Below are 140,852 nucleotides of genomic sequence, written 5' to 3'. Positions count from 1 at the left end.
TGAGGAGGTGAGGCTTGGGCTGTGACCTGGAGAATGGGGGAAGCTGGTCACAGGCGAGCTGGGGCAGAGGGTGACACTAGAGGCAAACACTGGTAGGAACGAATGTGGGCGAGGATTTGCTCCTGCCAGTTCCTTGCCAAGGAATCATCTTAGTTCCCTGACATAACAAAGCACCACCAGATGGGTAGCTTAAAACAGCAGGAATCAATTCTCTCACAGTTCTGGAGGCTGTAAGTCCGAAATCAAGATGTCAGCTGGGGAGTTCCCATTGTGGCTCAGTGGGTTAAGAACCGACTAGTATCCATGAGGACGCAGGTTCAATCCCTGGCCTCACTCAGTGGGTTAAGGATCTGGTGTTGCTGGGAGCTCCAATGTAGGTCACAGATATGGCTGGGATCTGGTGTTGCTGTGGCTGTGGCGTAGGCCGGAAGGTTCCTGGGAACCTCCATATGCTTTGAGTACAGCCATTAAAAAAAAAAGGAAAAAAAAGAAAGGATGTCAAAGGCTGTTCACCCTCCAAAGGCTCTAGGGGAGGAGCTTTCTGGCCCCTTCCAGCTTTTGGTGGTTCTAGGCATTTCTTGGCCACATCACTGTAATCTCTCCCTCTGTCTGCAACCTCACCTTCTCCTGATTCTCTCTTTGTGTCCTCCCCTTCTAAGGGCATCGGTTATTGGATAGGGCCCATCCTCATCCCCTGTGACCTTGTCTAAACTAATGACATCTGCGAAGACCCTTTTTCTTCCTTCCTTCCTTTTTGCTTTTTAGGGCTGCACCTACGACATGGAAGTTCCTGAGCTAGGGATTGAATCAGAAGCTGCAGCTGCCAGCCTACGCCACAGTCACAGCAATGCCAGATCCGAACTGCATCTCTGGCCCATGCCACAGCTTGTGGCAATGCCAGATCCTTAACCCGCTAAGCAGAACCAGGAATCGAACCTGCTCATGGACACTATGTTGGGTTCTTAACCCTCTGAGCCACAATGGGAACTCCAACACAAACTGTGTTTCTGCTGGTGACACTGTGTCTCCGTCTGCCACAGACCCACCTGCTCTCCAAGCTGCCTATCCCTGACAGCCAGGTGATCACCATTAACCCTGAGCTGCCCGTGGAGGAGGCAGCTGAGGACTATGCCAAGAAGCTGAAACAGGTGAGTGCCTTCGAGTGGCTGCAGGGAGACCTCATCCACCTAGTGGCTACTCCCCAGGTGACTGGAGCAACCCTGCCAGTGGCACTGAGTGATCATCGCTGGCACAAACTCCCCCTGGGGGCAGTTGGCAGAGTCAGTCTCACCCTGGGCAGATCTCTTTGGGGATCCCCCTCTGGGAGGGCCACAGCCACACCCTGGAAGCCCCCAAAGATGGCCCGGCCTCTTGACACCCTGGAAGTGGGCCTGGGTCTTCACATCTTGGGGACAGTTGTGTCCCTCGACTGACTCTCAGTCAGTCAGATGATGAAATGTGGAACCTTGTAAATAAGACTTCCATTTTTTGCAGGCGAGGCTGAGCATTGCTTTCTGTGTTACAGCAACTTGTGATTACTTTTCTTCTGTTTTTTTTTTTTTTTTTTGTCTTTTTCCAGGGCTGCAGCCGCGGCATATGGAGGTTCCAAGGCTAGGGGTCTAATTGGAACTGTAGCCGCTGGCCTCCACCACAGCTCACAGCAAGGCCAGATCCTTAACCCACTGAGCGAGGCCATGGATCAAACCCGCAACCTCATGCTTCCTAGTCGGATTTGTTAACCACTGAGCCACGATGGGAACTCCTGTGATTCCTTTTTTGACAACCATCTCATCGTATCCTTTGAGCACTTCCATCATAACTTCTTGGGACTGTCTTCTTTCCCCATCCAGGCCTTCCCAGGGGACTCCATCCCAGTTTTTGACCTGCTGATTCTTGGTGTGGGTCCTGATGGCCACACCTGCTCACTCTTCCCAGACCACCCCCTTCTACAGGTAAGCACACCCATGAAGGCCCTGTTCATGTCTGAGCCCCACCCTTTGCTAGCTGGGGCTTCCAGAAGGCTAGGAGTCATCTACAGCCCCGTGTGAGTCAGCCTCCATGCCCACTGGGCTTGACCCTTCTGAGCTTCAGTTTACCCATCTTAAAACAGGGGCCTCAAAACAACAACAACAACAGCAACAACAACAACAAAAACAGGGGCCTTAAATCAGATACCACAGAATTGGCAGAGTGGGATGAAATGATGGATGGACAGTGCCTGGCATGTGTGAGTATTCAAGAAGTCAAGTGACATTGTCCCCCTGTCTCCACCTTGGGCCTCCCTCTCTCAGGAACGGGAGAAGATTGTGGCCCCCATCAGTGACTCCCCGAAGCCACCTCCTCAGCGTGTGACCCTCACACTTCCTGTGCTGAATGCAGCTCGAATGGTCATCTTTGTGGCAACTGGAGAAGGCAAAGCAGCTATTCTGAAGGTAACAGCTAAGGGCCCCCTTCCCATGAAGGTTGTAGACCTCGAATATGGCCCTAGATACTGTTGTGCTGAAAGCACTAGATCCCAAGATACTTCAGTAATTCTTGGGTTGAAGGAGACGAAAACTGAAATTACAGGCTAGTTAGGAGTTAACAATTATGAAAGGAAATTGATGAGATGAAGCCAAAACTGCTCAGAGGTAAATTCATAGCACTTAATGCATATACATATATATTTAATTATTAAATAGAAGACAATTGAAATAAATTAAGCACTCTAGAATTAGAAAAAAATAACATAAATCTAAGAAAAATCAGTGGAAGGAATTAAGTGAAATTGAAATCAGTGAATCAGTTAATATTAAAAACTTAATGGCCAATAGATCCAAAACATAGGAAAACCCCTGACGAAGTGGGGGGGAAATCATATGTAGGAATAAGTGAAAAAAAGAATAGGAGTTCCTATTGTGGCTCAGCAGGTTAAGAATCAAATAGTATCCGTGAGGATGCAGGTTCAATCCCTGCCCTCGATCAGTGGGTTAAGGATGCAGTGTTGCTGCAAGCTGCAGCATAGGTCGCAGATGTAGCTGGGATCCAGTGTTGCTGTGGCTGTGGTGTAGGCCAGCAGCTGTGTCTCCAATTTGACCCTAGCCTGGGAACCTCCACATGCCACAGGTGCAGCCCTAAAAAGAAAAAAATTATATATAAGAAGAAAGGTACGATTATACATATATAGAAATATAGAAGAAACAGATTGAGTTGTTAAAAAATAAACTAAATGAGGAGTTCCTTTGTGGTGCAGCAGATTAAGGATCTGGTATTGTCACTGCAATAGCTCAGGTTTGATCCCTGATCAGGGAACTTCATATGCCATGGGCTCAGCAAAAAAAAGAAAAAGAAAAGAAGTATTTTAATTATCGTTATTGAAAAAGCCAACAGCTATGAAAGAAACTTGAAATATTTAAAAAAATAACAATTCTTCTACCAACTGTTGGGACCAGACGTTCTCATGGGGATGGCTAGTGTTAAAGAGTTCAGGGTGTGGACTCAAGAGTCCAACAGACCCACTGTCTTGCCAGTAATACCTGGTGGGGCCCAAGGCAGACACTTAACCCCCACAAGCCCCAACTTTCCAATCTGCAAGGTGGGCTAGGAGGGCCCCTCCCTGTGGACCCCCTGAGGGTTGGTCGAGGCAGCTCCAGCTCAGCGTCCACTCACATGAGGCTGCCCCCAGCCTCAGCTCACCCGACTGGAAAATGGAGATGAGGATAGAGGGGACCCCACAGGGCTGGGGTCAGGAGTAAATGAGTTCCTGACACAGTGTGCTTGGGGCAGGCCCAGCTGGTAGTGAGCACTGTTTATAATGCCCACTAATCACGAGGTCCTATCAGGGGATCAGCATGTCACAGCTGGAGGGACCCAAACCCAGACAGCTAAGAAGGCTTTTGAACTTTTTAAGTGGTTGGGAGAGGAAAAAAAAAAAAAAGAATATTCCTTGGTATGTGAAAATTCTATGGAATTCAGTACGTGTCCACAAATAAAGATTTGTTGGCACTTGGGCATACCCACTTGGTGATAAATCACTGCTGCTGCTTTTGCCCTGTAACAGCTTAGCTGAGCAGTTGTGCCAGAAACGAGATGTGCTCTGCTGAGCCAAAATAGTGACTCTTGGAGTTCCTCTGGTAGCTTAGATGGTTAAGAACCCAGTTAGTATCCATGAGGATGTGGGTTCAATCCCTGACCTCACTCAGTGGGTTAAGGATCCTGCGTTGCTGTGGCTGTGGTGTAGGCCAGCAGCTGCAGCTCCAATTCGACCCCCAGCTTGAGAACTTCCATATGCCACAGGGGCTTTAAAAAGAAAACAAAAACAAATCAAAATAGTGACTCTCTAGTCTTTACAGAAAACATATGCTGACCCCAGTACTAAGTAGTCATAGATGGAGTTCACGCTATGGTGCAGGGTGTTAAGAATCCGACTGCAGAGGCTCTGGTCATTGCGAGGTACGGGTTTCATCCCCAGCCTGGCAGCACACGGGGTTAAAGTTTCCAGTGTTGCCAGTTGTGGCTCAGATTTAATCCCCGGCCCAGGAACTTCCATGTGTCACGGATGCAGCCTTAACAACAACAAAACCAGTCATAGATGATAGAAAGGAAGGGATCCCATCCCTGCTGACTGCTTGAAGCTAGAACATCTGGGAAGGGCAGCATCGCTTCCTAGGGGTAGGAGAGCACTGAGGGGTGCGGGGGTGCGGCTGGGCCCCATGCTCCTGTCCTCTCCACACAGCGCATTTTGGAGGACAAGGAGGAGAATCCGCTCCCCGCCGCCCTGGTCCAGCCCCACACGGGGAAACTCTGCTGGTTCCTGGATGAGGCAGCAGCCAGACTCTTGACCGTGCCCTTCGAGAAGCATTCCACTTTGTAGCCGGCGCTGAGAGATGCTACAGCTGGGACCACACGCAGCCCAATGGGCCGGGACCTTCTGGGGCTGGGCCCCACTGCCAGCCCACCCTGGGCTTCATTTTAGAAAAGCCACGTGGCACCACTGGAGGTCAACAGGGCCCGCCACCAGCCCTGCCCAGGAGCTCAGCCCATGGGCTGTGGCCCTGGGTGACTCAGTTATTAAAAGAAGCATTTGTTTGAAGTCTCCACTGTCTTGTGGTCCTTGGGCAGTGGGACTGTGGGTACCCAGGCAGAGCACCTGACCCGCAGCCTTTATCCCAGCACATGGAGGGCAGGGATGGGCACCCTGAATCAGTGTCCTGGGGCTGCCTTAGCAAAGGGCCGCAAACCAGGTAGTTTAAAACACCTGAAATGTGTTGTCTCACAGTTCCCAAGGCCAGAAGTCTGAAATCAGGGTGTTAACAGGGTCAGATACTTCTGAAGGCTCCGGGGGAGAATCTGTTGCAGGCTTCTCTCAGTTTCTGGTGGCTGCTGGCAATTCTTGGCCTTCCTTGGCTTGTAGACACATCACTCCAGACTCTGCCTTTGTTGTCACATGGCCTTCTCTGTGTGTGTGTCTCTCTGCGTCCTGTCCTAATAAGGACACTTGTTGGCTATAGGACCACCCTAAATCCAGGATGAGCTCGTCTCAAGATCCTCAACTAGAAGTTCCCGTTGATGGTCAGTGGGTTAAGAACCTGACGTCTCTGTGAGGACTCAGGTTCGATTTCTGGCTTCACTCAGGATCCGGCATTCCTACAAGTTGTTGTATAGGTTGCAGATGTGACTTGGATCTGGCGTTGCTGTGGCTGTGGCATAGGCCAGCGGCTGTAGCTCCGCCTCCACCCTCTACACTGGGAACTTCCATATGCTGCAGGTGTAGCCCTAAAATGAAAAAAAAAAAGATATGAATATATCACATTATACCACATTTTAACTTATCTATTCATCAGTCAGTGGACATTTAAGTTCCTTCTATGTTTTAGCCATTGTGAATAATGCTGCTATGAACATGAGTGTATAAATAATGTCTTCGAGAGCCTGCTTTCAATTCTTGGATATACATACAGAAGTAGAAATGTTAGGTTATATGCATATGGTAATTCTATTTTTATTTACTTATTTATTTTGTCTTGTCTTTTTGGGGCCGCACCTGCAGCATATGGAGGTTCCCAGGCTAGGGGTCTAATCAGAGCTGTAGCTGCCAGCCTACACCACAGCCACAGCAATGAGGGATGCAAGCCTAGTCTGCAACCTACACCACAGCTCATGGCAACACCAGATCCTTAACGCACTGAGCGAGGCCAGGGATCGAACCCACAACCTCATGGTTGCTAGCCTGGTTCGTTAACCACTGAGCTATGACGGAACTCCCTATTTTTATTTTTTTATTTTTAATATATTTTATTATAGTTGATTTACAATGTTCTGCCAATTTCTGCTGTACAGCAGAGTGACCCAGTTGTACATGTATATACATTATTTTTCTTGTATTATCTTCTAACATGTTCTGTCACAAATGATTGGATATAGTTCCCTATGCTATACAGCATGACCTCATTGCTTATCCATTCTAAATGTGATAGTTTGTGGTAATTCTATTTTTAATTTTTTTCTCTTCTTAGTGCTGCACCTGCGGCATAGGGAGGTTCCTGGGCTAGGGGTCGAATAGGAGCTGCAGCTGCCGGCCTACACAGCAGCTTGTGACAACACTGGATCTTTAACCCACTGAGCGAGGTCAGAGATTGAATCCACATCCTCACGGACACTATGTTGGGTTTTTAACCCGTTAAACCACAACGGGAACTCCTGTTTTTAGTTTTTTGAGAAACCTCCATACTATTTTCCACGACAAATGTATTAATTTACATTCCCACCAACAGTGCATAAGGGTTCAAATTTCTATACATCTTAGCTAATACGTGCTTTCTTTTCTTTCTTTTTCATAGTGGCCTGTGGACACATCCTTTGGGGGCCACAATTCAACTCATACTCACTTAGGCAACCTCCCACTGCACACATAGGACCAGTCATGACCTCTGCCTCTGGCCATGCTGCAGGCCTGCTCAGAGCCTTGAATACACCAAATACACCAAGGTGCTGCTGTATGTCAGGACTGCAGCATCTGCTCATGGGCCACGTGTCAGCTTTGGCTGGCTCTAGGGACTGGGGGAGGCTGGTGGGCAAGGGACGTGGGAATTGAAACCTCAAAACTGAAACCACAGAAAGTGAAGTTTCTTTCAACGTCTTGTCCAGGTTGATCACTCAGATGTGAGAGTGAGGAAGTGGGACGGGGCCTGGGCGGAAACAGATTGAGAAAAGCAGAGGAGAGGCTTGGAAGGAAATTAGCCCAGCCGTGGCCTTGGGCCAAGGCAGGTGGCCGTGACCCCTAAAGCCCTAGGCAGAGATCAGGACAGGGGTGCCTAGAAATGAAGGAAAAGATGAGACAGATACAGGGACCCAAGTGAGGGTCCCTGGCTGAGCTGTGTCACTCCTTCTGTACTCCTTTCTCCTTTGAAGCAGCTGTGCCAGCTCCAGGCCTGCTTGAGGCTCCCTTCCACCTTCAGAATAAAACCCACTTTTCTCATTCTACCCACAAGCCCCCGTGTGGCCCCTGCCACCCATCCCCCCTCCTACTTAACATCTGCTCCTCCTTCACTCTTCCCAACCAAGTGCATTCCCACCTCGGGGCTTTTGCATGTGCTGTGCCTGCTACCCGATACCTATTATTCTCTTTCCTCCAGCTTTTTGCAAGGCTTGGTCCTCATTTCCTTCAGGTCTTGGGGCAACGTAACCTCCCTGACCCTTCCTCGCCCCTAGCATTTTCTGTTTCTTCTTGTTCCATTTTTCTCCCTTGCCAGTATTATCTGACCGTTCTGTTGTGCTAACCAATGGTCCATGGGGACGGAACTATAGTCTGTTTCACACACATCTGCATCCCTAGTACTCAGCTCAGGGAAGGCACTCGGGCTGGCATGAATGAAGTTAAAAGCAGAAATGAATCCTGGGGCGTTCCCGCTGTGGCTCAGTCGTTAACGAATCTGACTAGGAACCATAAGGTTGCGGGTTCAATCCCTGGCCTTGCTCAGTGGGTTAAGGATCTGGCGTTGTGCTGAGCTGTGGTGTAGGTCACAGACGCAGCTCAGATCTGGCATTGCTGTGGCGTAGGCTGTCAGCTGAAAAAAAATTAAAAATTAAAAAAAAAAGAAATGAATTCTGGGGCATTGGTGAGAATTACAGATGTTCCTGGTGGTTTACACAAAATGGAGGTTTAACTCTTTCTCTAGAAGGAGGCCAGAACTGATGGAGCAATGTCATGAACTCTTGGAGGACCTCCCCCTCAAATCACATCATAGTTGTGCCATTGTCATGTGAGTTTCACCTCCTGGTCCAGAGTGACTGCTTGTGCTCTAGCCATCATGTTTGTGTTCCGCCCACTGGAACTTGACACTCCCCTCATCTGAAAGCCTGTGAAACCTCCATTTGATCATATTTCAGCCTAAAGTGCAAACCAACCTTCTTTCCTACTTCCTGCCTCCTCACCTTCCTTCCCTTCTTCCCTTCCATCCTTTGCCAAACACTGAGGGCTGCTTTGTGCCAGGCACTGGAAAAACAGCTGAAGTGGTGGGGAGGCCCAACTAATCTGACCCAGTCCAGTGCTATATGTGACTGGTAAAGCAGGAACAGAGAGGACATGCCCCATCGGTCCAGGGCACAACAGTGGCTCCTCATCCGTTTCCCGTGCCCCAGCACTGACCGCAGGGACTGGGGGTGTCAGTCCAGTTCTGTCTTCCCAGCCTGGGGCTGGGGCAGGGCTGGATCCTCAGAATCACCCAGCATGGGGTAGGTACAGTCAGCAGGAGGGGTAGGTTTGCCCACCCATCCCTTCCCTGCCCCTCCACACCAACAACTGCTAGCAGGTCCTCCAAAGCCAGCTAGGACTTTTGTCTCCCACCCCCATCCCCTGGGGGAAGTCCCTACAGAAACCACCAGCTCTGGGGGACTTGGCCTCAGGGGAACCAGGAGGACACAGGTGCAGGGTGGGGCGGGGTGGGGGGCAGGGCAGGACAGGGAGCAGGCATCCCACACACACTGGGACCAAGCTCTGCTTTCTGACTCCAGGCAGCTGGTCTCCACAGCAGGGAGGACCCTCACTGGCCGCTCTGACCCCAGCGTGTCCCTGAGCTGAGGACCCTAGGGGTCATAGAGAGGGAGGAGTGTCTGCTTCACTCTCAGGGGAGCCCAAGGGATGGCAGCAGGATGGGTGGGCGGCCCTCAAGCCCTCTGGACAAGCGGCAGCAGAAGCAGCTGAGAGGTGAGCCAAATGGGAAGGGGCAGGAGGTTGGTGGATGGGGTTCAGGGCGGGGTTGTACCCAGGATGCCTTATTCATGTGAATTCCAGGTGAGCAATGAATACTTTTTTTTTTTTTTAGTTTAAGTGTGTCCCAGATTTTGCATACTTATGCTAAAAAAGTATTCCTTATTTACCTGAAATTCAAATTTAATTGGTGTATTGTACTTTTATTTGGTAAATCTGGTAACCAAACTCAGGGCATGGGGCCAGGTAGGCAGTGCCCAAGCCCAGCCAGATCTTGTGGGATGATCCTCCCAAGTGGGCCAGGTAAATAAGGAGTACTTTTTTAGCATAAGACTGCAAAGATTTTAAAATCTTAAAAGCCTCACCCGGCACAAGGGAACTTTCTGTGTGGACTCTAGGGACCAAGTCACAGTTCCCAATTTGAGACAAAGAAGGGCCAGTGTCCTCCATCCTCTGTACTCACAGTTGAGCACTTACTGGGTGCTAGAGACACGGTGGGCTTATTATCCAGACTAGGAAACCAGGTCAAGTTATCATTACACCATTGGAATCAATAAGCTCTGCAAAGTGTCAGAATTTTTTTTTCCTGTAGTGGCTTAAACAAGATAAAGATTTATTTCTCCCTCCTATAGAGGGGTACAGTGGCAGGCAGGCTGGTAAAAGTTAGACAATCCAAATCCTTCATCTCATGGCTCTACCTTGTGTGGCTTCTTTGCCTGAGATTGCCTCATGACACATAATAGCTGCTGAAGCTCCAGTCATTGAGTCCAAATTCCAGGTGGCAAAATAGATATGTTTTACATACGGTCAAGTGCACATATCTTAGAGGAGCAGCTTGAAGAACTTTAACACTTATGTAATCACCTAGATCAGGGTACAGAACACTTCCATCATCCCAGAAAGGTCCCTTATGCTGGGTGAAGCTTTTAAGATTTTGAAAATCTCCCCAGGTAAGGGGCACAAGGGAACTTTCAGGTGTAATCCCTGTTTTTTATCTTGATCATGATGATGGTTTTATGGGTGTGTATATATGTCAAACTCATTAAATTCTATGCTTTGTACAATTAAGGTGTGTTGAACCTCAGTTACAAATTAAGCCTGTGTCCTTTAACTCCCCCTTCCCAACCCCCATGTGGATAAAAACAGGCAGTGAAGGGTTAAGGGTGAATGGAATTGGAGCAAATCTTTTTGGGCAACTTCGGGGTGAGTGCAGGAGTCAATAAGTGGCTTCTCTGCCTATTATGCCCCTACCTTCAGCAGGTTGGGAGGGAGCCTGATTCAGCCACCTTACCTTGTCCCTGCAGGCCAGGTGGACACCCTACTGAGGAACTTCCTGCCCTGCTACCGTGGGCAACTGGCAGCCTCGGTCCTGTGGCAGATCTCCCAAGAGCTGGGCCCCCAGGAGCCAGCCGGATGCCAGCTACTGCACAGCAAAGTGGGTGCTGCAAAAGGGGAGGGGATGTTGAGTGGGCGAGGTGAAAGAGGCCATTCATTCGTTCAAGGATTGCTGCACACACCTTTGCCTTCACTAGTGCCTTGACCAGGGATAACTATTAAAAATTCCTTCTTGGAGTTCCCTGCTGGCTTAGCAGGTTAAGGATCTAACATCGTGACTGCTCTGGCTCGGGTCATTGCTGTGGCATGGATTTGATCCCTAGCCCAGGAATTTCTGCGTGCCACAGGTGCAGCCCCAAAAAGCCCCAACACACAACTCATTCTTGGAACAAACATTCACTGGCCATTTAATCTACTGCATGCCACATCCCAGGCTGGATGCTGGGGACAGAGTAGTAACTGAAACAGATCCTGCTCTGGCCTTTGAAGCTCACAGTCTAATTGGGGGGGGGGGGGGGAGGAATGATGACAAATTAGTTATCAAGTTAACATCAGGATGCAGGATAAACTCCTTTTTTTTTTTTTTTTTTTAAAGGGCCACACCTGCAGCATATGGAAGTTCCCAGGCTAGGGTCCAATCAGAACTGCAGCTGCAGGCCTATGCCACAGTCACAGCAATGCCTGATCCAAGCTGCATCTTTGACCTATGCCACAGCTTGCAGCAACACCGGATCCTTAACCCACTGATTGAGGCCAGGGATCAAACCCGCATCCTCACAGACACTATGTTGGGTTCTTAAGCCTCTGAGCCACAACGGGAACTCAGGATAACTTCAGATAGGTACTAGAAAGACAAAATGAAAGGCGGTGTTGGGGGCAGGAAACTGGGGTGTAGGAAGGTCCTTTTGAGCTGAAATGTAAAGGATTAGAAGGAGCCAGAGCTGGAACTCAGAATGGGAAGGGCATTCTAGGCGGACGGCACAGCCAATGCAAAAGCCCTGAAGCTGGAAAAGGTGTGGCCTGCCTGAGTGCAGCACCCCAAGGCACAGCACGCCCATGGGACCCCCCAGCCTTTGCATGTGCTATTCCTCCCCACACTTTGGCTGCTACTTCTTCCAAGAAGCTTTCCTTGATCACCACTGCCCCGTTTAAGTCGGGCACCTCCTCTAGGAACACCCCCCCCCCCAAATCATCTGTTTCTCCCTGGTCACATACCCACCACCTCCATTTGTCTGCTTTGCAAGGATAGGGGCAAGCCTCTTCTCCACTTCCCCCTGACCCCATGTGCCCATATTATGCCTGTCCTTAGTAGGGGCTCGGGAAGACTTTGTGGATGGAACAAAACAGCTTGGAGCTGCCCAGGCCAAGCTCCAAATGTCTCCTGAGCTGGAAAGTGGTGCCCAGGATATCCACACGCCCTGCCCAACCTACTCGGTCTTTACCAGTCCAGGAGATGGGTCTTTGACCAGTGAGGAAAATAGGGCACAGAGAGGTGAAGTGACCTGCCCAAGGTCACATTGCCAGCAAGACGCAAAGGTGTGTTCAAACCCAGAGCCCACACTCTTTGTGACGCTGGGTCCCCTGTCCCAGTCGGAGCTCTGAGATTTCCTCTCTTGGATGCCCCTTCTCTCAGTTGTGCCTGCCCTGGGGTGGGGCTCCCTGGCTCCAGGAACACAGAGCCCCCTCCCACCTGGGACTCCCCCATCCCACCTGGGGCATCATGGGGCCTGGGCTTTGCCCCCACCTGTACCTTTCCCCACTTGCTGATCCCAGCCACCTGGACCAGGGCACAGCTAATGTTGGGGTTCAAGCAGTGTGAAGGGGTTTCCCCTCACTTCAGTTGGAATGTTTTATTTAATACTAATTTTTTTTTGTCTTTTTGCCATTTTTTGGGGCCGCTCCCACTGCATATGGAGATTCCCAGGCTAGGGGTCTAATCGGAGCTGTAGCCGCCGGCCTATGCCAGAGCCACAGCAATGTGGGGTCCGAGCCGTGTCTGTGACCTACACCACAACTCATTGCAATGCCGGATTTTTTTTTTTATTTAATTAATTAATTAATTTTTTTTTTTTGGTCTTTTTGTTGTTGTTGTTGTTGTTGCTATTTCTTGGGCCGCTCCCGCAACATATGGAGGTTCCCAGGCTAGGGGTTGAATCGGAGCTGTAGCCACCGGCCTACGCCAGAGCCACAGCAACGCAGGATCCGAGCCGCGTCTGCAACCTACACCACAGCTCACGGCAACGCCGGATCGTTAACCCACTGAGCAAGGGCAGGGATCAAAACCGCAACCTCATGGTTCCTAGTCGGATTCATTAACCACTGCGCCACAACGGGAACTCCCCGCAATGCCGGATTCTTAACCCACTGAGCAAGGCCAGAGATCGAACCCACAATCTCATGGTTCCTAGTTGGATTGGTTAACCACTGTGCCATGATGGGAACTCCTCTTTAATACCAATTTTTATATATTTGCATGAGGTATATCATTTCTTTTTTCTTTTTTCTTTTCTTTTTTTGTCTTTTTGCCTTTTCTAGGGCTGCTCCCACAGCATGTGGAGGTTCCCAGGCTAGGGGTCTAATTGGAGCTGTAGCCACAGGCCTACACCACAGCCACAGCATTGCAGGATCCGAGCCTTGTCTGCGACCTACACCACAGCTCAAGGCAATGCTGGATCCTTAACCCAATGAGCAAGGCCAGGGATCGAACCTGCAACCTCACGGTTCTTAGTTGGATTCGTTAACCACTGAGCCATGACGGGAACTCCATGGAGGTATATCATTTCTATAAGAACATTTTAACAATATCACTGTGCAAAATCTTAGACCTAAGAAGAGGGATGTAGAATCATTTAACAAACCTCTGGGTTCCCACTACCTCACCACAGAAACAAAACATCACCAGTGTTGCTCAATTAATCATCAAATTGTTACTGAGTGCCGACTGTGCACCAGGCACTACTCTCAGACCCGGTGATGAAACAAATGCATACAGTTCAGATGGCCAGGTGGTGAGATTGCTAAAGAAGATGAGAGGAGGTGATGTCCCTTGCTTCTCATAAGGTTAAACTATACCTGCTCCATGACCCAGCAATCCCACCTGTATTAGTAAGCTATGCTGTGTAACAATACCCCACACAATCAGTGCTTAAAACAACACGTTTATTGTCTCACAGTTGCTGTGGGTCAGGAATCTAGATGGGGTTTTCCTGGGTCCTTTCTTTCAGGGTGTCTCATGGGCTGCAATCAAGATGTTGGCCAGGGCTGAGGTATCATCTGAAGCTCAAATGGGGAAGGGTCCCCTTGCTAGTAAATCAGGGATAACAAAAGTGTCCACCTCAGTTCTTATGTGGAAGAAGGCTGTGAGTATGCTTGATAAAGAATGTAATACTAGGTTCCCATTCTCAGTGGATTAAGAACCCAACTAGTATCCATGAGGATGCAGGTTTGATCCCTGGCCTCGCTCAGTGGCTTAAGGATCTGCCATTGCCATTAGCTGTGGCATAGGTCGCAGATGCAGCTTGGATCTGGCGTTGCTGTGACTGTGGTATAAAACAACAGCAGCTGCAGCTCTGATTCGACCCCTCCTGGCTCAGGAACATCCATATGCTACAGGTGCAGCCCTTAAAAGAATAAAAGAAATAAAGTGGGAAAAAAAAGAATATAACACCACACCAGCAGCACCCTAACACCCTGTACTTGGGGGCACCCAGGGCCATAGCAGGAGCTGTCTGAGTGGTCTGGACACCATGCTCCTGACACCTGTCCACCCATTCTCCCATAGAAGCTGCCCCGAGTCCGTGAGCACCGAGGGCCCCTGACCCTGCTATGGGGCCACCCACCCCAGTGGCAGCCAATCTTCTGTGTCCTGCGTGGGGACGGCCGTCTGGAGTGGTTCAGCCACAGGGAGGTGAGTGAGTGGCCTGCAGCCCACCTATCTCTGGCCTCTCCATCCCACCCTCCCCAGCTGGGGTTTGGGGTCCAGTTCCCAACAGAGCCACCCCCCTTCTTCAATCATTGAGTATGAATCAAGGTCACCTGTGTTCTTGACCCAGGGTGGATGGCCATCTCCTGCTGTGTCTGGTGGGTAAACTGAGGCCTGGGCCAGGGGTAGGGACTCCCTCATCATTATCAGCAGAGCTGAGGATGAGACTTGTGAGGGCTTTGCACATCCTGCCCATTCCCTGCTTCCCAGCTGGGGAATCCAGGCAGATCACTTGTCTCCCTGGGACTCAGTTTCCATCTCTGTGAAATGGGATGAGGACAATCTCTGCCGCATGGGCTTGTGAGGATTTGATGAGATAATCCTCACACAGCACTTGGGACTGACTAGCACACCAGGGGTCCTGGGTGATCGACTATCGGGAAAGAGGGGGTGCACATAGAAGGAGGGAGGAGTGGAGGGAGGGAGGTGGGGGTGGAGGACTTCCCCAGTTAGCCAGAAACCTTCCGCTGGTCCCACATTGCGTAGAGGCCATGATCGAGACCTGTCCCAATATGGTTCTTTGGATGCCTTTTGTAGGAATACGAAAATGGGGACCATCCCCTGGAATCCACACCCCTGACTGGGTACACAGTTTTGACTTCCCAGAGTGAATATCTGCGCCTCTTGGATGCTCTGTGCCCAGACTCCTCGGGTAAGGCTTCCGGGGACCCCAAGAGCAGGTTTCTCTACTTTAGCACTGTTTTTGTGTGTGTGTGTGTCTTTTTTTAAAGGTCACATGTGCAGCATATGGAAATTCCCAGGCTAGGGGTCGAATCAGAGATGCAGCTGCTGGCCTATACCACAGCCACAGCAATGCCAGATCTGAGCCGCATCTGCGACCTACACCACAGCTCACGGCAAAGCCAGATCCTTAACCTGTTGAGCGAGGCCAGGGATCGAACCCTAGTCCTTATGGATGCTAGTCGGGTTTGTTACCACTGACCCACAATGGGAACTCCTACTTCAGCACCATTGACACTGGGGGCCAAGTCATTCTTTGCCATGGGGGCTGCCCTGAGCTTTTCAGGATGTTGAATAGTATCTCTGGCCTCCACCCACCAGTAGTACTCCCCACCCTCAGTATGACAACCAAATATATCTCCAGATATTGCCAACTGTCCCCAGGGGCACCACTACCTCTGGGTGAGCACCTCAGCTCTAGAAAGAACAATACCCACTCTTGTCAGATGAAGAAGTTAGGTCACCAGACCAGAAACAAGGTAAAAATGATAAAAACCTGTGTCAGCAAGTATGTGGGGAGATGGGCAGTTGTGGACAGGAAAATCACACAGATGTGCTGCAGAATGTAATTGTTCAGTCCAGTGTTTCCAGGAGGGTTCTTCCTCCCTCCCTCTCCCTCTTCCTCCTCCTTTTCTCTCTAGAGAGGGTAAGGAGCAGCATAAGTGGGCTGGCATGCATCTGATGAACCTCTGTCATCTCAATGCATCTGCCCAGGAGGCAGCCCCATCACTAAGCACCCCATTTCAAAGGTGGGGACACTGAGGCTGAGGGACAGAGCCAGAATTGCACCTTTTGCTTCACTGCCAAGCTATCCTGCTGTCTCATGATGCAAAGATGTAGCAACAAGAACAGTCTGCAGAACTGTTGATGATGTTGCAAATACCCCTCCTTTGGGGCTGATTAAATAAATCACAACCCGGCCCTTAGAAAGGAAAGCTGCGCGCGTAGCCACCGAAGTTGTCCCAGACATAGGCAGGAGCCAAGAGGCCAGTTATAGGTCAGAAAACTCCACCTTGTTAAAAAATGCACCCTGTGCAATTTTGTACAGATTTTAAAACCTGAAGTAATGCTCCCCAAACTGTTTACAGTGATTGTTGCCTCTGAGGGCTGTGGTTGAAGGGCTGGATGACCAGGAACGTTCACCATCTGGATTATTGCATTTTACTGCAGTCTGTATGTATCATTCTGGAAGTCAGAACAAAACACTGAAGATTTAGGAGGCTCCAGCTTAATTTTTTTAAGGCTGCAGGTGTGGCATATGGAAATTCCCAGACTAGGGGTCGAATTGAAACTGCAGCTGTGGGCCCACACTACAGCCATTATCGATGTGGGATTTGAGCCATGTCTGAGACCTATACCACAGTTCATGGCAACACTGGATTCTTAACCCACTGAGCGAGCCAGGGATGGAACCTGCGTCCTCATGGATACTAGTCGGGTTCGTTTCCATTAAGCCACGACAGGAAGTCCCTCCAACTTAATAAAAATAAATTCACTCGGAGTTCTTGCTGTGGCACAGCAGGTTAAGGATCCAGCATTGCTGCAGCTGTGCCACAGTCACAGCTGCAGCTCAGTTTCCATCCTGGCCCAGGAACTTTTATATGCAGTGGGTGTGGCCAAAAAATTAATAATGAATTCACTAATTTTTGTCCTCCCAACAGTTCTAGTTCATTGGTATTACTTTTTTTTGTTTTTCATTTTTTAAAAATTTTTGGCTGGGCCTGTGGCATTCACAAGTTCCCAGGCTAGAGATCAAACCCGGGCCAGGAATGGAACCCTTGCCACAGCAGCGACCCAAGCTGCTGCAGTAACAACACTGGATCCTTAACCCACTGAGCCACCAGCGAACTCCACTGGCATTACTTTTTAGCCCATTTTACAGGTAGGAACATTGAGGTTCAGAGAGCTGAAAATCTGCGCAAAGTGCTAGCCAATGGTCTGGCCAGGTTTGAACCTGGCCTAGCTGACTCTAGCATCCCACAGCAAGCAGGGTTCAGATCACATGCCAACTTGGACAGATTTTTGGTGGCTGCTCAGGCCTCTGTGTTAAGCAGGGTGCTGAAGCTGGGAAACAATTCTGGGATAGATTGCTGATGTCTGCCCTGGGCACACCTCCCCTGAGACTGAGCTGGAATAAGGATTCCTCTAAGCATATTATGGTGATTTTCTCCTAGTGAATGAATGTAGAGTGAATGAATGAATGAAGATGCAGCCTCCTCTGTTTGCTTTCAGGAGACCATACACAGGAAGACCTGCTTTTGGAAACTCCTGTTCAGTTTCCCCTGTTCCTGCAGCACCCATTCCGCCGGCACCTCTGTCTCTCTGCAGCCACGGGGAAGATGCAGCGGGCCTGGAGCCTAGCCCTGCAGGGCGGCATCCGGCTTCGAGGCACAGGTGGGGCTGGGGAAAGGGCAGGCAGTGATGGGGCGCAGAGTCTGGGGTCAAGTGGCTCTGCTCCTGCTGGCTGTGGGATCCTCTCCAAGCCTCAGTTTCCTTGTCTATAAAATGGATTGTGGGGATGGAGGGGAGACAAGAGAAATAGGCAGTCATGTGTGGTTAGGGTTGTGATGAGGACACAGCCCTGTGGAGCCTAGCCCGGGGAATCAGGGAGAGCTACTCAGAGGCGGGATGGTGAAACTGGGTTCTGAAAAAGATGAGAAGCCAGTCAGGTGAAGAAGAGGAACAGGACAGACACATATGGCTAGATAGGTTGTTGACTGAACAAACATACTTAACTGAAGAGGCAATTGAAGACTGCAGTGGGACCTGGGCTGTGACCGCCCGCCGGGGATGCCTTTTCCAAAATGGTATAAAGGCTCCATATGGGCTGGTGGTGGTCTTAGGGGAGCGTGTTCCCCGAGCAGGGCGCTTTGTGCAAAGGTCTGGAAGTGGGTGAGACTTAGCTGTTTGGGACCAAGCAAGGAGGAGGCGGAGGGCTCCCCCTTAAGGCGACGGGGAGCCAGGCAGTCAGAGGGCTGGGGAGGGGTGGGCAGGCACTGAGAAGCCGTCCCCTCAGTTCTGCGGAGAAGTCAAGCCCCCGCCGCCCGTGCCTTCCTGGATGCCATACGGCTCTACCGGCAGCAGCGAGGCCATTTTGGCGACGACGACGCGACCCTGGGCTCAGATGCCGAGGTCAGTGCAGTGCAAAGTCATATCCTGGACCCCGGGGACACCAGGACCCCTCTCGGCTCACCGCCGTACCCATGGTCACTTCTCCCGCAGGTGCTGACTGCGGTACTGATGCGGCAACTGCTGCCTGAGCTGCGATCCCAGACTCTGCCCGGCCTGCGGGAGTCCGGCCGCGCCCGGGCCTGGGCCTGGACCAAGGTAGGCGCGGCGTTGAGGAGGTGGGGGCAGGGATACGCCGTGAGCGGTGGAGGGGGCTAGGAGCCGGAGCTGGATACCCAGCTTTGCCCTCCCTGCAACTGTCGCCCAACCTCTCTCCCTGTCTCTCTGCGTCTGTTTCTGTCTCTCTGTCCTCCCACCTCTGTTCCATTTCGACTCTCACCACACCCCTGGCCCGTGTGGGGTCCCCTCGGCCTGTCTGGGCAGCTCCTGGACGCTGTCCACGCTGCAGTCCTGGCCGGGGCCTCCGCGGGGCTCCGCGCCTTCCAGCCCGAAAAGGACGAGCTTCTCGCGGCTCTGGAGAGAACGATCCGACCTGACGTGGATGAGATGTTGCGGCTGCAAGCGCGGGTGGCTGGGAGGCTTCAGGGTGAGCCCTGGGGGCGTGGCCTTCGAGGGCGTGGTCTGGTGTGGAGGCGTGGCCGGGAGCCTGAGAAGAAAAAGGGGAACAGCTTGGGTGTGAGGGGCGGGGCCCACCCGGGCGGGGCCAATCCTCTGGGCCCCGAAGACTCGGCAGGGCCAAGGCTGAAAAAGGAAAGAGGGGGGTCTAAGAGAGAGAATGGGTGTGGCCTTGAGGCTTAGGTGGAGGGGACAAGACAAGGACAGTGTCAAGAGGGAGGGCGGGGCCGTGGGAAGGGGAAGGGCCAGTGATGAAGCGGAGAAGTCCAGAGACCAAGACTGGGTGGGGAGAGGCGGGAGGGTTAGCAGGCCTGACCCGGATTGTGGGTTGACCCGTCAGACCGCGGCAGAGATGGCTCCCACTCAGCTCAGTAACAAAGAGAACTGGGTTGAAATTCAGACTCTGCCTCCCAGTGTGCGACTTTGAGCCGATCCTCATTGCATCTGAAGCCTCGGTTTTCTTATCTGTAAAATGGGATAGAGGAGGATGCTCAGAGTCTGCGCTCCGGTCCACTTAACCCTGTTGAGCCCATGACCACATTCCCTACCACCTTCACCGCCTAATTGCGGAGCACGTAAAAGAGGAGATCCAGGCCAGTGTTTTCCACTTGCAGCCGAGGTCCAGGGTCCCCTCGAATCGTGCCTGCGCAGGAAGGTGGATATGCAGCTGCCCCGGGTCACGCAGACGCTGCTGAGCACCTTGGAAGCCGAACTCACGGTGGTGCAGACCCTTCTAACCCAGGGTATGGACCGCCTCTCCCGCCACCTGCGTAGGAGCTCCTCGGGTGCCCGCCTGCGGAAGGAGGTGAGCTTCGGTGGGTGGGAGTTCATTGGACCTATGGGCTATGTCGCCCACATATTGAATTAACAAGCTTAGAAGCCTTAAAGTTTGCCAGATCTCTGGCTAATGCTTGTCCAAATAAATGAGGACTGTCTCTAAATCCATGTGGATGAGTTGGACCCTCAAAGGTGAATAAAAGAGTTGTGTGAAGCTTGCGTCATTCTTGTTTGAAAACTTTTTCTTTTGAAAATCTCTCAACTTTTTTTTTTTGCTTTTTAGGGCCACACCCATGGCACCTGGAGGTTCCCAGATCTAATCTGACCTACAGTTGCCGACCTATGCCACAGCCACAGCAACGCCAGGTCCGAGCCTCATCTGCGACCTACACCTCAGCTTAGGGCAACGGGGATCTTTAACCCACTGAGTAAGGCCAGGGATCGAACCCTTAACCTCATGGTTCCTAGTAGGATTCGTTTCAGCTGCACCACGACGGGAACTCTGTGAAAAATCTCCAACCTTTCTTGTAGGCTACTTCTTACTTACTTAAGATGGACCACCATGCTATGGTCACTGGGACACAGTTTAATTACATAGGGGAATAGAAGTAAGATGACAAGATTAGCATTTCCGTAACATCAGTCTGGAGTCACCTTCCCCATAAACTCTTCCTTTGCCTAGTCCCCTCTTTGGTCACAGCCTACTCCACCCCCTGAACCAGAGAATTCTGGTCCACGCAGGTCAGCTCAGTTCTTCTGGTATTTATGTATTTATTTGTCTTTTTAGGGTCACACCCATGGCATGTGGAAGTTCCCAGGCTAGGGGTCGAACTGGAGCTGCAGCTGCCAGCCTACACCACAGCCACAGCAACATGGGATCCTAGCTGTGTCTTTGACCTACCCCACAGCTCGAGGCAACACTGGATCCTTAACTCATTGAGTGAGGCCAGGGATTGAGCTGGCATCCTCATGGATACTAGTCAGGTTCGTTACTGCTGAGCCATGGCAGGAATTCCAGTTCTTCTGATATTTAACATGTCAGGGAACTTTCCTACTATGTGTCAGGAAACCTTCAACTTGTTAAGCATCTGTTAACCTTTAAATAAAACAGCCAGGAGTTCCCGTCGTGGCGCAGTGGTTAACGAATCCGACTAGGAACCATGAGGTTGTGGGTTCAGTCCCTGCCCTTGCTCAGTGGGTTAACGATCCGGCGTTGCCATGAGCTGTGGTGTAGGTTGCAGATGCGGCTCGGATCCCGCGTTGCTGTGGCTCTGGCATAGACCGGCAGCTACAGCTCCGATTCAACCCCTAGCCTGGGAACCTCCATATGCTGCGGGAGCGGCCCAAGAAATAGCAACAACAACAACAACAACAGACCAAAAAATAAATAAATAAATAAATAAAACAGCCAGTTAATTTTACCAGCCAAATGTTTCGAGGAGGTGGGGAGTATAACCAGAACTGCAATTTGGGACATGCAAGCTACAGCAAAAACATAGGGAAGTCTGGCAAACAGAGGTGAAGTGCATTACTTTATAGAGAAAAAGGAGGAAGTTGGGAGGGGCTGCTTTGAAAGAAAGTCAGAATTCAGCGTGGTGACAATTTCTCATTAGCTGAGTAGTGGTAGTCTCTCATTGGCTGGGGCTGTTGCTGGGCAAGGAGAAAATCTTCCTCCTCTGGAGTGGTAAAGTACTAACTCTTTTCCTGTTGGGAATGTAGGGTATGCTTCTTCTTGTTTGGAGTCTGAAGGGGGCAAGGAGAGGCAGTGCATGAGAACTGCCTCTTCATGGTTAAGCAACTTCATTTTATTTTATTTTATTTATTTTTTTGTCTTTTCTAGGGCCACACCTGCAGCATATGGAGGTTCCCAGGCTAGGGGTTGAATTGGAGCTGTAACTGCTGGCCTATGACAGAGCCACAGCAACTCAGGACCTGAGCCTCATCTGTGACCTACACTATAGCTCGCAGCAATGCTGGATCCTTAACACACTGAGTGAGGCCAGGGATTGAACCTGCAACCTCATGGTTCCTAGTTGTATTTGTTAACCACTGAATCATGATGGGAACTCCAGCAACTTCATTTTATTTTATTTTTATTTATTTATTTATTTATTTTTGTCTTTTTGCCATTTCTTGGGCCACTCCCGCGGCATATGGAGGTTCCCAGGCTAGGGGTTGAATCGGAGCTGTAGCTGCCAGCCTACGCCAGAGCCACAGCAATGTGGGATCCGAGCCGCGTCTGCAACCTACACCACAGCTCACGGCAATGCCAGATCCTTAACCCACTGAGCAAGGGCAGGGACCGAACCCACAACCTCATGGTTCCTAGTTGGATTCGTTACCTGCTGCGCCACGACGGGAACTCCTCCAGCAACTTCATTTTAAATGAGGCTTCCCTTTATTAATTCTCACCTCTCCATTTCATAATCGCCTCCTCTAGGAACTTTTCCTGGTCTTTTCTGCATCTACAATTCCCTTGGCTTTCCCTCCTCACAGAAGCATTTACACAAAATTGTTTTCTTTGTCTACAGTCTGTCTCCTCCAACTTTTCCATGAGCTCCTTGAGGGCAAATACCATATTGGATTATTCCATCTCTGTAGCCCCAGGATCCAGAACAGAGAATATTGGGTGATGGCATTAGTGTGACAAGGGCTGAGTGTGCTCATTTCCCCTCAGTCATGCCAGCACCACATGTTATCATTTTTTTAAAGTTTTACCATTTTATGTCCATCACACCATATTGTCACTATTACTTTTGCTATGCATTTTTTTGGTGACAACTGAAGTGGGATGTGTTTCCATTTGTGTTTCTCCTTCAACAAATTGGCTGTGAGGACCTTGGCCCGGTTTTCCCATTGGCTGATGGTGTTTTTCTCACCTGACTGCCACTGGAACACAGGTTCACTCATTTGGAGAGATGCCATGGGATCCAGAGCTGATGCAGACCTGCTACCACGAGGCTGAGCAGAGCTGGGGGCGCCTAGGGCAGCTTACAGCACCATTTGGCTTCTTTGGAACACAGAGCCTGGTGTTTGGTGCCCAGGATCTCGCACAGCAGGTGAGGATGAGTGGGAGGTTGGGAGGAGGCGAGGTAGGGATGGCAACCTGCCCTGAGTAGGTGCCAAGTGTGTGCTGGGGAGACCATGAAGACCCAGATAGACCTGGCCCTCCCTCACCATGCTCCCAGTGTCATACAGATGTGAGCTCATGACAAGGCAGTGACAATGCCTGGTGGACAGGGCTCTGATGGAGACAAACTGGTGGTGTAGAACCCAGAAGAGGTACCCGATCTGATCCATCTCTAAGGTTGGGAGGGCTCCAGGAGGAGAGGACTTTTGGGCTGGAGCCACCAGGGGAGGAATGGGAATGTGGCATGTCCTGGCTGGAGGGAACAGTGTGGATAAGCCCTAGGAGGTGAGAGAGCTTGTCTGCATTTAGGGAAAATGAAGCAATTTGTAGACATTGGGTTGTAGGTTTTGAGGGAGGCAGAGATGTGAGAGATACGCCAGTGAGTTTGGGGGACAAATGGGTCAGGGCCTTGAGTATGGGGCTAAGGATACTGGGCTCTGTCTGAGGGCAGTGGGAGCTACAGCAGGTGTGTGGACAGGGGATTCAAGGCGTGTGTGTGTGTGTGTGTGTCTTTTTGCCATTTCTTGGGCTGCTTCCGTGGCATATGGAGGTTCCCAGGCTGGGGGTCCAATCAGAGATGTAGCCACCGGCCTATGCCAGAGCCATAGTAATTCGGGATCTGAGCCATGTTTGCAACCTACACCACAGCTCATGGTGACGCTGGATCCTTAACCCACTGAGCAAGGCCAGGGATCGAACCCGCAACCTCATGGTTCCTAGTCGGATTCGTTAACCACTGAGCCACGATGGGAACTCCTCAAGGGTTTTTTTTTTAAGGCTGCACTGTGGCATGTGGAAATTCCCAGACTAGGGATCGAATCAGAGCTGCAGCTGCCAGCCCCATGCCACAGCCATAGCAATGCCAGACCAAACCACGTTTGCAACCTACACTGCAACTTGTGGTAATGCCAGAACCATAACCCACTGAGCGAGGCCAGGAATTGAACTTGCATCCTCATGGATACTAGTCTGGTTTGTTTCTGTGGAGCCACAAGGGGACCTTCAAGAGTTTTTTTTTTTTTTTTTAGAAAGTACTGCCTGACTTGGGGAAGAGGGGCTGTCTGCGCAGAGGTGGAGGAGGTCTGAACCAGAATGGGTTGGTGGAGAGAAGCAGGGTGTGTATTTAAGGCCAATGGGATGGGACATGCTAATGGACATGATGAGTGAAAGAAACAGGGATGGAGAAGACCCATTGCTGCCTGGCACGGTCGTTCAGTTTGGGTACTGCCCAAATCACTCAGCCAAGGAGGCTGAAGTCTGGACAGCTCGCTGCTCCCCATGCTGGGCACCCTGTCAGTGATTGGATGAGCCCCATCTCCTGAGAGGCAGAGGGTGTTTTTTCTTGACCCAAAAAGGAGGTTGGGGGGAAGTAGCTGGTCAGGGCAGGCTGGATGCTGAGAAGGGTTCAGCCAGGCAGGTGTGGGGCCCAGAAAGAGCTTGGATGCCCAGGGCTCATCTTAGCATCTCCTCCCACAGCTCATGGCTGATGCCGTGGCCACCTTCCTGCAGCTGGCCGACCAGTATCTGACCACGGCCCTAGACTGTGACCAGGCTGCCCAGCAGCTGGAGAAAGTTGGGGGGCGCGTGCTGAAGGTGAGGTCTGTGGGGAGGGCATGGCAGTGGGCCTGGGTACTTGGGTGGTTAGGGAACCAGCTGTTGTGTGTGTCGTGCAGAAATTCCGGTCGGATATTGGCTCGGCACGGAGGAAGTTCATCCATGGCTGGCTGCTCTGCATCTTCTTGCCCTTCGTGTTGAGCCAGCTGGAGCCAAGCTGCAAAGCGGTGAGCTGATGGGGGACAGGTCCTATAGAGCGATCCAGCCTCCGTGTCTTTCTGTAAGGTGGGAAGAGTGTTCTCTCCCTCAAAGAACCACTGTGACAATTAGACTTTTGGTCCCTGAACCCTGGGGTTGTGTCGGATGGCTCTTCTGGGCCCCCATGATGCCCTTGGCTTCTCCCATGACTATGCTTAGTCATTTGAGAGCTGACGTGCAGTCCCATGCATCACTTAGCAGCAGGTGACACAAGCTTAAGAGAAGGGAGGGGGCAGAGGGGATCATGTGTGGGGGCAGGGGATTGGTGCTGAGTGGTTAGGGAGAAGATGATGCTTGAGAAGCAGTGAACTAAAGGCCTGAGCCATGTCCTGGGGAAGAGTACTCCAGGCAGAGGGTACAGCATGTGCAAAGGTCCTGAGGTAACATCTGTGCCTGGTAGGTTGGAGCAACAGTGAGGAGGTGCATGTGGCTGGAGCTTGGTGAGCAAGAGGGTAGGAAGGAGATGTGAGGAGAGGCCAAAGGGGCCTGGCTACACAAGGCTTAGGGGCACCAGGAGGGTCTCTGAATCAGGGGTCAGGCAGGAAGTGGCTGTGAGGGGTCCCAGTAAAAATCCTATACTTTTCCCACTGAGGTGTGATATGCTTTGTTTCAACCCCCCCCCAAAACCCTGAAATTTCCTCATTATCCTGAGGAAATAATGAATCAAGGAGTTCACTTAAAAATTTTTTTTCCCTTTTTTCTTTTTTGACTATATCTACAGCATATGGTAGTTCCCAGGCCAGGGATTGAGTGTGAGCTGCAGCTGCAGCGTATACCACAGCTGTGGCAATGCTGGATCCTTAACCCGCTGCGCCACAGTGGAACTCCAAGGAGTCCATTAAAAGATGAGGAAACTGGAGTTCCTGTTGTGGTACAACAGGATGAGTGCGTCTTGGGAATGCTGGGACGCAGGTTCAATCCCCGACACAGTGGGTTAAGGAGGCATTGCTGCAGTTGGCCCGGGAACTCCATATACCTCAGGGCAGCCAAAAAAAAGGTGAGGAAACTGGAGTTCCTATTGGGACTCAATGGGTTAAGAACCCAACATAGTGTCCGCGAGGATACAGGTTTGATCCCTGGCTTTGCTCAGTGGGTTAAGGATCCTGAGTTGCCCCAAGTTGCAGAGTAGATCCCACACTACTGTGGCTATGGCGTAGGCCAGCAGCTGCAGCTCCCATTCAACCCCTAGCCTGGGAACTTCCATATGCCACAAGCGCAGCTGTAAAAATATAAAATAAAATAAACACCCAGTTCTTTCAAAAAATAAAACAAAATAAAGAGGAAACTGAGGTTCAAGTTTCCCTGGCTAATCAGGGGCAGAGTTGGGGGTCAAACTCGAGTCACATACAACCCACCCCTCCAGCCCAGCCCCTCACCTGCCTTGGTTCCAGGAGCTGCCTGAGTTTGAAGGGGAGGTCCTTGCCATGGGCAGCCCTGCCCTGACCATTGAAGGCATCTATGAGGATGTCGTCCGGGGTGTCCTGCTGCAAAGGATCAATCAAGGTGAGCCCCATCCCCCCACAGCTCAGAGGAGCCTGGAGACCCCTGACTGTATACTGAGCCCTCTGAAAGTCCCCATGGCCTCTCACTTCCTATGAACACTACCCTTTAACTAAGGGCAAGGACTGGGACAGAGGGCGTCTGGGTGGCAAGCATAAGGGGGCAGTGGAAGCTCCCTGAAGGAGGGGACATTGAGTGGGGCTTTGAGGGATGTGTAGGAGTTCTTAGGTTGAGAGAAAGGAGGCAAAATTCAAAAATCCGGTATAGACTTTTACATTTGTTCATTCAACAATCTCTGTTTTATTCTGGGTGGCACTGAGGCCTCAAGAGTACTTGGAGAATTCCTATTGTGGTTCAGCACTTTAAGAACTCTACTAGTATGCAGGTTCGATACCTGTCCTCACTCAGTGGGTTAAGGATCTGGCATTGCTACAAGCCAATGCTATAGGTGTGGTCCTTAAAAAAAAAAAAAAAAAAAAAAGAGTACTTGGACGTGGGATGGGCCTCTCAGGATTTCCTGGGCTGGGAAAAATCTCTCTCTCTCTCTTTTTTTTCTTGTCTTTTTGCCTTTTCTAGGGCCACTCTCATGGCATATGGAGGTTCCCAGGCTAGGGGTTGAATCGGAGCTGTAGCTGCCAGCCTATGCCAGAGCCACAGCAACGCAGGATCTGAGCTGCATCTGCGACCTACACCACAGCTCACGGCAACACCAGATCCTTAACCCACTGAGCAAGGCCAGGGATCGAACCCGAAACCTCATGGTTCCTAGTCGGATTCGTTAACCACTGAGCCACGACGGGAACTCCATTTTCTTTCTTTCTTTTTTTTTTTTTTAAGGTTAGACTTTATTTTGTTACCAATATTCTGTTTTTATTTCTGGGGATTTTTTTTTTTTTTTTAAGAGCTGAATCTGTGGCATATGGAAGTTCCCAGGCTAGGGGTCTAATCAAAGCTGCAGCTGCTGGCCTACGCCAGAGCCACAGCAATGCAGGATCTGAGATGCGTCTGCAACCTACACCACAGCTCATGGCAATGCTGGATCCTTTACCCACTGTGCAAGGCCAAGGATTGAACCCAATCCTCATGGATACTAGTTAGGTTCATTTCCACTGAGCCACAATGGGAACTCCTGGGAAGAGGCTCTTAAATCATCGTTTCTCCCTCCCACCTTGTCCGCTCTCTCATGACCCAGTGCCTGTGACTGCTGAGAGATGTGTACTAACAGTGTGTAATGGAGATTCAGGAAATGTCACGGTATCCACATGGCTGAGTCAGGAGAGGAGGCTGGAGGCTGCCTGGGCAGATGTGCAGGGTCTTGAATGACGGCAGAGGAGTTTAGACATTTTGTGGCAGACCTTGGGGATCCATGGAGTGTGTGTGAGCAGAGGACAGCGGTGGCCAGACTGGAAGCCAGGAAGGAGGCTGAGGACATGGTTGGGGGCGGGGCAAGTGGTGGACTCAAGCAGGGGCAGCAAGAAGGGGCTGGAGCCCAGGCATGAGGAGGAGGCAGAGGCCAGACGTTGTTTTTGACCTGGGGTGTCACTGAATGCATGGGAGGGACCACAACCCTGGGGATGGGAAAGGAGAGGAGTCCCAAAGACCCTGAACTTGAAGGACACAAAGACAAAGAATGGACACAGAAGGAACGGTTGGAAAGGTGGGAGAAATCGAGAGATAGCAGGGCTCTGAGAGCCAGGAAGTGAGGGCGAAAAGTATCCTTGGTCTGTGCATGGCCAAACAAAAAGAAAAAAGTTGCCTTAGAAAAGGGGACATTTAAAATGGAAAAAGGCAGAGTTCCCATTGTGGCTCTAAGAACCCGACTAGTGTCCTTGAGGATGCAGGTTCAATCCCTGGCCTTGCTCAGTGATTAAGGATCTGGCATTGCGGGCTTGGATGTGGACTTGGATCAGCATTGCTGTAGCTGTGGGGTAGGCTGGCAGCTACAGCTCCAATATGACCCCTAGCCTGGGAACTTCCACATGCCACAGGTGAGGCCCCAAAAAGAAAAAAAAAAAAAAAAGGGAAAAAGGCTATTCCCTGGTTGGAAAAAAAAAAAATCCAGATAACAAGTTTCCGTTCCTAGAGGTTTTACATGTCCTGTGGGAGTTGGGGGGTGGGGGAGGGTGGTGTTTCTATCCTTAATTGATTTGTGAGGTCTGCTTTGAAGTGCCCTGCGGGAAGGTAGGATGGGTAGGACCTAAGCTCAGTGAAGGTGTGGGGATCGGCTAGCAATGTCTGCAATGGGCACAGGCAGAGAGAAACTCCTGTGAGTCACTTGTTTAGGGTTCCTGGTTGAGACATTTCCTCCATCCTTTGTCCTCTTGTTCCTTTCTGGATAATTCACGGGAGCCCTAGGATGCTGGGGCTTATCTAGGTGGCTCCGGGGGTTTAATCTCTTCTTCTAGAACTGAAAAAGGCCCTCGGTGCCAGCAACGTGTCCTGCACTCTGGTTGACTGTTCAGAGGCTCCATGGGACCAGGCAGGAGCAGGTGAGGACCTCAGAGGTTCTTGAATTGCTGGGGGGTGGGGTGGGCTACATGAAGTGTACAAGATGGTCATAAATGTGGGTTCTTGGATGGAACAACATTCCACCTTGTCTACTGACCTGGCTGGTTGGCCAAACTTGTGGTGAACTAGAGCAATGGGGAGAAACTGCCTGAGCGACAGAGGTACCCCTCTGACATTCATATGAATTTGTGTCCCATTTTTTCTTGCCAGTTTTCTGTAGGGACTCTTCCTGTGGATACTGGTTCCCAAGACGGATGGGGGAGATGGTGGTGATGGGAGCTCTGGGCTCACCTTGAACAAGGGCTCTGTAAGATGGATACAGGGAATCAGGCTCAGGTCAGGGGCAGCCTAACTTCCTACTGTAAGACCCTACCATGAGCTCCTTGTTGGAGTAGTAAATGCATGTAGGGCTGAGGCTGACACTACTGGTGGTACAGGCATCCTGAACTCCAGCCCTAAGATGGAAGTGTTTCATGAGGACGTCACTGAAATTGGGCAGAAAACAACTGGTCCATTTAGACTGGACCAGAGGGGAGTTCCTGTCATAGCCCAGTGGTTAACGAATCCGACTAGGAACCATGAGGTTGTGGATTTGGTCCCTGGCCTTTCTCAGTGGGTTAAGGATCCGGTGTTGCCGTGAGCTGTGGTGTAGGTTGCAGACGCGGCTCGGATCTCGCGTTGCTGTGGCTCTGGTATAGGCCGGTGGCTACAGCTCCGATTCGACCCTAGCCTGGGAACCTCCATATGCCGTGAGAGCGGCCCTAGAAAAGGCAAAAGGACCAAAAAAAAAAAAAAAAAAGAATGGACCAGAAGACAGGATGTCTATAATCTGGATATTCAGAACCCAGGGCTGATTCGGAGATTCTGGAATGGCTGACAGCTCCTCAACCCTCTTGTGTATTGCTGTTTTGTTTTTGTTTGTTTGTTTGTTTTGGCCACCCCCAAGACATGTGGAAGTTCCTGGGCCAGGGAGCAAACCCAAGTCACAGCAGTGACAATGCCATATCCTTAACCCACTGTGCCACCAGGGAAATCCCAGGTATTACTTTTAGGAGAACCTTGTAAATCCACCCAGCTAAGCGGCTCCTGCATTCTTCACCCACAGCAACTCTGCAATAATAAACATGTGCAGTTTTCAGTGCCTAACTTTTGGGGTCATTTGTTATGCAGCAATAGCTAACTACCACACTCCCTAGCTGATTTGGGGCAGCATCTCATAGTCAACAGCTGCAGGGAAACTGATGTATATTTATGCACGCTGGGACAAGTGAAGACTAACACTCTTAGAAAGACTTCCAGTGTCAGAATATTTGGAGATTTAAAACTAAGGATGAGGAGAGTTCCTGTTGTGGCTCAGTGGGTTAAGAGCCTGACTAGTATCCATGAAGATGCAGGTTCAATCCCTGGCCCCTCTCAGTGGGTTAAAGGATCCAGCATTGCTGTGAGGGGCAGTGAAGGTTGCAAATGGGGCTCGGATCTGGCATTGCTGTGGCTGTGGTGTAGGCTGGCAGCTGCAGCTCTGATTCACACCCTAGCCTGGGAACTTCCATATGCCACAGGTGAGGCCCTAAAAAGACAAAAAACCAAAAATCAAACAAAAACCCAAACAAAATAAACAACAACAACAACAACAACAACTGAGGATGAGGGATTGTGAATGGTCCCCTTAATCTATTTAACCAGAATCTAACTAATAATGGGGTTCTGCTTCTAGTCTTTTGCACTAACAGCTGACGCCACAGTGAATGACCTTGTACATGATTTCATGATTTTCCTGGAAGTGTGGATCTCTGGGTAAATCCCTCAAGGTGAAATCTCAGTGACTGGAGCATGTGTGCTTGTCATGTCAATAGCAGTCTCCAGAGGGCTCTCCACCAGGATGGTCCCACCTGGTGCCCCTCATCTGTGCGGAGGTGGCCCATTTCCCCATAGGTTGTCAGCTGACGGGATTTCTCAGATCTCCTGGGTGCAAAATGGTATCTTGGCATTATTTTAATGAGTATGTCTTATAGGGGATAAAGTGAAGAACCTTTCTGTATGTTTGGGAACGTCTCTGTGAACCTCTTTTTCTCTCCTTGGCCCACTTATTTTCTGGGTGCTTTTACATTTCTATGAAGTTTTTATTGCTAAGCTTCCATTTACTGGGCATTTATTATGTGCCAGACATTTGATGAGTCCAAATGTCTTGCCATCCTTATGACACTTTCCATTTTACAGATGTGGTAACTGAGGCTCAGAGAGGGACTTGCTCCAAGCAACCAGGCTCTGGCACCAAGGTTCAGCCACTCTGCCCACTGCCTCCTCCGGGGACATTCCAGAGCTGAATCTTGGCCCACATTCATCATCATTCCCAAGGAATAAATGTCTACCAGTGGAATTTCTGAGTCAAAGCATGTGTACCATTTCAAGGCTTTTTATAACCCCTACACCTCCTCCTTACTCCTTTCCAGAAACTTTTAACACTCCTACAAGCAGCATTTATGCATATTCTCCATATCCTTTCCAAATACTAGGACTTTTCATGAAAGAAAAATCTCTGCCAATTTGATAGACACATAAATTTCATTGTTTTATTTTGAATTTCTTCTGTGACTACCTTGAACCTAAAAATGTTTATTGATCATTTCTATGTTTGTGTGTTTATATGTTTTGTTTTGTTTTAGTGAATGGCCTCTTCATAGCTTTTACCTACTTTTCTCTTTAGGAGGTTTTTATTTGTTTGTTTGTTTTGCTTTTTAGGGCCGCACTCACAGCATATGGAGGTTCCCAGGCTAGGGGTCTAATCAGAGCTACAGCTGCCAGCCTACACCACAGCCATAGCAATGCCAGATCTGAGCCGCATCTTAGACCTACTCCACAGATCACAGCAATGCCAGATCCTTAACCCGCTGAGCAAGGCCAGGGATCAAACCTGAAACCTCATGACTCCTAGTTGGATTCATTTCTCCTGCGCCACAATGAGGACTCCTCTTTAGGATGTTTTAATCTTTTTCTTATTGATCTCTAAGAACTCTTTGTATATTAGGGATAATAACACTTTGTGAAGTAGGCTAACAGATTTTTTTTCTCAGCTTGCTTTGGGCCTTTGGGGTTTGCTCCAAATCTTGACTTAGTATCAAGTTTCCCAGCTGAGAGTAAAGTTTTTACTGGCTTCCCTCTGCTTGCCAGAAAAGTCATCTGTCCACTGGAGTTTGGCAGCTTCTCCACATCACAAGCCTTCCAGCTGCTTCCGGAGCAGGTTCCGAGAGGGATTTCCCCAGTGGTTTTCTCAGTTCAGCTTTCAGAGGGGAACATGCACACTCCATGGTTTCCTCCTATTTTGCCATAGAATTTTCATCTTCCCCCAGTAGAATGAGATTTTTCTCATCTTTCCTGAAAGCTCCTTGCACAATGAGGACACCCTATCTGTACCTTGAATTTTACTCAGTATTGAGCCTCCCCCAACCACTCATGTTATTAAATACACATCTGAGCATCATTCTTAAAACTTAATTTTTAAGAATGACACAAAAACAATTCGAAAATACATTCGATTCTTGGAAAACAACTCCCTTGTGGGATTAATATGGAACTGTCCACCTTCCCTGCGGATCTTACGCTCAGCATGTTCCATCTTCACACCAAACCTGAGGGATCCTTATGATCCCATTTTACAGATGGACAAACTGAGGCTCACAAAGCGAGCCCACGTGGGGTCTGGATTTGAAGCCGGGTTTGGGGACGCCAGGGCCATGCACTTAGTACCCAACAACTCCTGGGGATAACTCAGGGAGGTCCACAACCAGGATGGTAAAACCCATGTTACAGACTTAGATCCTATGAATCCCAAACCAGATCCTAAAACCATCCAGGTCCGCCTCGTGTCACAGCCGAGGTCTTCATATACAAATTTAGTTAGATGGCAAAGCAGATGGGAGTCCCGGTGGGAGAGGTAGAGGTCCGCGTGTAGTTGGAGGGAGCAGGGGGCGGGGCGTCCCTGGCCCGCCTGTAGACTGACGTCACTCCGGGCTGCGGCTGCTGAGGGTAGACTGCGCTTTGTGTCTTTAAGACCTTTGGGAGGCGGGCCCTAACTGCCGACTCAAGCCAGGACCTCCCCTCCCCTTTAAGGCGCGCGGCAGGGGCGGGGCGGGGCCCCGACGGCCCCTTTAAGGCGCGGTCCGCGTCCGCCGGCAGAAAAGCAGTTTAAAGGCGACGCGTGGCGCGATGGCGGCGGCCCCACGCGTGTGCCGGCGACACCGGCCGCCGCTCCTGGCGCTGCTGCTCCTGCTGCTGTTGGCGCTGTCACCTCCGGGGGGTCCGCCGGGCGCCGCCGCCTACTTCCCAGAGGAGCGCTGGAGCCCGGAGTCGCCGCTGCAGGCGCCGCGTGTGCTCATCGCGCTGCTGGCGCGCAACGCGGCCCACGCGTTGCCCTCCACGCTGGGGGCTCTGGAGCGGCTGCGGCACCCGCGGGAGCGCACGGCGCTGTGGTGAGCTCCGTGCCCGCCGGCCCGGCATCCAGCTTGCTGCCCCCATCCCGGCAGGTCCACGCCACACCCTGCCCGCTGTCTTGGCACTGGGCAGGACGGGCCAGACCCAAGCATGCCCTCCGCTTGCTGTTCCTTCGGGCGGGCCAGATCCGCGCGTGCGCTCTGCCTGCTGTCCCCCTTCGGGGCGTGCCAGACCCACGCGTTCTTTCCTGCTTGCTTCCCTTCTGCCCCATTAGCACCGGGCGGAACCGCGCTTTGCCTGCTGGCCTCTTTAGGGTGGGGCGGGCCGCTGCCCTGACTCCTGGTACCCCATTAGGGCATATCCGGATCACCCGTGCGGCGCAGCCTGGGGCTAGCTAACCCCCTAACCCATTTAGCCCACATAGCTTCAAAGAAGGGAAGCCTGGAGCACTTCCTCCCCCCCAACTGGGGCGTTGCCGCAGCCCACATTGTACTTGAACTAACTGAAAGTCTTTCCACTCTACTGTTGTATTGGTCCCTGAAGCCAGCCCGAACCAGATCTCCTACCTTCTGACTACCAAAGTGGGTGGTAGACTAGGGGTCGGAAGGCATGAAGAGAGAGTCTCCTTCCTAGAAGCAGAATGGGGCAGGGACATGAACACTAATTGGTGACTTCCCGCCTCTTGCCCCAGTTTCCTCATTTGGAAAATGGAGATATTAATGTAATTCTTGTAGGGTTTGTCTCTGAGGATGAACCAGTTAATGAGTGTGAAGCCCTTGTGCTTGGCATCGTGGTTATTATTATCGCTGTTATTCTTGTCATCACTGCTAAATTTGTTGTAGACTAAATAACAATCTCATTTGGGAGAATAGCTCTCAGCTGCCTGGTCAAACTCTAGACTCCCAGATGTTCTTATTTCCTTCAGCTTGGGTAGTCCGAGCACACAGTTGGTGCTTAAGAAATGTTTGTGGAATTTCCTGTCATGGCTCAGCGGAAATGAATCTGACTAGCATCCATGAGGACGCAGGTTGGACCCCTGGCCTTGCTCAGTGGGTTAAGGATCCAGTGTTGCTGTAAGCTGTGGTGTCGTTCGCAGACACGGCTCAGTTCTGGTGTTGCCGTGGCTGTGGTGTTAGACCAGTGGCTACAGCTCCAATTGGACCCCTAGCCTGGGAACCTAAAAAGAAAAAAAAAAAAAGAAATGTTTGTGGAATCAATGAGTGACCACAGCCCACTCTGAGGTGAATTGAGGAAGAGGGGCAGGGCTGTATGATGTATATATATTTTTATTAAATTACGTGTCTTTAGTGGTGAATGTGGGTAGACGATCCTAGATGTCCCATAGTACTAACATCATCTATTGTGCTTTTGCGAAATTAGTTCATTTAATCCCCTCTGCTCCCTGTGAAGTGGGCCCTGTCCGCATCAGATGAGGAAATTGAGGCATGGTTGTAGGGAGCATCTTGCCCAGGGCTGTGAAGCTGATGGGAGGCCCAGCTGGGGAGTGGGAGCCCTTCTTGCCTCTCTGCTGCCCCTCTTGCCTCCCTAACTTTGCTCGCTGTCCTGCTCTGTCTGCAGGGTAGCCACAGACCACAACTCCGACAACACGTCAGCTGTGCTTCGGGAATGGTTGGTGGCCGTGAAAAGTTTGTACCACTCTGTAGAGTGGCGGCCAGCAGAGGAGCCCAGGTGAGCGCCAGATCTGTCCCTGATCCTCTCCTCCAGCTGGACTCGGCCGTACCCCTGCTCACACACCCTCCCTAACTCCCCATCATCTTGGGATAGACCCCAGCCCTAAGCTCCTGATGCTCTAGCCCAACTCTGCAGCCTCAAGCGCTGGCTTTGGCTACTCTTACCCCCAGCTCAGCCTCACAATGGGCCATAATCCTCCCTCTGGACTTTTACCCCAGACCTTTGCTCCACCTGGAATTCCTTCATTCCCTGGCCTGGCTTTGTTCCCTGTCTCACTCAGGCCAGACACCAGCTCTGCTGCTTAGTTTCCCTGTGAACCCTGGGGTGATTTGGATCCTTGATTCTTTTTTTTTTTTTGGTCTTTTTTTTTGCCTTTTCCAGGGCTGCTCCCACAGCATATGGAGGTTCCCAGGCTAGGGGTCCAATCGGAGCTGTAGCCGCTGGCCTACACCAGAGACACAGCAACGCGGGATCCAAGCCACATCTGCGACCTACACCACAGCCCACGGCAACGCCGGATCCTTAACCCACTGAGCAAGGCCAGGGATCGAACCCGCAATCTCATGGTTCCTAGTCGGATTTGTTAACCACTGAGCCACAATGGGAACTCCGGACCCTTGATTCTTTTCACTCTTTTTTTTTTTTCCTTATTTGGCCACCCCATGGCACATGGAGTTCCTGAGCCAGGGGTCAAATCTGAGCCACACTTGCAGCCTATGCTGCAGCTGCGGCAACGCTGGATCCTTAACTGTGCCGGATCTGGTATCGAACCTTCATCCCAGTGCTCCAGAGACACTGCTGATCCTGTCCTGCCACAGTGGGAACTCCTCTTTTCACTCTTCAGGATTTCTTTCTTTACCCACTCGACGCCCAGGCCAGATTCAAAGTCTGGAAGTACAGGTTTCAGCTGTTCTGCTCTGTGTCTTCACCTCTCCCAGTGGCTTCTCCTCACCCTCAGGGGTGTTCCTGCAAAGCAGTAGAGACCCCTTTCCCTCTGGGCCTTTGCAGATGCTGTGCCCACTACCTGGGACACACCTCCGTCCTCCTATTTTCTCCTGGCTTCTTCCCAGCCTTCAGATCCAGCTTACACATCCCTTCCTCCAGGAAGCCCTCCCTGACCACCCCGCATTCAGCCAGCTCGAGCCCTTTCTGGGCTCAGACGGTGCCCTGTGCTTCCCACATCCCAGCTGCCTCTCCGCAGGTCCTACCCAGACGAGGAGGGTCCCAAACACTGGTCTGACTCACGCTATGAGCATGTCATGAAGTTGCGCCAGGCAGCCCTGAAATCAGCCCGGGACATGTGGGCTGACTACATTCTGGTGAGTTTCTCAGCCAGCCAGCCACCCACCCATGCCAGCGGAAGGTCTCAGGTGTCCAGGAGGAGGGTGGAGTGGTGGGATGTGGAGACAAGCCCCATGTTACAGAGTTCGGGGTAGACTGAGACTCCAAGAGAGGATGTGCATTGTTGGAGGTAACACAGCCAGTTAGTGGAGAAACTGGGATTTGATCCTGAGCCACCTGGGTTCTTAATCATCAGGAACAAATGGGCTTTTGTATCCCCCTGTGGTTGGACCCTTGGGTCACTTCCTCTTTTATCACCATTGCCAGTGGTGTGAGATCTTGGTGGGGCCGTGATGATGACCTCTGGGTCACTCCAAGAAGCAGGAGGATAGGGTGGGGGATGTTGATGACACTGAGTTGCTGAGCCCTGACTTTCACTTCCTCCTCCTGGGCCCCTGGGAGGAAGGGGCTAGTTAAGGTTTGAGTGCAATGTGGGGTACATGCTTAGGGGTCACGGGTCTTCTGCAAGCTCCTTGACCTGGGCATGGTCCCCCCTGGTGTGACAGAGTGGGCATGGTGGCTGGACCTGGCTTGCTGGTGGAGGTGGAATGCATTAATGCCCAGCCTGACTGTGCCCGCACAGTGGGTTCCCATCTACGCCCCAGACCCCCAGCTTTGGTCTCTACCTTCTTTATTTCTCAGTCAGCATATGTCTGTCAGCTGCCCCCTGTGCCCTCTTCCTGCCAGGCCCTGGGGACCCAGTGAGGATTGGTGTTCCAGGAAAGGCGCTTGTAACCAGAAAACAAACAAAACTGAGTGAGGAAATACCAGAAGGCAACCCTTGCTGTGAAAGGCGCTTGATAGCGTATCAGCGTCCTGGAGCTGCTGTGACAAAGGTCACACCTTTGGGGGCTTAAAACAACACAAGGTGATTGTCTCTCAGGCCTGCGGTCTGAAATCCTGGTGTAGGCAGGGCTGCACTCTTGGGGAGGAAAGCTTCCTGGCTCCTTCCAGCCTCTGGGGGCACCAGCCCTTCCTTGGCTTGTGGCCACATCACTTAAATCTCTGCTTTTGTGGTCACATGGGCTTTGTCCTCCCCTGCCACCCCTTTTTGGCCACCCCAAGGCATATGGAGTTCCTGGGTGGGGATCAGATCAGAGTTGCAACCTGTGCAGCAGCAGCCACACCAGATCCTCTAAGCCACTATGTTAGGACTGAGGATCGAACCTTTGTCCTACTGCTGCAGAGATGCTACAATCCCTTTGCGCCACAATGGGATCTCCTGGCTCGTCTCCTTATAAAGTCACCACTCATTGAATTCAGCACCCCTCCCCAAGCCGATATGGACTGCATCTTATTTTACATTAATCATATCTGCAAAGACCCTATTTCCAAATAAGTCACAGGTACCAGGGGTTAGGATTTTAGCATGTCTTTTTTGGGAGGGGTGGGGTCCACCTTTCAATGCACAGTAGGTGGCAGAACCAGGTGAGCAGGGTTGGGGGCCTCCTTTAGGAGGTGGCCCTCACAGAGAAGGAACACAGGAGCCAGCCTCAGTGGGAGCTGGGCGCCAATGCGTGAGGCAGAGGGAACACAGCAGGGAGCGGGCTTGGGGCATTCAGGGACCAGCGAAGAGGCCAGTGTAGCCAGAGTACGGTGACAGAGCCGGCAATGCTGAAGTGGCAGGTGGGGGCCGGACTCTGCAGGCCAAGGGAGGGATGTGGCTTTCATTCTGAGGGTAATGGGGAGCCTTGGAGGGTGTGTGAGCAGGGGAGGGCTCTGTTCTAATTTCTTATTTTCAGAAGTCCCTGTGACTGTCATGGCGAGTAGGGCTCGTCGGAGCAGGAGTGGGGCAGTGTGAATCCAGGTGGGGGCCCATATGGGGCTATGGGTTCCAGATGTGTTCTGAGGCCAAGGGGACAGGTCCTATGGGTGGGTGCCTGAGCCTGGTGGGGAAGACAGAGCTATCTCCTGGAGGACGGAGGATGGAACAGGCTTCTTCCGGGGACCCCTGTGGTTGGTGCCTTATGAGACCATTTTATAGATGGGAAAGTAGACAGCCTGCTGGGTGGGGGTCTCAGAACCAGTGAGGCACAGACTTGCCAAAACAGTCCAGCGCAGATCACCTTGTCTCCCTCCCTGGGTTGTGCTTTCATGGTTCGGGGTTGCCTGGTTTTCACTTTTTTTTCCTCTCAGCAAACCTGGTTGGAACCCAAGGTTTTGACTCAAAACTCAAAGCAGTATTTGACACACCAGTATATTTTTGTAACCAGGGAGTCCACATTGGAATGTGAAATCATTTGTCTCATGTTTTTAAATTATTATTTTATTTACTTATTTATTTGCTTTTTAGGGTCACACTTGTGGCATATGGAGGGTCTCAGGTTAGGGGTTGAATTGGAGCTACAGCTGCCGGCCTACACCACAGCCACAGCAACACAGGATCTGAGACTCCTCTGTGACCTACACCACAGCTCACAATAATTCGGGATTCTTAATCCACTGAGTGAGGCCACGGATCAAACCTACGTTCTCATGAATACTAGTCGGGTTGGTTACTTTTGAGCCACAATGGGAACTCCTTAAATTATTATTAAAAAGGCCTCTCTTTTCCTCCTTTTTATAAACACTCTGGGTTTTACTTGTAAGAAATATATAAGAAACAACAAGAAGCTTAGGAAAGAGAGAAAGAAACAGATCTCATAATTTTACTGCCCAGAGAGAGTCTGGTTTTTTTTTTTTTTTGGTTTTGTTTTGTTTTTCTTTTTGCTTTTTAGGGCCACACCTGCAGCATATGGAAGCTCCCAGGCTAGGGGTAGGATCGAAGCTACGGCTGCCAGCCTACACCTCAGCCACAGCAATGCAGGATCTGAGCCGCACCTGCGACCTGCAGCACAGCTCACAGCAATGCCAGATCCTTAACCCACTGAGCAAGGTCAGGGATCGAACCTGCAACCTCGTGGTTACTAGTTGGATTTGTTTCTGCTGCACCACAATGGGAACTCCTAGCTCTACTTTTTTATTGAGGTACAATTCACATAGCATAAAATTAGCCCTTTCATTTATTTATTTATTTATGCTTTTATTTTTGCCTGCACCTGTGGCACATGGAAGTACCCGGGCTGGGGATTGAAATCTGAGCCACAGTTGGGACCTACACCACAGCTGCAGCAACGCTGGATCCTTAATCCACTGTGCCACAGCAGGAACTCCACAATTCGCCTTTTTTTGGGGGGGCGGTGTCTTTTTGTCTTTTTAGGGCCACACCCGCAATATATAGAGGATCCCAGGCTAGGGGTCCAGTTGAAGCTGCAGCTGCCGGCCACAGCCACAGCCACAGCAACGCTGGATCCTTAACCCGCTGAGCAAGGCCAGGGATCAACCCCTCGTCTTCATGGATGCTAGTTGGGTGCACCAACCACTGAGCCACTATGGGAACTTCCACAATCTGCCCTTTTTTTTTTTTTTTGTCTTTTTGCTATTTCTTTGGGCCGCTCCCGCGGCATGTGGACGTTCCCATGCTAGGGGTCGAATCAGAGCTGTAGCCACCAGCCTACGCCAGAGCCACAGCAACGCGGGATCCGAGCCGCGTCTGCAACCTACACCACAGCTCACGGCAACACCGGATCGTTAACCCACTGAGCAAGGGCAGGGATCGAACCCGCAACCTCATGGTTCCTAGTCGGATTTGTTAACCACTGCGCCATGACAGGAACTCCACACAATCTGCCTTTTTAAAGCATACAGTTCAGTGGCATTTAGTACGTTCATCATGTTTTGTACCCATCACCTCTTTCTTGTTCCAAAACTGGTTTCCATCGCCCCACAAGGAAACCCCATTCCCGTGAGCAGTCACTCCCCACCCCTCCCTCAGCCCTTGGTAACCACTAATCTACTTTGTCTTTCTGCGTATTTGCCTGTTTTGGACATTTCCCCACTATGTGACCTTTTGGGTCTGGCTTCTTACACTCAGACCTGACGTTTCCAGAGTTCATCCATGTTGGAGCACGCATCAGTGTTCCACTCCTCTTTATGGCTCAGTAGTATTCCATTGTATCAGCGTTCCCATTGTGGCTCAGTGGGTTAAGGACTCGACATTATCTCCGTGAGCATGCAGATTTGATCCCTGGACTCGTGCAGTGGGTTAAGGAATCAGTGTTGCCGTAGCTGTGGTGTAGGCCGGCAGCTGTGGCTCCAATTTGATCCCTAGCCCGGGAACTTTCATATACCTCAGGCAGGGCCCTGAAAAGCAAAAAGAAAATTCTGGAGTTCCCACTGTGGCACAGTGGTTAACGAATCCAACTAGGAACCATGAGGTTGTGGGTTCGAGCCCTGGCCTTGCTCAGTGGGTTAAGGATCTGGCGTTGCCGTGAGCTGTGGTGTAGGTTGCAGATGCGGCTCGGATCTGGTGTTGCTATGGCTCTGGCGTAGGCTGGCAGCTACAGCTCTGATTAGACCCCTAGCCTGGGAACCTCCATATGTCAAGGGTATGGCCCTAGAAAAAGGCAAAAAGACTATATAAATATATAGAATAAAATAAAAAAGGAAAATTCCGTTGTGTGGATGGACTGCGTTTTGTCTATCCATTCATCTGTTGAGGACAGTTGGCTTGTTTCTACAATCTAGCTTCTGTGGCTAATGCTCCTATAAACAGTGTGCAAATGTCTGAGTCCCAGTTTCCAGTTCTCTGGGCCTGAATCTAGGAATGGAATTGCTGTAAGCTGATATTTAACTTTTTGAGGAAGTGCCAGACTGTGCTGGCTGTTTCACTGCATATATATGCCAAAGTCTCGAATTCAAATGTCCGCAGGGGCTGGGCGGGGAACATAACACGAGCACAGCTTGTCCCAAGGGGCAGCCACCTCCTGCCTCCCAGTTGGGGCTTGCCATATGGGAGTGCCATTCCCATATTATTGGAGAAGGCTGCAGTTGTGGATTTTGCTGTTGTTTATGGCAGGTGATTCAGATGTTCTAAAAACCCTGCATGGGAAACAGAAAACATACCTGTGAACCAGATGCCTTTTTATTATTATTTTTTTTTCCTTAGAGCTGCACCCACAGTATATGGAGGTTCCCAGGCTAGGAGTCGAATCAGAGCTGCAGCTGCCAGTCTACACCACAGCCACAGCCACGCAGGATCCAAGCCGTGTCTGCAACCTACATCACAGCTCATGGCATCGCCAGATCCTTAACCCACTGAGTGAGGCCAGGGATTGAACCCACAACCTCATGATTCCTAGTCAGATTCGTTTCTGCTGCGCCATGACGGGAACTCCCCCAGATGCTTTAAAAAAAAAAAAAAATCTCCACCTTCCAATAGTTCTGTAATATTTTGTGCCCTGGAGTTCCCTGGTGGCTCAGCAGGTTAAGGATCTAGCATTTTCATTGCTGTGGCTCGGGTCACTGCTATGGTATGGGTTCGATCCCTAGCCAGGGAATTTCTGCATGCTGTAGGCACAGCCAACCTCACTGTTTTCCCATCCTGATCTGGTGGACAGGAACATCCTTACCTAATCATTTTCTGTAGCTTGGTCCCCCTCCCTCCCTCTCTCTCCCTCCCTTCTCTCCTTCCTTCTTTCCTTCCTCCGCACCTGCAGCATATGGAAGTTCCCAGGCTAGGGGTCAGATTGGAGCTGCAGCTGCCAGCCTACACCACAGCCACAGCCACACCAGATCTGAACCACATCTGTGACCTATGCTGCAGCTTGCAGCAACACCACATCCTTAACCCACTGAACAAGGCCAGGGATCAAACCCACATCCTCATGGACATTATGTCAGTGGGAACTCCTGTGGTGGCTTGATTTTTGATTGTCATGCCTCTTTCTACAGTGGGACAGGGAGACAGGACCAAAATTTCTGTAGCTGATTCTCCACTGCTACTCTACAGGGCTGTTCTCAGTTTGTATGATGAACAACCCTGCCATGAATATCATGATGTGGGCCTTCTGGAAGGTGTAGGTGACATAAGGTTTAGGGGGGACCAACAGGCACCCCTCACTATGGTGACCCTGTTCATGGGTTGGTGAATTTTATTCCAGGCTGCAGCAAACAAGTTATCATCTTTTTACCCTAACATTCCAGAGGTTAAGGGTGGGGTGGGGGGAAAGCCTTATGTAAAGAACGTATTTTTAGAGCTTTTTATTGGCATTTAAGTAACAGAAAAAAATGTGTGGCCACTCTCGCAGGGGTGGCCTCTGCCCCACCATCCTCCTCATCAACCAGCACTGCCCATCTTAAAAGTTCCCTTAGGTGGAACCACCCACTGTCACTTCTGGTGTCTCGTCAGCACTGTGTCTGTGGGACATTTGTATTGCTTTATGCTGTGTGGTCCGTCCCTTGCTGTTTAGTATATTTCATTGTGTGAATTGACTTGGCTGGTGGCTAAAGGCAGAGCTGTCTGTTGAGAAGACAGGTGGCTTCCAGGGTCACATGTGTTATTCCGGGTTCCCCAGACCCCCCAGGACTCTAGCCTCTGCCCCAGCTGTTCCAAGACGTGGCCTAGCCAGGTCATTTGGGCAGCTGATGCTGATGCCATGTTGGGTGTTTTGCAGTTTGTAGATGCAGACAACCTGATCCTCAACCCTGACACGCTGAGCCTGCTCATTGCTGAGAACAAGACGGTGGTGGCCCCCATGCTGGATTCCCGGGCCGCGTACTCCAACTTCTGGTGTGGGATGACTTCCCAGGTCAGGGGGCTGCTAGGGTAGAGCAGGGGCCTGGGGGTGATGGGGGCTGGGCTGAGCAAGTGGAGGCTGGGTTTGAAATCTAACTTATCATTACATTGCCTCATGATGAACATTTAATTAACACCATAGTGGTAATCCTTAAAGAGCCCCTTGAGGGAAGGTCTGTGGTTATGTCTTGTTCCCTCCTAATCCCCACTACCCCTATCACTGAGGCAGAAACTCAAACGCAGAGAGAGAAAGTGACTTGCCTCGGCTCACATGGCTGTGAAGTGGTGGTACCAGGATGGGACTTCAGGCATGGCTTGATCCAGGTGTTCAAACAGTATTCCTCTTCCTCTGTCCCTTGGGTGGTTTCATTTTCAGACTCCTGGGGAGTGATCCCAGCATCATTTAGCCAAAGTCCACTCTGATCCTTGTCCAGTTTCCTCCTACTCTGGAAATTACTGAAACCTGGAAGATGCCAGGCTCTGATTGTCCCACCCCAGGGTTGAAGATGGGGTTGTAGGCAAAGCCAAGGGGAATGAGGGCCAGGTGCTGGAGCAGGGCCCTGCCAAGGAAGGGAATCAGGTGGCTAGAGCCAGGATGCTGATCCATCTTGCCCCCTCCTATCTTTTTGTTTTGAATTGATGTGTAATGTGCAAAATCCTTGCTGATCAGAAATGGTGAACTGGGTTCTGCAAGTGAGTGACCCTTTCCCCATGTTTCTCTGCCATTGCCCAGCACCTGAGGCTCTGGGGTTGTAGATTGACTGGCTCTGCCCAGAGCCCTGTGCTCAGGAAATGCCCACTGCAGCCAGAAGCTGGCACCCAGTCTTACTCTCCAAGTGTTCCATGCCTCCCATTGCCTCAGGCCCCAGCCTTACCCTTGGGGACCCCCAGGCAGAACTCTGCCCCTTCCCCACAGGGCTACTACAAGCGCACGCCTGCTTACATCCCCATCCGCAAGCGGGACCGCCAGGGCTGCTTTGCAGTCCCCATGGTGCATTCGACCTTCCTGATCGACCTGCGGAAGGCGGCATCCAGGAACTTGGCGTTCTACCCTCCCCACCCTGACTACACCTGGTCCTTCGATGACATCATTGTTTTTGCCTTCTCCTGCAAGCAGGCAGGTGAGTTCACGGGGGGTTCGCCATCACGAGTTGTCTCTCTGGTTCTCTGCGACCAGTGCTGAGTCCATGAACGGTTCACAGAACCAGAACTGCAGGGTGTGGGGATGACCTCAGGTGTAGCTGTATCCAGGTGTTCAGATGATGGCCCCAGGGTTCATTCTCTCTCTGGCCCTGGCTTTGCCGGATGGCTTCACTTTCTGGGTCTCTAGGACGTACTTACTGAAAGTTATTTCTGTCTCAGTATTTTTCCCATTATCTGTAGCTGAGCATAATAATTCCCTAACTGTATAATTAGAGGGGGGAAAAGTTTAAAGAGAAACACAACCATGACACATAACGACAGCATAAACACAGCCATATGCAGATCTATCACTTATTTTAAACTATGGGTCAGCAAACTATGGCCCATGGACCAAATCTCACCCACCATCTCTTTTCCTATGGCCACAAGCTAAGACTGTCTTTTGGGTTCCTAGACCCAGTACTCAATTCCTATGTGTGTGCGTAGAGGTAGGGGTTCCTCACGCCAGCCAGCAATGCTGGGAGCCATTTAAACTCTCATTCTGATCCTGCCTGGAGGTAGCATCAGATTCCACAGGTTAAAGGCTCAGTCCCCACAAACTGTCCTCCCACTCAGCTTCAGCTGCTGGTCACAAACCCAGCTTGTCAGCTGTACCTCCGACCAAATGGCTATAAATCAGAGGTTCCCTCAACCCTTTTCTTGGGTTCTGCTCATTTGCAAGAGCAGCTCTTAGAACTTGGGAAACCCATTTACTTGTGAGATTACTGTTTTTTATAAAAAGATATAAAACTCAGGAACAGCCCAAGGGGAGAGACGCACAGGGCAAGGTGTGCGGGAAGGGGGCTTCCATGTTCTCTCTGGGTGCACCGTCCCCCTCTCACCACCTCCACATGGTCACCGACCCAGAAGTTCTCCAAACCTCGTCCTTTGGGGTTTTTATGGAAGCTTCCTGACATCAATACAGTTGATTAAATCATTGCCCTTTAGTGACTGATTCTGCCTCCAGCCCTCTCCCCACCTGGGGGTGGGACTGAAATTTCCAACCTCTAATCTCATAGTCAGGTCCCCTGGCAACCAACCCCCAGGTTTAGGTGTGTTCCAAAAGTCACCTTGCTAACATGACATTAGAAGCACCTTTTGGTTCTTACCATGTAGGAAATTCCAAGGATTTGGGGAGCTGTGAGCCAGGAACTGCAGACAAAGGCCAAATATATATATGAAAAATCGCAGCATCACAGAATGCTATTTTATGTTTTTAAATGGCTGGAGAAGACAAAAAGAAGCATGGTATTTTGTGACATCTGAAAAATGATAACGAAATTCACATCTCCTTGCCCATGAATGCAGTTTCATTGGCACTCAGCCATACCCATTAGGTATTGCTTCTGGCTGCTTTCATGTTCCACAAGCAGAACTGAGTCACTGAGACCAGAACTGGCCCACAAGCCTAAAGATTTACCATCTGGCCCTTTAGTGAAAATCACTTTCAGTGGGTTTTTTTCACTTAAAAAAAGAGATAACATCCTCATTATGAAATTTTAAACCTTGGAGTTCCCATCGTGGCTCAGTGGTTAACGAATCCAACTAGGAACCACGAGGTTGTGGGTTTGATCCCTGGGCTTGCTCAGTGGGTTAAGGATCTGGCGTGGCCATGAGCTGTGGTGTAGGTTGCAGACCTGGCTTGGATCTGGCATTGCTGTGGCTCTGGTGTAGGCCGGCGGCTACAGCTCTGATTAGACCCCTAGCCTGGGACCCTCTGTATGCCACGGGAGCGGCCCCAGAAAAGGCAAAAAGACACAAACAAACAAAATTTTAAACTGTTCAGAAAAGGACACAGGTAACATTACTAATGGTTGGTCCAGTTGCATCTCCTTTGTGTGCAAAAATGCCTTTACTGTTCACCGGCTGTTTTGCACTTTGCTTTGTCCTAGACTCCTATAGGGGCTAAGCCAGCACCGGTGCAAAGTGCTTATTAACACTTTCAGAGTTTTGGGTCTATGTGCTTGGCACCGTGAACCCCTGTTCTGGCTCCAGGTCCCAGACGGAGCGCCGAGCAGTCTCTGCTGGTTGCTGGGAGGAGGTGAACCCGTTTACGCGCCAGCCCCGTGCTGGGCTCTGGGACTAATGCTGCTGTTCAGAGGCTAACACCTCTGCTGCCTTATTGCTCCATTTTCACTTCTGCTCCTTGTTTTCTTTTGGCCCCAGAAGTCCAGATGTATGTCTGCAACAAGGAGGTATACGGCTTCCTGCCGGTGCCACTGCGGTCACACAGCAGCCTCCAGGACGAGGCTGAGAGCTTCATGCACGTGCAGCTGGAGGTCATGGGTGAGTCTGGCCATGCCACCCTGGGAGGGCTGAGTCGCCTCCCTCTCCCCGCCATCTCGCATCTATCTGTGAACACTGACTGAGTGCCTGCCGCGTGCCACTCTCTTCACTGGGCACTGGGAACCTGAGCTGAACAGGTGGACAGTTGTCCCTGCTCTCACAGAGCATCGGCTTGCAAACAGCTGTGCACATCATACTTGAGGAAATCAGGGTGGGCTTTCTGGTAAAGGTGGCATTAAGATGCAGTGTGGGAGTTCCTATCGTGGCTTAGCGGGTGGGGCATCTGTGGTTGTCTCTGTGAGGCTGCAGGTTCGATCCCTGGCCTCACTCAGTGGGTTAAGGATCCAGCGTTGCTGCAAGCTGCAGCGTAGGTCACAGATGTGGCTCGGATCTGATGTGGCTGTGGCGTAGGCTGGCAGCTGTAACTCATATTCAACCCTAGCCTGGGAAAGTCCATATGCTGCAGGTGAGGCCGTAAAAAGAAAAGGAAAAAAAAACTTGCAGGCTGAGAAGGAGTTAGCAGGAAAGAGGATTGCAGTTGGAGGACGAAGCATGTACAAAGGCCGGGAGGCCGGGAGGCCGGAGGAGCTGTGAGCTCAGGAAACAGGCGGGGCTGGTAAGTTGGGCAGGGTGGCAGGCAGGGCCAGGGCAGAGGCCTCAGGCATTGGGCGGAGGGGCAGGCCTTTTCCCCAGGGAGCCATCAGGAGTTGTGGAGGGTGTGGGAGCAGGGAGGACAGCAGGTTTTGCCAATGACCCTTTCCGTGTGTGGCAGCATCAGGACATAGCCCTTTCTGGCCATTTTGTCATCCTTGCCCCTGCCAAGCCCCAGGCCCACTATTGTTTGTTTAATATTTATCTTAAGCAGACACTTTTTTTTTTTAACCTGAAGACGTTCGTGTTTAAAAAGAAATTATATATTTTTACTGTGGTTGCAAGCTCATGTCTTTCTAATACATACACAGATTAATACATAAACTGTTACACTAGCAGTTTAACAGCCCTCTGGTGAGATGGGCTGTTAAATGCATGTGTGTCCCATGCGTGTGCACAGGGCCAAGCTACCATTGAGGCTGTTTGAGGAGGGGGCTTCTGCCCCAGCTGGTGGGAGTCTCCGAAGCAAAGAGTCAGTGGTACCACATCCTCTTTCGTGGGGGCCTTGCCCTGTGCTCACCACCTACATCCCTGTGAAGGCCTGTTAGTGGTGGCAGGGCCATTCCTCCCACTGTGCAGATGGAGAGGTGCTTGGAGGGCCAGGCTCTGCCCTGGGGCTCAGTTTCCCACTCGGCTGTTTCTAGAAGCTTCTCTGTGTGTCGCTCCCCCTTGTGGATGATGATGGAACAACACCCTGCCCTCTTTGTTTTGAGGAGGCTTTGGGGTCTTTTGAGATGACACCCCGAGGCTGCAAGGTCACCAGGGGAAAAGCCCCCCCTCCATGACACCCAAGTGTGTGTCCCATGCGTGTGCCCAGGCCCAGCCCAGCATCCCCACCAGGCCAAAATCACAAGATGTGCATCTCTGCATGTTGCCAGCTCCCAAGGGCTACTAGACCCTGAGAAGCTGCTCCACAGCTACCGTAGTTTTTCTCAGTTAAATTTTCACATATATTTCTATCATTATTTCTGGCCAGGAAACCATTCTCGTGCCTTTTATAAACTCAGACACAGCAGAGGCGTGAATATCTTCCTGTTTCTCAAGGATCAGAGCAAAGCACATAGAATAGATGGAAGGAGGGTCTGGAGGTTTCAGATATTTGTGCAAAGCCTTCCTTAGAGTCGCAGTGAAAACCACCTTTCTCTCCACCTGTGTGTGGGTACCTGGTCCCAGGTCATGCATGAGGTTTTTTGTGTGTTCAAAAATCTTCCCTATGACGAAATTTCACATGTATGGAAACGCTCGGAGTGATGCCCTCTGTGTATGGGGAATCCAGCCACTTCCTTCCTTTCCGACCTGCTTACCTCACCAACTGTGGGCTGTCTTTCTTGGGGCACCCCATAAAGCCAGCTGGGTATACATCCTATTCTTTGCATTTTAGCACACATGGGAACAGGTGGTAACAGGTTATGCCTGTGCAGCACGATGATTGTTTTTATTTTTTTGCTTTTTAGGGCTGCACCCTTGGCATATGGAAGGTCCCAGGCTAGGGGTTAAATCATTGCTACAGCTGCCCACCTACGCCTCAGCCACAGCCACGCAGGATCTGAGCTGCATCTGTGACCTACACCACAACTCATGGCAATGCCAGATCCCCGACCCACTAAGCGAGGCCAGGGATCGAACTCTTGTCCTCGTGGTTACTGGTCGGCTTCATTTCCACTACGCCACAATGGGAACTCCCATGTGTTTATATCCTTGTCACCAGACACAGGCCAGGCCCTGGGCTTCCCCAGGGTCCCCCACTGTCTTGTATCCACCATCTCATGGGTTTTTCCCATTTTGTGTCTCACATCAGTGGAATCGCACAGCAGGCTGCCCGAGTGTGTTGTCTTTCTGTGTGGCATCCTTACCTGTGCTGTCACCGGCAGTGTGTGTGGCTGTGGCTTGCTCCCCTGCCTTGCTGTGTAGTGTCCTCTATCTGTTCAGTTTCAGATACATTTGCTCTTGGCTGCGTCATATATCACTTTACCAGTCTTCTCCCGAGGAGCATGGAGGGCGTTTCCCATTTTTCCCAGCATTGCCATGAGTTTCCCATGCACACGTGTGAAAGAGTTGTAGACCTGCACCAATGGATGCAAAGTTAAGAAATATCTGCAGGAGTTCCCGTCGTGGCGCAGTGGTTAACGAATCCGACTAGGAACCATGAGGTTGCGGGTTCGGTCCCTGCCCTTGCTCAGTGGGTTAACGATCCAGCGTTGCCGTGAGCTGTGGTGTAGGTTGCAGACGCGGCTCGGATCCTGCGTTGCTGTGGCTCGGGCGTAGGCCTGTGGCTACAGCTCCAATTCGACCCCTAGCCTGGGAACCTCCATATGCCGCGGGAGCAGCCCAAGAAATAGCAAAAAGACAAAAAAAAGAAAGAAATATCTACAAGGTGGCCCTACCTTCCTCCAGCAGATGCAAAATCAGGGGTACCCAAGACCATGCTTAGGTTTGATAATTCACTAGAAGGACTCAAAATGCAGTAGAGGGAGTTTCCATCATACCTCAGTGGCAAGGGACCTGAATAGTATCCATGAGGACGTGGGTTCGATCCCTGGGCTTGCTCAGTGGGTTAAGGATCCAGTGTTGCCATGGGCTGTGGTCTAAGTTGCAGACGAGGCTCGGATCTGGCATTGCTGTGGCTGTAATGTAGGCCGCGGCTACAGCTCTGATCTGACCCCTAGCCTGGGAACTTCCATATGCCATGGGTGCAGCCCTAAAAATACAAATAAAATAAAATAAAAATAATCTCATTGGAAGTTGTTATACTCACAGTTACAGTTTATTATAGAACAAGAATACAAACTACTATTGGCAAAGGGAAAATGTGTGTGGGAAATATCCAGGAGTTGTGAGCACAGAGCTTCCGATTTTCCCTTTGCAGTTGAGTCACATGGACAAGAGCTTGCTTCTCCCAGCATTGCTGTGTGACAACACACATGGTGTACTGCCAACCAGGGATGTTTTCCCAAGCCTCTGCATCCAGGCTTTTTGCTGGGGCTCTTACTTGTGGACACAACTGACTGCCACTTGGCTGACCTCCATCTCTGGCCCCTGCAGAGGTTGAGCTGATACCAAGTAGCCTGAGACACACCCTCTGTGCGGGGGGTGGGGGGACCCCTAAATCACACTGTTGGCATAGATACCCAGTGGGCCCAAAGCCTAAGATAAACAAAGACACTTCCAAAGGCTTCAACCTCCCAGGAGCTAGGAGCAAAGATCTCTCCGTGATTGAGTTTAAATCTTCACCCCGTGATGGATCTAGGAGTGTTATGTTTTTCTAATCCCTGTGCTGTGGGTCTCTCTGGAAAGACGGCATTGCATTGTTCCTCCTGAACCCCGATATGCTCCATTTTCCCAGAACTCAGATGAAAGGATGCACTGATACCCTACCCCACTTAGGTGGGTCCTTTTGACATCCATACCCCAAGGGGGTTGGCAGAGGCTCAGAAAGAGGGAAAGGGCCCTTGGGATTTGAAGCCGGGTCCTCAGATCCTAAAGCCTTGCCCTTGGGTCCCAGGCTCCCCTGAAGAGGGCGGTGGGGGGATGGGGGTGGCAGGGAACTGTGATGGGCCCGGGATGGGAGGAAACCTCAGGGTACAGTGTCCCTGGAGGAGGCCCAGTCTGTGAGGTGGGAGGTGCCCGGTTGGCTCTGGGCCTCGCCCAGGGCTCTCCCAGACAGAGGGACCTGTGTCTGTCCTTCCAGCTCACACAGGACCTTTGTTCTTGGGGAGGTGGATGCCACACTTACTGTCATACTGGGCTTTTCTGGGTCAGTGGGGCAGACAATCAGGTCTGTGGATCTGATCTTTGTGTGGGAAACTGTCAGGGAGGTGCCGAGACCGGGCCCCAAGGCTATGTTCTGAGCACTGCTAAGAGCAGCTAAAAGGGGAACAGCCATGACCACCCTGAAATTCTTGGCATACCTTGGCTTGTAGATGTGTCACTCCAGTCCCCTGGCCATTTTCTCCCTGTGTCTTCACACCGTCTTCCCTCTGTGTTTCCCAGTTTTATAAGGACCTTAGTCTCATTGATTGGGACCCACCCAAATGACCTCATTTTACCTTGAATCACCTCTGTAAGGATTTTTTTTTTTTTTTTGGTCTTTTTAGGGCTACACCCACAGCATATGGAGGTTCGAAGGCTGGGGGTTGAATCGGAGCTGAGGCTACCAGCCTGTGCCACAGCCACAGCAACGCCAGATCTGAGCCAGGTCTGTGACTTAAAACCACAGCTCATGGCAACGCCAAATCCTTAACCCACTGAGCAAGGCCAGGGATCGTACCCTCATTCTCATGGATCTTATTTGGGTTCATTAGCCGCTGAGCCATGAAGGGAACTCCTAAAGATCCTATTTCTAAAGGTCACTTTCTGGGGTTCCTGCTGTGGTGCGCTGGGTTAATGATCTGGCTTCTTTCTGTGGAGGTGCTGGGGGTGGGGGGGGGGGGGGGAGGAAGGGTGTTTCAGCAGAGGCCCAGCATGTGCAAAGGTCCAGAGGTAGGAAAGGGCGATGGCTGAGTCTGGAACTGCGTCAACAGCCTGAGTGAGTAGGAGGCGGAGGAGAGACTGACCCTGAACGTTCCGGGTGTGGCTGGGTCTCTAATGTCAGGCCATGTAGCTCAGGGTAACAGGGAGCCACACGGGAGCTGGGGAGGGGGCACTGCAAAGAAGCTGGAGTCCCTGCTCCCAAAGACCCAGGTGACCTCTTGGCTTCTCTGTACCCCACAGTGAAACACCCGCCAGCGGAGCCCTCGCAGTTTATCTCAGTCCCCACGAAGAAGCCAGACAAGATGGGCTTTGATGAGGTGGGCCAGGTCGTCCCTGGGGGGTGGGGGTGGGACCGGGGGCCGGCCTGGAGGGTCCAACCGAGGCTCCGGGCTGCAGGTCTTCATGATCAATCTGAAGCGGCGCCAGGACCGGCGGGATCGCATGCTGCGGGCGCTGCAGGAGCAGGAGATAGAGTCCCGGCTGGTGGAGGCTGTGGACGGCAAGTGAGTCGGGACCTGGTGGGGGAAGGGTGGCTCTGTGTGTGGGTGTAGACCACACTGGTAGGGGCCATGGAGAGGGTGTGAGGCTGACCTTGGGGTGGGGTGGGGTGGGGGGGAGGCACTGGCACCTCTGCCCATGCATGTAGACTGCACTCTGGTAGGCCTGGCCACCGTGGGGTCCAGGAGTGATGCCAGCGGTGGAAGAGGGAGGGGAGTGCTCATAGTGGAATCACAGGCAGAGAGCATCTTCCACTGACCTGCCCTCCTTACCCGCCCCTTGCAGAGCCATGAACACGAGCCAGGTGGAGGCGCTGGGCATCCAGATGCTGCCTGGCTACCGGGACCCCTACCATGGAAGGCCCCTCACCAAGGGCGAACTGGGCTGCTTCCTCAGCCACTATAACATCTGGAAGGAGGTGGGTCAATCCGGGGGGCAGGGCCCTCTTGGCCTTCTTAACAGCTTAGGGAGGGAATCCCCTGCAAGCCCCCCACCCCCACTTCCCTGCAGGCTTCCAAAACCACGGCAGGATACAAGGCCTCTTTTTCGGGTTGCCTGAACCCTGAATGGGGCAGCTGCTGTCCTTCTCCTGTACAGATGTGGAGACTTAGTCTGGGGAGGGGTGAGCCTGGCCCTCGAAACAGGTAGGCTCTGGAGCCCGGGCCCTCCAAGCAAGGCCTCTTCATGCTCAGCTGCCATTCAGTTTCTAGAGCCTGGGCTCCATGCTCAAAGCTTACTAGTAGGAGTAACAGCATGGTGACATTAACTAATGCAGACCCCACTCAATGGTACCCTGTTTGCCCCAGAAGCTCATCAGATACCCGTGGAGGGAGAGGCTAAGATGGGCAAGGATGCCAGGCTGGGACTTGAACCTGGGATTATCCGGCATGAGGCTAAATAGGGCACTGAGTGTTTGAGGCGACCTCAGCCAGGTTGCCTTCCTTTTCTGAGATTCATCATGGAGGGCATGGCACAGAGGGTGCAGTGTCAAGGTGGCCCTGAAGCAACCTGGGTTTAAATCCAGCCCTGCCTCTGAGAGGTGTGAGCTCTGTGAGCCGGGCAAGCACTTCTCAATCTGAGCCTCAGTTTCCCCAGACAATGAAGTTCGAACTTCAGGGGCAGTCATGAAAATTCTAAAGTTAATTCATTCAGGGAACATTTGCCAAGCACCTACTGTGTGCCCAGCCTGATGTTAGTGCATAGGACATGACAGCTGTCAAGATAGACCCAGCCCCCATAGGGTGGTCATAAAGAAATAAAGGACAATGAAGTGAGAGACATCTACAGAGAAGGCCCAGGGTTATGATTTATCCTCAACTGGCAGCTTTGGGTGATAGTCAAGGAAGACCTCTTGGGTAGGTGACATTTGAGCTGAGCCCAGAAGGGTGAGTGGGGACCTGCCTCTTGTTGTGTGGGGGAAGGGTGCCCTGTGTCAAAATCCAGGCCCTGGGGTAGGAAGGGGCAGCCAGGCTGAGGCTGTGGAGTCTGCTGCTAAGTTGTGAGAAGGAGGTTTTGGCCAGGAGGTAGGTCTGTGCTTGGTGGTGGTGATGTTGGGGAGGTGTTTGCTTTTCTTCTGGTGCCTGGAAACTTTTAAGCAGAATCAGCTTTGGGATCAGGCCTGACCTTTGTGTCTCTAAGATCTCAGTGGGGCCTTTTCCCTCAGGTTGTGGACCGTGGGCTGCAGAAATCACTCGTGTTTGAGGACGACCTGCGCTTTGAGATTTTCTTCAAGAGGCGCCTGATGAACCTTATGCGGGATGTGGAGCGGGAGGGCCTGGACTGGGACCTCATGTGAGTGGGGCCTGGGTGACTCAGAGGGCGGCCTAGAGCCTGTAGGTCTGAGGGCCTTTGCAGGTTAATAGATTTGGCCAACTTTTGGGAGCTTGGCAGGAGGTCTCATTCTAGGGGTTCTTTGGTGGCCCAATGATTTAAGGAAGTCTCATTCTTTTTTTTTTTTTTGTCCTTTTAGGGCCACACCCGAGGCATATAGAAGTTCCCAGGCTAGGGGTTGAAATCAGAGTTGGAGCTGCCGGCCTACACCACGGCCATGGCAATGCCAGATCCAAGTTGCATCTGCGATCTACACCACAGCCCATGGCAACGTCAGATCCTTAACCCACTGAGTGAGGCCAAGGATCGAACCTGCATCCTCATGGATGCTAGTCAGATTCTTAAGCAGCTGAGCTGCAAAAAGAACTTGCAAAGAGGTCTCATTCTTGACCTGGAAGTCCAGCGCCCCAGTAGAAGGCTCTGGGCTCCTTCAGGGCTTGGAGACTTGACTGGAAGGTGGAGAGTTTGGCTAAGGTTCCACTGGGCAGCCTGTGGGCATGGCTAAGGACCTTGGGGTGTGGCTTGGGTGGGTGTGGCCAGGGCTTGGGAGCAGGACCAAAGCCTTTGGGAGGCGGGGCTGAGTATGAGGTGTGGCCAGGGAGCTCCCCTCTTAGACCGGGGCTAGGTGGAGTGAGGTCTGCAAATTTCCAGAACAGCCCTTTGGAATCTCATGTAGGTGGGTGGGTTCATCCTCCTTTCCTCCCTCCCTCCCTCTCCCGTGTGCCTGCCCCTGATTGAGGTTCTGGCCTTGGACTCAGGCCCATGCTGTTCATATGAACAGTAACTGCTCCCCCTCACCCCTGACTGCCTCACCACATCCATCCACCTGGCCCACCTGCCCCCCAGCCCTCTGAACCCGGAACACTTCCCCCTCAGCCCCTCTGTCCTTTCTGTGGCACAGCCTCAGAGACCGCGCAAACACCCTCACTTTCCCAGCTGAAATCCTCCCCAGGACCCTCAGAGAAAGCCCGCACTCCTCCCTGCCGGCCCAGCCCCCTGCGGTCCTGCTCTCACCTGGTCACATCCAACCCAGGGCCTGATCGGTGCTCACTCCAGCCCTGACTCTCTGGGTTAGTGTTCTCGGGTGAGCAGGTGGGCGGACGGAAGGTGACAACCCATCCGCCCCTGCTCTGCACCCCAGCTATGTGGGCCGGAAGCGGATGCAGGTGGAGCACCCGGAGAAGGCTGTGCCCCGTGTGAGGAATCTGGTGGAGGCCGACTACTCGTACTGGACCCTGGCCTACGTGATCTCCCTGCAAGGCGCCCGCAAGCTGCTGGCCGCCCGGCCGCTCTCCAAGATGCTGCCCGTGGATGAGTTCTTGCCGGTCATGTTTGACAAGCACCCAGTGTGAGAGAGGGTGATGGGGGGCCAAAGGGCTGGGGTCTCACTTGTGGAGCTGACCTGGGTGGGGGCGTGAGGCTCATGGGTCCCAGGGAGGGGGCTTTTGCTCTGCCCTCTTCTTTGTGTGTCCCCTTGGCCACCACTTCTGTCTCCATCTGTCCCTTACCCACAACCCACTGCTGCCCCCACATCCCTCCTCCCCTGCAGGTCGGAGTACAAGGCCCACTTCTCACCCCGAAACCTGCGCGCCTTCTCCGTGGAGCCCCTGCTCATCTACCCGACGCACTACACAGGGGACGACGGGTACGTCAGCGACACAGAGACCTCGGTTGTGTGGAACAACGAGCACGTCAAGACCGACTGGGACCGGGCCAAATCCCAGAAGATGCGGGAGCAGCAGGCCTTGAGCCGCGAGGCCAAGAACTCAGACGTGCTTCAGTCCCCACTGGACAGCGCTGCCCGGGACGAGCTCTGAAAGCTCTGAAGGGCAGTGGCCGCGAAGCCAAAGTAGCCGTTTCTGGCCTGGCTCCCACTCGCTCACCCACTGGGCACAGCATTTGGGTGGGGGTGGGGGGCCTGGGCCCCTGGCAGTCCAAGAAGGGCTCCCCACACAGCGGCGTTCAGCCAGCTCTTGCTCAGCAATCACGTGCACACAGGCAGCATTAACAGAGTGCCTACTGCATGCCAGGAACAGGTGGATTGGGTGGGAACAGTTCATCTCTCTGTGGGCCCCGAGAGATGCATTAACCGGGTACCAGGTTCCTGTGTTACGGCAGTGAGTGAGGTACAGTTATTCCCTCCATCAATGATGGATCCAATCAAGCATTATCAATTCCCCCGTCAAGAATCAGGCACTAGGGAGTTCCCATCGTGGCTCACTGGTTAATGAATCCGACTAGGAACCATGAGGTTGCCGGTTCGATCCCTGGCCTCGCTCAGTGGCTCGGATCCCGCATTGCCATGGGTGTGGTGTAGGCTGGCAGCAACAGCTCCGATTAGACCTCTAGCCTGGGAACCTCCACATGCCATGGGTGTAGCCCTAGAAAAGAAAAAAAGACCAAAAAAAAAAAAAAAAAAGAATCAGGCACTAGTGAAACACTCACTGTTTGAATTCATTCAAGTATTTATTGAGTGCCTACTGTGTGCTGAGCACCATTCTATGCTCTGGGAATAGTGAGATAAACTATCATTTATTCAAACACAAAGAGCACCTACTGCGTGCCTGGTACTTGCCACACGAATGTTCTTATTGTCTTGGTGCGTTTATTGAGTGCCTGCTGTGTGCCAGGAGCTGAGCCTGGTGCTAGGGCCGAAGATGAACAAGGTGCTTTTAACTCTTTAATTGGTTTCTTCCTCACACATCTGAAGAGTTGTTCAGTCAGCATTTGATCACCCACAGAGATGAACAAGATGAGTCCTTTCATTTCTTCATGCAGCAAGCATGTATCGAGTGCCTACTGTGTGCCTGACCTCATGGACTCCTAGTGGGGTTGACTGAGTTGGATCCCCCCCCATCACCCAGGCTGTGTGCAGACATCTCTTGCCACTGCCTGGGAGCAGGGGTGTCTCTTCCCTCACCAGAGGCAGCCACAGGTTCCAGTGACCACATGTCCTCACGCGAGTCCTCCTAGACCCAGCCCCCCTGGAGGGGGCGAGGGGCGAAGCTGGGGGCGGGGTCTCCCATGCCCACCCCTGGTCTCGGTTGCTTGACCGCCCTGCCCTGCATCTCAGGTGTGGTCTCTGCCTGCTTGATGGTGTTCCTCTGTCCAAGCCTTTGGTGGGATCACGTATGTGGGGGCTTATTCTGGCTCAGCTGCACTGGGGTGCCACCCACAACCTGGGCAGGACGTGCCCCAACACAGGCTGGAGGACTCGCTGTACCTTCAGCCTGAAACGAATGTCAGAGCTGGCCAGCAGTGCCCCATTCTGGCAGGGATGACTGCTGTCCAGCTCGGCTCCTGGATAACTTGCTTATTTTTGTATTAAAAGTTCCTGGTTGGTTTTCATGTACATGTGCATTGTCTCCTTAATCAGATACTCTGTTCACTGCCTGCTTGCCGCCCACACCCACACTCCCCATCCAGCTTGAGGCCAAGATGTGGGAGGAGACCAGGTGCTGGAGAGATGCCAGCGGTGTGGGGCAAGGGCTGAGCCAGAGCCCAGTGTCCCAGCCTGCCCGTAAAACTTCCCCAGAATAGCCCAGGGACAACAGATGGTCAGCCTCACTCTGTCCTGCGGGATCAACTGGAGGAGTGTCTCAGATGACATAATGAGGAGGGGAGCTGTCTTAATTTGGAGGCACCAGAAAACAGACTCCTGGCTGAGGATTTGAGTTACCCAAGAAGGGACCCTGGGAAGCCCTGATGGTGGTCAAGACATGAGGCAGAGAGGGCAGGCCCCCTGCAGGGGGCGCCAGTGAGCGGTTCACTCCTCCAGTAACCCAAGGGGCAAGGGTTGGGTTACCGTGGAGTCAACAGAGCCCTCAACAGCATTTGAACTGTCTGGATCAAATTCTAAAGGGTTCTCAAGGTTCTTCAGCCCTTAGGGTGTGCAGGCATATAACCAAGGCTTTTACAAAATGACAGATGGTGTGTAGTTCGTGTGAAAAAAATGAGAAATATAGCTAAGCAAACCGAAAAAAGGTGAGATTAAATCACACGTCCTCAGAGACAACAATTCCTAACTTTTTGGTGAAAAATCTTTCAGTTTTACCCATTTGCATGGTACAAATACACACACACCCTCACACACACATATATATACATTTTTAAGAGGAGGATTCATGTTACATAAATTCTGCTACAACCTACTTTTTTTTTCCTCCCACGCAACATATTTTTATTTCCTAAATATAGGATCAAATTGTAGCTTTTTTTCAGCAATTTTCTTTTTAAATTTAACAACAAATTGTGGACATTCTGATCAGCGAAAATGTCTACCAGCTCTTTTTTTTTTTTTTTTTTTTGTCTTTTCTAGGGCCGCACACGTGGCATATGGAGGTTCCCAAGCTAGGGGTCTAATTGGAGCTGTAGCCTCCAGCCTATGCCACAGCCACAGCAACACCAGATCCTTAACCCAGTGAGCGAGGCCAGGAATCGAACCTGCAACCTCATGGTTCCTAGTTGGATTTGTTAACCACTGAGCTATGATAGGAACTCTTGTCAGCTCTTTTTGTTTTTGTTTTCTGGCTGTACTATGCAGCGGTTTGATGTAGGATCTCAGTTCTCGGACCAAGAAATGAACCCAAGCCACAGCAGTGAAAGCACCGAATCCTAATCACTAAACGACCAGGGAACTCCCACCACCTCTTTTTGGATTGTTATATATGACAGACGGTGATCGGGATGGGCCAGCATTTACTTGACCATTCTGCTTAAAGAATATCACAGCCTAGCAGTACTATACAATTCATTTTTTCCTACTGGGTTTTTTTTTGGGGGGGGGGCGCACCTGCAGTATATGGAGGTTCCCAGGCTAGGGGTCCAGTCTGTAGCCACCAGCCTATGCCCCAGCCGCAGCAACTTGGGATCCAAGCCGTGTCTGTGACTTACACCACAGCTCATGGCAACGCCGGATCCTTAACCCACTGAGTGAGGCCAGGAATTGAACCTGCGTCCTCACGGATGCTAGTTCGGTTTGCTAACTGCTGAGCCACAGAGGGAACTCCTTTTTTTGTATTTTTTAAAATTCCCACTTTTTTTAAAAAATTTCAGTTGGGTAAATTGAATCAGGTGGGATTACTGGATTAACAGAAATGCAGGCTACAGGTTTCAATAGAAGGTGCCATATTTACTCTTCTTGTTAAATCCTATTTATCATGTATCTATAAGGAAGGATAATCCAAGCTTATTAACCAATCCCTTGTCATAGAACACTAGAGTCATTTAATTTGTCATGTGTTACAGTTACATGTGATGTTTCCAAATCTTATTTTAACCTGTCAGATCTCAGCCCAGGGGTGATTTTGTCCCTCAGGGATGTTTGGTGATGTCTGGATACATTTCTGGTTGTCATGACTGGGGTGGATGCTGTTGGCATCTAGTGGACAGAAGCTAAATGCCCTGCAGTGCCTGGGGGTGGGGGGAACCCCATAACAAAGCACAATTGGATCCCAAAAGTCTATAGTGCCAAGGTCCAGAATCGCTATACTCAATTCCTTTCAGACTCTAGGAGACATGAGTCCCTAGAAGGATTTTATTCATGGCATAAAGCGAAGTTTCCTTTGCTATGAAACATCTGATTAAAATGTAGATTCTCAGAGTTCCCGTTGTCGCACAGTGGAAACGAATCCGACTAGTAACCATGAGGTTGCAGGTTCGATCCCTGGCCTCGCTCAGTGGGTTAAGGATCCTGCGTTGCTGTGGCTGTGGTGTAGGCCAGTGGGCCAGCTCTGATTCAACCCCTAGCCTGGGAACCTCCATGTACTGAGGGTGTGGCCCTAAAAATACATACATACATACATAAAATGTAGATGCTCAGGTTCTGCCTCCAGAATGAAAGTGTCAGAAACGTGGAGGTGGTGCCTGGAAACCTGAGTTTTAGTTTGATGCTCCCATCCAGTTATTTAACTCTGATCTCTCTTTTGCTCTCTGAACCTCCGGGAGAACCACCTCCTTCCTTCTAGAACATTCCTACAGGAATGACTCCATAGAACTGGCTCACCAGGGGAACGGAGGCTCCCCACACTCACAGAAGGTAGACAATCAGGAGATCCTTGAAACCTCCAGCTTCAGGCACAACAGCCTGCATCTGTGATTCAGGACCTGTCCTTCAGGATCTGATACAGTCTTTGCCTCCATCACAATGGCTTTTCAATGCCCTCTTGTCCCAGAAACAAGGGAATTTGGTTTCTAAAGTAACAGTGGCTTCCCTGCCTGGCTGATGGCAGAGTGAAGAGGAAGCAAAACCAAGACAGCTCTGGTTCCCTCTGCCTTCCAACCCCCACCCTCCCACCCTGCACACACACAGGGCACCCCAAGCCGGTAGACCCAAGCACAGGCAGGCGCAGCTGCAAGGGACATCTTGGAGCATGGTGACAGCTTTGCTGCCTCTGCCCAGAAAGGGGCTGGGCAGGGGTGGGTCACCACTCCGCCTCATTTATAACTCTGATGGTAAGAATATTTGTGTAATTGCAGGCTGCATAATCGAGAAACCATTCTATGTAATTGCAGGATTAGGAACAGAGTCATTATAATGCCATGTAACAAATCATGGAATGAAATATAATCTCGCCTAGGTCATGAGTCACGTAATTGTGTCACACCCTCCAGGAAGTGAGTGGGCATCTCGCTGACATTCCCTGGATGACGCTGCTGTGTTGGCAGGTGTCCTGACAAGGAGGTGTGGGTCAATGGGAGGGCAGATAGTTTAAGGAGGTGGGGGGGAGAAGTGGAGGATGGGGTGAGGCTGGGCTGGAGGACTCCGGTGAGAGTGGAGGGTGGCAGTGAGCATACACAGTAGTGCTAGAGTTTAGCCTAAGGTTGGAAGAAGTGAGGAGAAACGGGAAGGGAAGTTGGAGAAGTGTGGATCATGTCAGGGGTTGGCAAACTATGGCCCCAGGGCCAAATCTGGCCAGTCACCTGTTTCATTGCTTAGAAAAAAATTTTTTTCCCTTTTAGGGCCGCACCTGTGGCATATGGAAGTTCCTGGGCTGGGGGTCGAATTGGAGCTGCAGCTGCCTTCCTACTCCACGGCCACAGCAACACGGGATCCAAGTCGGAGCCTGCAACTTACACCACAGCTCACGGCAATGCTGTAATCCTTAACCCACCCAGCAAGACCAGGGATCGAACCCACATCCTCATGGTTCCTAGTAGGATTCGTTAACCACTGAGCCACGACGGGAACTCCCCCACATCCTCATGGATATTAATTGGGTTCGTTGCCACTGAGCCACAATGGGAAACCACCCCCCCCCCAATTATTTTTAATTGAGGTAAAATTCGGGGAACATAAATTTAGCCCATAAAGCATACAATCCAGAGTTCCCGTCGTGGCGCAGTGGTTAACAAATCCGACTAGGAACCATGAGGTTGCAGGTTCGATTCCTGGCCTCACTCAGTAGGTTAAGGATCTGGCGTTGCCGTGAGCTGTGGGGTAGGTCGCAGACGCGGCTGGGATATGGGGTCACTGTGGCTGTGGCTGTGGTGTAGGCTGGTATCTACAGCTCCGATTAGACCTCTAGACTGGGAACCTCCATATGCTGCAGGGAGCGGCCCTAGAAATGGCAAAAAGACAAAAATAATAATAATTATTATAATAATAATAAAATGTACAATCCCATGGCACTTTGTATGTTTACACTGTTGTGCCACCATCACCACTATCCATTTCCAAACTTGTTCATCTTCCCAGACAGAAACTCTGTCCCCGTGAAACACTAACTCTCCATCCTCCCCTCCTCCAGCCCCTGAGAATCGCCCTTCTGTTTCTATAAATTTGACAACTCTAGGGACCTCCTAGAAGTGGAATCATACAATAGTTGTCATGCTGCATGGATCTTCTTTCACGCAGCATAATGCCTTCCAGGTTCATCCATGTTGTAATAGGAGCGATAATTTTTTTTTTTTTTGCCTCTCCTCCCACCCCCCACCCCATGTGCAGAATTTCCCAGGCCAGGGATCAAACTAGTGTCACAGCAGTGACAATGCCAATCCTTAAGCCTCTGAGCCACTAGGGAATTCCCAACATTTCTTTTTAAAATTAAGTTATTTATTTATTATTGTTTATTTTGGTGAGATTCACGTAATATCAAAGTAACCAATTAAAGTGTACAATTAAGTGACATTTAATACAGTCACAAAGTTATGAGACCACCATCTCTCTCTAGTTCTGGAACAGTTTTATGACAACACTGGATCCCTCAGCTGCTAGTTCCCAGAGCTAGGGATTGAATCGGAGTGGCAGCTGCCAGCCTGCACTACAGCCACAGCAATGCCAGATCATATATATATATATGATCTTCTTTATCTATTCATCTGTCAATGGAGGTTTAGGTTGTTTCCATGTCTCAGCTACTGAAATTCTTCATTTTGTAATGGTATTGATTTGATCATCTTTTCCTGTAGCTTCTCCTTTTATGCTTTTTGAGTCTTATTTACAATTTTTTCCTGGTGCCAGGATAATGAAGCTAACCTTTTACATTGACTTCTACAATTTTTTTTTTGTCTTTTTGCCATTTCTTGGGCCGCTCCTGTGGCACATGGAGGTTCCCAGGCTAGGGGTCCAATCAGAGCGGCAGCTGCCGGCCAACGCCAGAACCACAGCAACGTGGGATCCGAGCCGCCTCTGTGACCTACACCACAGCTCACGGCAATGCCGGATCCTTAACCCACTGAGTGAGGCCAGGAATCGAACCTGCAACCTCATGGTTCCTAGTCAGATCCGTTAACCACTGAGCCACAACGGGACCTCCTGACTTTTACAATTTTTATCATTTTGCTTTTCACACTGAGATCTTTAATAGGCCCAAAGTTGGGTTTTTGAGTACAGTTTCATGTTGGATGGGCCAGGGTCCTCAAATTCTTTTTAATAAAAATCATCAGTGGAGCCCTTGTAAACCTGAAGCAGGATTATCCTTCCAACTTATTTATGATGTTGGCTTGTGCTCTACTGACAATGCATTTGTTCTAGCAGAAAAAGCAGACCAAAATTCTCAAAACCAGACACAAAAACCAAAGTCCTGTAATGTTCAAGGTTAGAGCAAGAATTTGAAACCAGAGAGAATGTGGCCATAGTTAGGGAGCCTCCAAGTTGGCTCTCAATAATCTCTGTCTGGTCTTCAAGCCCCTGTATAATCTCCCCTTGATGTGACTCCCTTCCAACCAATACGTTATGACAAAAGTAATGGAATGTTACTTCCAAGATTAGGTTACAAAGGACTGAGACTTCTGTTTCTCTCTCTTTCCATGATGAAACCAGCTACCACGTTGTAAGCTGTCCTGTGGAGACGACTACATGGCATGGAACTGAGGGCAGCTGCCCCCTGATGAATAGCAAGGAGCGTAATCCTGCTAACAACCATGTGAGTGATCTGGAAAGTGGCTTACCCACTCAAAATGCAATCGTTTGCATCTACTAACCTAAACTCCCTCTCCATCCTACTTTTAAGGCTGAACAATATCTCTGAATGGATGGGCCACATTTTACGTATTCGTTCTTCTGTTGATGTACCGTTGTGTTTCTTCCATATTTTTGCTATTGTGAATATTGTTGTTAGGAACACGGGTGCACAGGAGTTCCTGTTGTGGCTCAGCGGTAACAAACCCGACAAGTACCCATGAGGATGCGGGTTCCATCCCTGGCCTCAATCAGTGGGTTAAGGATCTGGCATTGCCACAATCTGCGGTATAGGTTGAAGATGTGGCTTGGGTCCCACATTGCTGTTGCTGTGGCATAGACTGGCAGCTGTACCTCTGATTGGACCCCTAGCCTGGGAACTTCCATATGCCGTGGGTGCGGCCATATAAAGAAAATAAGAAAAAAACAAAGAAAGAAAATGAACATGGGTGAACAATTATCTTTTTGAGATCCTGCTTTCAATTCTTTTGGGCATGTGCTCAGAAGTGGAATTGCTGGAGTTCCAATGTCACCACATCTTTGCCATATACCCAATGGAATACTACTCAGCCATAAAAAAGAATGGAATAATGCCATTTACAGCAACGTGGATGGAACTAGAGATTCTCATACTAAGCGAAATAAGTCAGAAAGAGAAAGACAAACACCATGTGATATCACTTATATCTGGAATCTAACATACGGCACAAATGACCTATCTACAGAAAAGAAACAAACTCAAGGACATGGAGGACAGACTTGTGGTTGCCTTAAACAAAATCTCTGTGGGTGTATCTTGTGTATCTTTTTTTTGGTCATGTGTGCAGCATGCAGAAGTTCCCAGGCCAGGGACTGAACCCGTGCCACAGCAGCAACACAAGTCACAGCAGTGACAATACCAGATCTGTAACCCACTGAGCTACCAGGGAACGCCTGTATGTATTTTGAGCTTTATTAAAATGGTGTTATATTCATTGAATCCTCCTCTGTCTTGCTTTTCTTTTTTGTTACTCAAGGACACACTTCATTCATGTCATTTGTCAGAATTTCTCTTCCTAGAGAATGGCAGAAGTAAGCCTCTCCCTAGTAGATAGGTATGGTGTCATCTGTGGGACTCAGTGCATTAGAGCAAAATTCCTCCTAGCACAGAAAGCAACTAACCCTAACCCTAAACCCTAAACTCAGCAACTCTGGGGTTTACCCCCATTTTTGTTCTACTTTTAGCCCTTTTGGCTGTTACTTGCAGCCAAAAGCACTCATCAAACTCACTCCCAGTGGTGGATCCCATACTCCTGGCCCTGGCCACTCAAATGTAGACACAACCCCAGGTTTTAGGAGGGGAGAGATCCTGCCTTTCCTGAGGAAATCCTGAGTTGAGTGAGATTCCATTTCTGCTCCTGGTGGGATGGGGGCTTGAAAGAGAAGTTAAATTCTGCTTAGAAAAATGAAGTTTCAGAGTTCCCATTGTGGCTCAGTGGATTAAGAACCTGACTAGTATCCATGAGGAGGAGGGTTTGATCCCTGGCCTCGCTCAGTGGGTTAAGCTTCTGGTGTTGCCATGAGCTGTAGTATAGATCTCAGATGCAGCTTGGATCCTGCATTGCTATGGCTGTGGCATAGACTGGAAGCTGCAGCTCTGATTCCACCCCTAGCCTGGGAACCTCCATATGATGCAGATGCGGCCCTAAAAAGACAAAAAAAAAAAAAAAAAAAGAAAAGAAAAGAAAAAGAAAAATGAGATTTTCATTGTTTGCACACTCAAGATTGTGAAATGAGATTCTCACCTGCTCCATCAAAAAACAAAACAGGAGTTCTGTGGCTCAGCGAGCCCGACTTATCACTGCAGCAGCTCAGGTCGCTGCTGTAGTGCGGGTTCTTTCCCTGGCCTGGGAACTTCCATATGCCATAGGCACAGGCAAAAAAACCAAACCAAACCAAAACCAAACAAACCCAAACATGGGGATGCAGATTGAATTTGAGTATATCTTTGGCTGGCATTTATGTCTTAACTTGCTTGAGCTAAGAGCAACAGCTGCCCCGTATCCTAGGTTCAGATCCTGGCTCTGCCTCTTCCGAAATATCTCCCCTCTCTGTGTCTGTTTTTCTCTTTCATAAAGTGGCACCATGGTAGTTGTGGATGCATTGCTTTCATGGGCAGGAAGTGTGTTCAACAGCTGCTGCCCATAATACATGTTCCATTTTTTTTTTCCCAATATGGGGATGCAAGGAGGCCACCACCCACACATCCAAAGCTGTGTGCTTTTTCTTTTTTTAATGTCTGCTGTTAATAAAATATTTTTACAGAGACCAAAAAATCAGAATAGTGCAAAACATCTCAACACCATGCATTCATGACCACTTCTCATTGGTTTTTAAACATTTGTTCCAAGTCACATATTTACAGAGAAATGGGGGCATCTGTGCAGATACCGGACTGACAGGATGGAATTAAAACAAACAAACATTGCTTTGATTTACATTTGCAATCACATGCTCAGAGAAGATGTGTGGAGGAAGAACCTCCCTGGACTGCATGGCCAGGTTCGGGGGGGCGGTCTCAGGGGGCCGGGGCCAGGGATGGGGTCTGAGTTCCCCTGGCTGAGTGGCTGAGGATGTATGGGGACCTGCCGCCTGTGACCTGTGTCTCTCCAGTGAGCCACTATGGCTGGGTGGGGCAGGTCGGGGGTGGGAGATGGAGGGGGTCTTACTCGACACCATCAACTTGATTTGTCTCTTAAAAAAAAAAGGCAAAGAGAAAAGCAACATGTGTCAGCAAAAGATGACTTTGGTCCTTGACAGTTCTTAGGAAAGGATGTTCAGAGGACAGCAGGGGTCATGATGTGGATGAGCCTCCCAGGGAGCTCTCCTCCCTCTCCACCTGGGCAGCAGAGTTAGGGCAACTCTGGGCTGTCTCCACTTTGCCCCAGTGTTCCCATCTGCAAAATGGACAGCACAGGAGGTGGGGGACAGGTCTCTGAGGTCCCAGCCAAGAGAGGTCCCAAGGATTTCTGGTTGGGTGTTAAGGTTTTGTGTTTTTTTGCATCTCTGATGGGGGCACGGTGAGGTTCCAGGTTGGTGCCTGAGAGCCAGGATTAGGGTGGACAGCTGGGCACCTCCTCATTTTAGGTATACCCTTTGAGATGAGAGCCAGAGAGAACAGATTTTGCTTTTTCTCTCTTGTCTGTCAATCCATCTCCCCAGTTCTGAGTCTCTCTCCATTTCACAGCTCTGGCTGTCCCCAACTGGGGGTGATCTTACCCTCCTTATTTTTCCCCTGTGCCCCTCTCTCTGTCTTTCCCTCCCCCCCCCTTTTTTAAGATTTTTATTGTTTTTTAAAACTATAGTGGATTACAATGTTCTGTCAATTTCAGCTCTCCCTTCTCTTCTCTCTTCGTGTCCTTACTCAGTGTCTCTGTCCCTTTTGAAGGGGGGGGGTTGCCTCTATCAAGATGTCCTTCAGTGTCTCACACACCCCCATCCCACTACACCCCTACTTTATCCTTTCCACAAACCACAGAACTCTGGGGTGATCTCCTGGCATGGAGAGAGGTCCAAATGAAGTCCCCCAAATCCTGGCTGGGCTCAGAACCTTGGACAAAGTGGTGAAAGCTCAAAGGGATCATCTAATGCTGGCTGGCCTTGGGGAAAGCCCTGTGCCTCTCCGAGCCTTGTTGTTCTAATACAGGAATGTCTGGATTTCAAGCACTTCCATTCTCCTTCCTGTGTGTCCTGTGGCTCGACCAGTCTGGCTAGAACACCTCCTGTGTGCCCAGATCTGTGTGGGAGGGAAAGGTTGGTATAGACACACACCCGGATACGCAGGCACACAAGCAGAGCCCCCTGCGTGAGACATAACTCAACCAGTCCTTCTTTCCTTGCCACCTTGCTGTGCCCAGCCTGTGCTGGGCAAACTTGGGGCCCTCAAGAGGCCACATACCCCCATCTAGGGGGAAAGAGAGCCTTTCAAAGACACCCCCATGGCATCAGAGACAGAGGCTGGGGAAGTTCTGAGGGGTTCGAGAATCAGGAGGGAATATTTGTGATAGGTTTTGAGGAAAAAGTAAGAGTTCTTGGGCGGGGCCGGGAGGGGGGAAAGGAGGAAGTTTCCATAACAGTTCTTGCCTGGGAGTCAGAAAAAGTACTTCGATAAATACTCCCTGAGGTTCTTTCCACGTGCCTAGGCCAGTACTGGGGAACCCTACACACACACACACACACACACACACACACACACACACACACACACACACACACACACACGCACACATGCCTTGACCAGAGAGCCTCACAGTGAATTTTTTTGGAAACACCTTGGCTCTCTCTAGCAGCAGCTCAACTCCCCCTTTTCCTGCCAGTCATCCAAATAATTTTTCAGAGCCCACCCCAGATCACAGATTACCTTCCCTTGGGTGTTGCTGGTGTTCTCAACCCCAAGTCAACCATCCAGTCCACCTCCACCTCTCAGTTCAAAACTGCTTCTTAGTCATTAGGAAGGAGACTCCAAGTTCCCTCCAAGCCACCTCCCAGCCTGTCCCTTGCCCTTGGCACCGTGCCCCCCCCCACCCCCGCGACTGTCCTGAATGAGAACTTTGTCCTCATCTCTGGTTCAGAACCTTCAGTCACTGAAAACTGCCTGAAGTTAGGGGACACATTAAAATACTTCCAGGTAAATTAGAAAATACTGCTGCTTCTTCCAGACTCTTGTTCACATAACGGGAAACCATCACCATAAACATGCAACATTCAGTTTGCACATGGCCTCCTTACAGGTGCCAAACCCTTGGGCAGTGCACAACTAGGATTTCTCTGTACCTAGGGATTCTGGGGTTCATCTAAGGTAGAGTTCACTTTTTCTTTTTAATACATCCTCCAAAATCTTCCCAAGAATTAATTTCAGTGTCTTGAAAGTACTTTGTCCCTGCCCGCCCCCTCTCCCCCACCACCCACCACCACCTCATTCCATTCTTCACGAGGTAGCCACAGGGAGATTTTGAAAGCTGAAATCCAGACTCTCTTCAGCTTTAAATTCTCCTTTTAAATACTCAACCTAGGGTGAAATCAAAACTCCTCAGGGTGATGTACAAGACCCCACCTGTTCTGATACCTAGGCAAAGTTCCCCTATCTCATTACCGTCCCCCATCCCCTTCCTAGCTGACTTAACCCCAGCCAGGCTGACCTGGCTATGCTTCAAGTCAGCCCACCTCTTAGCCTTTGCACCTGCTATTCACTCTGCCTGGCACTCTTTTCTCTCCAGTTGGTTGTTCCTTCCCACCTTCCCTATCTGATGTAGCCCCCCCATCCCAACTCCAGGAGCCCAGTTACTCCTCATCTCATCCCTATGTTTCGATTTCTCCCTAACCCAGCACAACCCTGTACTTATCAATCCGGCAGAAAAAAATCATGGCATATACACACTGGTCCATGGTAGAAAAGCAGATCCTGAGCAAAGATGAGTCATGTCAAACTTTCCCAAAATGCCTGTGTGAGATAAAATGGGGAAATTTGACTCTGGCCAAACTGCTTCATCATCTCTGATAGAGAAGAGCTCCAGGCATCTAGAGGCCCCACCTGGGGATATTCTGTGGCCTGTGTGTCTGAATGAATGAATGAGGTCTGGGGGAGTAAGCTCCCAGTAAGTTTGTATATTCTCTCTCTCTCACACACACACCCTAGTTTCTGGTCTCTCTTCTTTCCTGACTGGAGCATTCTAAGGGAGGAAGGAGGGCTTGGGGTTGGGGGCTGGGTCCAGGGAATCCCACATCTTCACTCTTTTTTTTGGCAGGTCGAGAGTTCTCAGGTTATCTCCCCCTTGGAAAGGGCTGAGGGCAGGGGTTTTGCTTGGCAGCCAGAGGTGGGAGGGGGCACTGAGGGCCTTGGCCCAGGATTCCCATCCCTTTAAGGATTAGGGGAGGTCCCCTGAAGGGGGTTAGCAGCAACTGGGGAGCTGTATCGGGTCATCCGATCTCAGCTCACCCTTCGGATGGGGCACACAGGCCAAAGGGAGTGGGGAGGGTATGGCACTGGGACCCTCGGCCATGTCTCAAGCATCTCTTTTGGCCTCGGTTTTGCAATCTGTCAAATGGATGGGTTGAATTCTATAATATGAGGACTGGGTATGTGGGGGGAAAAGGGGAGGCAACCCTCCACAGGGAAGTGGGGGCAGCATGGGTGCCCCAGAGCTGTCCCCTTGACCTCCAGGGTTTGGGCGCCCGAGGGCGCATGTGCTTTTGAAATCCCATCCTCCCCCGCTCCCCGTTTATTTTTTTGCACAAACATCAAAAGGGTCTCCGATCCACGGATGTTCTCCAACCACCATCCTAACCCTCCAGCCCACAGACCAACCCAGGGGGCGCTCCAGGAAGCCCTTGCCCCTTGCCCAGGGCCCGCCCCTCGAGGGAGCTGAGAGTTCTATACTTGGCAAATTGGTCTTGGGCCCCAAGAGTTGGGGACCCATCTTATTTATGGCTTTTCCAGGGGGCAGGAGGGGAGGCCTCCCAGTACCACACCCCTGGGACCTAGCCTCCTCTATAGGGGGCGAGTTTTCCTCCCATCTCAGCTCGAAAGGCCTCCTAGACGCTGGGGACGTGGCCTCAAGTAGGGGGAAGGTGGCTTCTTCCTTCCCTGCGCCCTAGGCCGTGGCCTCCTGAGGGGACAGGGTGTTGCCATTCACATTTCCCCAGAAGGGGAAGCTAAATCTAAGCCGCAGGGGCAGTCCGCCCTCAGCAGAGACCCGCCCTCTCGGAAGTCCTAGCGCGCAGGCGCCGCCCCACCCCGCATGCTCTGCGCAAGCGCAGTGTTGGCTCGGCCGCGCGCGTCCCGCACTAGGGGGCAGGCGCGGCACCGCCTTCCTCGGCGGAGCGCGTGTCCGACTTGAGCTTGACGAACTCCTTGGCCACTTCGTCGTTGCTGCGTTGCGACAGGATGCGCAGCACCGTGAGGCCCGTGTCGTCCATGTGGATGCGGCGGCCGAGCGGCAGCCAGCAGGCGGCGCTCCCTCGCTGGACCAGCTCGCGCAGCTGCAGCACGGCCAGCCCCACCGTGCGGTCCTCGCGCGCGAAGCAGTAGTCCTTGACGCACACCTGCAGCTCGTAGCACTCCGGGCCCGCGTCGGCACTCAGCGTGCTGCGAGATGGAAATGCGTGAGAACAGGTCCCTCCCACCCTACCTACGGGTGACACTACCTCCCTACCGGCCACGCCCACAAGCCGGGTGTCCCGAACTGGGCCACGCCCACATCGAGTGATCCTCCCATTTTCGTGAGCTTCCACCCTAGGTCGGGCCCCACCCCGCTGGACCACGCCCAAGTCAGCGGGGAAACTGCCATCCCCAGCATGGTCCCTTCCAAGTCTCTCTTCCTCCTTTCTCTCCTCACCCAATAAAGCCACCAGCCTACTTCAAGCCCCAGCCATTCCACATCCCCATCCCAAGAGACTCTTCCCCCAGGCTCCTCTGGCTAGGCAAGAGTGGTGTGTGGCTTGATTCGGGGCATGGGAATATGGGTCACTTGGGTAGGGCTGGGATCACATATAGATGGGGCTTCTTAGCAAGAGTGATCTAGGTGAAGGCCATCAGGGGTCTAGAGTAGCAGATGGCCTGGGGAACAGGGTGTACAGAGGGGATACCTGGGGTAGGGATGGGGGTCAGTGGATCTTATCCCACTCCATGATACCAGCACCCACCTCAGCTGGCTGCCTCCACCATTCTGCCCCCAGATATGGCACAAAGAAGCCCCTTTACCAGCCTCCCACCTGAACCCAAGTTCTCTCCTTGCTGTGGCCCCTCCCCCATGCTCCCTGGACCACCCCTCTTAACCCCCACCCCCACCCCCACAAGATGCCCTCTCCCTGCCCTAATGTCTTACCACAGGTGACTACCCACTCCAGCAGCCTCCACCTCCTCAGTGATGCTGGACCCTGCCCTGATACTGGCTGGTCAAGAGCTCACTCCTTTCAGACTATGCCCACACCCATCTCTTGCATCTTCTTCCCAGGCTGCACTCCTAGCCTTCACCCACTTGGACTCACCTCAGGGGACATCTGCTCCCTAGTAGGTGGTGTTCTTGCTCCTACATAGTGTTTCAGGTGGCCTACCTCTCCAAAGCCTCTGATCAAGAGCTCTCCCCTGACAGGATTGGCCTGACTCTTGTCCCTCAAGGCCCCTGAGCTCTGATGACCCTTCCTCCTCTGCACTCTGTCCCCCAAGGACATCCTCCAGTGTTACCCTGCCCCAGTGAGGTTCACACCTGACCCAAGATCCATCGACCCCCATCCCCACCCCAGGTATCCCTTTTATACACCTTGTTCCCCAGGCCATCTGCTACTCTAGACCCCTGATGGCCCACACCTAGATCATTCTTGCTCACTAGGAAGCCCCATCTATATGTGGATCCCAGCCCTACCCAAGTGTCCCATATTCCCATGCCCTGGACCAAGCCACACTCCACTCTTGTTCCCCAGAGCAGACTCCTCCAGATGACCTGCCCCAATATCCCAGACAAGGTGCATTGCTGACTCTAGGAGATCCACCCCTCAGCCCCTCAGCCACAAGTCTCTTACCCCATCAGGACTACCCACCCCTTTTAACTAGACCAGAATCTCCAGCCCCAGAAATGGTTCTGCCCAACAAGCTCCTTCAGCCCAGACAGACTTCCCCTTCCCTTCATGAGCACTCATCATAGTGTTATATCATACTCACTACCCACTCTGGGACCTGTCTGCCCTCCAAGGTGGTCTCCTCCATCCTTGTGTCCCTCCCACTGATGTCATTCATGCACTAAAGTGCCTTTCTTCCTAGTACCCCTACCTATGATGTGATCCTTCCTGTCCCCAGATATCATTGGCCCACCAGACATCCCTCCTGCCTAGTGGACCCTGAGGCTCATACATTATCTATCCCCTTTCCATGCTCCCCAAAGTATCCCAGACTCACAACTGGAAGCTCTCATTGTACTTAGGGGCCCAGCTGTTGTTCTTGGATTTGGTCGCAAATTTGCGTTTCTTGTCGCTGAGCTGGGGCCCAATGATGTTGACCTCGATGAATGGCCGGAAAATGCCAGAAGTCTGCCACTTCAGGTCATTGGCAGCCACCACTGTTGGGGGAAGTAGAGGGTAAGACTGGTTAGGGTCCCCACCCCATCCCCAAGTAGGCAGCTTTAGTTTTTGAAGCTAGTCTAAAAGACTACATTTCCCAGCATGCTCTGTAGCTAAGTGTGGCCATATGACTAAGTTCCAGCCAGTGAGATGTGAGAGGAAGTGATGCATAAAACTTTCAGCTTGTGGCTTAACAAGGCAGGGAGAATGTCCTAAACTTTCTCCTCCACCTAGCTGCAGGCTGGCATACAGGTGGGGTCTGAGTTCTTAGGGACTCTACAGAAGAAGAAAACACATTAGGGATAAAAGTACAACAAAAGATGATAGAGGCCTGGATCCCCAACACTGTGAAGTCTCCACATTAGCTCTGGGTTGACTGTCCTTGGAGTTACTTCAGAAAAAAATTCATTTCACCTATTTTGTTTATGCCACTGTTATTTTAGGACGTAGCTAAAACAGCCCAGTCTGTGTTCTAATTAGAAAATAAAAGCCAACAAAAGGAACGAAGAGCAGAGAGATAAAGTGGAATTGAGTCTTAAAACACTGTTTGCACCCCTTGATCCAGCCATGCCTGAAGGTGGTTACTTCTGGAATTTTCAGTTTTATGAAAAAAAATTTTTTTTTGCTTTTTGCCATTTCTAGGGCCGCTTCTGCGGCATATGGAGATTCTCAGGCTAGGGGTCAAATTGGAGCTGAAGCCGCCGGACTAAGCCAAAGCCACAGCAACGCAGGATCCAAGCTGCGTCAGCGACCTACACCACAGCTCATGGCAACGCTGGATCCTTAACCCACTGAGCAAGGCCAGGGATCGAACCCTCAACCTCATGGTTCCTAGTCGGATTCGTTAACCACTAAGCCACGATGGGAACTCCAAAAAAAATTGTTTTAAGGAAAAAAAAAATTCTTCCTTAAGGCCAGTCTGAGTTTGGTTTCTGTTTTAGAACCTAGTGCATCCTGGCTGAGGCACTCTTTCTCCCACCTCAGGCTACTCACCTTTCACTGTGACCTTGTGTTCCCCAGTTCCTGGATGAGTGAAGAGCTCAACGTGGACGGAGACTTCACCCACAGGGTCTTCCACACCCGAGCCTGGGCGGGGCAGGGAAGGATGCTTGTTGTGAGCTTCATTCTTTCCTACCCACCATAAAGGACCTGGACTGCTTCCCACCCATGTGCTGGCGGCACCAGGTCATCAGCCATGACAGGGTGGCACTGAGAGGAAGCTGGGATGATGGGTGTTCTTGAGGAGGCCCAGAATCCTGGGTTCTATCCTTTCACTGCCTTGTCATGTGATTTCAACTTCTCTGAGCTGAGTGTCTGTCTTTTTTCTCATTCCCTGTCATCAAACTCAGCCTTCGTCTTACACACCATCTCAGCAGCATCTGACATCCTGGCTTCCTGTGCCTCAGTTTCTCCTCTTGACTGCAACCAAGCCACACTCTCCAGGTTCTCATCCTACAGATTAGTCACTCCTTCTCACCCTCTCTTGTCATTTCCTCCTCCTCTGTCAATCTTCAAACTGTTGGGACAACTTGCACCTCAGTCCTCAACCCCTTCTTTGTTTTCACTTCCTCCCTAAGTACTGGTACAGTGGAAAATCCTGACATCTCTACCTTCAAAATACAGAATCTCACACACCTCCTTGGCCTCCATCCTGGTCTAGCACCCAACAACCTGTGGCTTCATCTCACACTTCAGGTATGGCCAGATTAACCATGGCCGCCCAATCAGAGCATTCCCTGGTGGTGGCTGCAGTGCCTGGCTCAGGCATGGTCATGTGACCCAAACTAGGCCAATAGTTGTCCCTGGGCCAACTTGGCCAACCTGGACTATTGCGGTAGCCTTCTCTCTTTCACCCTTCTCAGCTTCTTTCAATGCACCAGCCAGAGAAATCCTGTCAGTCATGTCCTTCCTCTGTTCAAAAATCTCCCGGGGCTCCCATCTCATGCTGCAATAATAAAAGTCCTTTTTTGTGACCTGCAATGTTACTCCTGATATGTCCTTGCCATAACCTTTCCTGCCTCACTTCCCTCCACGCTCACACTTGCCAGCTCTGCTCCAGTCTCATGGGCTTCTTCACTACTCCTCCAATACTCGGTGATAACATGACCCAGGGTTCTCACTTCCCCTGAAGTGACAGCTTGTAGAGGCATTTTTTATTATCCCTGCCATTCCTTTTCCAATAGGCCATTTTGAGTTTCTACTGAGAAATGCTCCTACCTCACCTCAGACCTTGTGGCTCCAGCTCACACTTCAGTTATGGCTAAATTAGCCATAGCTGCCCATTCAGAACATTCCCTAGACATGGCTGCAGTGATTGGCTCAGGGATGGTCATGTGACTCAAGCTGGGCAAATAGGCATTGGCCCTGGGACTTTTGCTGTAACCCCTAGAAAAGAGTCTCTCTCTGGTGTTAAGCTGTTAAGGCTGACTTTGCCCTGTATATGGAGCATCCACCCCACAGAGGTCACAACAGAAACCAATGACCAATGGCATTGTTGGAGACTCTGGATCCAGCTATTACCGATGCCAAATCAATCTGTACTCTTTCAGTTGCAGGCTCACAAATTCTCTAGTCTGCCTGAGTCAGGGTAATGTATGCTTCAGTTTCTGGCCACGACAAGGATCCTGTTGATTGGTTCTGATGGGGATCATGGAAGGAGCAGTTCAAAAACTTCTGACCCCATCCCTCCCTCTGTGACTCTGGGAGGGCATCCTGTGGGGTCTGGGGACCTGTAACCGCCAGCACCCCCACCAGGCCCCTCCCCTGCCCTTCAGGAAGCTCCCCACGCCTGGAGCACCCCATGCATGGGGGGAGGAACAGGGGGAAAGTCAGGGGTGGGGGTGGGGGTGGGGAAGGAGAATGGGTCAGTCCAAGGTTGTTCGGGTTACCTGGTGCTGGGCGGGAAGTGACCAAGGCTCAGGGGGGCAGAGGGACCTGAAGACCCCCATTACCCCAGTATTGGGGCGTGCACCCTCTCATCTTTGCTGCCCACCCCAGGCTCCTTCCTTGTCATCTCAGGCGCCCAACCCTCTTCCCCCAACCAGTCACATGCTCAGCCTCACCTCCCCACCCCCACCCCAGGCTGATGCTTCACAGCAAGCTCAATCCGGGCCAGACTGAGGGGTGCCAGGGGAGAGTCGGACAGTGGTGGGTGGGGTGAAGGGTCAGATCATGGCCAAAGCTAGTAAGAAGGGGGAGGGGGGCAGTGCTGGGCACCCCCATCCCGTGGTTTGCTGGCTCCAAGGGGAAGGGTTTTCCCAGGCCTCTGTATGCTTGTCCCAACCCCACACCCACTCCCCAAATCCCAGGCCCCCCTGAAGGAGAGGTTCCTTGGGCAAAGGGCTTAATCTCCTTTGAGACTCAGCTTCCTCATCCATGGAATGATGGACCACCCTGTGGGAAAACCAGGAGGAATGTTCTCGAGAATCCCTGAGAAATGATTGGCACAAGGCCTGGCTCATTAGAACCTGAAAAATATTGGTTTTCTATGGTCAGAAAATAGTAATAATAGCAATAACAAAACAACAGCAACTAACAATCGCTGCCAGGTAGTATAAGACAGGAACTGCTCTAAATTTAATTTATCTAATCCAAAAAATAAGCTATAGTTAGGGTCTGTGACTGTTCCCATTTTACAGATGAGAAAACTGAGGCTCTGGAGGCAGCCGGTTGCCTGAGGCACCCAACTGCGGAGTGGCAGAGCTGGAATCTGAGCCGGCTCTTAACCTGGCAAACACCTGTCCTGGGGACCTGGGATCTGGTTTAAGAGAAGCACCTAGCTAGAAACAGATTCTGACTCGAATGGCTTCTCCTTCACCATGTGGAACCAGCAAGCCGTCCTTCCCCCTTGTCCGCCTAGGCCCTCCCGCAGTCAGTCGGGCCTAGGCGGGGCCCCGCAGACCAGGGAGGCGGAAGGACGGGCCTTTTACTAGCCCGGCCGGGAGGGGCGCAGGCACCAGGCACCGGGCACCGGGCGCGGGCGGGCGGCGGAAGCACGTACCCTTCTCAGGATAAATGTCTTCACTAAGGGTAAACCTAGTCCCTTTTCCACCATGGACTAATCACGGGGGGGCGGGGGGGGGGAGGTGGAGAAAGGAGGGAAGGGAGAAGTGGTGGGGGGAGAGACGAGCGAGCGAGAGGCGAGGATGGAGGGCGAGTGTGCGTGGCGTGGCGGGGAGCAGGGGAGGCGCGGAGAGGGGGCGGCGAGTGAGAGGGAGGAGAAACAAGAGAGAGAGAAACGTCAGCTGCAGACGGACAGACAGACAGCCTCCCGCTACGGAGGGACACTAAAAGCAGCAGCGTGGGCTGGGCACAAAGCTGAGAGCGGAGGCCTGGCGCCCGAGGAGGGAGGGCCCTCTCAGCCCTGGGCTGACTCGGGGAACGGGGCCGCTGGTGGCCGCAGGGTTTAGGTCCCCTCACCCCAGCCTCCTCTTCCACTGCCAGAACGAAGCCTGGGTCAGCGGCCAAACTTCTCTCCCTTGACTGCACTGTTAGGGCCAATTTTGAGGAGAGTCCCCAGGGAGGGGAACGAGGACCCTGGAGTCCTGCCCCCCAGCCCCAGCTGCTGTGTGTGACTCAGAGAGGGGACAGGAGACAGAGGCAAGAGAAGAGAGAGAAAGAGAGAATTTGAGAAACGGGGAACTCCCTCTTCGTCCGCCCCCTCCACGTCGGGGTTCCTCCCATCCTTGGGGCTGTCTGTCCTTCCTTAGCCACGACAGTGCTGCTGTCCCTCCCCAGGGACCTTCTACCAGTTCTCCAGAGGTCCCACCCTGGAGATGCCAATCATTCCTTGGCTCAATGACGTCAGAGATGCCGCCCATGCCAGAACTGTCAATCACTCCTTAGTCACCAACGTCATGGGTCCCTCCCGCAAAGCTGTCAACCACTTCCTGGAATCATGGCGTCGAAGTCCTGACTCTAGTAGCTGTCAGTCACTCCCTGGTCCTTGCCATCCATCAGAGGTCCGGCCACAGCTTTCAATCACATCCTGACCCCATGACTTCATGCATTTTCCCAGGAGATAGCATTCCCTCCAGGCCCAATGACGTCAGAAGTCCCGTCATTGCGAGCTGTCGATCACTCATTGGCCTCGCGACAGCATGGAGCTCACGTGGCCCGGAGCTGTCAGTTTGCCCAGACACATGACATCACAGAGAAGGTGAGTCAAAGGCGGCCGTTACACCGTTGCATCATCTGGGTCCTGGCTGCCCACCTGGGCTGCCCCTGTGGGCAGGGATTGTCCTCACGCTAACCAGTGGCTCCTTACCCTGGCCGGTCTGCGTCTGCACGAATGTCTTGATAAGCAGGTCGGTGGCCTGAGTGTAGAGGGACAGGGCATAGCGCAGGGACTGCAGGTCTGGACTCTTCTCCAGGAAAGTTTTCTTGAGACCCACACCACCCGCATGGAAGTATTGCTGTGGGGAACAGGATGGGGAAGAGGTAAAGCTAATGGGACCCCCTTCATACCCCTTGGGCTGGGCAGCCACAACGCCCCTCCCCCACTCCGCTGCCATCTGCTGAGACAGAAGGGTCTTCAAAACACCCAGGCCCTGCTATTCCCCCATCTCCACCCCAGCCCAGACCTTCCCTTGGGCTCCCAGCACACTCAGAATAACACCCATGCCTTGTACCCCTTCCTTGGCCCTTTGTGGCTCCAAACTGCAACGTCCTAGCCTTCTCTCCAAAAGTCTTCCCTAGAACATACCATGCCTCAGGGCCTTTGCACTTACTATGCTCACTGATGCGAAGGGCCTCCTAGCCTCCACTACCACACTCTGTTTTGCCATGGTTGGCTTCCTGTCTTTCTTTCTTTTTTTAGGGCTGCACCCATGGCATATGGAACTTCCCAGGCTAGGGATCAAATTGGAGCTATGGCTGCCAGCCTACACCACAGCCACAGGATCGGAGCCGCGTCTGTGACCTACACCACAGCTCATGGCAACACTGGATCCATAACCCATGGAGTGAGGCCAGGGATCAAACCCGAGTCCTCATGGATCCTAGTCAGCTTTGTTTCCACTGCACCACAATTGGAATTCCTGCTTCCTGTCTTTTGTATTTTTTTCTCCCCAGGAGACTTCAGCATTTGAGCTTCAGATTGTCACTTGAGGCCAATGAGTGATCTACAGCTCGGAGAGGCCAGGCCTCTGAACAGCCAGGGATTGAATCCAAGCTGCAGCTGCCACCTAGCACCAGAGCTGTGGCAACACGAGATCCTCAACCCACTGCTTCAGGCTGGGGATCGACCCTGCACCTCAACAGCAACCCAAGCTGCTACAGAGACAAAACTGAATCCTTAACCTGCTGCGCTATAGTGGGAACTGCTCCCTATCTTTCTTTGATTTAAGGTTTCAAGGAGTTTTCTTTAACCACCGCTCCTTTGTATGCTGCCAACCCTATCTTGCTGTAATTCTTCATTTCAACAAAACATTTCCTTTGAAGTGTTTTCACACTTTGGATTTCATGGAGACCACAGCCCCTTTCATGTTCTCCACATTCTTGCATGAGCTGGTTCCCTGCCTAGAAATGCTCTGTTTGCTTTGCCTTTGAATTTTTACAAATTCTTCAGACCTCACCTCCCACATGCCATCTTCGGGAAAGCCCTTACTATCCCCTCCTTGGGCTCTCTGATCCTTCCCTCTACCCTGTCCTGACCCCATGGGGCTGGGGTTGTCTGTATCCAGCTGACATCCAGCCTAGGGCTCCTCAGGGCCCTGCCATCATCCAGCCTGAAACTGATATGGAAGGGTCATCAAAGAGTGTTTATAAATGGAATGAATTAACACCCTGGGATGGGCAGCGGTGGGGCCTCTCACCTTGATAGTGTCCAGGGCCAGCTCGACAACTGCACATTGCTTCGGGGTCAAGCTCTTGGCTTCTTCTCTTACCATATGGTCCTGGATGGATGGAGAGAGGGACCAGGTGGGCAGAGCAAACTCTGCCTCGGGGATCTGCCTGTCTCTAAGTCTCATTCTCGTTAAACTCTGAGGAGTTGGATAGTGGGTCTGTTCATCATTGTGTCCCTGGTGTCCAGCATGTGACTGGCACACAGCAGGCGCTCAATATTTGTTGAATAGGTTATTCGTATTCTTTTTCTTTTTCCTTTCCTTTTTCTTTTTTCTTTCTAGGGCCACATCTGTGGCATATGGAAGTTCCCAGTCTAGGGGTCAAATCAGAACTATAGCTCCCGGCCTACACCACAGCCACAACAATGTGGGATCTGAGCCTTACCTGTGACCTACACCACAGCTCCCAGCAACACTGGTCCTTAACCCACTGAGTGAGGGATTGAACCTGTGTCCTCATGGATACTAGTCAGGTTTGCTACTTCTGAGCCACAATGGGAACTCCAGTTATTTGTACTCTTGATCAAGCTATATCTGAAGCTGAACCTTGCACATCTTTGTAGTACACTGAGCAAATAAATTGCACTTCAGCCAGTCTGAGGAGGGTTTCTGTCCTTTGAACCTACAAAGCATGCCAGTATACTAGGATCTCTTCCCCAGGAAGCCCCCCACCTCAGTCCCTAGCTCCCATCCCGGCCTCACCTTGAGTTTAGACAGCTGACCCAGCTCCTTGGCTGCATTGAAGATCATCTGAGTTCCCTGCAGGTAACAACAGACATAACCTGGGTGAGGGTGTGTGTGGGGGTCATCCTGCCCAGTCCCCAAGTCCCCGCTGATACCCCAGCCCTGGACACCATCTTGGTTCTTGTCCAAAGGCTCTGAGGAGGGCAATAGTTTTGTTCCTGGGATCAAAGAGGTCCGGAGCCGCCCAGGAAGTGCTGAGGAGATGGTGACCTTGTCCCCAGAAATCCCAGTGCCCTGGGGATGCTACCCATTGTCCCACCTCCACTACAACCCCAGGTTTGTGGAACAAAGAAAAGAGAGCAGGCTGTGAGGAGGAGTGGGTGGGGGGAACCCAAGATAGTGTCTGTGGGTGTGGGCAGGGCTAGCCAGCCCCAAATCAAGGAGCCTTGTGGAAACCTTGGGATGGGCTCTGGTGAAACCCACCACCCACCGAGGGGCCCATTCCCTCTGTGGGAGAATTTCCCCAGTCATCTGGGGTGGATGGTTAATCTGACCTTTTAAAAGGAAGAATCCTCCCCTTCAACACACACCTCAGTACCCACCCCCCACTCCTTCCCAGAACAGACATCAGCGAGATGACATCCTGGTTATGGCTCTGATGAGCCAGGTGGCCTGGGTTCAAATCCCAGCTCTGCTGTGTGGCCCTGGGCAAGTCATTTAACCTCTCTGAGCCTCAGTTTTCCCATCTTGATGGGGGAAATCACATCCAGTTTGTGGCTTATCTGAGCCAAAAATGTCTTTGTTCAGTCTTCATGGTTATTATCATCATTTGGTTTCAAGGTCATGGGCAGTACTAGGGGAGACAGGGTCCTGGCCAGGAAGTCACATGTTCTGTCTCCTCTATTACTATGCTGGATGACCTGAGGCATGTCACCACCCTTTCTGAGCCCTCAGTTTCCTCCCCTGGCTAATAGGGGGACCTACATTAGTTCAGGGGGTGGGGGTGCAGCTGAGATCAGGGAGGTTATTAATTCTGAATTACTGGATCCTGGGATGGTCTGGGGGTCCTGGGCAGAGCTAAGCAGGGAGGAGGGCCATTTACAGCTGGGATATTTGGAATCACATTGATGGTTTTTTCTTTTTTCTTTTCTTTTCTTCTTTCTTTCTTTGGGCTGTACCTAAGGCATATGGAGGTTCCCAGGCTAGGGGTCAAATTGGAGCTGCAGCTGCTGGCCTACAACCACAGCCACAGAAATGCCAGATCCAAGCCTCATCCTACACTGAAGCTTACAGCAACGCTGGATCCTTAACCCACTGAGCGAGGCCAGGGATTGAACCAACATCTTCATGGACACTATGTCAGGTTCTTAACCCACTGAGCCACAAGGGGAACTCCATACTGATGGTTTTCCAAACTGGCCAGTGGGATCTGGTCACCTTTCCACTGCTGGTATTATTTTTCTCATCCTGGCTGTCACTACTCTTCTTATTCCTTGTCTGTGATTCCATGAGCCTGTCATGACGCACAGTCACTCAAGAGCCCAGCTGTCTGGGCCTGGTTTTCCCCTGCTGCACCCTCCTCCCCACCTGCCACCCTCCGCCCACCACCCCTCACGAGCAAGCCAGACAGACAAAGGTAAAAGAGACCAACAGATAGGGTCACAGTACACCCCCGGACGGCACGGATCACAGAGGTGGAAAGAGGCACAGGGTGGGGGGTAGAGGGAGGGACGGGGGTAGGAGCCAGACAGACAGTGAGAAGCTGGTCTTACATCTGAGTGGCTTGGCAATTTCACCCTGCCCTGTGGAGAGAATCAGGCGGAGGTCAGAGTTTGGGTGGCTGCTGAGAGGATACTCAGTGGGACTTCCCTGCCCCCTCAAAGCACAGCCCACGAGCTCCCTCCCAGGCTCTGGGTCTAATGCAGAACACCCTCCCCAGATTGGCATCTTCCCTGGTCCCCTGATGGGGACCTAAGGCCAGACTCTGGACTACCAGGAGGCTAGAATTAGCCTATCGCCTGGGGAGAGGTACCCAATCCCACATCCAGCCTGTCCCGAGATGGGATGGCTTAGGGAGGGGAAAGAAGAGAGAGGGCTCAGGGTCTCTACTCCCCCAACCCCCGCCAGGCCTGACTCTAAAAGAAAGGTACTGACAAGGTTTCACAAGTTCACTCAACACACAGACACATACCCAGAGCATTTACGCACACACACACCCGGATCAGCATACAAAGACACACACACATGCAGAAGAACTCATGAGCTAGAATACACAAGTGCACTACTAAACACTTGTACGCATGTCCACAATCACACACACACAAACCCACGCACTCTCTGTCTCTATGGGAATGCACATACATGTATATGGTGTCTGACATATTGAAATGTGCCCCCCCCACAGGGCTGGATGAGTGAGTTGGGAAGCCCTACAACCCGTGTTCATGAAGCAGCATGCACTTGTGTGCACACAGGGAAGAGAACTCATACACCAGTGCACAGAAAGGACAACTGTTCATGTGTGGCCGCAGCTCCAATCTCCTTACAACTAACACACATTAGAACAACAAAAAATTGGAGTTCCCATCGTGGCACAGTGGTTAACGAATCTGACTAGGAACCATGAGGTTGCTCAGTGGGTTAAGGATCTGGCATTGCCATGAGCTGTGGTGTAGGTCGCAGATGTGGCTCAGATTCTGCGTTGCTGTGGCTCTGGCGTAGGCTGGTGGCTAAGGCTCTGATTAGGCCCCAGCCTGGGAATCTCCATATGCCACAAGAGCGGCCCTAGAAAAGGCAAAAAGACCAAAAAAAAAAAAATAGAACAACAAAAAATTTACATAAAAACCAAAACATGTCTCAGCCCAGGGCAGTTATCAAGGGTCTCAGTCCTTCTTGAAGGCACAGAATTTAGAGCTGAGCCCAGGGCTGGAATAAGCCCTTTGGGTATTGTGAGAGGCCAGGAGCTGTTTGTGCACACACGTACACACCTACTCCAAGCCCTGTTCTTGGGGAATCACTTCGTTTCTGACTTCTGGTTTTGTGGGACTTGGATAGAACACCCACCTCTCACCCACGACCCCCAGCTGACCTTCCTGCCCATGCAAACAGACACACACACATGTGCCCAAACACCAGCACTTGGGACCTCAGCACAGATGAGGTCCTCATTACCTTTTCTAATCCCTTGCCATGTTTTCTCAAGAGGGTGCCCTGCAGAGACAATGTCACAGGGTGATCAACCTAGCAAACTGTGCAGGGTGGGAACCCAGGGTGATAACACATATACTCAGGGGGGCAGGAGGCAAAGGGCATCTGAACTGCACAGGGGGCTGGTGACAGGTTTCCTGGGGGCATTGTGTGTGTGCTTTAATGACTGACTCTTAAAAGTCAGAGAGAGAGTCAGAGAGACAGGAAAGAGAAAGAGACAGAGACAGAGAGAAGGAGAAATAGAAATACAGAGACAGAGGTCCCTGCCCAAATATAATCCGTTTACCTTTACTGTACATATAAGGCTCTTTGTTCTTGAGTCAGCAGGAAAGCAAATGGGCTCCATATTCAGATAGACCTGAATCTGAATCCTGATTCTGGCATATATTTACTGTCTGGCTTTGAGCAAGTGACTCCTCCTCTCTGAGCCTCAGCTTTTCCCATCTGCAAAATGGGAATAATTATATCTATCTCACTCAAAGGGGTGCCCTGAAGGTGAGCAGAAACAAGAGCTATAAGGTCTGGAATACAGGAAATCCTCAATAAATGTGAATTCCCTTAGCTCTCTGCCCACAAATGCATTGTCTGTGGTTGGGTATGCTGTCACCATGTGGTTACAGCCAAAGACCCAGACTACAGCCACAAGAAGTGAGATAAGCAGGAGCACACTTCTGACAAGGTGATATCTTGTAATAGCCTTGTCTATCTGGCCCACGAAAGAGGATTATAAAGTGGTTTTAACTGATCTCTGTTCTGGTATGTGTCTACTGACTTCTACCACCACCAATAATTTTATCTCTGATTTAGTGGGCACTGCCTCAGTCAGTCACTGAGTTGAGAACTTTAATGCATCATCCTGTTTGGTTCTCCTAACCTTCAGAGAGCTGCTCCAACTAACCTCTTTCTCCAGACAGGGAAATGGAAGTTGGGAAGTGAAGTGACTTCCCAAGGTCACAGAGAGAGAACGGCTGGGCTGAGATTTGACGCCAAGTCTACATGACACCAAAGAATCAAAACATCATCATCCCCCACCTGGGTGCCTGGGTGTGTGTCTGGGATTCTTGTGTGTTGGTTAGTATGTGTGGTGGGAGTAGGGCAGGCAGGGGTGGGAGGGGGGGTCTGCGTTGTTCAGGGTGATAAGGGCTTGTGTTCTGAGTGGCTGCTAGCAGTTCAGAGCCCAAAGGAGGTCAGAGAAGCTCCACTGACTTTGTACTACTTTCTAGCTTTGAGGAGAGACCCAGGTACCCTAGTGGCGTCTGGGAGTAAAGAGTAAGGGTGAATTCTAACTAAAGGCCGTGGGCAGGTGTGAAGATTCTGGCCGAGGGTCGGGGGTGGGGGGCATTTTCTGGAGGCAGGAGGCCCTTCCTCCATACTTATAATGGGGCGGGGTGTTGGGGCGTGACCTCCCTCCCCTCCCGGCCCCGCCCCCTCCCCATGCCCCGCCCCAGACAGACATAGGCACATCTAGGCGGGAGGTGGGACAGTGGGTAGGGGGGGGCCAGTGGGGGAGGAGGGGGCGCTGGGTGGGGGGAGGGGTGCAGCCACGCGGTGGGCCGAGTCCAGACACAGAGCGGACGGACAGACAGACGGACAGAGGGGCCTCTACTTACGATCATCTGTCAGCCGCGATGGGGGCAGGGCGGTGGGGGAGGGGGGAATAAGTCACCATAAGTCTCCCAGGATGGCCAGGGAGGGGGCGGAGACGGCACCCAGGGGTGGACCCCACGCCCCAGCCCAGCTAAGTCCAGAGGAGGCTAGTGGGCAGTGGGAGGTCAGATGCCTTTAAGTGGCTGCCACCCACCCTCCCAAGCCTCCTTCATCCACCCAGAAGAAACGTCCTCCCACTTTGTGCTGTGCCATCAACTGTGTGCCATCACTGTCCTCGGGCCCTCAACACTTCCCGGGGAGGGGGGGCACCCACGCTCCACCACAGCCCTCCAAAGACGAGGCCTTTTCCCCACCCCCTCACAGCAGCCTGATCCCTGTGGATCACTTTCTCTGGGTTGTTCCCAGAGAGTCTCAGACCAGAGGCACTGGTTCTGACCTCTGCTTGACCTCTATGACCTTGGATGCTCTCCATGAACTCTGGTTGACCTCCCAGAAACCCCTGTTCTCCTAGTCTCTGATCTTTGAAGTCCAGGTATCGCTTCTCTTTGTCTCTTGATTGAACTCCAAAGCTCCCTGATGAACCCACTGACCCCTATAACCTCTGTGACCCATGAATGGCCTTGATTCCCAAGCTGACCTCTCTGTTTTCTGCGTGATCTCTGACCTCTGAATAATTTCTTGACCCATGTGTGGCACCTATGACATCTCTTTACTCTTCTTGACCTCTTTGTCCTTTAAATCACCTGAATAACCTCTTTGACCTTTTGATGACTTTGGACCCAGGTGTGACCTTGCTGATTTTTGAATGGCTCTGCTGGCCCATGGTGGCTTCCATGATCCTTAGGTGGCCCCGGTGCCTGGATGACCTCTAAGCCCCAATGCTTTTGAAGCTCTCTGGGTTCCCAAAGAGGAGGTGGCCCAAGTGTCCCCTCTGGCCCCCTGTGGGCCTCACCGTTTGGTCGGTGAGGGGCGGCAGGACGATGGTCTTCTCCATGGTGTTCATGACCAGCTTCCATAACTCCTTCAGCACTCGCTTCAGCACTGTCTTCTCACAGATTTTGGCAAAGAGAGTCAAGCTGGGGGCAAGGGGCAGGTCTGAGAGAGTCTGGCTGGCCCAAACCTGAGGAGCCTCTTCCCCTCAACACATGGGCAAGGTGGGAAGGCATTCCATGGACGTGCAAGAGGGCACAGAGCCTATACGGAGACCCCTGGGTGGTCTGATAAGGCTACAATGCATGAGGCATGGGGAGAAGAGTGAATGGTGGCTGGACAGGTCAGCAGAGGCCAGACTTGGCTGGGGCTTTAAAGACTAGGACAAAAGCCTAGGCCTCAGCATGAGGGCATTGGAGCCATGGGGAGAGGCGGGGGTTGGTGGGTGTGCACCAGATTTTCCTATTTGAAAGAACAGAATAAGGGATGAACTGGAACAGGAAGGTTGAGACCAGGGACTATGAGGGGGCTAGGACCATGCTCAGAAGGGAGAAGAAGGAAACGGTAGGAAGAGGGGCAGACTTGAGAAGGAAAATAACAAAGAGTTCATGATTGGATGTATGGGGTTGAGAGAGGGCACTCCACCATGACCCTTCCAGCAATGGATCCACTCAACCTACCAAACCATCCTTCCCCCAACCTTTAATGCTTCCTCCCTCACTTCCCCCCCTCCTCCCTTCCATCCTCCCATCCATATATCCATCCACCTATCCTCTAAACACTTATTCATCCATCCAAATATTTACCCAACTATCCATCCATCCATCCATCCATCCTTTTATCCATATACCCTCCATCTAGCTTTCTAAGCATTTATTTTTTAATCTACCCATCCATCTGCCCACTCATCCCTCATGTCATTTATCCATCCCAAATACCATCTAGCTTTCTAAGCATTTATTTTTTAATCTACCCATCCATCTGCCCACTCATCCCTCATGTCATTTATCCATCCCAAATACCATCCATTCATCCATACAAATATTTACCCACCAATCATTCCAATCATTAACCCACCTATCTTTCCATCCCTTCATGCCTCCACTTATCCACCCATCCACACCGTCCAACCACCACCCAGTAAACATGACTTGGGTGTCCTCTCCAGGCTGGCCCCCCGGTTTCTGAGGCCCCACCCTGGAGCCCTCCCTGGCAGACACAGTCCCCTTAGCCTGGCTTACTTGCTGTCCAGCAGGTCCATGATGGGTTGTAGCACATTGTCGGCATCTTGGGCCACACTGCTGCAGGCACTGGCTGGCACATTGCCTGTGCCTTTCACCTGGCTAAGGATGTCACCCATTTGCTTGACACACTCCTCAATGTGTGGCTGGAAGCTGGGGACAAAGAGAGGAAGAGCTCAGATCAGACTCCCCTGGCTTCTGGAACAAAGGCCGTATGAGGCCACAAATGTTGATCTGTGGACCTTTTATCACCAGCATCAGGGAGTAACTGCAGAACTGGACACCAATCTAAGACACTTACCTGTGTTGTTCACTTCATCACACAGTCCTACTCAGGTACTATTATTATCACCATCCCCACTTTACAGATGGGTAAACTAAGATCCAGAGAGGTTAACTCACCCAAGGCCACACAGCTAATAAGCAGTGAAGCTAGGACTGAACTCAGCTTTGTCTAGCTCCAAGCCTGAGGTCTTCACCCCTACATCTGCTGAGTTTCCAGATGTGCCAGGCTCAGAGGTCTGGAGGCTGTCCCCTCCCATTGGCCCTCTGCCCTGGAGATGCCCCCACCTTGTAGCAAACACCCGGCTGAGCTCATCCAAGACATTGTTGAGTTTCACCTGCAGCTCTTTCAAGATGTCACTGGCCTCAGCATCCAGCTAAGGAAGGAGAAGGGATGTCAGGTCAGGTTTAGAGGGTATCCACATGGTACAGGGCATTTTCCTATCCAACCCAAAGAAAGAGATACCAAGGGGCTGGAGAGGAAACCAAGGCCCAGACAGTTAAGCCTCTTGCTGGGGTTTGAAGGAGTAGCAGAACCGGAATGCATTAGGTACGAGCTCTGGGACCGGCGGCAACACGGAGATGATGACGACCCTGCTCGGGCCCTGCCTCACCTCCTTCCCTCCCATAGCTTCGAACATCTTCTCTAGCTGAACTCGAAGCTGCTGAGTGTTGTTCATGAGAATGCAGGGCTGGGGATGGAAACAGAGCAGGGAGTCAGAGCTCAGGACCTTTCCCCAGAGCCCTCCTCCCCCCATTAGGGACCTCAGATGGTTATAAGGTTTGGGTCTGGAGGAAGCTGCGGTCCCATAGGGCCATCTAAGAATGGAGGACTGCATTTGGCATCAGAGTCCTAGGAGTGTTGGAGGAGGGGGTCTCTGGGGACCAACAAGGGGAAGAAGGACTTCCTGCCAGGTGGGCTGGACCTGCTGGGTCCAGGAGAGAGGCCAGGAAAAGGGGTTCTTGCCACACGCGAGTATTCTTCTACATGGGCTCAAAACACTGCAAGCTCGCATACATACACCCTGAAGGTCTCATTCCCAGCAATCGATGACACGCTGAAGGCATGTCTGCTCACCTCCAGATCCCCTCAGACACACTCAGTCAGACATAAAGACACACACAGTTGGACACACATGCAGACACAGCTATCAGAGCCCAGGGAAGGATGGAACTCTGGGGCTATGGTATGGGGTTAGGGGGGACAGGACAGGGACCCCCGCAGGTCACCACTTTCTCCTTCTCCTTGGAGCAGTAGGAGGCAAAGTCCTTGGAGATGATGTCCGCATACTGGAGGAGCACATTACTGATGGTCTGGGGAGGACACGGAGGGTGAGTGAGACAAAAGGCCAGGCCTGGACAAGCCCATCAAGAACCACTGAGATCAGGGATGAACCTGAACCCCTATTGGCACCTACAATAGACCACTGGGTTGAGTGAATTCTCCACCCAGGATATCCATTGGCCAAGATGAGGGCACTTCCAGATGAAGATGATTGTTCCATGTAGACCCAGCTCTGTTTAAGAGCAACCAACCATCATATTAACCCAATTCCAACCACAAGCATAACTCAATTCCAAATGGAAACCCCATTCCTATCTGAAATCCTCAATTCCACCCAAGGTTAAAGCCAATCCAGCTGAACCTCAACCCCAACCTTCAAACATACCCCAAACACCTGCTCACATTCTGTATAAATCCCAACACTACAACCTCAGTGCCCAATCAAACCCCCATCCTAATAGTAATCCTAAATCTGGCCCCAACCTTGACCCCATCCCTAACCCTGACCCCAGCTCCAAATTCAACTCCAACTTAACCACAACCCTGATCTCAACCTAAGCCCAAACCCTGATCCAAACTTCAACTCCAATCTCAATAATATCACTAGCCCTAACCTCGACCCAACCCCCCACCTCAAATTCCAACCACAACTCCAATCTCTATGGCTTGACAAACCCCAGACCTCAATCCCCACCTCAATACTAGTGATGTCATATCACCAACCCCAACCTTGACTGCAATCTCAACCTCAGCACCAGCCCTGACTCTGATCCCAATTCTGACCTCAACTCCAACCCCAACTTTGACCCTATTCCATCCCCCACTGGACCCCATCCACAGTCCCAAACCTTGGCAAAGCGCCTCATGTAGTGCCCCACGATCTGGGGGTCAGGACACTCGAGTTTCTTGATGATCTCAAAGCTCTGGTTGAGCTGTGAGAAGACGTCCACCACGGAGCAGGAGAACAGGGCATGCTCTGAAGTTTGTTGGAACTGCATCAGGAGGGAGGAGAGAAGTCAGAGCTGGATGGTGCCCAGAGCTCAACCCTCCTGCTCTCCATGGTGAGAGCCAGAGGCCATGCCTTGGGATGATAGTAAGATGGATAGTGTACAAGTTAGAGCCAAGACTTAGAGGTAGACAAGCCCATCAAGAACCACTGAGATCAGGGAGGGGTTGGGCTTGATTAAACTCTCATTCATTTGTTGGATGAACAAAAGGCTTTCAACACTGTGAACAAGACAAAGATGGCAGACACCTTTCAGAGACTGGCCTCATCCCAAGGGTATGTGTTACCCCTAGACTGAATCCCAATGGACCCTAGAAGTAGTGAGGCCACTGTGGGCTGACTGGGAGCTTGGCAGCAGATCAGCTTTCTCACCCCATCCTTCTTGTCTCGCTCCAGGGCTCCATGCAGGAAATCACGGGACACTTCCTCATTCTCATCTAGCCACTGGATGACGAAGGGCTCAAACCACCTGGAATGGAGAGCTGGGATGATGCCCTGCTGTCTCTTTGCTGAAAACTCACCCTATGGACTTGGATGGCCAATACCCTGTTCCCTCCTGTACCAGGCCTTGGCTGCTTCACCTGTGAAATGGACTGAGTGACCATTGTCAGGGCAAGGCCCAGACATGTGGGAATCTTGGTTGATAAACTACTCGTAAGCATGTGGGTTTACTCTCTGAGATCCTGACACAGCACATAGTAGGTCCCTGGCAAATGGTGACCACCATCCCACTCTCCAACACAGCCAAAGAGTCAGACATCCCGAATTCAAATCCCAGCTCCGTCACTAATTGGATGTCCCCTTGGGCAAATCCTTCAGCATTTTATCCTCTATTTTCTAAGCCACAAAATGGGAATGACGACACTGCCATCTCTTAGAATAGGTGAAAGCATTAAATTAGAAGAGAGAAGTGAGACTGCTCAGCACAGTTCCTGATACTTGTGATTATTAATTGTCTGGCTATAGGAGTCCACAGTCCAATGGCTGAGAATGGAGAACACTGGGTTTGCACCCTACCCATACCCCTGATACCCAGAGAACTCTGAGGAGGTTAAACCCACCACCCCCACCCCCATCCCAGCCTGAGAATCAGTCTAGCTGTCAGTGCTGTATGTCTGGCTTGGGTTTGGGGCAGGGGACTTACGCAGGGTACTCAGGCACTCGGTCCTTAAAGGCAGGAAGCTCTGCCACATACTCATTGTAGAGCCATTTGACCTTGAAGTGGAGGTTCATGTAGTCGGCACTCTTGCATAGACGATGCTTATCATGCTCTGGTGGGGGAAGCAAAGGGGCAGCTTAGCCAGGAGGGTCTGCCACTCTCTGACTTGGAAGTGCCTACTCTGGCCATCACTGGTGTCTGATCTCAGGCACGAGGGTCCAGGGCTCTCACAGCCTTAAGGAGACACAGAGGCACAGACCTGCTATAGCCAGACTGAGAGATAGGAGGGTGGGAGGGGACTCACCCTCCATGGCATACTTCATGTCCTGGGCAAACAGATTCCACATCACTTCGGCACTGATTTTACCCACGTTCAATTCCTGGGGAAACCTGGTGAAGGTCATGGAAGTGTGAAATTTTGGCAGACAGAAGCCAGATGGCACAGGCTGCTTTGGCCCTCCCAGCCCCAGAAGGTAGTACAGGAAAGGCAAGGGATCTGGATTCAAGTTCACTTATAGCCTCTGACTTGGTAAGGGACTCTCTGCACTGAGGCCCTTCTTCTCCCTGAGCGTCCACACACCCATCCTTCCATTCATTCATTCAGCCACTCATCCATCTATGTACCCATCCACTTACCCACCCATCTGTCTATTCACCCATCAATCTCCCCATTCATCCTTCCACGCATTCATCCCTTTATCTACTCACCCATCCTTCCACCAATTCATCCATCCACCTATTAATCTATCCGTGTATCCATCCATCTGTCCATCCATCCATCTATTCATCCATCCATCTCCAGTCATCTGTCCATCCATCCATTCATCCATCCACCCTTTCATCCATCCAAGTAACTGGGAGATGTTAGCACCCCAGAGTTAGGAGCACTTGTAGCACTCACCTCAGGGAGAAATAAAACACAATAGCTCATTCAGCCATCACAGACGAAAATTCTACAGATATGTAAATCCACAAAGCAAAATTGCACACATTCACACACAATTACACAAAACACAACACTGCATATTGAAGTATTTTCCACAATTGTACACATATACACGATTTTTTTTTTTTGCGATTTCTTGGGCTGCTCCCACAGCATATGGAGGTTCCCAGGCTACGGGTCGAATTGGAGCTGTAGCCACCGGCCTACGCCAGAGCCACAGCAATGCCGGATCTGAGCCGAGTCTGCAACCTACACCACAGCTCATGGCAATCCCAGATCCTTAACCCACTGAGCAAGGCCAGGGCTCGAACCTGCAACCTCATGGTTCCTAGTCGGATTCGTTAACCAATGAGCCACGACGGGAACTCCCAGTACACATATACACAATTAAACCCACAGACCACAACTATACACAAAATTTATCCACAGGTAAAACATTTACTAGAGTATATAACACATGGTAAACACTTGAGAAACACTACCTGTTGTTATTTATTTATTTATTTATTTATTTATGTCTTTTTAGGGCTGCACCTGTGGCATATGGAAGTTCCCAGGGTAGGGGTCGAATTAGAGCTGCAGCTGCTGGCCCATGCCACAGCCACAGCAAAGCAGGATCTGAGCTGCATCTGCAACCTACACCATAGGTCACAGAAATGCTGCATCCTTAATGCACCGAGCAAGGCCAGGGATCAAACCCATGTCCTCATGCAAACTAGTCGGGCTCGTTACTGTTGAGCCACGATGGGAACCCCTATTATTATCTATGAACCAACAACACATACAAAAATTATATGCCTCTGTACACACTGGTACTCATACAAATCAACACATACAAAATACACATCTGATTACGCCAGTGCTTGTAATCATATATGCAATTTTGTTTGTTTGCAAATTATGCTGTATTTCACCCATGCACAACTGCATCCACAACTGCCCCCACATACAGCACATTTTAGGTGTAATTAGATATGACTGCTTTTACATAGAAGACACAAAACTGTGCACACACATTCATGATGACCTCAGATAATTAATTACATAGATACACAACTCACTGGTTGAGGCAGGGAGTGTAGGAATTCTTATCTTCCTCAATGATGGACACGATGAGAGTGATCAGCTTGGACCAGAAGTCGAGGTTCTTGATGCTGGGGCCCTGTTCTTCTGGAGGAACTTCCCCCTTCTTGGCCTGGAAATGACAGTGGGGATGTTAGCCACAAAGAGTCCAGGGATGGGGGGCTCAGTAAGTTCATTACTGAAGGGTAGGACGTTAGTGAGGAAGGAGCCCCATTAACATGTGTATGGTTCAGGTGGAAGGACTGCATGAAAAGGAACTAAATTCATATATACTGTCCCAAACTGAGCTCATGTCCACACAGCTGAATGAAGCTTAATTAGACTCAACTTGTTAAACTGAAAAGAACTAAATTTAGTTGAACAAACTCAAGCCCACTAAATCAAACAAAACTGAAATAAATGCAAATCAGGACCACTTCGCTTAACAGATGGAAGTTCTTAGAGTTAATTCAGTGGAACTGAACTTGGGCCAATTACACTGAATGAGTAGAATTAAACTTAACTGATTGAATTAAACTCAAATGAACCCAACTGGATTAAACCTCATCAACCTGTCCAAGATCAACATCAACCTAAGCCAAAATAAGGGAAATAAATCAACTTGACCTCAACCCAACCCAAATGTAATCTAAATCAACTCAATCCAAGTCAACCTAATGCAATTCTACCTACTCATCTCAATCTAACATACTCAGGCCAACGCAATTCAAATTTTTTTTTGTCTTTTGTCTTTTTTGTTGTTGCTATTTCTTGGGCCGCTCCCGCGGCATATGGAGATTCCCAGGCTAGGGGTCGAATCGGAGCTGTAGCCACCGGCCTACGCCAGAGCCACAGCAACGCGGGATCCGAGCCGAGTCTGCAACCTACACCACAGCTCACGGCAACGCCGGATCGTTAACCCACTGAGCAGGAGCAGGGACCGAACCCGCAACCTCATGGTTCCTAGTCAGATTCGTTAACCACTGCGCCACGACGGAACTCCCGCAATTCAATTTTAATCAATGAAAATGAAAGTAGCTAAACTCAAGTAAGTCCAACTCAACCCGATTCAGGTGAATTCGATTGTACCTAATCCAACAACCTAGCTCATTCTAACTCAAGTCAAGGACAACTTCAAGTCAACTGAATGGAAATGACTCAATTAAACTCAACTCAATCCATCTGAGTGACGCTCACTAATTAGCCTAGAGCAATTTCAGCTTAAGTCAAGTGAACAGGAATAAATCTAAACTGACTATAGTTTAACTAAATTCAACTTAATCTACTTTATCTCAATCTAATTCAATTAAGAGGGACTTGATTGCAACTCAAGTCAACTGAATGTTAATGCAAAGAATGAAATAAAATTGAACTGAATTCAGCCTATGCATTATCTCCTATCAGAAGCCCAGCTCCTATCAGGTCCCCACCTCAGCTCCCACATCCTCCTGGGACTCCTCCATCTCAGTGCCAATCACTCTGTTTTGTAAATTTCCAACATATACATTTTCCCCTCCTAATAGAGTATAAGCTTCCTGAAACCTTATTGACAATCCTGGGACATCCTAAGTGTAAACAACATGTTAAAGATCTCAAATAAATTGATTTCAAGATTGAAAGCAATAAAATCAATTTAACTGAACTGTTTTTGGTCTTTTTTAGGGTCCCATCTGTGGCATATGAAATTCCCAAGATAGGGGTGAAACCTGAGCTATGGATGCCAGCCTACACCACAGCCACAGCACCGTGGGATCCGAGCCATGTCTGCAACCTACACCACAGCTCACAGCAATGCTGGATCCTTAACCCAGTGAGCAAGGCCAGGGATTGAACCTGTGTCCTCATGGATACTAGTCAGATTCATTTTCCACTGAGTGACAATGGTAATTCCTAAACATTTATTGAATAGTGATTCTATTCCAGGAAGATTATATTATGCCATACTCAACAAAGTTTAGCTAAAACCAAATTTATTGAGCTCCTACTATGTACCAGGTGCTAAGCATTTAACTATATTTTATCTAAAGCTTATATCTCATTGAATCTCCCCCTCAATCCTGAGATGTGGGTTTATATACTGAGGCCCAGAACTCTTAAGTCAGTTGGGGAAGGGGCAGATCTGGAACTTGGACCAGGGTCTGGTTGGAGTCCCCTAGTTCCTCCTACCACATCTGGAATCCTCACCGGGTCTGTCTGGTACTCTCGACTATAGAGTTCATGACAGTTGTTGAAGATGTATTCATAAGTAGAGTTGAGGCAGGCTTTCACACAGTCCTTCACCACCTGGCTGGCTCGGGGAGGGCTCTGGAGTTCTTGTACCTGGAGGGAGGATGGGGGAGGGGCATGGGTATGCACACTTGGGAGAGCAGGCACCCAAGGAAGTGGCTACAAGTGGTTCTGGGTTTAAGGAAACATAGCTATATGAAAGCAGAGAGTCACTGAGAAAGGGCACTTCTCTCCAGAGAAACATTACTTGTTCAGGAGCTAAGTGTCCTGGAGTATCTTCCTTGGAGAGCTAATGGATATGGGTCTCCTTACCCACCTTCATCCGAAAGAAGGTGATGCTGGTGAGAAGGTCCACAGTGGATTTGAGGTCCTGGAGTCTCTCTGGACTGCTGGCTGGAAAGTTATTCTATTGGAAGAAAGTAGTCATGGAAGAAGGCTGAGGGGTGATGGGAAAGAATGTTTTAGGGGAGACACAAGAGCCCCCAAGTTTCAGGAGGTGTGTTAGGGATCATTGAGAACACCTTGAAGTAACCAGAGGTGTCTGCCAGGATGCACCAATCATGTTGGGCAGGTGCTGATGACATATGTATACATGTGTCAGAGAAACACATTACATTTGTTAAGATGGGTCCTCCTATGCGCATACCTGCAGGTAGCGGTCCCGTGTGTATGGGGCGAGCAAACCATCACACATGCACTTCTTACCCGATACATGGAGAGGTCGATCCTTAGGGAGTTATGCAGCTGGTCCAGGAGCTTCACAAAGCGTTCTTTCTGAGGAGGCAGAGGATAAGGAGGTTGGATGAAAGCAGGAACTTAGGGATCGAGCACTGTCATATTGGCTAAGTGGTTACTATATGCTAAGTGCACCCATCCACCATTGAACTGATCCCACATAACATCCATTTCCAGTCTACAGAAGAGTAAAATGAGGCTCAGAGAGGGGAAGTGGCTGCAGAGTTACACAGCAAGTCAGATCCAGATTGAGGATCCAGGAGTCCATGAGGTCTGACCACACAAGGTTGAGATCTCCCTCATCTCCAGGCCCCAGCCCATGGGACTGACCCCAAAGTTGGAGGCGGCGAAGCGGTCGGAGGCAGACACGTTGGTGGAGGCGGTGGTGTGCGCGTAGTAGGCATTGATGTTGGCAAGCAGGGTGCTCATGACCGCAGGCACCCCGGGACACATGTACTTGGAGGAGAGGCAGGCAAAGTGGCTGGTAGGAGGGAATGGGAAGCACTGGGCCTGGTGTCCAGCCCCCAGAATGCCTCTAAGATAGCTTCCCCCAACCTCCCAAACCATCCCCTTTCCCTCTGCTTGATTCTGTCCTCTGAGTTTCTGTCTTCTCTCTGAATTGCCCTGTCTCTGCCTCTATCTCCAGCTCTTGTCCTAGTCACTCAGCCCTCAGCAATGACACTTCCTTAAATTCCAGGAAAATTATGTAACCCTCACCACACTCACTTCTTCTCTGGCTCCTCCTCCCAAGAACCTCTTCCACTCCAGATCTGCCAGTGTCCACATGGTAACCACCCCTCCCCCCCAGCTTCCTACACCTCATCCTCACAACCACCTCAGCCATCAGCCTTACGTCATAGCTTGGTAGATGGACTCAACACCATAGCGCATGGCAAATTCATCTACAATCTCCTGGGCCGTCTCATCATAGTAAACCTTCCAGGCGTCATCACCCTTGGCATCTGGGATCTTCACGACCCCATTGTTCTGCACGTCTGTCACAAAGTGGAACAGGTTCTGCCACAAGGGAGAAGGTGTCAGAAAGTGTACAAGGGGACACAGAGGGTCAGAGATCCCAGGTCTAGGACAGCTTACATCATCCAACTCTCCATCCACCCATAGATACCTATCCATCTCTCTATCATCTACTCACTCACCAATTGATCCAACTACCCACAAGCCAAAAATATGGATGTTCATTCATCCATATTTTCAGTAATTCAACCACACATCCATCCATTCATCCATCCACCCATCCACCCATCTATCCACTCACTCATCTGTCTGCCTGTCCATCTATCCACTCACTCACCCACCCATCTATCCATCCAACTACCCCAAAATTTACCTGTCCACTGGTCCTCCCTTCTAATTCAACCACACATCCATCCATCCCATACATTTACCCACAACTTAATCTGTCCATCCAATACTTCATCCTTCTACCCAATTGACCATCAATCCATCCATCCATCATCCATTTGTTCACACATCTACCCACCCATTCAGCTACCCAACTACTGCAAAATTCCCCCATCCACACATCTATACTTCCAGTAGTTCAACTATACATCCATCCACCCACCCACACATCTGTCCACTCACCCACCCCTCCTTCCATCCATTCACCCATCCATCTATCCACCCAACTACCTACCCACCCATGCAACTACCTCCAAATTAACCTATCCATTTATCCTTCCTTCTAGTAATTCAACCACACATCCATCTATCTCATCTACTACCCATAGATTAATCTGCCCATCTAACAATTTATCAACCCACTCAACCACTCATTACCCATCTATCTACCCATCAATTTATTCATACATCCATCATTCCATCCATCATCTATCTGTCCATTCATCTATTCGCCCATCCATCTATTCAACTACCCCCAAAGTCACCCATCTAACTCATCTACACTTGCAACAGTTCAATCACACATCCATCTACCCATCTGTCTACCCATTCTTTAATCCACTCAACACTCATTCATCCATTCAATCATTTATTCATTCAACAAACAGTTTTCTCCCAAAACCCCCAGGCAGCTGGAAGAGACAAGCCCAAGTACAAACAACCAAACTGTGAGTTTTCAGGTCTGGGACAGATGGAGGACCGGGAGCTGGATAGTGAGCAACTGCCTGGAGGTCAGGGAGGGCCTCCCAGAGGAGGGGGTTCTAAAGCTGGACCTTGACTGACAGGGAGGAATTTTTCCTGACAAGAGAGAATGGCATAGATGACAGTCTCAGAGGTTCAGAGGAGTGTTGATGGTGTGGTCAGGAAGAGGAAGGAGGAGCTAGGGCAGGCAGGAATGGTAAGTGGAGGCAAGGTGGGAGATGAAAGTGAATGCCAAAGGCAGGGTGGAGCAATGGGCCTCACCTCGTGCAGACAGGTATACTGGACATGGTAGGGGGCCACCTTCTCCTCGCCTTTAATTTCCACACTGATGTGTAGCCGGATGGCACCCGACACAGCAGATTTGTCAGTCCGCTTGTCTGCAGAGCAAAAAGGAATGGTGGTGACAGAACTTCCCAAAATAGTCCTGCACTATTTTAACATTTGTATAACATTTGTATAATCCAGACTCCCTGAATTAAGGCTTAGGTCTTTATCTTGAGATTGGCTCGCTAGACTTAGGTCTCTCCCAGTAGACTAGAATTTTGGGGCCCTGTTTCTCCCTTCTAACTAGGATCCCAGATCTTGCTTCCTCACTCATATTAAAATCCTGGGTCTTCGACTCCCTCTTTTTTTTTTTTTTTTGTCTTTTTAGGGCCATACCTGCGGCATATGGAGGTTCCCAGGCTAGGGGTCTAATCGGAGCTGTTGCTGCCAGCCTATACCAGAGCCACAGCAACGCCAGATCCGAGCCTCGTCTGTGACCTACACCACAGCTCACGGCAACGCCAGATCCTCAACCCGTTGAGCAAGGGCAGGGATCGAACCCACAACCTCATGGTTCCTAATCGGATTTGTTTCTGCTGTGCCACAACAGGAACTCCTACAACTCCCTCTTTAGACTAAGAACCTTGCTTCCTCAGACTGTGCTCCTAGACCCTGTCTTCCCTATCAGATCAAGCTCCCCAGAGTTCCCTCATCTTCTCAGACAAGATTCCTGGGTCTGCGCCTCTTTCCTCGGACTAGGGTCCCCACGTCTTGCTTCCTGCCTCCCCCATCAGAATGGGATATCTAGATTTCCTTTATCCAAACTATGAAGATCCTAGACTGTGCTCACCCTTCTCAGACTAGGTTCTTCCTATGCCCTCAGATCGGGCTCACAGATTCTACTCATCTTCTTGGACAAGGTTCTTGGGTCTACAACTCCCCTCTCAGATTAGGAAGCCAAAACTGTACCTCTTCCCTTAGACTGGATTCCCAAGTTCAATCTCCCTTCTTAGGTTAGATTCCTGGGTTTGTGCCTCTCTCCTTACACCAGGATCAGCAGGTCTTGCTTCCTGCCTCCTCCATCAGAATGGGATATAGAGATTTTGCCCCTTCCTCATTCTCTCAAACGGAACTAAAAGATTCCTGGGTCCTGCACATCCTCATGGCCTGGGTGCTTCCTGCCACCATCAGATTGTGCCCACAGACTCTGCCTCCCTCATCAGATTGGGCCCCGAGACCTTGCCTCCTCTATTGGATTGGGCTCCTAGATTGACCCCTCCTGATCCTGTCTCTCTCTTCTCCATCTGGGCTCCCCACTTTGGCTGGCTCTTTGGGACCTCCCTCCCCTCTTCCCGCCCTCCACAGATCCCCACCCGTGCTCACCCAGGTTGTACCACACGTCCATCTCGCCACTGAGTGTCCGCACCTCGATGATTGTCTGCCCCAGAAAGTCATCGGATTCCCTCTTGAACCGCTGCTTCACTCGAGATTTGATGTCATCATCCTCATCCCAGACGCGCACCTTGATTCGGTCGGAGGAGTTGTGACATTCACTGCAGAGGGGAGGAGGAGGTTGGGGCAGGGGTCTTGAAGCTCTCCCGTCAGCTGCCCCAACAAGGAGCTCCACATGGAGGGCTGGGGGTCCAGCCAGACACTTACAAGTGGAAGTTCTCCTCCCACACGGGGTTCAGGTTTCCATAGATGGTTTTTGTCCGTTTCTTGGTCTTCCCAACCTGGACGGTGACATAGGGGTCACTGGATCCTGTCTTGTCCTTTGCCTGCAAGCCCTGGGCACAGACCACTAGAAGACACACAAAACAAACAGAAACATGGGCTCCAGGGGAAAGGCATGCCAAGAACAGTTACTGACTCAGGCTCCACAGAAGATGCCTAGGACTGAGGGCATTGTTCTGGCCACAGCAGCTAGTGGGCATACCCACTGGGCATTTTCGGCTTGCTAGAGAGTTAACATCCACAGAACTCTTACCTAATGAAGAATATCCTATTTGCCCCAGGTTCACCCCTGGGGAACACTCTTGGGTGGATGCCCTACACGGCTTCCCAAGGTCCCCAGCAGGATTGAGACTGCAGCTGCCCACATTATGACCTCCACTGGCATCCTCCACAGGGCCTCCTTCCGTCCCTGCCCCCAAACTCATGTCTCCACCTTCCTCTGGGGCTTCCTGGGACCACCTCATGGATACCCACCTGCCTTGAAATCTTCATTTTGGGGTCTGCTTTCAGGGAAATCCCAATGAGGTTGGGCAACAGATAAACACCACAAGGTCCCCACCTCTGGCTAGAAACTCTCTGCCCTGGGAGCTCAATACAGTCCCCCAGCACTCCCAGGTGTCCACTGCATTGCCTGCTCAGTGGCACCCTGGATAGGGCTTATTCACTCCTGGTCTCACTTCCCAACTCGTATGTGGGCTTCTGGTGTCACCCCCCAGATAAACCGTGTGCCCTCAACTCCTCTTCTTGGGGTCTGGTTCTGGGGGCTACCAACAGAGATGCACCCATATAGTTTCCTGTACATGCGTTTGGAGGCACATACGCCCACTATGTGGGCACGAATGCCTACACACAGACATGGGAAAGACGTGAATACGCTCAAATATGCGCTGCAAAGGGAAGGAAGGGGCTTGGGAGGGAGCAGACGGGGCTGATGAGAAGGGACTCCTGTGACAGCCCCCGGCCCCCCGCGGCCTCACCGGTGATGCTGATCTTGGCCGACCACTTGGACGTGCCGTCCAGGACGCTCTGCTTGACTGCCTTCATCTGCTGCGTGTGCGCAGTCTTGGTCACCGCAAAGATCTCCTGGATGAGCTCGAAGATCTCGGGCTTGTTGCGCTCCCGAATCTTCATGCGGTCTTTGAGCACCATGATGATGTTCTGTGTCCGGTCCTCCGCTCCGTGCTTGGAGCTCTTCTCCGCTGCCCCTGCAGACGCAGACAGCCATCACTGTCCAGAGGGCGCCCCCTCTAGGACAGAGAATCCTGATTCCCACTCCAGGGCTTCCTCATCTGCTGCCACTGGCACAGTGAGCTGCGGGGGTTCAGATTAATCATTCCCCCAAAGCTAGAGCTGCCAGAGTTCCTACCTGCTCTCTGAATCCTCCCCCCACCAGGTTTTCACCCTAAAGTTCCCACTCCCTATCTTAAGCTCTCAGGGCCGCGGGGGTCCTTCGCCTCTGAGCCACTTCCCTCTGCAAGCTTTTCCCCTTCTCTGACTCCTCTCCCCAACCTGAGACCCCTCTCTTCACTAACCATGACCCTAACCCTAAACCTAATCCTTTTTTTTTTTTTTTTCCTCCAGGGAAACCGCTGCCTCCCATCGAGTCCGCCCCCTTGCACAGTTTAGCTCCTCCTTGAATTCGACCCCACCTCTCCTGGACCCCCTCAGCTTCTCCTTTCCCTTCTTCTCACTCCCACTCCTCCCCCACACCGAAGAGTCCCTTCCCATCGCCCCACCCCTGACCCTCCCCAATCCTCCTCCGCAGAGCCCCGCCCCCCACACCGGGCCCAATCACAGTCCCGCCCCTTCGTCTCCCCTCCAGCCAATGCCCCGCACTCACGCTGCAGACAGTCTGCATTGAGCAGGTCCTGGCACTTCTCGTGGCACTTAACGCCGCACTCGGTACAGCGCATGCCCTGCCGCGCGATGCCCCAGAGCAGCCCCTCGCACTCGTAGCAGTAGGTGGGTGTGGTGGCCGTCCACACCTCGAAGTTGTGCGGAGTCGTACACGAGATGGGGTAGATTAAGGCTTGCAGGGTCTTCTTGTAAACGTGGTTTTTCTGCGGGGACAGAGGGCATGCGACATGGGCATAGGGCTCTAATCCGGGAGCACTGGCCTGCCCTGCCCTCAACCTTCTCCCCCTACCCCGTGCTGAGGATGGTAAAGTACAGTTCCTCTCCGATCCCCATGCTGTTGGAATCCTTAGATTCCTGTGCAGAGGCTGTGCTCACTGGCCGCTGAGTTATCGAATTCTTGAAAGGGAGGAGTGCCTGTCTCTGCCACACCCTCTTCCCCTCCTCCAGGAGCCCCAGCCCACACTCCACCCACCTGGGGACAGGGAGGTGCCCTACGTACCAGCTCTTCGTTGTTTAAAGTGCTGGATGCCAAGGCAGAGGTGATGCCTGCTTTTCTGGACTGGACCAAGGACTGGAACAGGGAAGTCACCGAGGGAGTCACGGGGGTCGATTGACCCCCAGGGGGTTGTCACCACGAACAGAATACCCAGCCATGGTTTGGGGCCACCAGCCACGGATTCAAGCCCCAGCCGCAAACAGGAAACAGGTCACAGCAGTGGGAGCAGAACCAGGAAAGAATTGGGAAGTGACAGAGGCTCCGGATTAGAATAGACATTGTAAGGGGAGCAACCCCATACCTCTGGCTCACCCATCCCCCACCACTGTGGACCAGAATGGGAACTGCACTCAGCTGTGGTCACCAGCCATAGGGCAAAACTGCCAGCTACACCATGAGCCAAGGTGGGGAGTCAACTGCTCTCTTCCCCACGAACTGTGGGACATGACAAGGTCCCTTCCTCAGAACCCATGGGTTGTGGGCAGTTGGAAGATGCCAGTGGGGGACTGGGGTTTTCGGGAAGAGACTCAAGGGTCAAGGTCAGCATGACTCACCATAGCCTGAAGCATCCATGCAGCACACAGGGTAGAAATCAGATCACGTTAGTCCTAAAGAATGCCTTGCCAGCCCCCAGCCCCAGGTCTGTATGGGGTGAGCACTGCTTGTGGCAGGCCTGCTTTGCTGGGGGAGGGCAGGGCACAGACTCTCACCAGGTCGCTCACTAGTGGGATAGGCTTCCTCTTGCGGATGTCTGGCATGCTGTCAATGATGATGAGACCACCGCCAGGGCTGCAAGACACACCCAAGGATGTCAAGGGCCTAGAGAAAGTCCCCCTTCCTCCAACAGACATCACCTGAGGCTTGAGCAGGACATCACCTGGGCCTTAATACACTTGATCTCCCAGGGTACTAAGGGTTGAGTTGTATCCCCCCAAAGACACACTAAAATCCTAGCCTCCAGGAGCTCAGAATGTGACGTTATTTAGAAACAGAATCATTACAGATGTAATTAGTTAAAATGAGGTCGTACTAGAGTACGGTGGACTCTGAATCCAATATGACTGGTGTCTATAAGAAGAAAGACAGAGTTCCCATCATGGTGCAGCAGAAATGAATCCGACTAGGAACCATGAGGTTGCGGGTTCGATCCATGGCCCTCCTCAGTGGGTTAAGTATCTGTGCTGCTGTGAGCTGTGGTGTAGGTCACAGACTCGGCTAGGATCTGGCATTGCTGTGGCTGTGGCGTAGCTCTGATTAGACCTCTAGCCTGGAAACCTCCTGTGCCATGGGTGCAGATCTAAAAAGATAAAAGAAAAAAAAAAGAAGAGAGACACACAGAGAAAAGACAGCAGTGTGACACTGGAGGCAGAGACTGTAGGGACTCTTTTTTTTTTTTTTTTTGTCTTTTTGTCTTTTTGCCTTTTCCGAGGCTGCTCCTGCGGCATATGGAGGTTCCCAGGCTAGGGGTCTAATCAGAGCTGTAGCTGCCGGCCTACACCAGAGCCATGGCAACGCAGGATCCAAACTGCGTCTTTGATCTACACCACAGCTCATGGCAACACCAGATCCTTAACCCACTGAGCAAGGCCAGGGATTGAACCTGCAACCTCATCGTTCCTAGTCGGATTTGTTAACTACTGAGGCACATTGGAAACTCCTGTAGGGACTCTTTTTTTTTTTTTTCCCTGCTTTTTAGGGCCACACCCGCGTCATATGGAGGTTCCCAGGCTAGGGGTCAAATTGGAGCTGTAGCTGCCGACCTGTGCCACAGCCACAGTGATGCAGGATCCGAGCAGCATCTGCGACCTACACCACAGCTACAGCAACACTGGATCCTTAACCCACTGAGCAAGGCCAGGGATTGAACCTGCTTCCTCATGGATGCTAGTCAGATTCGTTAACTGCTGAGCCAGGATAGGAACTCCCTGTAGTGACTGTTTTTTACAGTTCAACAAATATCAAGGATGGCCAACAGCTACCAGAAGCTAGAAAGGCAAGGAAGGATTTTTCCCCTACAGATGTCAAAAGAGTGTGGCTCTGCCGACCTCTTAGTTTTGGATGTCTGACCTCCAAGAACTGTGAGAGGATACATTGTTTTGTTTTATGGCTGCACCCTTGGTATATGAAAGTTCGGGGACCAGGGACTGAATCTGAGCTGCAGCTATGACTTACGCCATAGATGCAGCAATGCCAGATCCTTTAACCCACTGCCAGGGATTGGACCCCCTCCTCCATAGCAACCCGAGTCACTGCAGTGGGATTCTTAATCCACTTCACCACAGCAGGAATCCCATATTTTTGTTGTTTTAAGGCCCCTCCCTTTTTGTGGTAGTTTGTTACTCAGCTCTAAGAAACAGACACTGGGCCTCAGCTTCCTTGTCTAGAAAAAGGGGAGATGCTGCAATTGCCCACATTTAATGAAAATTTGAATTAAGGCAAATCTAAATAATATACTAAAATATCAATGAAATCTTTCTTTATGCTCAAAATTGGAAATATATGTATTTCCAAATATATGTATTTTTAATGTCTATCCTGGGAGATCCCATTTTGGTTCAGTAGGTTAAGAACCCAACGTAGCCTCGGTTGAGTATGTGGGTTCAGTTCAATCTCTGGTCTTGCTCAGCAGGTTAAGAATATGGCACTGCTGTAGCTGTGGCATAGGCTGGCAGCAGCAACTCCGATTTGACCCCTAACCTGGGAACTTTTTGTGGCAGGTGTGGCCGTAAAAAGAAAATAAAAATTATTCTGGAAGGAGTGATTTCAAAGCCCATGGAAATTTGTGCTGTTGCCTCTTGGCAGCTTTGTCGTAGCTGGTGAATCAGAATGAGGGCTGCAGCAGATGCTGCAGTGGCCCGTCCACATCTTACTGAGAGGCGCACCCATCTTCAGGTGTGGCTCCTCTCCAGAAAGTTCTCATTGGCCAATGAGAGTGATGCCTGGCAGCCAATGACTCTGGACAAGCCCTGGGGCACTATTCATGCTCCAGTGGTCCCTGCAGGATCAGGCAGAGCCTGGGTAATTCCTGAACTATATCTCTGCTTGGCTACTTCCCCTGCCAGGTCCTGCCTGCCTCAGGTGTTTCCTGACATGCGCATAGGAGTTCTCATCTCAGATCCCACTTCCGCTCCCCACCTGGGACACTTGCCCACCTGGGAGTCACAGCTCCTGTCTCTGTGTGTCTCTGTTTGAGAAGGATGTACATGGGAAGGCAATCACTCTCTGGCTGCTATTTAAAACATTAGTGTAGTTTACAAATATTGTTTGCATCCTCTAACCTCACTATCCAAATCCCGAAAAAACACCCCTAAAAATTAGTAACTTAAGAAAATGGAGGAGTTCCCGTCGTGGCGCAGTGGTTAACGAATCCGACCAGGAACCATGAGGTTGCGGCTTCGGTCCCTGCCCTTGCTCAGTGGGTTAACGATCCGGCATTGCCGTGAGCTGTGGTGTAGGTTGCAGACTCGGCTCGGATCCCGCGTTGCTGTGGCTCTGGCGTAGGCCGGTGGCTACAGCTCCAATTCAACCCCTAGCCTGGGAACCTCCATATGCCGCGGGAGCGGCCCAAGAAATAGCAACAACAACAACAACAACAACAAAAGACCAAAAAAAATGGATATGACAAAATGCTCCTTATAGAACCAACAACTATCCCAGTTCCCGCTGTGGCACAACGGGATCGGCGGCATCTTGGGAGCGCTGGGATGCAGGTTCAATCCCAGCCTAGCACAGTGGGTAAAGGGTCTGGCATTGCTGCAGCTGTGACTTAGGTTGCAAAGGCAGCTCAGATCTGATCCCTGGCCCAGGAACTCCATATGCTGTGGGGTGGCAAAAATGAAAGAAAGAAAAGACTAATATCTGTTGTTAATAAAAGAGCCAGCAACTGTAGCAATAATCTGAGAAATGTAAAAGTAGTATCGAAGCAACAAATTCACTCCTGAAATTTTGCACAGGAAATGGGTATCTCCTTTATGTTATATTTATTTCTAGGGGGAAGTGGTCTTCAATTATATGAGTGGCTTGGGCTAGGCCTCTCAGGATTCAATTTTCCCATCTATAAAATAGGGGTGGTGGGTCCTCCATAGGTTTGTTGTGAGGGTTCAATATGTTACTATCTTTGGTTCCTGCTGGTCATGAAAGCCTCATGACAGTGGCTACATTATTCTCCCTTGTGCAATTGGTCCTCTGCTAAATGAAGTCTCTCTCCCTGCTCTTGCTAGGCTGAGGCTATGGTGTAAACCAGGCTTGGGCTCTGGGTTCAAAACTACTCCCCCCCACAAGATCTGTCACTTACCCGCCTTTGAACCACAAGGATTTGGACATCTCTCCTTCTCCCCGGGCCTGCAGGACAGACAGTCAGAGATGGTCAGTGTGGCTGCCCCTTCCCAGAGCAGCACAGGTGCCACACCCACAACCATCTCCCCTTTGGGATGGGAGTCAGGAGGCCTGGGTCCTAGTCCTCACTGTGTCCTTAGGGAGCTCACTGGCTTTCTTTGGGCCTCAGTTTGTCCATCTGTAAAGAAGAGAGGAGATACTCTCTGCCGCCAACTTCTGTCTCCTCGTCTGTCAAAATTGGGAATTTGTTAGCCTCATCTCCAACAAGAGCTCGTGCTCTGTAGTCCTGAGGTTCTCAGGAGCTGGGCCAACACTCATAATAACCCATTAGCCTCTAAATCCCCTCCACCCCCACCCCCTGGCCACCTTACCTGCTCATCTGATCTCATGCCTCAGGGCCTTTGCCTGAGCTGTGCCACCTGTTTGTATGCTCTCCCAGCCTCCATCTATCATTTAGGTCTCAGTGTAGACACAGATTCAATGCCCCCCACCATGCAACTAAAGGGTGATATAGTGGAGGTGGGAGGACAAGAAGAAGAGTCTGGCACTCTTTTCCAAAATGTTGAAGAATTTTGGACATCATTTCACTCTTAACTGTCACCTCCTCCTGGGAGTCTTCCTGATTGCCTTGGATTAGTTTTATGCTCCTTAGTTCTATGAAACCCAGAGATACCACTCACGTTTATTTTTCTTGTCATATCACTAGTTCTATCACAAAGGTAGCTGCTGTTTTTTCATTTGTTGATTTACTGAAAGTTATTCAACAGACTTTTTACTGTCTATTCTTTCCTACTGTTTGAGTTTAGAACCATGAGAATGTATTACTTAGTAATTCTATTGTACAATTAATAAGAAATTTGATTGGGAAATTTTGTGACTCCGAAATTGATTGTCGAAGACTTTGAGAGTCTGTTTAGGATCTCCTCCTGCCGGCCTCATCCCAGTTTGGAAGGTCACCCGGGTAATAACTCTACTCGACCCCCAGTCCAGAGCAGGCTGAATGAATGAAAGAGTAAATGAATGGCCTCCTTCCTGCTGCCCATCTGAACAGTCATTCTGACCCTGATGCTAATGCTACTTTTCACCTAATTACTTCTGCAATACTGAGCAGTCCTCAGACCTTTTCCCAACCCTGACACTAACACCCAGTGTAACCCCAAGCACTGACCTCTTCCCCTAACCTCAATTCTAACCCTGACCTCTGAACTTTGACTGCTGCCCTAATCTTGACCTATATCCCTATCCCTAATCTCTATCTCTGTCTGTGAACTTGGCCATAGCCATGACCTCAGCTAAATTTCAGCTCCAGATTCTCTATTCTTTCCCTACTCAGAAATCCTAGGCTGCCCTGGGGGAGGCTGGATTGGGCCTTGGTGGGGCCAGCTGGTTGCAGAAGACAGCAGGCAGGCATGGGTAGGGCCAGGGAAGAATCAGATTGGGCGGGAGCTGGGCCAGGAAAGCTGGGACTGTGACTGGGCAGGCATGGGTGGGGCTGAGGAAGGGTCAGGTTGCGCACAGAAGGTAGCAAGTTGGTGTGGGAGGAGCCATAGAAGAGCCAGATAAACGGAGGTCTGCTCCTACCATGTGGGTGGGGGAGTGGGCGTGGCCAGGCAGTGCATAGGCGTGGCATTGGCGGATGTGGGTAGGGGCAGAGAAAAGACCTCAGGGGTTTGGTGTTAAGGAGGAGTGGGGGAGATGGGCATGGCCAGCCTGGGCCATGGGTGGGGTGGGAAAGTGGGTGTGGCCAGGCTAGGTGTGATAGGACTGAGGCTTTCACTCACCTCCTGTAGCTGCAGTCGCACTTTGTTGAAGGCTCGTAGCCAGTTGGCCTTGGCCCTAGACATGGAATCCTGACCCTCCTGGATTTCCTCATCTTCTCGTGGCCTGAAACTGAGGCAAGGAGTTTCATGAGGCTTCATTCACGGCCAGCACTCACTCGACCCTCCACCCTCCTAGTGATGTTGGACCCTCCACAGCCTCCTTGGCTCTTCCAAGACATAAAGACCCACCCATGCCCCCTCTGATCAGCCTCAATAACTCTCCCAGCTTCTCACGTGCCCATCACCTCTCTGACACCCTAAGGTCCCCCTTCCACCTTCCTGGGCCTTCTGAAACTTTGCCATCCTATTTGCCCAGGATTCTTCTGATGCCTTTTTTGTAACCTCTCCAATCCTGGCAAGCCCTCCAGCCCCTCACAACCCCTAAGACTCCTTCATGATCTGCTTGACCCCCTCTGACCCCACTGAGCCTCTTCTGACCTCCTAGACCCATCTTGATCCCTTCAATAAGACCGTGACCCTGTGACAACCTCCCCGCCACATTCCCTGGGACCAAATTAACCCCATCATGACACCACTGACCCTGGGACATTGTGATGGCCCCTCAGCCCCTTCCCATTACCTCTCCTCAGCCTTGGGGGGCTCTGGCTCAAGCTCCTGCTCAGTTGTAGGCACCTCCTCAGGCAAGGCTGGCTCAGGGGCTGCCTTGGCCATGTCAGGGACCCCTGAGGGCACAGCTGAAGCCTTGTCCTTCTCTGGAGCAGCGGGTGGGAGGCTGACACGCTTGAATTCTTTGGGCTCAGCCACAGCCACCTCCTCCTGCTGGGTGTAGCCACGGATGTCATCTGGCACCTCCTCCTCTTCCTCTAGTTCTTCCTCATCCTCAGGCAGCTCCCCCTCCTCCTCCTCCAGGAAGTCCTCCAGGTCCTCATCCAGCTCCTCATCCAGCTCATCTTCATCCTGGTCCCAGCGCGGCGAGTCCTTGTGGTAGCTGACTGAGCTGTGGCAGGAGTGGTAGGAGTCCCGGTCCCGCTCATCCTCCAGCTCAGAGCCCTGCAGGCTCTGCTCGTCTGGGTCAAAGTCCTCACTCAGCTGTGAGCTGCCTTGGCTCAGCTCTCCTGAGGAGGCATAATGGCTGCTACCTGTGGGGCTGAAGGGACAGGCTGGGGCTCAGGAGCTGGAGCACAAGGCCACTGCCCCTTCCCGTCCTGGTTGCACAGATTCCATCCTTCAATCGTTCCCTGGATTGGTCATTCCCCAGATTCCCAGCATTGGTGGAGCACTGCTGGGTACCAGGAAAGCACAGCCATGAATAAAAGAGACCTCTCCCCCCCCAAAAAAAAATCCCTGTTCTGGAATTCCTGCTATGGCATAGTGCATTAAAAGTCTGACTACAGTGGCTCAGTGGCTGCGGAGGTTCAGGTTTGATCCTTGGCCTGATGCAGTGGGTTAAAGGATCTGGCATTGCTGCAGCTGTGGCTTGGATTTAGTCCCTGGCCCAGGAATTCCCATATGTTGCAGATGTGGCCATTAAAAAAAAAAATCCCTGTTCTTGGGGCATTTACCCTTTCCAGCGACAGGCAAGAAAACCAGATCGATGACCCATTGGTGATCTACTGTGCGCCACTCCTGTCCATTCATTGTTGAGGCTGCAAATGCTTCACCCACATGTTGGGGACCCTAAATCAGTGTCCCTGCTACAGTCCCCTTGGAGACCTAGTGCTTCCAAAATTTAAGCAGAGCTTCACCTTGGCTCTTGATGTGCCCTGTCACCCCCATCTCAACCAGGTCCTCCCTCTGCTGAGCCCCCTCCGTTCACCAGGGACCAGGGCCTCCCTGCCTTCACCCTTTGCCCCAGCTGATCCTGCAGTGGATCCCCTCAGCTCCACCTTACAAACATATGTAAAGCACATCCATTTCCTTGAACCCTGGGCCCCACCCTAGTCAGGGCTCTGCCATCTCCACTAGATGCTGCCCCAAAGTCCGTATCTCTCCTGGATGGTACTTTTTCCCCTGGCAGCTGCAAAAGGGCTTATTGGAATCATAAAGCCAATCACAGACCTCCCCGTTCCAAATCCTATGACAGCTCCCTCAAAACAAAGCTATACACTGCACCCCTGTGTGGTCCAAACCCTCCAACCTCCCCACTCCCATCTCTGTCCATCCTCCCTTTTCTCTCTGCTCCAGCCACATTGGCATCCTCACCATCTCTCCAACACCCTAAATTGTACCCACCTCTGGGCCTTTGCATTGTACACAAGTGTTCCTCTGCCAGGAACTTTCTTCCTTACCTGCTTTACCCAGAAAAGTCCTTTGGTGCCTACTGAAACAGCGCTTCTTTGAGCGAGTCTCTCCCACCCTCTGGCTACCCCTAACCCCCTTTTATGCACCCTGGATCGCCCTCAACATGACCAGGAAGAAATATCTATCTCTGCCTGAAGGCAGGCAGCAGGACACATGGGCCACCTCTTGTCCCTCTTCTCAACACTCATTCAGTCACTCAACAAACAGCATTCCTTGTCTTGAATACTTCCTTCACTCTCTGTGACTGGGGCCCTCGTCCCTCACCAGCCCCTGAGATGCTGTAGGAATCAAACAGGGGTTTTTCCCTCTAGTCCTTGCTTGCTAAGTTACATGTATGCTTGGTTGCTTTTTAGTGCCTGTCCTTATAGACTGTGACGATGGAAGATCAGCAAGTATTATTTGGCTGGAAAGGACTCCGAGGCCCCTATGCTAGTAAATACCGCTGAAGTACACCCCAGTACATCCTCGGATCCCAGGAGGGGGCGGGGGGGGCAGCCTAGGACTGGGACTTCCCACACGAGCCTGGATGTGTCCATCCGTGACCTTGGGCACCATGTAAACAGCCCCAGGTGGCAAGATGGTGGGAAGCGGTGGTCACTAAGATTCCTCTAATCCCAGATCTCATATTCTGGGTCCAACAGTTCTGACCCCAGACGCCTCCCCTCCATGTCCTTGAGTCAGTCACCAAGGGCCTCTGGGCATGATCTGGCCCTGACTACCTCTCCAGCCTTTAGCTGAGCTGTTTTCTCTGCCTGGAATTCCTCTCCTCAGACTCCACATTTATATATCAAGGACTGGCTCCCAGCACCCTCCTCCAGGAAGTCCTCCCTGCCCTTCCCCATTGCAGGGTTGTCCAGGTGTGTTCCTTCCTCCAGCCAAGCCCAGACCTGCAGGATGGAATGTCTGCGTCCAGCTCTGGCTCCCCCGCCTCTGGGGGTCCAGCACCAAAGAGCACAGGGCAGCAAGGCAAGGATGTCTGGGACAATGGCTTGAGTCACTCTCAGGGGAACTCGGGCAATTTCTACCTCTGTCTCCCCTCCCTACCCGTAAAACCTGTCTGTGGTGAGAGTGGAGGGGGCTCCTCGTTTTCCACTCCCCCATTCTATCTCAGGAATGCTTACAATAGACAGACTCCCCCTGGGGCAGGAGGACACACCAGAGGCCAGAGATGGATAAGGAGTGGCCAACACAAACAAGATAGGAGCCCAATCTGGGACCAGCTCTTGGACACACTGCTCTGAGATCCAGGCAACTTGCTCCCACTCTTTGAGCCTCAGTTTCCCTATCCGTAAGACGGGTACTCTTCTGCTTTTCTTCCTCTAAGAGAAGACTTTTCCATCTTTTAAAAGAGTTAATCTTGGAGATCCTGTTGTGGCACAGTGGAAACTAGTATCCATCAGATGGGGGTTTGATCCCTGGCCTCACTCAGTGGGTTAAGGATCCAGCATTCCCATGAGCTGCAGTACAGGTTACAGATGCAGCTGGGATCCAGCATTGCTGTGGCTGTGGCATAGGCTGGCATCTGTAGCTCCAATTCAACCCCTAGCCTAGGAACTTCCGTATGCCAAAGGTGCGGCCCTCCAAAGGAAAAAAAAAAAAGAGTTAATCTTTTATTAATACTTGATATCTCATTGTCCTTTCAGTTGTTTCCAACACATGGTAACTTTGTTTCAATAATCACTTAAGTCCCAGTCAGCTGAAATGTGCAAATGAATGATGTACAAATTGTAGAGGTTGCAAAAATTTTAGGAGAAGCTGTTAAAGAGATGGGAGTGCTTCTGAAGATATTTTGAATAAGGAAGTCATGAATACAAAGGAAGGGAATCTAGTTCTTTGTTTTCTAGATGGTTCAAGCACAAAGGATTTGAATGAAGAATGCTAGTCCAGACTAAGACTAATTCTATTCCCACCTATGCCACTAAATGTTTTACCTTGAGTACGTCATTTCAATTCCTTGGACCTAAAAAATAAAGAAGCTAGACTAAATGCTCAATCTTTTAAAAAATTTCTTCTAAAACATTCCATCTATGAGTTCCCATCGTGGTGCAGCAGAAACAAATCCGACTAGGAACCATGAGGTTGCGGATTCAATCCCTGGCCTCACTCAGTGGGTTGGGGATCCAGGGTTGCCAGGAGCTGTGGTGTGGGTCACAGATGCGTCTCGGATCCTGCGTTGCTGTGGCTGTGGTATAGGCCAGAAGCTGTACCTCGGATTAGACCCCTAGCCGGGGAACCTCCATATGCTGCGAGTGTGGCCCTAAAAAGCAAAAATAACCCCATTATATTGGATTATTGCTTATATGCATTATATTTATATGCATTATATTGGATATATTGTTTATACGCAAAAAACATTATATTGGATGATGTTAAAGACTGAGTAGAGGAGTTCCCGTCGAGGCGCAGTGGTTAACGAATCCAACTAGGAACCATGAAGTTATGGGTTCAGTCCCTGCCCTTGCTCAGTGGGTTAAGGATCCGGTGTTGCCATGAGCTGTGGTGTAGGTTGCTGACGTGGCTTGGATCCCGAGTTGCTGTGGCTCTGGTATAGGCCGGTGGCTACAGCTCCGATTCGACCCTGCCTGGGAACCCCCATATGCCGCGGGAGCGGCCCAAGAAATAGCAAAAAGACAAAAAGACAAAAAAAAAAGAAAAAAAGACTGAGTAGAAAGCCTATGAAGGTTTGCTTCAAACTGTGTTTTACTCTGCAGGGTTGTCTAGTAGAAATTCTAGCAAATGGAAATGTTTTGTGTCCTCACCGTCCAACACTCTAGCCACTAGCCACAGGCGCATGGCTCTTGAGCACTCGAAAGGTGTCCAGTGCAGTAAGTGCTCAATAAACCATCATTCTTTTTCTTGCTTATAGACTAGATATAGCAGCCCAGGATCAGGGTGAGGTAAGTGAGGCTGAGTCCTGCAAGTGCAAGGTCAGATCCTGTCTTTCCTTAAAATTTTATATTTTACTCAGCATACATTTTTAGAAAATTTCATTGAAGAATAACTTGCATACAACAAAATCCACTCTTATGAAAGTACATTTTGGCGAATTTTTTTTCATGGATTTTTTTGGGGAGAGGGGCATTCGTTTTGATTTTTTTTTTTTTCTTTTAGGGCCGCATCGATGGCACATGGAAGTTCCCAGGCTAGGGGTCGAATTGGGGCTGCAGCTGCTGGCCAACACCACAGCCATCGCAACACCAGATCCCACTGAGTGAGGTCAGGGATTGATCCTGTGTCCTCATGGATATTAGTTGGGTTCATTACTGCTGAGCCATGACAGGAATTCCTGTTTTGATTTTTTAAAAATATTGCATTAGGAGTTTCTGCTGTGGCATAATGGGATAGGAATCTGACTGCAGCACCTCAGTCATTGCAGAGGTGCGGGTTCGATCCCCAGCTGGGTGCAGTGGGTTAAAGGATCCAGCGTTGCTGCAGCTGTGGCTCAGATTCAGTCCTTGGCCTCGGAAACTTAAATATGCTACAGGCGTGGCCATAAAAAAAATTGCATGGATATATTATTTCTAATGATGACTGAGGTTTTTGCCCCCCCCCCCTTTTGTGTGTGTGTTTTCAGGGCCACACCCGGGGCATATAGAGGTTTCCAGGCTAGGGATCAAATTGGAGCTGAAGCTACTGGCCTACACCACAGCTCATGGCAACACTAGATCCTTAACCCACTGAGCAAGGCCAGGTATCGAACCCGTGTCCTCATGGATAATAGTCAGGTTTGTTAACTGCTGAGCCATGAAAGGAACTCTGTTTTGGGCCCCTTTTAAGTTTTGTACTTGAGACAACTTCAAGTGTACCACACTCGCCCTAGCCTAGTCCTGGATGTAGTTACAGTTATTAGTGTGAGACAGTGTGAGACCCTGGTGTTTGTGTGAACTGAGCCTAATATCTTAAAGAGATTATGGGGGTCATATTAATAGAAGTATAGTTTCAAAAACAGGGGAGTAAAGAGCACTCAAAATTTCCTTCCTGCCCATCCTTTAATGAAGGAAATGTACTCTTTAGGGAGCAAATATTTTGGAAGAAGATCCATGACCAGAAATCCCCCAAGGGGATTTCTGCCACCCAGTGCCCAGTGGGTTCACCATTAACACTAGTCCTTATGACAACTGACCAACTGTGTGACCTCAGGCAAGTTTCTAAACCCCCTGTGCCTTGATTCCCCATTCTGTCAAATGGAACCAATTATAATCCCAGTGAAAGGATGAAATGAGATGAAGGGAAGGGCCTGGACCAGAGCTGGGCACATAGCTCCAAATACCATTATTCGTGCTATTTACCTAATAGTCACTATGTGGCACTTTGGGGCACCACCTTAAGTGCTTTACCTATATTCAACCTTTTATTTTATTTTATTTTATTTATTCTATTTTATTTTATTTTATTTTATTTTATTTTATTTTATTTACTTTTGGCCATGCCTGCAGCATGTGGAAGTTCCTGGGCCAGGGATCATTACAAGCCACAGCAGTAATCTGAGCCACAGCAGTGACAATGCCGGGTCCTTAAGTGCTAGTCCCCCAGGCAACTCCATTCAACCTTTTTAATATTGTGTTCGCTATTGTTCTGTTGAGAAACCAGGACTGTGGGCATCAGGTCAGTGAGGAGGGGCAGCAGGCACGAATTTCAGTCTGATGGGCTCAAGGACCAACATATTGCACCCATGCAAGCCAGGGGACCCACTTATGGAGTAGGTCTAGGGACAGCCTACTTTCAAAAGAGCAGTGATGATGGCCAGACTGATCAGGGCTGGATCTCGGGTCACTGTGCCCATGCTTGCCAGTCAGGAACACAGTGTCAGGGGCCACCAGAAGGGCTGGGTAGGACCATGAGCCAGCTGCAGGCTGGGAGTCTTTCCCAACATCACTATGCTTCACCTCCCCCACCCCATTAATGCTCATCTCTCCCTCCACCCACCCACCCCCTCCCCAATTAGAGAATACACAGGGAACATGGACTTTTCAAAAGAGTGCCAATGAGCCCCCATATTTCAGGGGAACCTCTTAGGGGCTTCTTTTTTTTAGGGCTACTACCGCAGCAAATGGAAGTTCCCAGTCTAGGGGTTGAATTGGAGCCGCAGCTGCCTACACCACAGCCTCAGCAATGCAGGATCTGAGTCATGTCTGAGACCTACAGCACAGCTCATGGCAATGCTGGATCCTTAACCCACTGAGCAAGGCGAACCTGTGTCCTCGTCGATACTAGTCAGGTTTGTTACCACTGCACCATCATGGGAACTCTCTTAAGGGCTTCTTGACTTCCTTCTCTTCCTTCAGCTAAAGCAGACCCCCTTTCATCAAGCTTGCAGATTTGTCTCCCAAGATTTTGGGTAAAGAAAAGGTTCTACTGCTTACCAGAAAGTATGGATGTTGCTTTTGTAGACCCCACTTTCCTCTGCCCCTAGCTCCCTCCAGCTCCCTACTTCTCCCTCTACTCCAGGAGATGAGCCAGATACACACACACACGAACACGCACACACACACACCCCCTCCCCTCCACAGTAACTACCTGAGGGCACGAGGTTCGGAGAACTCCTCATAACTGTGCATGGAGTCACTGTAGGATTCCCGGGAACCCAGGGGTGGTGGGCGGACAGAATATTGGTGGACCGAGGCATTGGGCTGGGATGTAGTATAATAGGGTGGTGGGATGCTGTTGCTTGTCTCACTGCGGTAGTCACTGTCACGATCATCCACTGCACTGTCAGGGTCATCGTCTGGAAGAGAGAGGAGGTGAGGGGAAAGAGTGTAGAGGGGAGGGAGAGAGAGCACCCAATGGAGGCCAACACAGTCTCTCAGACTTAGGGGATCTTCACTAGCTGCTAACCCAAGAAGAGGAATCTACCAGTATGAATGAAAGATCTTGGGTCATGTTAATAGAGGTATAGGCTTTAGAATAAGGGAGGTGAAAACACTGCTTTGCTGTATGTGGGTCAAACTGGACCTAGAGTCTGCGGTCCAGGGTGGGTTCTAAAATTCAAAGAGGACAGGGACAAATTGGAAGATGTCTTTCAGCTCAAATGTGAGAATGGACTTTACTAAGGTCCAGGCTCTCTGAAAACACATGGGTTTTTCCATCAGGCAGTGAGCGTGCCATAACAGGAGTCACACAAACACTTGGGGAAGTTGGAGGGAGATCAAGAGCACAAGGTAGAACATAAATGCCCTTTAACCCTCAGAAATGTCTTGATATCTGAGGATGGGGACCACAAACCTGAACTCACAGCAAAGTACTGTCTACCTCAAAAAGATTAAATTCTTAGGTTGGCAAGACCACCATGCAACCAGAATTTATCACTCAAATGGAGCAGGGCAGAGTTGCCAAACTTCAACGGTTTAATAGGAATTAAGGATATTTTGTTTTGGTTTGTTTTCCATAGTAACAGATTTTCTTTCTAGAGAAAATGGTCTCAAAGGATGTAAGACTGCGGTGGGAACAGGAGAGATTCAATGTATTTAGAAAGCAACAGTTGAGTTGAAAAGAAGTGAGTTGGCCCACCTTCCTAAAATTAACTTCCTGATTGAGGGCCCATGTACACTTGGCCATGGTATCAATTTGCTGGTGATTTTAACCACCAAGGAGGTGCCATGGACTTTGTGATTACACCTTTAAGTATTTTGGCCCCCCTCCCAGATAAACTTTTTTTGTTTTATTATTTTAACTTTTAAAAAAAGCTTTTTTGGTTTTTGTTTTTGTGCATGGTTTTTTTGTTTGTTTGTTTTTTGTTTTTTTGTCTTTTTAGGGCCGCACCCGCAGCATATGGAAGTTCCCAGGCTAGGGGTCAAATCTGAGCTGTAGCTGCCAGCCTACACCAATGCCAGATCTGAGCCACGTCTGTGACCTACCCCACAGCTCACAGCAATCCTGGATCCTCAACCCACTGATCAAGGCCAGGGCTCAAACCAACTATGGATAGTAGTTGGGTTTGTTACCACTGAGCCACCACAGGAACTCCAAAAAAAATGTTTTTTTTCTTTTTATGGCCACACCTATTGCATATGGAAGTTCCCAGGCCAGGGGTCAAATCGGAGCTGCAGCTGCTGGCCTGTGCCACAGCCACAGCAATGCTGGATCTGAGCCACATCTGCAACCTACACTGCAGCTTGCAGCAACAGTGGATTCTTAACACCCTGAGCAAGGCCAAGTATTGAACCTGCATCCTCACAGAGACAACGTCAGGTTCCTAACCTGCTGAGCCATGACCGGAATCCTATTTTAAATTTCAAATTCTGGAGTTCCCATCGTGGCGCAGTGGTTAACAAATCCGACTAGGAACCATGAGGTTGCGGGTTCGGTCCCTGCCCTTGCTCAGTGGGTTAACGATCCGGCATTGCCGTGAGCTGTGGTGTAGGTTGCAGACGCGGCTCGGATCCCGCGTTGCTGTGGCTCTGGCGTAGGCCGGTGGCTACAGCTCCGATTCAACCCCTAGCCTGGGAACCTCCATATGCCGCGGGAGCGGTCCAAGAAATAGCAACAACAACAACAATAACAACAACAACAAAAGACAAAAAATAAATAAATAAATAAAAATAATAAATTTCAAATTCTTTTTCCACTAGTAGATCCTATTCCTATATATTCAGAAACAGGTTAAAAATTTTAATATGGTAAACTGTTGAAAAATTAAATTCATACTTCACATAGAACTAGCTATTGGATTTATTCTCCAGTTGTCTTCAGAAAAACCTTAAATTCATTTTTAGCCAAAAAAGCTGGCCTTACCAAGCTGACACTGGCTTCCTGGTTTTTCATTTAACTTGAGCCACTATGACCTGCAAGCTTTTTATCCTGTCCCTGCCATATGACTGCTAGTTGATGTGCTGTGTGCTGAGTGTGCTAGCATTATAGGCACAAGCAGATGTAAATTTCGACGTTAGATTTGTGGGATTCACTGTGAAACTGTGATGCTCTAAAGGCCTGAAGCCTGAAACTCGAGACAATCTGTCGGTGTCATCAAATTGCCCCCTAACCAGCTTTTTTTTTCTTTTTTTTTTTTTTTGGCCACCCCCAAGACATGCAGAAGTTCCTAGGTCAGGGATCAAACCTGAGCCACAGCAGTGACAACGCCAGATCCTTAACACTCTAGGCCACCAGGGAACTCCTAACCAACTTGTTTTCTACCCAATTCTCTGGGTTTATAGTCTACCAATTTGCCCTCAATCAGACTGAGACGTTTCTAACCAAATCAGGGTGTGTGTTCACCAAATTATTTTTTTTCTGACAAATTATCTGTTTTAGAGGGGTAAATTTCTTTTTCTTTCTTTCTTTCTTTCTTTCTTTCTTTCTTTCTTTCTTTCTTTCTTTCTTTCTTTCTTTCTTTCTTTCTTTCTTTCTCTCTCCCTCTCTCTCTCTCTCTCTCTCTCTCTCTCTCTTTCTTCCTTTCTTCTTTTTTCTGTCTTTTTAGGACTGCACCTGTGGCATTTGGAGGTTCTCAGGATAGGGGTAGAATCAGAGCGCTATAGTCACCAGCCTACACCAGAGCCACAGCAATGCAGGATCCAAGCCGCATCTGTGACCTACACTACTGCTCATGGCAACACCGGATCCTTAACCCACTGAGCGAGGCCAGGGATGGAACCGGCATCCTCACAGATTCTAGTCAGATTGGTTTCCCCTGAGCCACAATGGAAACTCCACAAATTGCTTTCTATTGGATTCTTTCTGCTTTTGCCCAGGCTCTGCTCTTTACGAAATAGTTTTTGACCAAATTGCCTATTTCCTGATGAGGTATTTTCAGCCACTTTTATTTTGACAAAAAGGTCTGTTTGGGGCCCAATTGCCTTTGCTCTTCTTGACCCCATAATCAGCTTTTTGCTAAATTGGTTTTAATAAAATTGTTTTTTTATATTGCTTGTTTGTGGCAAACTGGTTGTGACCAAGCCTTCCGGTCTGCCAAATGCCTGTTTTGGCTGAATAGACTTCTGATTGACCTGGTTTTGACAAAATTATTTTTTTGCTTTGTTTTGTTTTTGGTTTTTGGTTTTTTGGGGTAGGTGGAAGCTCCCAGGCCAGTGACTGAACCTGAGCAACAGCAGCGGCTCAAGCTGCTGCAGTGACAACACCAGATCCTTAACCCATTACACCACAAGGAAACTCCTGAAAAATTGTTTTGGATCAAAGTACTGCTGACCCTTGAGTAGTGCAAGGGTTAAGAATGCCAACCCAGTCAAAAATCCATATGTATGGGGGAGTTCCCATTGTGGCTCAGCAGGTTAAGGACCAAATTAAATATCCATGAGGATGTGAGTTTAATCCCTGATCTCACTCTGTGGGTTAAGGATCCAGCACTGCAAGCTGAGGCAAAGGTCACAAATGCAGCCTGGATCTGGAGTTGCTGTGGCTGTGGTGTAGACCGGCAGCTGCAGCTTGATTCAGCCCCTAGCCTGGGAACTTCCATTTGCCACAGGTGAGGCCGTAAAAAGAAAAAAAAAATCCGTGTGTAACTTTATAGTTGGCCCTCCACATACACAATTTGCATCCAGGGATTCAACCAACTAGGGATTGTATAGCCCTGTGGTATTATTTATTAAAAATAATCCACATAGGCAATCCCGCTGTTGCACAAAGGAATTGGTGGCATCTCTGGAGTGCTGGGATGCAGGTTCTATCCCCAGCACAGTGGGTTAAGGATCCAGAGTTACCGCAGATGTGGTGTAGGTCACAACTGTGTCTTGGATCTGATCCCTGGCCCAGGTACTCCATATGCCGGTAGGCAGCCAAAAAAGAAAAAATGAAAAAAGAATAATCCACATATAAGTGGACCCGTACAGTTCAAACCTATGTTGTTGAAGGGTCAACTGTATTTGTGAACAAATTTCCTGATCTTGGAGGGAGGATGGAGTGGAGCTTGTCCAGGATACGAGGATGGGGTGGAGGAGCCCCTGGTTGGTGGAGTAGAGATTAGGAGGTAGATGGACCCTCAGTCTAGAGGATTGGATTTCTCTGAAAAGGGAGCTATTTCTTAGGGAGAAAGATGATCTTCCAGTTTGGGGAGGGGGTAGCTTGCTTCCTTCCCCTGGGGGCAAACTGGAGGAAGAGGATGGAGGGGAAATTGGAAACTGAGGTCCTGAGAGTGATATCTGCCTGGACGCCCTGCCCAGTTGCTCTGTCTGAGACCCTCTCTCCTCCCCAGCCACCAGGCTCTGAGTGACTTTGGGGCCCAGGTAGAGGAGGAGGAAGATGGGGAGACAAAAAGAGGAAGGAGTCACAGGAGAGGAGATGAGGTTATACATGGGGAACAGTGGGTGGGGGGATCACAGTGCCCAGGTGGAGACAGGCAGGTCTCCTGTCTAAATGCCCATCCCTCCCAGCTGAATCCCCTCCCACCCCCGCGGAGGTACCCACTCCCCACCAGACAGAGCAGGACCCTCAAAACAGATGTGAACGATCGGGAGCAGGAGGGCACAAGCAGGGTCTCGCTCATCCTCTGGCCCCAATGTGTCAGCCGCAGGCTCCCCACTTCTCTGAGCAGTGGCGTGGGGGCCTCAGGGTCGCCGAGGCACCCACCTCCCCGTGGCCTCCCAGAACATCAAGCTGAGTACTTACTCTGCTGTTCACCCCAGCCAAAATAATTCCAGTTGCCTACAAAGAGAAGGGGCAGAAATAATAAAAGGGAGCAGGCAGAGAGGGAGGCATGGGGAGGGGGGCTCCCCCTGTCCTCCTCATTCTCCCCATCTGCTCCTCCCACCCCAGGACTCCATCCCCTTCTGCCCTGAGTATCTTCCTCGAGGATCACTTTAACCACTTCTTATGACTTCACTCACCACCTTGGGAGGAAGGTGGGATATCCCCGTTTTGCGACAAGACCACAGGCTTCGCCAGAAAGGAAAAGATGGTATTTGGACCCAGGGTTTTCCGACTCCAAAGTCTTGGGTTAGCACTCCCCACTCCTTTTCCACCCCCACCCTGTCACCCAGATAATGAAAGAAACACTGAACTGGAAACCCTCAACTTTGAAACCCCCCAATATTGGGTAGGTTTTTATTTTGAATCATTCTTCTCATTTTTTAGGTGAAGAAACAGGGTTCAGAGAGGTAGTGTGAACAGCTTAAAGTCACACAGCCTGAGGGTCAGGACCAGGGAGAGAACCACATTTTCCCCCACCTTATCTCTAGCATCTGGCATCTCAGAAAAAACCCACTTGGAGCAGAATTCTGACTCCTTTGACACTTGGCTGCCTCCTTGATGAAATGATGGTGATAAAACAGTCCCAAGAGAACTCAGAGGTAAGTGCTGGGTAGTAAATGTTGGTCTCTGTTCTCAAACTGAACCCACTTCTTGCTTTAGGTCACCTGGCAGGTGCTCTTTGTCATCTGCTCCTGCCCCTATCTGGCCTGGCCCTGCTCCCATCACAGTCCTTCAATGACCCCATTCTCCAGAGGGGGGGTTTGTAATATCTTCTGAGCAGTGATGACCCCTCCCCCAGGCAGGGAAGTCAAGGGACTTTCTCCATATTACACCCCCAGTTAGTGTAGGAATGGGATCCTCCAACTTTAGTCCTCCAGCCTCTCCCTCCACCAGGCTCCATCATCATATGTCCTGGGCATGTTGGGGGCAGGGGCGGGAGGGTGGGGGGGATGACAGATACAGAGGAGACTGAGAGGGCAGGAAAGGAGGATGGGAAAGCAGATGGAAAAGGAGAAAGAGGTTGAAAGGTAGGGTGGGAGCAAAGTGTCATGAGTGGGAGTTTTTCCCTGAGATTTTTCATTTTCTCCTCACTTCAGAGGACTCGGAGAGCACTTTTAGGGGAAAGACACCTCCTAGACTTGTGGAGACCTGGTCTGGATGCATCTGAGTATCCAAAGGGCCAAGGAGGAGAAAAAAATCTTGAAAGGTCCGGCCTTGATGGAGGGGGCAGTAGGCAGAGGTGCATAGCGGCCATCATCATCGATGGATATATTGCAGTAGAAAGAGAAGAAAACTTGGAGTCCCTCAGACCTGGGTTCAAACCCTGCTCTGCTGCCTGCCAGGTATATGACCTTGCAAGTCACTTCTTTTCTTGTGCCTCAGTTTCTTTATCTAAGAAATGGGTGCCTATCATCATGAGTTGGCAGGATTGTCTCTCTGCACCATCTCACTGTGGGCTGCCTGGGGTTTTCTGTGTTGGCTCCATGAAAGTTTGTTGAATGAGTTACAGGTCCTCATTCAGGATTTAATAAATAGAATTAAAGAGTCTGCAAAGGATTTTTCAAGCCTCTAGATGTCTTGGGTCCTTCCAAAATCTCTCAGAGTGAGAGAGTTACCAGGTATCCCATTTCAAAGAAAGGGACAATAAGGATCAGAGAGTGACAATGACATACCTATGGCCACATAGCAAGGCAGGGCTTAAATCCAAGTCCCAGACCCCTCTTTCCTCCACTACATTGTGAGCAGATACTGTGTGCTCTTAGGACTCATAAGGGGATGACCCATTCATTACATAGGACATTCATGGGGTGGGGGAGGGATGAGGGTTTCAGCTGACACCCAGGAAGGAATTGAGAGGTACTTACAACACTGGTTGCTGGGGACAGGAAGAGGCTTGTCTTGTTCATCCTGGAATGAATACTGAGGGGGATGAAACAAGAGAGCATTTGTCTCAAGGAGGTGCCAGAAGCCAGAGGATCAGGATGATCCTCTGTTCTGCTCCATCCTGACTCCCCCCACCTCCTAAATCTTCTCCCTCTGGAGGGCAAGGATACAGATGTCCACAGAGAAATAAAGAGGGAAAGGGAGACGGTGAGAAAACAGATATAAAAGAAAGAAAAAAGAGACACAGATGAAGGAAACAAATAGCGGAAAGGGAGAGAGAGGAGACAGAGAACACTGAGGCAGGGAGCTGAAGAAAGACGAGAGCTGAGGTTGGATAAAAATTACTAACATGTGAGTATTGCCCCTCTCCATCTACCTCCCACTAAAAAGTGTTCTAGCCTTGCCTACTATTTCTTCCCTGCCCCCACCTCCTGGAGACTGTCTTCTGGGCCACATTGGGTCTTTGCACTGTGAGAATACAGAGTGCAGAAGAGGAAAGAATATGGCATGGAAGAACAGAGATACAGGTGCTAGGGCTGGTGGGGAGGAAAAATTTTTAAAAAGTCTGAAAGTATGACTTGGGAAGTTGAGGGGTGTGAGGTAGAAAGGGAGTTTAAGACCTGTTATGGGGCCTCTATATCTTCTTAAGGGTATTTGGTAAACATGGAACTTGAGTTGATTGATATCATTATGTTACTGATGGACCATATGTTCCTTGACACCATCATTGGTTTGAGACTGGACCACATGGGTCACTGATTTAGTCAGGTTACAAAGAGAGACACAGACATAGGGAAAGACAATTGGAGAAAGAGAGACAGAGTAGAGGGCATGGGGAGACAAAGAGAGAGAGACAAGAAAAGAAGAGCCACCCCCACCCCCACTCCCCCAATGCTGCCAACACTCACCTCATCCTGGTCCCGCATGGCATTCAGCTGCTCCAGCTTCTTGGCCCAGTAGCGTGCCTCCTCCTCAGGGATATCTGGAAACAGAGCCCTCGTTGTGAGCTGGGAAGCCCCTCCCTGCCCCTCAGCCTTCATTCAGTGCATCCTGAAGGCCTGTTGGGCTGGTCTTCAGTGGATGGGAGAAGAGGAAAGGAGGACAGGGTGGCACCACAACCGGCACCCCCCCTGCCACCATACCACCCAGAGCTGCCTTGGGAATGGAGGGAGGATGGGAATCCTAGCATTCCAAGGGTGGGGATGCCATGGGTTCTTGGAAGGGTGATGTGGGAGAACTGAGCTACTTCCAGGAAAGGTTGAGAGGCTTCTCTGTGTGTCTGCCTTTGTTTATCTCTATATCTCTCTACATCTCACTCTCTCTTTCTCTGTCTCTCTCTCTAAGACCATCTAGGACAGCTCAGACCGGAGCCTCTTAGATTGAAAAGCGCTTGCAGATCACTGGTAACATGCAAGAGCTAAAGTATACTCTGTATGCAGCAGGCACACATCTCTGCTGACTTGCTATAACCCAGGAGACTCTCTTCTGGGGAGAGGGAACCTCATTCTCAGAAGGAAGGGTCATCTGGACCCACCTAGGCCTGACCATTCTCATGGGGCTAAGTGAGGGTCCCTCCCCCCTCTCCTTGCCAAACTTACCTAAAGGCAGCTCAAAGCGAGTGTCAAGGAGGATGCGGTGGAAAGTGGGGTCCTTAGTGCCACAGATCTCACTGTCCGCCATGATGACCTGAGAGTCCAAGGTCAGCCATTCTCCAGGGCCCTCCTGGGGTATGAGTGAGGTAACAGGGGTTAGGGTCCGGGGTGAGGTGGGGTGGATGATGCACCTGCAGTACACCGGCCAGCAGGTCTCCTATTCTCATGCGAGACATCTCCCTCACCCCATCTCACCCTTACATTCAGAGCAAGGGCCACATCCCCACTTTAGGTGAGGAAATGGAGACTCAGAGGAGGAAGGTCACAGTCCAGGACAACATGATGGATCCAGAGAACCCAGAGAAAAGGACCCAGAGAGAGGGACCCATGGGGTCAGATAGGAGCACAGCATTCCTCATCCCCAGTGAGGGGTTATGAGGCCCTAGCTTCAGAAAAAAGACCTGATCCTCCCATCATCCAGGGAGGAAACCCCTTAAGTGAATGAACCAGTCCCCCTTGGTTCACAGAAATGAGCCCTTGAGTAAGGGGGGTCCACTCTGAACCACAGTTTCTTCATTCTCTCAAATGAGAATGCTCTTCTGCAGCACCAGGGAAAGGCTGGCAGAGATGGGGGTAGTAGTCCAGGGTCCCTTGTATAGGTCATATTTGTCCCAGGTAACTGGTCCTTCTTCACACTTGGGGTCACTGAGAAAATTTTGGGCCACTCTCAAGGTTTTCTTTTGGACACAGTTGCTTGGACCATTGCATCCTTTTCTTCCCTCTCCACTCATTTATTTAAAAAAAAGCCCTCCCTGGTACTGCTCTAAGCCTGGTCCATGTTGGGCCATGCTTGAGAAGCCACACAGTCACAGGAGACAGAGCCTGACACAGACACCCCTGGGCCCATGAAGTCACTGCCAGGCCAGAGGGATCCAGGGGGAAGTTAGAGAGGACTTCCTGATGGAGAGGGCACAGGATCTGGGCTTAGGGGTGATGGGAAGGAGGACACTTGAAACTCAGGGGACAGCGTATATGTAAGTTCAGAGGGCATCTTTGAGGCCTATGGGGGTGCAAAGTGAATTGGGAAAATTAGGCTGGCAAAATGAATTGGTGCCATCTGGAAGGCCTCCCAAGGGAGATGGGCAGGGAGGGAAGGACAGGATCCTAGAGGCCAAGCGGAGGGGGTCAGATAATACCAAGAGACTAGGGAGGAGGCCAAGGTTACTAATACCTTATTTAGGACTGATGTAACTTCCCTGATGCCCATCTAGGGAAAAAGTGCTAGTTGCTCACAATATCTTTTCTCTTCTCTTCCATAGGAATACATTTCTAGCTGGGTCCAGGGCTGTGTAGCTTAAGACTATATTTCCCAGACCCCCTTGCAGGCAGGTGGGGCCACATGACAGTTCTGGCCAATGACATGTGAATGAAGTACCTCGGGCAGATTCCAGCTTGGGCCCTTCATTAGGAGAGCAAACCCCCTTCCTTGTATCTTTCCCTCCCCTGACTGGAATGCAGATGCAATGGTAATCCTTGAGCAGCCATTTGGGGCCATGAGGTAGAAGCCACAGGAGAAGAAAGGCAAAGCAACAAGATGAAGGAGTTTAGATCCTGGTGATTGGAGCTGCCACTGCAGCTCTGGATGTCTATATGAACAGTGTCAGGGGACAGAGATAGATGTCCATCAACCACTGACCTGTGGGCCCCTCCCAGGCACTCCTACCCAATATTCAGCCCAACACTCACTTCATTGGACTGGCGTATGGTCCTCAGGGGAATCCACACGGTGCCCACCATTGTGTCCCAGATGAGACCCTTGTTCCACACCTCCACTGTCAGCCCCAGATCCAGGCGGTTAATCTCGCTGTGGAGAGAGAACTAGTGAAGATTCAGAAAAGCCAGTTCACTCACCTTCAGACACATGACCAACTGGAATTCAAACCCAAGCCTGGGTGACTCCTAGCCAGGAAAGTAAAACAGTGGTTCTTACTTTAGAGAGGGGAAACCAAGGCCAGAGGGCTAAGTTACATGCTTAGGGTATCACAGCAGAACCAGGCCTCCAAGCTGGGAAGGCAGGAGTGGGGGACAGTATCACATATCTCCTGTGGCCCCAATTCACATGGCACTTTCTCTAGCTCCCAGACCTTGAGAATGCTAGATAAAGGTTTGAGGAAGAGGCTCAAACGCCCTTCATGACTTCCTAATACTCCATGATAAGGCTATCCATGGTGCTTCCATCCTTCCCAATGTCATCTCAATCCAATCACATAGGGACATCCTTGAGCATATGAATGATCCCGCCTCTAAGCCCTTTCCCTGCATGTTGGCCAGCATCAGAATAGAGGGGATGTAATAGGAGGCCCTGAGTGGCTCCAGGTTGAGGGGAGGAGTGGGGTCATGAATTCATTCAGTTATTAGGCAAATATTTATTGATGACCTATTATGTACCAGGCCCTGTGCTTGGCATGAGTGGTCACGGCGGGGACAGAGACTGATAAGGCCCTACCCTCTTGGAGCTCGTAGTCCAGGGGAGGGGGCCAGAAATGTGTCAAAAGTCACACCAATGAATAAAATAACAATTGATGGCCAGGCCTGAAATTACTCTTCAGTTGCAGCTCAGGGGTGGTGGTCAGGGAGGACTTTGTGAAGAGGTGACATAGCTTAGACCCAAAGGACAAGAAGGAGTCAGCTGGGAAGGGGAGAGAGGAGAAGAGAAGAGCAAAAGCAAAGGTCCTAAGGCAGAACAAACTGGACATGTTGGAGGAATAGTGCAGAAGCAGGGGTTTCTGGGGCAGGTGAGCCTGGAAAGGTGGAGCAAGATATTATAAGGTCACAGGGGGCAGACCTTGGGGGGCTGCTGGGAGGAATATGGGTTTTGTTCTGAGGTTGATGACCCATGAGCCACTGGGCAGGTTTGGGGAGTAACAGGATGTGATTTGCAGTTTTAAAAATATCCCCCAGCTGCCTGGAAGAGAACAGATTGCAGGAGGCGGATGGTAGCAGGAGGCCAGGGTGGAGACTGGTGGGCAGCGGGGACTTGGCTGGTGGCCTCAGAGATAAAGGGAAGTGACTGGATTCAGGAAGTGCTTTGGAGGCAGAGCTGATGACTGGACATGGGGCTAAAGGAGGAGGGAGGGGAGCGAGTCCCAGACGACACCCGGGTGTCCAGCTGTGCCCTGCGGGACCAGCAAAGTGGCCAGCTATGCCAAGGGCCAAGCCCAGTCACTATAGACTCACAACATGAAATCCTGCTCCCAGCTGGGCTGGCTGCCCCGCACGGCGATGGTCGTGCTCTTGACATTCTGTACCTTCAGGGTCACATACGTGTTGAATTTCTCTGGTGGTGAAAGCAGAGGTCAGTGCAGGGGTTCAGGGATACCCCCATGCCCCTTCCCATGATCTCAATGACCCCACTTTGATCCCCCAGGGGCTGGGAGTTCTGGGGCTGCCCAAGGTCCAACATACTGAGGTGCTTCGGTGCCTCCACTCCCAGAGCCCTACCTCCAGCCCTCAGAGTACAAGAGAGAGGGGAGGCCTGGTGCATGGAGACAAGGAATTTGGGGATGCTTAAGCTTGATTTAGAAATGACTATGCTCAATATCTTTGGACACTGGAAACTTCCTTTGACTCTCTAAGCCTCACTTTTCTCACCTGTAGCCTGATCTAAGAGTCTCCATCCTATTGCTTAGGATCTTGGGACATACCATTGGCTTAGGGTGAGCCCCACTCCCATTGGGATTTTCAGTGGATGTCTGGGAAGATTGCTGGGATTCCAGACCAAGCCTGACACTCTCTGTGTTGCTCAGGAGGCATAGAGTTTAAGTCCCCCATCACTGGCTCAGATCCCCTCCCCAGTATCTTCAAGAGATGGACAGACAGACAGACAACAAAGGACAGGGCCAGAATAGAGGTCACTTACCTTGGGCACCATCAAACTTGGCTTTTTTGACTGTGGAGAGAGACAGAGATAGGGAAGGGAGGTGGGGAGAGGTGAGGAGGGGGAGAGAGAGACACACACACCAAAATAGAGACATAATGAGAGAGACAGAGAGGAGAGAGACACAGAAAGAAAGAGACAGAGAGAAAAGTGGCAAAAAATAGCAAAAGGGGCAGATATATAGACAGAACAGATGTGAAAAAACAAAGAAGCAAACAAAATAAAGACAGAGGCAAAATCAGAGCCAGAAGCAGAGACAACAAGTGGTGGGGGGAAATAAGAAGGAGAGGAGGGAGGCAGGGATGAGAGAGAGAGAGAAAGAGAGGCAATCAGACAGATGAGCACAGGCAGACTTGGGGTAGAAGGAATTTTGGGAGCAGTCCCTGTCCCACCCTCCTCCCCACCAAACTTCCCTAAAGATCCCTCCCTCCAGTTGTGACTTTACCCATAATTAAACAAGATTCAAAAGAAGGAGCTGGGCTGGTGGCCAGAGAGGACTCCTACAGGAAGCCCTCCAACATTGCTTCAGAATGAAGAGGAGTTGGGGAAGAAGGGGGAGGAGAGAGAGGAGAAAACAATCTGCAATGATCCTATTGCCTTGTGAGACTTCTCTCCCAATTGTCCAGCTCATCCTGTCCTAATAAATGCTCCCAAGGCTTGGGGTCCAATATTCAAAGGGGACAGGGCAAGGTGGGAAAGAAGAACCTGAAGAGTTGACTCCACAGTGCATATAAAGACTTCACAGTTCAGGCCAGGAGGTTATTAGAGCCCAACTTGCCTGTGAAAGGTGCACCCAAAAATACCTCAGGGTCCCACGTGGTCCAGTCTCTTCATATTTCATATAACCCCGCAGCCCCAAGATTCAAAGCAATTCCACTCTTTACTGGCTTTTCTCACAGGATATTAAACTTTCACTTTTTTTTCTTCTTTTTAGGGCCACAGCCACGGCATATGGAAGTTTCTGGGCTAGGGGTCAAATCGGAGCTATGGCCACTAGCCTACGCCACAGCCACAGCAATGCAGGATCTGAGCCACATCTGCAATCTACACCACAGCTCATGGCAATGCTGGATCCTTAACCCACTGAGCAAGGCCAGGGATCAAACCCGCATCCTCGTAGATACCAGTCAGATTCATTTCTGCTTCATCGCAGTGGGAACTCCAAACTTTCACTTTCTCTCTGGAACTCTGCATCTACACCCAATATATTTCTCTACCATTACTCTCTACTCCCACCCAAAACCTGCTCCCAAACTGCAAGCTCTGTCAAGCACTCTACATTTCTTCTCTCTTTTACCTTTTCAAATGGATATTTTTGAGTAGGCAATACACATACCTTTTACAAAATCCAAAGTAACCGAAAGCTTATACAATGAGGGTAAGGCTCTTTTATACCCCTTCTTATCAGGTGCAAGGGAAGTAGTGGCTCTAAACATTTGTCAGTAGGTACTGTTTGTTCCTCTTGCAGCCAGACCGTGGAGCCAGACCATGGAGGGGTTGGGGGAAGGTTGGAGGTGGGAATTGATGCCCAGAAACACTGAGTGAGCTCCCCAAAGTGGCAGAGTGGAAGAGGGAATGAGTGCCTTCCTATACCAACACCAAACCCCCACCACAAGACCCAGACCTCATATTCAAATGGGTTAGGCATTATGCCCACTCTATCTGGGTTTGGGTTTGAGAGGTAGAACAGAGATAGAGCCATTAGCTGGGTGCTGGGAAAGGTGAGCACTGGTCCAACATGGAGTCAGGGGGAGCGGAGTTCAGCTTATGGAGCTGTGACCCTGGGCAAGTGAACCTGCCTTTCTTGGCTTTCATTCTTTCTTTCTTTCTTTCTGTCTTCGTTCTGTTCTTTCTTCGTTATTTCTTTTCTTTCTTTTCCTTTCTGTCCTTCCTTCTTTCCTTCCTTCCTTCCTTCCTTCCTTCCTTCCTTTTTGTCTTTTTAGGACTGCGCCCATGGCATATGGAGGTTCCCAGACTAGGGGTCGAAGTGGAGCTGTAGCCCCTGGCCTATGCCACAGCCACAGCAACTCCAGATCCGAGATGCATCTGTGACCTACACCACATCTCACGGCAACACCAGATCCTTAACCCGCTGAGCAAGGCCAGGGATCAAACTTGCGTCCTCATAGATGCTAGTCATATTCATTTCTGCTGAGCCACGATGGGAACTCCTTTTTATTTTTTCATCTCTATTTCACTCTGTCTCTGCCTCTCCCTCTTTTATGAGATCTGATTTTCTCTGTGTATCTCTTTGTCTCCCTCTGTCTTCCCTGTATTTTCCAGCTCTGTCTCTCTGTGTCTCTTTCTTCCACACCCCAAATCAAGGGGTCACCAAGTCACCAAGTCCTATCTTTCCTATCTTCCCACTTAAGGCACATGACTGAGCATGCAAAGGTCCCCCACTTGTGGGAGAAGGTACCTCCCCCCCACCCTGTCCCACAGCCCCCCTCTCAAACCCTCAGCCCCACCCAGCCCACAGAGAGCTCCCCCACCCAGCTCAAGGGCACTTAGGACTGTGCCCAACAGGAATTCCAGGCCTCCCTCCCGTGGGAGAGCTCCAGCTGGCAAATCTGATGACTCTGTGAAGTGGGGAAAATGCAAGGGGAGGGGGAGGAGGGAGATGGTGGCAGAGACACTGAGGCTGAGAAAGGCGCACACATGGAGGAACCCATGTGGGAGGAAAGCAAAAGGAGGGAGGAAGAAGTAAGAGGAGACAAGACAGAGAGATAGGCAGAAAGAGAGAGACACAGAGAGATTTCCACTAGGGAGAGCAGGCAGGCGAGATGCTGCAGAGAGGAGAGGGGGACTGGGAAAGAAAAGCTGGGGGGGGGGCGGTGTAGAAATCTAGAGAGAGGGAGGTACCTGGCCCTGGGGGATCTGAGGAGGTCACTGCGGTCTGACTTAGCTGGGCCCCAGTCTGCAGCTCCCTCTCTGAGTCCCCTTTTTACAGACCAGAAGTGGGGCTCAGAGGGGGAAGTCAGTTGTCCAAGGTCTGCCCTCTACCTTCTCCTGGAGGGAGGAAGCCTCTCTCTGTCTCCCTCTCTCCACCCTCATCACTGTCTTTCTGTTTCCATTCTTCCCCTTCTCCCTCTGTCCCTGTCTCCCTTGTTCCCAGGCCCTCAGTCTCTTTCCCTTTCCTTCTCTCTAAGCCCTTCTGGGCCAGAGGGTAATGGGTTCCGTTGGGGTCCAGCAGCAGTAGGAGACGGCTAGAGGGCTCAAGCCCCTTCAGAGAGCTGAGGGTAAGGACATCAATGTATGTTCATCCTCAGGACCTCAAAGGAAGGAGGGGGAGACTCAGAGTTTGAGATGGGGCTCAGAGAAGAATGGGGAATCAGGAGAGGGGGCTCAGAGTAGGAAGCTCCTGGGGCGGGAGGCGCATAGGGTATGGGATAAGGAGGAGGAGGGTAGGGGACTAAAGAAAAGGGGCTCAGAGCGCTGGAGGTGGCTCATAGTGGGGGAGGGGACTCAGGAAGGGAGAGCTGGGAGGAAAGGACGGCCTCAGGGGAGGGGCTCAGGGGAAGAGAGGGCTTGGAGGAAAGGATGGGGGGCGGTCCAAGGGTGGATGGAGCTCAGAGAGAGCGCCAAGTCTTTCTCTCCCTCTCTCTTCCCAGTCAGTAAGCGGAACCCAAGTCATTATCGCCTTCCCCACTGTCATCGCCGTCAACACATTTCCATCCCCGCCACATTCCCCGCCCTCCCCCGCCCCGCCTCGCCCCGCCCCGCCTGAGGTATCAGGGTCACCAGGGCGGAAGCGCCGCCCCTCCTCCGCGAGCTCCAGGTCACAAGCACTAGGCTATTTATAACGTGGGCTCCGAGAGCTTGAGCGAGGAGACCGCGGGGAATGGGGAGTGGGGGAGGTGCCCACTGCCGGGCGGGCAGGAGATACCACGTCACACCAGGTCAGCAGCCTGCGGGGCCTCCTTGTGCCCTGCCTCGCCCCCCCTCCATCAGCGCTGACTGACTCATGTGGTTGCACAGGCAGATGCTGCTGAGGGCAGAAGCGGTGGGGGTGGCGCTACCAGGCTCCGGGCCTCAGTTTCTGCGTCTGGGAAATGGGGCAAGGTAGACCTAGTGGGTCTCACTTCCCTCTTCTCCCCTTCCTCTTCCCTCTTATTCCCCCCTCTCTCTTTTCTTCATCATTATTAGCATCAGCATTATTATAATATTATTACTACTATTTTTATTATTACCATTGCTAGTCTCACTCTTATTTTTTTTTTGTCTTTTTTTTTTTAGGGCTGCACCCGCAGCATATGGAGGTTTCCAGGTTAGGGGCTGAAGGGGAGCTGTAGCTGCTGGCCTATGCCACAGCCACAGCAATGTGGGATCTGAGCTTCATCTGCGACCTACACCACTGCTCACGGCAATGCTGGATCCTTAACTCGCTGAGCAAGGCCGGGCTTCAAAACTATGTCCTCATGGATGCTAGTCAGATTCGTTTCTGCTGAACCACGATGGGAACTCCCACTACTATTTTTATTAGTCAGGGTGTAAGTATGCCCCTGGCATAGAGAATTGTTGATTCTAATTGAGGTAGATTCCATTCTTGGAGGCACCCTGGTCCATGGCCCCCACGCTTGGGGTGGGAGTGGGGGAGTAGAGGATTCAAGCCATCAAGGGATGTGACTGAAAGGACAGGACATGCTTATCAGGTGTCAGAAGACACTGCAAGTGGTGGAAGGGAAGCACAGAGAATTCAGGAAGAGATTCTAGGATGTTTGGTATTTAATATGTGGTGTCAGTAGCAGGCATGGCCTTGTTATAAGGACACTGGTCCTGCTGGCTTTGCATCTGGGAGAGAGTAAATGAGGACTTTCATGGCCAGAGCCAGGCTGAAGCCTTAGGTGTAAAAAACACACCGAGAACCTTGACAGATTTCTGTCTGTGTTGTTTACCAGGTACCACTTAGAAATAGGCCTGACATATAGTAGGTGCTCATTAAATAGTGTGTTCACTGAAGGGATGACGTCACTGCCTCCCACAGCAGCCTTGCCCTGAGACCCTGGCTGCCAGAGCAGGCTGTCTGTCCACTGCAGATCGCAGGGCTCCTTCCTGAACTGTCCATGGTGCTGAACCTTTCATCCCCTGCACACCTACCTCTGAAGAATTGGCACCTCTTTTGTCCCCTGCGTACTACTGAGCCCTCCTCAGGCTTGAGAATGCTGTCAGCTCTCTGGAAATGTCCTACACTCACGGACCTCATTCCAGAAAGCTTTTAGTTCCCATTAATAAAAACACCATCATTGATTTTTCCTGTCTTTGTTTCACACTTATTGAACCTTCCACAAGTCAGGCTTTATGCCAAGGGCTCTGCATGCCTCATTTGACTGAAGAGTTCCAGTAAACCTAGGCAGCAGGCATTATTAGTGTGCCCATTCTACAGATGGGCACACTGAGTAATGAAAAGGTAATGGGACTTTCCAGGAAGTGGCAGATTTGAGGATTCAAACCTGGGCCTCCTACAGTGGAAGCCCACTATATGTGGTGGCGGTGGCAGCGGGGGCGGGGCGGGGGGCGGGGGGAAGAGGGAGGTGGCTAAGATTGCAGCTCTGAAAATGAATCAGAGCCAACACTGAAGGCATTCTACGAGGGTGAAGAAAGTGAAGACCCAGATGCAGACCACACCCTGGCTGGGTGGTATCAAAAACAAGGGAGCAAAGGGCAGAGAAACTTGTGAAGTCTTCTTAGGAAATGGTCAGGGGAACATCCATGATGAATTGGGAGATCATGACATGTCTGTTTCCTGAGCAGATGAAGGAAAAGGGTGATCCCGGGACAGTCTCACGCCAGGAAGGGACTTGAGTGTCTCCAGGTCCTGGGGGTTGAGAGGAGGCTCAACCTCCACCCCCTGCTTCTGCTAAGCTGTGGAGTCAGACAGATACTCCTCTGGCTCTGTGGCACCAGGCAAGTTGTTGAACCTCCCTGAGCCTCAGTTTTCCTCATCTATAAAATGGGTTGTTCTGAGGATTAAAGAGAACAGTGGACATAAAAATCCTCAACACTGTGCTTGTAGAATGCTGGATAAATAGGGCTTGTTGCAAGTATTATTAGTTGTGAGGCAAACTCACCCTCAAAAGCATTTGCTAATTTATATGCAATATTCAGACATCAAATATTTATGGGACTTTGAAACAATGAGTGGCCTAGCAAAATGCCATGAGGCACACAGGAAGGTCTAGAACCAAATCCCTGCTACCATGCTTTTGTATGTACTATGTCCTCCACCTAGAGCATGATCTCCCTTCTGCTTAGTTCCCCCTCATCTTCTGAGATCTAGGCAAGTGGTGGTGGCAGGAACAAGGCAGGCTTCCCAGAGGACAAGAACCATGGAAACACTCCTCCCCAGCTCCCCCAACCCTTTTCCACCTCTCCCACTCTGATGCTACCAGCAGGAGGCCAGGAATAGGGCTGGGTCCCAAGAGTCAGGAACAGTGCTTGACATACAGTGGATATTCAATGTTTGCTGAGTAAATATATGAATGAATTCATGAAGGAACTGAGTGGCACTTGATTTTGGCAGCCTTGGGACTCTGCCAAGACCTAGCAAGTGAATTAAGGTGGGGGGAGCAATGGGGCTCCACATAGATAAAGAAATGAGAGGGGACAGAGGCAAGGTCTCTGCAGGGTGCTCTCCCATGTGTTAGGGCAGGATATGCACACAAGAACTTGCACTGGTGTGTGCTTGAATGAGAATTTGTTCATGTCACCAGGGCAGGCAGGTGTATATGGGTGCATATGTGCATGTTTGGAGGCAAGGCTATGCACATATGTGCTGAGGAGGGGGACAGGACTGTATCTGGGACTTGCTGGTATGTGTGTGCTTAGGTTCATGCAGGCTTTTGAGTGATATGTTAGGTAGAAACATATATGTTGGGTTTTGTGTGTTATGAATGTATATTTGTGTACTTGCATACATGTACAGACTCATATGAAGCTACGTATGTTAAGTGTGTATCTATAGGCATCATCATTCATCTGTTCAAAGTGGCTGCTTCGAATACTCTGGCAAGTATTATCATGTGCGTACATATATGGTCTTGGCATGTGCTCACATGTACACATGTGTTTCTTGGGACTGGGGTCCCTAGCAGGTATATATAAGTACATGCCTTGATGTTAGGGCATGGGGGGATCTTTAGGCAACATGGATGTTGTGATCATGCATCAAACATGTGTGGATACATCCGTGTGCGTGCATGTGCAGACACACATGCTGGTATTGTGGAGAGAGTGACCGTGTCCAGTACATATGTATGTGTGTGTTCAAATGGACATGTGAACCTGTACAGCTGTCCATGAATGCACAATCACAGGCATGTGGTCTTCATAGAGACTTGATGGATGCTGACCATTTCTGTCCCCACAAGGCTAGTCTGGGTATGAATGTACAGCCCAAGTGTGTGTAGATATGGGCAACAGGGGTGGGGCCCTGGTTTCAGGGGCAGCTATTCCCTCAGCTCCAGGGATGAACTCAGACCCAAGGAAAGCCCTCCCAACCTAGTTGCCCTGCTCCCTTGCCCTTCCCCTTCAGCCCTTAGGGCCTCCCACTCTGGACCCCCCCCCCCACTTCTCCCCAGCCTCCCCTCCTCCCCCCGGCTTCTCCTATCATCCAGATGCTCCCTTTACACCTCAGGACTCTACTTCCTACCACATCCCCCAGACTTTTTCCAGTGACCCCCCTCCACCCTGCTGGTGACTCCCTCCCTATATGTTCCACAGAATCCTCCTACAGGATTCTTCTCCTAGACCTCTGATTTAGGAAACCTCACCCCTCTTACAGCCTCCGCTTCACACCACCCCTGCAGCCAAGACTCCAGTTTGCGTCAGAGTTAAGGGTGAGATTCCAGAGAAGCCTAATTCCGAAGGTGAGGATGGAGAAGAGAAGAGAGAGAGCTTGGAGGAGTCAGCCAGGAGCTCCCCCAAGGGCTGTCCTCCCCCTCCTCCACACTGTCCTCTCCCTCCTCCACACTGACCTCCCCCTCCAGGGCTGTCCCTTCCCAAGTACTAGGCAACTCAGAGGAGGGGGAAAGGCCAGTAGGGGGTTTGGACGTTCACCTCCACCTCCCCTTGGGCCTAGTCATTGGGGGTTGCACGGGGGTCCACACCACCTCCAGACTCCCCTAATTCCGTCAGTTAGGGCCTGAACGAGTGGACTTTAGATCTTACTGACCCTTCTCCCACCACATGCCCCGCCCATCAGGAACGGGCTCAAGGAATGGAGGGTCCTGTCCCTTTAAGAACACCCGCGTCCACGCCCGCCCAGCACGGAGCGAGCTGCACTCGGGAAGCCACCGCGGCGGGGAGCGGGCGGGCGGAGCTGGGTTTGTGAATGGAGCGACACCCGGAGAGGGGAGAGCGGGGGAGGGGCAGTGGGGGCGGTTCCCAGCTCCGGGGCCTGCCCGCCCTAGTCCAAGCGGAGGCCGGGGTTCATCTCCGTCACTCTCTCTCCTTCTCCCCCCACCCCCACCTCCCCACAACACACACTCCTCAGGTCTTCCAAAGCTTGCCATCTCAGGCTCGGCCGACACACCTCTTCCCCTACCCGAGCCTTCCTAAAGGGAGTAGAGGTAAGGGGGGCGGATCCCAATCTTTGAAACCGAATGTTGAGCCACCACCCCTGCTGCAGACATCCCTTGCTGAGTACTCCGAAGCGCCCCCAGACGCCTTGGTCCAGGTGGGCTGACCTCTCCCCCAACCCCGCGTCAGAGGTACGGAGGGGGCCAGTCATGCCCCTCCCGCGTCTCTCTCCCTCCCCCCACCCCAACGCAGAGCGTGGGCCTGGGCGTGGGCCTCGGTGCAGATGGCGTTCCGGCCCCAAAATAGCTCCACCCTACCTCTCCCTCCCTCCCTCCAGCGCCAAGTGGGTGAGGTGAGGATGGGCCGTGAGGGGCGCAGCGGGGTACTGCACTTCCAAGGTGTTGGCTCCTTGCGGGGAAGGCCGGATACGCATTCTGAGGGGGCGAGAGGGGGCTGGGAGGGGGAAGCCCTTAGGCCACTCCCCCAGCCCCCACTAGGGAAGCCAAAGGGTTAATACGAAGAGCACCCCCAGATCCCCACCCCAATCACAGCCCTCTCAGAATTCTGAAAGTGGTCTCCCCAGCCCCCCGCCAGTCCTCTCTACACCCAGAGCGAAGGATACCCAGAACTCTCGGTAGTCCTAAAGGCCTAGCCCCCTACCCAAACCTTACACTCTCAGGGCTTAGAGACCCCTCCCCCCGCACTCCTCTCCGAATTCCGAGCCCGGTCCGCAGCCTAGCCCACAGCTCAGGACTTCTTCCAAGTACCCCGCAGGATTCATCCGAACTACCCAGCCCAGCTCTTCCACACGGACCCCTTAATAACCTGTTCTACACAGACGATCCGGTCTACACCGTTTACTGTTAGAGCCTGAGATCCCAGCCTGCGTCCACACGGGCCTCCGCGTTCAGCCATGTCCAGACGACCCCCAGCAGCAGCAACCAGGACCCTCTGAGAGCCCAGCTAGATCTACCCAGATCACCCTCTCGGGCGCCCCGACGCGTCTACAAGGGCTATCCCCTCAAAAGTCCAGCCGCGTGTAGTCGGGTCACCCCACATCAGGAGCCCAGCCGCATCCACACGGATCCCGAGCCCAGCCCGGGTCCACACCGGTTCCCCGCCCCGCAGCCTCGCCTCCTACCTCCAACGCAAAGGAGAGACATGTCTCCGCAGTCGCCGGCAGGCCGGCTCGGTCAGGTCGGTCTTAGCTGCCGCTGGGCTGGGGCATGGCGGGGGCTGCAGCCCGCGCTCTGCTCACGCCGGGGCCCGGCCTCCGCCGCCGGCCATCTTGGTTCAGCACCGGGGGCGCGGACAGCTCCTGACGTGGCGCTGATGTGAGGCTGGCGGGCGGAGCTCTGGGACGCCTGATGGGGCACGGGCGCCGCAAGCTCGGGGGTGGGGTTGGGGCTTAAAGGGCCGGAGCCAGGTCCCGGCCGAGGGCGGCCACCAGGCAGGTTCCCTTTTGGCTCTGCGTGATTTCGTCTCTCCTTTAGCTCTCAGTCTTGACTCTGCTCTGCCTGAGTATCTCTACTCCTCTGTGGCCACGTGTCTACGTCTCTATCTCTTTGCCTCCGTTTCTGTTTCTCTCTGGATCTCTCTGTTCCTCTGACTCTGTCTCCCTGCCTCGATCCTCCCTCTGTCCAGTCTCTCTGTGTCTCTGCCACGTCCTGTTCTAGGTCTCTCTCTTTGTCGCTGTTTCACTCAGCCCGTGGAACTTTGCACGCACTTGGACTGGATTCCATTTTTCACTCCGTGTGTAACTGGCAAACTCCTATTCGTCCATCAGTGCCCATTTTGAATATACTCTTCCCTGAAAGCCTTACCTAATTCCCCCAAACCGAGCCCTTACTCTGCCTTTCTGACTCCCCCTGACCCCAGTTCTTCCTCTGGTTGGGCCCTGACCCCCAACACAGCTCTGCTCACTATCCCTCCCAGAATGTCTAACCAGGCAGTTCCTTGTGAGCTGGTGCCTTACAAACCCTTTCAGCTGTGTATCTCCAGTATCTAGAACAGACCCAGAGGTTGAGCCCCACAGAGTCCACTACTCCTAGCACACATGAAGGAGCTTCATAAACACAAGCTGTATATGGAGCTAGTTACAAGGCAGGCCTGTCTTCAAAACCCAATTCTACCTCTAATCACTGGCCTGACTTTGGGCAGGTCATGTGACCACTCTGCCTCAGTTTCCCTACCTGTAAAACAGAGATAACAAGACCTGCCTCGCAGAGTTGCAGGAGATATTATATAAGTTAACACCTGAAAGCACTTGGACTAGTAATGTATAATGTTAGCCATTGTTGTGATTCTCATTGCTTTAAAAATGTTTATTACATGTTGATTAACCATAGATAAGGGATAAGGAGCAGCAATCAGAATAAAGAACATTGCCATCATAGTGGAAGATCTCATGGGCTGCTGTGCCTCCCCCCATGGTCCCCTCCCTCTGGAGGAAGAACTATGTCAAATTTTTTCGTTTCCCTACTTTTCCTTACAGTTTTACCACATCATTATTAGCAAATAAATACACAGTTTAGGGTTTTTTATGTCCTTGAACTTTTTTTTTTTTGGTCTTTTGTCTTTGTAGGTCCACACCCACGGCATATGGCAGTTCACAGGCTAGGGGTCAAATCAGAGCCATAGCCGCTGGCCTATGCCACAGCCACAGCAACTCGGGATATGAGCTGCGTCTGCAACCTACGCCACAGCTCACGGCAATGCCAGATCCTCAACCCACTGAGCAAGGCTAGAGATCAAACCCCCAACCTCATGGTTGCTAGTCAGGTTCTCAGTGGGTTAAGGATCCAGCATTGTAGTTTGCTGTGAGCTGTGGTGTAGTTTGCAGAAGCAGCTTGGATCCCATGTTGTTGTGGCTGTGGCAAAGGCTGGCAGCTGTAACTCGTGTTCAACCCCTAGCCTGGGAACTTCCATATGCTACAGGTGTGGCCCTAAAAGCGAAAGAAAGAAAGAAAGAAAGAAAGAAAGAAAGAAAGAAAGAAAGAAAGAAAGAAAGAAAGAAAGAAAGAAAGAAAGAAAGAAAGAAGAAAGAAGAAAGAAAAAGAAGGAAGGAAGGAAGGAAAGGAGGGAGGGAGGGAGGAAGGGAAAGAAAGAAAAAGGAAGGAAGGAAGGAAGAAGGGGAAAGGAAAGAAAAGAACAAAGGAAAGAAAAACAGAAAAAAAAAGTAATGTAGGCTGGCACACATGAACAAGGATGGCTGGATCACTGCACACCTATACATTCAGCTTCATGAAATAACATCAACTTGGTTTTGATGTGGCTCTAGCAGTTTATATCCTATCAGCACCAAATAAGCATTTTGCTGTTCCATATCCTTGCCAACATTTTGAATTATCTGGGTTTTTTGAATCGTTCCAAAGTAGAGAAAGTTAAGTGGTACCTCATTTTGGTTTTGATTAGCTCTCTGATTGCTTGTGAGGTGGAACGCATTATACGATTTTTTTGGGGGGGGGGTTCTTCTTAGGGTAAAATGCCTGTTATACATTTTTAAAAATGCGACTGTCTTTTCTTACTGATTTATAGTTCTTTGTCCAAATTAGATATGAATCCTTTGTCAGTTTAATGTGTTGTAAAAATCGTGTGGCTTGTTTTCATTCTATTCATGGTAACATTTTCTGAACATAAGCTCTTAATCTTTAAAATAACTTTTTTATTTTAGAAGAGTTTTAGATGTACAAAAAAGTTACAGAGGCGCAGAGCTATAAAAGGCATGGAGCATTCCTCTATATCCTTCAACCAGATTCTTTTAATTTAACATCTTACAAATGGTTACAGCATACATATGTCAAAACTAAAATATTAACATTGGCACTTATTATTAATTACATTGCGGAATTTATATTTCACCAGTTTTCCCCCAGGTGTTCTCTTTCTAGTCCAGGATCCTGCACTGCATTTAGTCAACTTATTTTCTTGGTCTCCTCTTCTCTGCAAGTTTCTTAGTCTTTCCTTATTTTTCATGACC

General features: G+C 50.9%; 4 protein-coding genes across 10 annotated transcripts in view; 3 read left to right on the top strand and 1 right to left on the bottom strand.

The window, feature by feature from the left end:
* Positions 1-5,071, top strand: part of PGLS (6-phosphogluconolactonase) — a 7,937-nt gene extending 2,866 nt beyond the window's left edge. The window contains exons 2-5 of the mRNA XM_047776634.1: positions 1,041-1,148; positions 1,851-1,952; positions 2,292-2,432; positions 4,715-5,071. Of these exons, the coding sequence (XP_047632590.1) occupies positions 1,041-1,148; positions 1,851-1,952; positions 2,292-2,432; positions 4,715-4,852 (489 nt within the window). The 3' untranslated portion in view covers positions 4,853-5,071. The remainder of the gene's footprint in view (positions 1-1,040; positions 1,149-1,850; positions 1,953-2,291; positions 2,433-4,714) is intronic.
* A 3,854-nt stretch (positions 5,072-8,925) lies between these two features.
* NIBAN3 (niban apoptosis regulator 3) lies at positions 8,926-31,093 on the top strand. 7 transcript variants are annotated; one of them, XM_047776625.1, is made up of 17 exons: positions 8,926-9,184; positions 10,492-10,622; positions 13,747-13,788; positions 14,304-14,429; positions 15,042-15,156; positions 17,478-17,639; positions 18,262-18,377; positions 18,468-18,572; positions 18,798-18,960; positions 19,604-19,794; positions 22,667-22,825; positions 23,925-24,011; positions 24,373-24,489; positions 24,570-24,677; positions 26,100-26,211; positions 28,614-28,697; positions 30,934-31,093. In XM_047776625.1, exons 1-17 carry the CDS (start codon positions 9,130-9,132, stop codon positions 31,038-31,040), a joined length of 1,980 nt encoding a protein of 659 aa, XP_047632581.1. In that variant the 5' UTR covers positions 8,926-9,129; the 3' UTR covers positions 31,041-31,093. The 7 variants fall into 7 exon arrangements, with proteins under 7 accessions (XP_047632581.1, XP_047632583.1, XP_047632586.1 ...); XM_047776627.1 differs by lacking the exon at positions 30,934-31,093 and adding an exon at positions 28,927-29,316; XM_047776630.1 differs by lacking the exon at positions 23,925-24,011.
* A 1,787-nt stretch (positions 31,094-32,880) lies between these two features.
* Positions 32,881-57,062, top strand: COLGALT1 (collagen beta(1-O)galactosyltransferase 1). The gene is made up of 12 exons (XM_047776633.1): positions 32,881-33,182; positions 34,723-34,833; positions 36,038-36,155; positions 42,672-42,806; positions 43,710-43,914; positions 46,142-46,261; positions 51,623-51,699; positions 51,779-51,885; positions 52,166-52,298; positions 53,544-53,671; positions 54,852-55,058; positions 55,260-57,062. Exons 1-12 carry the CDS (start codon positions 32,920-32,922, stop codon positions 55,525-55,527), a joined length of 1,872 nt encoding a protein of 623 aa, XP_047632589.1. The 5' UTR covers positions 32,881-32,919; the 3' UTR covers positions 55,528-57,062.
* Positions 57,063-68,077: 11,015 nt separating this feature from the next.
* Positions 68,078-138,160, bottom strand: UNC13A (unc-13 homolog A). Its single transcript, XM_047774660.1, has 46 exons — positions 138,132-138,160; positions 137,191-137,307; positions 136,841-136,908; positions 128,339-128,368; positions 127,657-127,756; positions 126,166-126,283; positions 124,426-124,549; positions 123,736-123,809; positions 122,809-122,863; positions 120,863-120,898; positions 115,826-116,033; positions 108,627-109,154; positions 108,008-108,116; positions 106,186-106,232; positions 102,596-102,680; positions 101,895-101,966; positions 101,379-101,598; positions 100,516-100,743; positions 99,464-99,605; positions 99,188-99,357; positions 97,802-97,917; positions 96,270-96,433; positions 95,747-95,897; positions 95,387-95,455; positions 94,998-95,087; positions 94,640-94,774; positions 92,455-92,588; positions 90,752-90,837; positions 90,433-90,559; positions 89,661-89,757; positions 89,131-89,274; positions 88,228-88,311; positions 87,612-87,689; positions 87,286-87,374; positions 86,716-86,868; positions 85,497-85,620; positions 84,547-84,552; positions 82,901-82,939; positions 81,502-81,531; positions 79,748-79,804; positions 79,016-79,096; positions 77,467-77,614; positions 76,201-76,257; positions 73,194-73,286; positions 72,040-72,199; positions 68,078-70,233 (listed from the first exon to the last, which is right to left on the bottom strand). Exons 1-46 carry the CDS (start codon positions 138,158-138,160, stop codon positions 69,933-69,935), a joined length of 5,373 nt encoding a protein of 1,790 aa, XP_047630616.1. The 3' UTR covers positions 68,078-69,932.
* Positions 138,161-140,852: the final 2,692 nt, after the last annotated feature.

The sequence above is a fragment of the Phacochoerus africanus genome, chromosome 4, assembly GCF_016906955.1.
Source record: "Phacochoerus africanus isolate WHEZ1 chromosome 4, ROS_Pafr_v1, whole genome shotgun sequence".
Classification (NCBI taxonomy): domain Eukaryota; kingdom Metazoa; phylum Chordata; class Mammalia; order Artiodactyla; family Suidae; genus Phacochoerus; species Phacochoerus africanus.
This window is presented reverse-complemented; position numbering and strand designations above follow the sequence as displayed.

What these genes read in the sequence shown, in the direction of transcription:
- UNC13A (XM_047774660.1), bottom strand. Translation starts at nt 138,160, where the DNA reads ATGGCCGGCGGCGGAGGCCGGGCCCCGGC. An exon ending in CGAGTGCCTGAGTACCCTGC is followed by an intron (nt 89,758 to 90,432) that starts GTAAGTCCCCTG and finishes TCTCCATTCCAG; the next exon opens with GTGGTTTGAGCCCTTCGTCA. An exon ending in AATTGCCAAGCCACTCAGAT is followed by an intron (nt 79,805 to 81,501) that starts GTAAGACCAGCT and finishes TGTTACCTGCAG; the next exon opens with GGAACTCAGATGATCTTCAA.
- COLGALT1 (XM_047776633.1), top strand. Translation starts at nt 32,920, where the DNA reads ATGGCGGCGGCCCCACGCGTGTGCCGGCGACACCGGCCGCCGCTCCTG. An exon ending in CTTCTCCTGCAAGCAGGCAG is followed by an intron (nt 43,915 to 46,141) that starts GTGAGTTCACGG and finishes TTTTGGCCCCAG; the next exon opens with AAGTCCAGATGTATGTCTGC. An exon ending in CGTGCAGCTGGAGGTCATGG is followed by an intron (nt 46,262 to 51,622) that starts GTGAGTCTGGCC and finishes TGTACCCCACAG; the next exon opens with TGAAACACCCGCCAGCGGAG.
- NIBAN3 (XM_047776625.1), top strand. Translation starts at nt 9,130, where the DNA reads ATGGGTGGGCGGCCCTCAAGCCCTCTGGACAAGCGGCAGCAGAAGCAG. An exon ending in GCAGCAGAAGCAGCTGAGAG is followed by an intron (nt 9,185 to 10,491) that starts GTGAGCCAAATG and finishes TTGTCCCTGCAG; the next exon opens with GCCAGGTGGACACCCTACTG. An exon ending in GGTGGCTGGGAGGCTTCAGG is followed by an intron (nt 18,961 to 19,603) that starts GTGAGCCCTGGG and finishes TTCCACTTGCAG; the next exon opens with CCGAGGTCCAGGGTCCCCTC.